Below are 144,179 nucleotides of genomic sequence, written 5' to 3' on the forward strand. Positions count from 1 at the left end.
AGGCCGGTGCATTCTCATTTGTTGAGGTGTAGATAATTAATTTTCACCGGTGACAATTTCAATTTTCGGAGCTCACGTATCAATTATCTGGCCAGAAGAACGCCAGTTCCCTTTGATAAGAAGGGAAAGGGAAAAAAGGGGCCACAAAGTGTTATTTTTTTCACTCGCAGTCTTCCTTCAACGAGGCAACTCAAATCCCCATTGCCCACCCCCCACTAGTGCAACTAGCAAGGCAAATTTGTAGCCGCCTGCTCGCACAGTATGATCCCTCGTACATCATCTTAGATCAGCGATCACAATCAGACAAAAGTTTTTTTTTACAACGAACTTGTCGAAACGTTCTGGTCCGATGTTTCAACAACCACCATCCAGTCCAGCTGGTTGGAGACGAGAGGACTTGGGGGAACAGAGGTACCATGCTGGGCTAACACATCAGACCTGATCATGGGTTTTATCCCAACAACCTCTTGACAATTTTCTCTTTGTGCCCAGCAACCGCTAATGGACAATGACAGACTTGACGTTGATGTACTAAAAGTCACTATGGGGCAGGGAGATGCATACAGGGAAACCTTCTGCTGTATGCATCTAGTCTAGCAGTGAGCAGTACACATTACGATGCATAGCTAACCAAACTGTAAACCTCATAAAACCACCCTGATTTTAATATCTGATTGGCTACATCATCTTTCCAGTGTGAATTCAGCTCCAAAAAGTCTAACGATTGAGTTCAATGGACTATCACTATTCCATTTGAGGAACATGTCTGTGCAAAGTCAATAGTACAAACACCTCTTGCATCGTTAACCATTTCTTCAACACTTCATTGAGCTATTCCATTACAAATCACTCAGATTTCATTTGATACAAAAAGCAAGACCAACAGGTATGTCTTGTCCTCCCTGTGTATGAACTGACCGGACCACCAAACACACACACATCTTTCCTTTGGACCACAGTGACCATCTACCACAGACAACACATCTCTCACTCCATCATTACGACCACAGTCTTTTTAAAGCCCGACATCTTAACCCCTTCCCCGGGAGGTGGCCCATGTTCGGACACCTCTCCCCACAATCACAGAGGGATCCCCGAAGAGCCACGCTTTGCCCCGTGATGGGCCGTCGGGTCTGAGCTGACAGGAGGCCATTGGAGAGCACTCTGACCTCTAAATTGGGCCTTCGTCTTCACCCTGGGAGGAGGTAATCCCCTCCTGAGAGAGGGCTAAGAGGAAAGAGGCGACGCTGGCTCCTGGGACTCTGGATTTGTCCCAGAGTGTGTGGGGCACTGACAGCACCTTCTGGCCTCGCACAAAGGGCGTAATGGAGCGAGACCGGGGCGGCAGTGAGAAAATCCAGTCCTCTGCCCCAAAAATACATCGGCAGTTGCCAGGGCAACCCTGCACCAAGCAAATTTCTACCCCCCAAAACAACTAATTTCCCAGCTATGGTGAAGCAGCCAGCCAAGCCAGGGTAGTGAGGGGACTCACTGGAGGTTTGGATGTTCCCAGTTCCACTCGTTGGACAGGGAGCCTTAATCAAATTCAGGCTTTGAGGGATTTAGAACCAGTTCAACCATTTTTTGTGGGGTTGTCCCCTGTATAAGCCCTCAACAAAAAATGTATACTTTTGAAACCTATAACAAATTGGCAACGGAGGCCTGCTGAAAACTTGCCAGCCGAGTGGATCAAAGATCCATCATCAATACCGGCAGTGCTAAACCATTGGCTCTTGTCTCCTGTCAAACAGCTTGGAAGGGATGCTCTAGCCATGGGTCAGGATGTTGGAGCACTGATAGAGGATCTTCAGGGTTAGGTTGGGTAAGAGTGGAAAGGCTTGATGACACTGGCCATATTACACCAGGAACGGAGGATGAAGGATAGGGTGCGGGGGGGGGCAAGGCAGGAGTTCTGCTTCAATGCATCTCAAAACAGGCTCTAGTGAGGAGCACACTCCCCTTCCCCTCCTTTTTCCCCTCCCCTGCTTCAAAACCAAGCACCACTCCCACATCCTGGGCTTTGCACACCTCTTTGCCCCCACATCTCTATCTCCCTCTCTTTTTCTCTCTCTCCAGCCCCCCCCCCCCCCCATCTCTTTGTATGTCCAGCTGGCTGCTGCACAAAGGCTCTGGATCGAGGTTCCAAAAGAGCTTCAAACCCCCAGACGCTTTGTTCTGCCCATTTTCCCACTCCCTAGAGACGGAGTTTGGTAACAGAAATGATAATAAAAAAAGGAATAAAGCAAAAGAAAGAGTGAGAAAGAGTTGGATTGGCTGGAGCAAAGAACTTTGGGCGTGCGTCTTGCGCAGGCCCTAAACTGTCAGATTTGGAGCCTGAGGCAGCTGAAAGATGTGGTAATCGGTGGCATCTGCTGCATGGCGACCTTGAAATATCAACTGTTGTTGCAGGAAAAACATTTCAAAAGGTACATTTCAACGACAACCCCCACACATTTGCAAATAAACTAGTCTCTGCTAACATTTCAACGCATAGGCCACATTACTTTTCTACACCTCCCAGGTAAATCCTATCCAACAAGTGTCACTATGCTTCAAAACATTATACCACTCTATGGCGAAGATCATGTTTCATGGTAATCACATGCTCGATTACAGGCAAGGAGCCCCCCCACACACCCCCACCTATACCCCTTGTGTTGAATGATCTCAGATCCATCCCATGCCAGGCTGCACCACCCATTTCCAAGACTGTGTGAGAGGGACCTGTGGTGGTGGATGGGCCTGACCGTGTAGAAAAGGCCACTGTGTGGAGATGTGGGCCGGAACTAATAGGATTGGTTTTGATTCATTAGATTCTCTTTCATCATCCTGGTTGGAATTTCACTGCACGTCCCGTCGGGCTTTGCACTGCAAGGGAGCTGCAAGGAGCCAAGAGAGGGGCTGAGCAGTGGAAATTGAGCCCCTAGATTGCAAAAAGCATCATACTCTGTGGAATCATTGGTGATACTATCCTAACCACGCCACTGTGCAACAGAATGGTATGATTAGAGATAAATGATTGATGACATAAATAAGAGCAGACATCCATCTTACATCTTATAGGTTACTTACTATCCTCTATGGGGCAAAAGGAAACATGTTAGTGTCATGGTGCTATGTTACCAATAATATACCCCTGCTGTACCCCTACTGCTTGTGAAGGGTACCTTTTAGAATATATATATTTTTTTGTGATGTCTTTGACGATACTTCTACAGGCCTGGCCCCCCAGTATCACATTCGTTGCAGTCTGAATAATATAGGGAAACTTGATATACCGTATGTTGTCCTGGAGATTACATCTCATTTTAGGATTAGTGAAGATGCGTGTGAACGCTAGCTACACAATGCACACTTCTGATGAGCATTTATGCAATTTTATCTGAGAGTTGAAATGACAAAATAGCTTAAAAACAATAGCGCCCATTGTTAAAGGAAATAAATGCTGCATTAAGTTTTTTTGTGGGACAACAGCAAAACCAGAATTTGTGCTTTCCCACTTTGTTTTATTGTTTGGGGGTATGAGACCAAGAAAGACGGCATCAGTCAGTTGAAAAATTTACATTTCAATGTAGTCGAGTGCAGATCCAATCTATCTGGTTTAAATGCCGGCAAATGTGACAGAACACAGGATGCATCTGGAGTTAATGAACACGCTCACTCCATTTAACTATGTGAGAGGGCTACTACTTCACATCATAGTATGTCACAGCATTGCTACTGACAGGTCTCTCTTCATTCAATTTACTTGACTGACTTGAGAGGCTTCATGAATCAGACAGCTATGAGAAGTGTAATCAAAGAAGATATCTTAATTAACCAAAGTCACTCAAAGAGACACCTGGCTGCATCTGAACGTAGACAAACAGCGCTATGCATATCCTTAACAGGGCCTGCTTCAGCAGGACTAGGCCTGAGTTCTTTAGTGGCATTTTGATGCTGGATGATTTTGCTCGAAGGAATTCGTTTTCAGTAGGCGGGATAACCAACAATGAAATGTTTAATAAAGTTGTCTTGTAAAATATTTGTATTGTTAAAAAATATATACAAGTTCAGTAAAAAAAAAGCGAACGTCAAAAATATACATACAGTTAAATGACAGCTATAAGTCTTATCCTCTGAACTTTAGAGGTCCAAGAGATACATCCATTCCGTTAATGCAACTGCTACCCCACCACTACAATTCAAACTAATAACTATCTATATACAAAACATCAAAACATATAATCTATGTCAGGGTGAGATACCAGGCAACATTTTAGCCTATCTTTAATGATGGTTGGCCCAAAACTCCCCCCAACAACAAACACAACAGTTGACCACAGAGAAAACATTGGCTCTGCCTGTGTTTTGGTTCAGGTGCCAACTTGTCCGGTGCTCCATTTAACTAGGGCCCCTCTTAGTTGGCCTTTTCTCATCTCCAGTGCTGCACATACGGCCCTGGCCACCAGTCTAGCGAGTCAACTTGGCCTGGCCCCTCCGCTCTAATGTGTTCTCAAGGGCTTGGCATAGACGGCTTCCAGGAAATGCAGTGGCAGCAGGCCAAACAGAGCAACCAGGAAGCCCACACTGGCCACTGACAACAGGACATATCGGCCGATGAAGAAAGTGTCTACGATCTGTGGGAGTAGAGAGATAGGGTTGTTATGTTCATTCATTGGTTAACCAAATATACCGAACAAAATTATAAAACACAACATGCAACAATTTCAAAGATTTTGCTGAGTTACAGCTCGTATAAGGAAATCAGTCAATTGAAATAAATAAATGAGACGCTAAACTATGGATTTCACGACTGGACAGGGGCACAGCCATGGGTGGACCTGGGAGGGCATAGGCCCACCCACTGGGGAGCCAGACCCAACCAATCAGAATTAGTTATTCACTACAAAAGGGCTTTATTACAGACTAAGCCAAACTAACAGTACTCTTCTCATATTATGAGCCCCCCCCCCTCAACACTTTACATGTTCCCTTTATATTTTGGTTCAGTGTAGATCAAAGTCCAAATGGATGATGAATGAGTTAGCTAGGATCGATGATGGTTTGTGTATATCTGATAAATGGGTAACTTGTGTTTTAATTATCCTAATTCCTCTTTCTTCCAACAGATGTCACAAGTGAGCCACTGTAATCAGTGCTGGAGGGAAATGAGAAGGCAAGGCAGGCTTCTCTCCTCACATTTACTTCACTAGTGGCCAAATGTTTAAGCCAAATGTTAACATGGACTTTGGTAAATGCATTACAGTGTCTGACTTGACTTAGTAGATCATGACCCATGTTGCTCTATAAATGTACACGTTTCAGGCAGTAACTATATTGAACTCAAGCAAACATGGCCTCGTTCAATAAATGGACATGATAGGGCACGTTCAATAAATGGACATGATAGGGCAAGAGACTTGGCAATAATGATGTGAGTAATAACAGGCCTTATTTTAAAAGATAATGATCACTCTCAATGTATACAATATGATCACTTGTTACATCATCCACTTGAAATGGCTCAAAAAACTAAACACTTAGGTAAGTTGAAACAATGGCAAAAATACAAATGATTCAAATCACAAAAAAATGATTGAATGCAATATGACCAACCTTCCTCAAAGAGACACTAACTACACTTAATATGATTCATTTAATATAATACATAATTCACTAAGTCACAGAAGAGTCAATAGTACTGTGTTCCATCATCTTGGTCAATACAATTTCCAGCCAGTGTGTGTGTGTGTGTGTTAACTGGGGGCCCTTATGACTTAGATACAAGGTTACACTTGGACAGTTGTTGGTTTTACTGCGAGGCCTGTTGGAACAAAACACAAGGACCTGGGGGGAGGAGTGGAAGAGATGACTAACCAAGAGACCCAACTCCCTGAAGACCTGCTCCACCGTACAGATGCCAAATATTATGAGGCGGTAACAACCTACTGCTGACTAAAGATAGGATACTGGGGCCTTGGTGGGAGCTTCGGGGCAGGGGTGGGGGGCATTGTCTCTGGCGGATGCAGTGTTCTCTCATTTAACGCATCTCATTTTCTAATTTGCCAATTAGCCAGCAAGCGGAGCCCAGAGCTGGGGCCCATGTTTTATTAATGTGGCATCGAGCCGTTCGGTACGGAGGTCCTGTCTGGGGCCGGTCTAATTGGCACTGTGATATTTTGTTTTTGTTTAACAGCAAGAGGTTAGCCGTTTCTTACACACACACACACAGACACATGCATACACATTCACACATTATTGTGGTTGGTCACACACACACAATCTCTTAGTAACACACACACAGTAGCTAGTTATTCAGAGGTAAGTCACATATAATTTAATAGGATCTCTGTGGTAAGGAATAACTGGTTGAGCCTCTTCTATAAGACCACCTTCTACAAGCAAATTGCATGTGTAATAGGTCTGCCCTTGTGTGTTTCAATAGGCTTGGGCTACATCATTCCGAACTGTATGGTTTTTGATGTAATAATCGTCTAGTACACCAGTTGTAGACTATTGACAACTAATTACAATGTGCAATCAGCCGAATTAAAACTATTTTAGCTAAGCTTGTTTATTTTAATATGGCCTAGAAATTATGCACTCCACCAATCACCTTTTAAAATCAATAAAAATATGTTTTTTTGTTGTTTTTTTATTTTTATACACATGCCTAAGATTTGAAACTAATTTAAAAGTCAATGAATATTTCACTACATAAACCTAAATACATTAACACTTTTCTGTGGAAAAATAGATTTTTAAAGTATGACAGAGCAGCAAATAGTGAATTTATTCACATAAAAAACAGAATCCATAATGAATACATCGTCGAAAATATATTGCCTGATTCATCGGGTCTGTGTGTCAGCTGACCTTGCATATTGGCCTAAACTAACAGGAAAACAGGCACAGAACCATGTCTATGGCCCAAATGGCACCCTATTACCTATATAGTGCAGTACTTTTGACCAAAGCCTTATCAAAAGTAGTCCACTAAATAGGGAATAGGGTGTCATTTGAGACTAGGTTGCAAATTTCAATAAATTCCCTGGTATTTCCGAAATCCCAGTTGGAGGTGTTCTGGAATCGAGAGGGAATAAGCAGGAAATCCAGAGTCGTCCAACCAGAGTTTCTGGAAAACCAGGGAATTTATGGAAAGTTCCCGTAATTTTGCAACCCTATGAGACACCAGCCAATGCCTCTTTGTACTTCTGGTTTTCCCATGCACAGACAGCGCAGCAGGAAAGGCAAGCGCTGTGGTCTGTCTGTGCTGCGCTGCCTTTGGGGAGAGATAAACCAGACCAGGTCTTTATGACAAACACACCGCCACATGTTCTGACTGCAGCTCTGCAGCCAGTGCCAACAGGCCACTCTGCTTGGCCTACATAATGTACATGAGCCACAAAACAAATGCCACCATCACAAAAACAAAATGGGTTGCAGTTTACTTGTTTGGGACAAATCCCTCTGTGTTGTTCAGGGGAATCATTTGATGAGCGCAATACGCTATTCATATTCCATAGACCTTCATAGATGGGTTAGCTAATAATGACACAAAAATTATGCGCATGATTCAATGGGGCAGATGTCTGTAGCTGTGCTTGAATACTCATACTAACCATACTATTTGTGACATGAATTGAGTATATAGTATGCTTATTGGTCATAGTATGGATATAGTCAGTATACCAAAAGTTACCAGATGAGGTACTAAATTTGCAAAAATATGAAGTATACTCACAAAGGACACTATTTCCGTACCTTGGGACCCATAATGCAATTCTTCAGGAAATTTGCATGGCTTCACATCGTTTTCAGATTTGAAGAAAATGGTGGAAAATATGCAGCCGAAGTACAACGAGAGTGGATACAAATTAATTGCATTAACTAATTATAACAAATATTAAGAAAATGTTGAGCAATGTAATAAAGTAATGACTTTTCAAATAAGTTACCTTACACGTTATGTTGGCTGACAATTTGTTAGCTACACTGTCCTTACGAACCACATAGCATATCATTACAGCAGTAAGTACTGGTATGTTAGTTGGCTACTTATACATCAAACTTGCCAGTATATTAACTATAGGCTATCTAACTACCCAACGTTTATTGACTTGATTATTCCTGTCATTCTTTGCTTAGCTAAATGGTATAGTCGTTGTGCATTCTCAATGGACATTTGGGTGCTTTCGTAAATTCGCTCTGGCTATTTACTCCGATTTCAGAGCACTCTCGTCTGAGTGTACTAGAGCCCAGAATAATGAATTTACGAGTGCTCAACACTCGTTGAATATGGCCGGTGCCAGTAAACGTTGGCAAAAAAGCATATTTAAATTGTTGCCAGCAGCACAGTTACAGTCACCAAGCTTTGGAAAACATAAAAACAGCCTACCCAGCTCTGCTAGGGCGAGTAAAATTATCAGTGTGGTCTCATTTGTGCCTGGAAGTAGCTAGCAAGCTAGCCAACGTTAGCTTGGGTCCTTGACTGCTGTTATAAATTCAGAATGCTCAAATCAACTCTACCTCTTGGCCCAAGCGTCCCGTGTGCGCCCCGAGAGTGAAACACTCTGAATTTACAAAAGAGACAATCTGACAACGCTCTGAATTTACGAGCGCACACTGGCACTTCACATTGAATTTAGGAACACACACAAAGTTGTAAAATGTCTAACTAGTAATTTGTTATGCTAAACTAGCTAGCAAGAGGTTGCATAGCAACAGCATCAACTTGTTGTCTTGAAGAGTAAGCTAATTTGCGTTGACTCTAGTGTTCTATTTGCACATGTGCATTTACGGGGCACACCCCAAAAAATAAATAGCCCAGCATCACACAGTTCTTCTCCCTAAATTCCCTTTCCCTCCGCGTCTCATTCACTCAATTGCATGCGCACACAAGCTACAGAAATAGATGCATATAAAACTGTATCCAGCTGATGGGATACACAAGCAACATTCCTTGCAAAATGACAACAGTTTTATCACAAATTCAAAATGGACTGATATGTGTTGCAGTTTTGGAACGATTGTGTCCCGTCTATTTTCCACTTTGGCTCCTTTGTGAACCGCTAGTGCCGTTTAGAATTGTTTAGCCTAAGCTATAACACCACTAAACATAGACAGGTTCCAAAAATGAAACTACGCAAAAACATTAGTTCGATAAACACAAAGAGTATATTTATCAGAATCATTCAGCCTAGACCTACTCAAACAGATGTCGTGATTGTAATTCATCACCCTGCAGTATTCAATGTGAAATTGTTAATCCGTTTAGAAAATTCCAAAGAACAGGCAGAATAAACTAAATTGAACATCGGAATATCAAAAAATACAGATTTTGTTTTGTAACCCTGAAGAAAATAGGCTTTCAACTCGCCAAATAGAGCCCCGTTTCAAATGATCACTGAGAATAACTGTTCCAGACGTGAGATGCTCATCACTTCGCAGAGGCAACTTTTTTCATTTGGAAAAATATTATATTTTATTCTATTATATTACTTTTTTTTTTAAACTATAAAATAGGTGTCTAGACTGTGATAAGGGCTCGGGAAATAAGAGTGTCTTGTCTGCAAAAATGAATTAGGATTTGTTATCTATAATGGTTATAACAAATTAGCCATTGTTGCGCATAGGCCTATAGATAAATGCACACATATTTCTTTCCAGTGTGGGCCTTGTGTTCTAAAAATATATGGGGGGGTTTTCAGTCGAGTACTCAAGTAAAAATCTGAAATGCCCATCCCTAGTTGAGTATCAATATTAGAAAACACATTACACCAGTGGCTCCCACTGAAACTTTGACACCCAAGAGCCTTCTGCAGCTGGCTGCCTCTATGCTGGAGTACATATGCACATGCTTGTGTGTGTGTGTGCATTACAGTTTTTTGCTTACCTCGATGTCTTTGAATGGTGACGGAGTCTCTGAGCTGCGGGGGAAGAACACCAGGATAAGAGTGGCAATGAAGGCCAACAGGAAGACAGGGATGACGCCTAACCTGTTAAAAAACAACACAGATATCATTAATATCATATGGGGTCAAATTGTATTCTTCAAATATTTTGCCTGGTAATCAATCACTTGATCGTGTGTTCTTTAGGACTAACGCAAAATAGACCAAGGTCATTGCAATCAACATCAATCAGCCCAATCAAATATGTATAACCAGTAAACTAACTCCCTTTTACACGTTTTAGTGAATCAATTCATACATCTGTATAAAACATGTAGGGCCTAACTATTTGATATAATCTCTGAAATACATTATAATCCCTCTGAAATACATAATAATGTACAGTATAAACCACAAAAGTGTAAGCCAGGGATTTGATGTGGAACAGCCAGTGAAGCATACACCTATGAACCTGTGATTTCACCTCTTGGCATGGCGGTTGTAGAAGCAGGCTATTCGGGGCAATGCAAATGTACAGTGTGGAATCATGTCTGCACAAGATAATGTGTAAAAACTGTGTTGAGACAGCCTATTTAGCTAAGCCTGCATGCGTGTATGTATTCACAACTACCGGTAACTTACTTAGTTGGTCCAGTAGCTCTCAAAAGGATCATCCCGAGCACGAGAGCCACAATCCAGATAAGAGCAATGAGGAAAACCCCAGTGCCCACGCCCATTACCGTGCCAGCCATTCTTCACCAAAGGGTTAACCTAGCTAGCTGCTCACAGTCATCTTGAGGAGATTCAAGCGAGCTAGTTAGCTGTTCACAGTCACGTCTTGAGGAGATTCAAGTGTGCTAGCTAGCTAACGTAGCTATATGCGTTAGCTAGCGCTGTTGTTCAGCTCAAGCAAAGCTAGTTGCGTTAAATTGAGTTTCTGCAAAACAAGTTGCACCCTAGAATGCGAATTGCGTCGTTTAGAACTCTAGACGTCGCATTTTGCACCCGCTGATGACAGTAAAGTTAGCTACCTAGCTAGCTAAACAGCTAACTCGTACACTCAACACAACATCCAGGCCTGTGAGCGCGTGCTGATTCAATAACTTTCTTACCAAATAACTCAAAGTTTGAGACCGCTCAACACCAAAAAAATGATTTCTGAACGCAAACAGAACTTGCACGAAATCACTTCTGTACTATCGCCTGCGTGCAAACTGTATAACAACTACCAGCTGGATCCAATGGTTGCAAATAAACTTCAATTTCATAGGATAGAAGCAGCCTGGCAAAGTGGTTGTTACTAAAACCGAATAGAGTGCTGGGAAGTGTAGTGTATTTCAAGAAGAAGGAGCATCTGAAATTGTGTACGCTCTCTTGGTTGCCATAAACAACAAACAATGATGCTTTAACCACAATAAATCCAACTAACGTGATGTTGATTTTATCAGTGGTCAACTGGAATGCTTTTCAGACACTTAGCCAGTCACTGATCTTACAGCTAATAAGATTTTTATTAATTATTATTAATTGTTCAACAGCAGAACGACAATTTTTTTCCTTGTCTGCTCGCGGATTCGATCTAGCAACCTTTCAGTTATTGGCCCAACGCTCTAGCCACTAGGCTACCTGCCGCCTATTGCCACTATAATATTGGGATTATAGATCTTTGTGAATAATTTGATAAATAAAGCACTTTTTTAACTGCTGTGTTATCATTGCAGTGGTGAAAAAAGTATCCAATTGTCACACTAAGATACCTTAATAGAAAATGAAGTAAAAAGTAAACGTGAAAGGCACCCAGTAAAAGACTACTCGAATAAAAGTTTTAAACATACATAACTATCAAAAGTAAAAGTATGGATCATTTAAAAATCCTTATATTAAGTAAACCAGACAGTACTTTTTAAAAATGATTTTAGCCAGCGGCACACTCCAACAACTAGACATTATTTATACTAAAGAATAATTTGTGTTTAGTGAGTCCGCCAGTTCATAGGCAGTAGAGATGATGACCAGGGATGTTCTCTTGATAGGTATCCTGCTAAGCATTACAAATGTAACTGGTACTTTTGGGTGTCAGGGAAAATGTATGGAGTAAAAAGTACATTATTTTCTTTAGGAATATAGTGTAGTAAAAGTAAACGTTTACTTTATATAAATCATAAAGTAAAGTACAGATACCCCCCAAAAAACGACTTAATTAAGTATTTTTACTTAAGTACTTTATATCACTGCATCATTGGAAAGTGACAGAATGTATCCATCCTCATAACTGGATAACTGGAATGTTTGCTAATGTTTCCAATGAATGTAGCATATCAGTTGCTTGTCTGACGGTAATTTTTAATATGAGCCGACAGGGGGGCGGCAGACTCCACAATTTGAATAGATGCGCAGTGCTGGGGTTTGTGTGGTAATACTGGAGGGAGAGTAGTGGAGGTGATGGGAGGGGGGATACGAGGAGCCAGAGGGGAGGGGAGGGGTGGGGTGGTGTGTGGGGGGTGGGAGGGGTCTTACATGGCAGACGTCACAGTTTGTGCAAGGGAGTATAGGCTGTGTTGTCAGCCTAGTGTCAGTCTGATGAAGATTGGCATTCAGGTAAGCTGTCATTCATTTTCAATGTCAGAGCATGGAGCAGGCTAACACTCCAGCGTCTTTTTTCCCCCTCGCCCTCATTACAAAAGGCAGCACATTATTCATACAGACAGGGCCATGCTAGGGAGAGAGAGCGGGAGAGAGATAGAGCAAGATAGACAGGGAGAGAGGGGAGGAGGGAGAACGTGTGTGAAAGGGAGGGAGGAGAGGAAAAGAAAGAAACAGAGAAGAGAGATACATTTTTGTACTGGATGGGAAGACTGGATGTTTTTTTTTTGATGCAGCGTATGGATTAATAAAATATGTTGGTTATGTTTCTGTTAATGGCATTTAGGGCACGTTTTGCGAGGTGTTTGTATGGGATATGGAGAATAGAACAATGTTTTGGTTTGAGAGAATAATCGAAGGACTGCACAAGACAATTTTAGACACTGCGCACGTGAACGCGCTTTCCACGCGTGACAATGTATCATGCTTATTGAATAATGATTTATTAATAAGTTATTATGCATTTTTCTATTTGTTGGTTTAATTAATTGTATTGGCAAATATGTTTTGACTGACATAGCCTATATGACAGGCCTTTTTCATGTATATGGATTTGTATATTCTTAATTGATTTTGCAGTATATTCTTCATTGATTTTGCACCTGGATGATTGTCTTGAAATTGCATTGTATCTGGTCATATCCTTCTCATAAGCGTTTTGTTATTGATGGGCTATAGGTGGAACTAATGTGTCCTCTTGTTTAAGGCAAACAAACGATTTGCTGTCAGACTATGTTAGGTAAAGTAAGCAATAGTCTACGACTAACTTGCACCACTTACAGGCTATCCAAAATCCACTGTAAATAACTGCTAATGTATGTGAAAGAAATATAAGTGTATGAAAGGATGTCAACAAAATGGTTTATGTGTGTCAAATGGGCTACATTAAAAGTATATTTCAGTGAAGACCAATGGGGTGCATTATTTTGCATTTATGGCACATATGGTGGTGAAGCTTTATCCCACTGGGTACAGACATCACTTCAATGTCTATTCCACATTGTTTCAACGTAATTTCAATGAAATTAAGTGGAGGCAACGTTGATTAAACCAGCGTGTGCCCAGTGGGATGCTAGTCAGTCTTTGTAGCCTAATCATTTGTAATTGGTCTAAAATACAAATGCCATAGTTAAGCAGGTAGACTGGTAATGATTTGTCAGTCAAATCTTGTAATAGCCTGAGCATGGCAAAACGTTTTTAAAGGTCCAGTGCAATAAAAAATGTGTTTTTTTCCATATTTTCTATACCCGTGTTTTCTATATATGTTTCCACACTGAGGTTGGAATAGTACTGTGCCCTTTTAATATAAGAGCTGTTTGAAAAGATGGCCTGAAATTTCAGCCTGTTTTGGTGGGACGGAATTTTTGCCTGTCTGGTGACATCGGCATGCTGTAAAGTTAATAGACCAATAAGAAAGAGCGGTGCAAACCTCTCTGCCAATAACAGCTAGTTTTCAGTTTTCCCCTCCCCACTCAGACAACTCCCAGACAGTCTTAGCAAAATTCTTGCTTGAGAAATTGCTCTTTGATAAGAAGCTATTTTTGTTTATTTTTTACTATTTTAATTGAAAACAATCACAAGGTACTTCATTGTTACCGCTCATTTTTTGATATTGAGATAAAAACGACTGCATTGGACCTTTTAGATTTTATCTTATTGGATTTGATTATACTTTTTTAAAATGAATTTTCCCATAAGTGATTTGGTTTGCATTATTCTGAAATTGCGTAATATAATGTACTGTAATATACATGTCATTGCCCTTGTCAGCATGTAATCCATGTCTATCAAAAAATAGATTCAGTTTGGCACTTTATTATTTCTATATTTTAAATAGGGATACAGAGGGTGATTTGTCTAAGGTGAATCGCTTGTGGCTGTCAGCATCACAGTGACTCCAATGTTTGCTTTTCAATCCTGAGGCATACCATGCAAGACCTCTCCAGACTGAACATTGGCTCTCTTTGTGTGGCACGATTCATTGCCCAGTCGCTACTTTCTATTTTAGATGACTTGTTTATTCCAGAATTGGGCTTTTAGTGGGCTAGGCATTTGACAAGAACACACTCAAAGTGTTTCCACATAATTTGGAATTCACTTCAGTCATGTATCCTCAATTTATTGCCATGTAGATTATAAAGAGTTAAGCTTTTTTTGTCTTTCCCTCACGGAATTTCAATGTATAAAAAGGCATAGGGAGTTCTGATTCACTATCATGTCATGCCATTCTAATGAGTTCAATATGTATCCATTTGCAATGTTTGGACATCTGTTATTATTTCATTTAGTCAAAGTAGTTGAGGCATTCTTTTCGTAAAACCCTGCATCTGACATAAACAATTTGTTTTGTTTTGTCTTTTTTTTTCAGAGGGCGGTTTACAGGTACAAAAAAAACAATACAAAAAATGTATACAAAGATAACCCCAACCCCCCCCTCCCCCAGTCGCCATCCACCCGCCGTATCCTCCCTCCCACCCCTTTCCATCCAACCCAGAAGACCCCCTCCCCACACTTGAAGAAAACAAACCTCCCATCCCTTCCCATTCCATCCTGCAACTGAGGTTGCCATCAGTCCCCCTCCCAACTATCTGAATCTGCATCTTATTTTTTAATGGTGTTAGAAATTAATTAATGTACATGCCAAGTAACTAGACATGACATATAATATATGCGCTGTAAAGATAACTGCCAAAATAATGGAAACACTTGAGTAAATAAGGGATACAAAGTATATTGAAAGCAGGTGCTTCCACACAGGTGTGATTCCTGAGTTAATGAAGCAATTAACATCCCATCATGCATAGGGTTATGTATAAAAATGCTGGACAAGCCATTATTTTGGCTACCATGGGTATGCCTCCATAGGAGGACAATGCCCCCATCCACAGGGCACGAGTGGTAACTGAATGGTTTGATGAGCATGATGTAAACCATATGCCATGGAGATCAGTGACCAGATCTCAACCCAATTTAACACTTATGGGAGATTCTGGAGCGGAGCCTAAGACAGCGTTTACCACCACCATCAACAAAACACCAAATTATGGAATTTTACGTGGAAGAAAGGTGCTGCATCCCTCCAATAGATTTCCAGACACATTGAAGCTGTTCACACACACACACACGCGTGCACGCGTGCACGCACACACACACTCACACACACACACACACACACACACACACACACACACACACACACACACACACACACACACACACACACACACACACACACACACACACACACACACACACACACACACACACACACACACACACACACAATTTAGATGCTCCAAAGCCCTGCTGGGATCCTAATTGATGATTTGTGTCATGGGACAAGCAGCCCAGGGGCAAAACTGCAGATACCGAACACCCATACATTATTTGCATATTCCCATTCCCCAGTTTATGGGTAAATTACATTATTAGGTGCGATGCTGTGCTCTCCTGCAGCTTTTAGAGGATAATCACTAATAAAGTGATTCAGTTGCACTAAATGAATGAAATAAACAGAGCAAGAACAGCATCTGTTATTAACCAATTTGTGCATTTATGTATGGCCATAAAGCGTTTTAGAAAATTGAAGCGATATGCAAATGGCTGCTCTTTCCTTGCCGTAGCACCTAATACCACCTCCTTCATATTGCCAAAGTAACAAATACATAATTTTCTCTGTGAATATCATCAATGTATTTCAGGTCTCGTTCTAATAGTCCCAGGGCCGGCTCTACTCTTTTGGGGGCCCTAAGCGAGATTTGTTTGGGGCACCCCCATCCCGCGGCAAAATACCTTAGTGTTTTAAAGCACGTTTTCTGCAGTTCTACAAATTTTGCCATAGGGTGGAGAGGAAACATTGCAATTTTATAACATATTTCAAGCAATTCTACTCATTTTCCCATTGGTCAGAGAGAATAAATTTGCAGTTTTACAGAAAGTAACCTGCAATTCTACCCTATTTGCCATGGGGTAGAGAGAATGTTTTTCAGATTTAAATAACATTTCCTGCAATTCTACACATTTTGTAATGACTTATGCCATGTTAATATGATATCCGAGTGAGAATGACTAACAAAATCAATGGGGGCCCCCTGGAGATCTGGGCCCCCATTTGGCCATGATAACTACAAGTTTAGATAGCTGGCAAGACTAACTACCAATCAAAAAAATTGTTAGCTAACATCGATAATTGAGTGACTGTCTGTGACTGACATAACAAGAGAAAAACCGCTGATGCACAACCAAATTCCGAAAAATTTCACCTGGTGTATTCTACTATTTTTACTCTCAATAGTAAGTTGAAACGCCGACTGAGTAGTGCCCCCCCCCCCCTATTTTGATCACACCGCGTATGTCGCTTATGCCTGAAACCGGCCCTGAAAATGCCCATTTCATCTTCTTGATAGCAGTCAGATGAAGCGATAGAGAGAGAGATCCTAAAGTATGCATGTTGTTTGGTATAATTCATGAGGCCTTAATCTGCTGGGTAGGTACAGCATATCCCTTTGGAGCTCACAACAAGTTGGGCCTTTTTCTCTGCAGCACAGGCCTCAAAAGTGAAGCACAACAGCACACCTCGAGCATTTGGGATGCATGTTGTAGCCCCTACATCAGAGGTCCTCACCGGCCAGGCACTAAGCCTACATGATCCCTATTGCTTTCCTGAGGAATGACGAGGCCTGCTTTAGCTTTCCGATGGCTCAGTGTAAGGAGGACCCTGCATGCTTTTATACTTTACCCCTCGCCCCATTCTCCCTCTAATGCAGCATGGGCATCGCTCTTACTTTAAGTCCGTCACCGGGGACTGACACAGAGAGGAAACGGATTTGCTTGATTTATGCTCCGAGAGGAGCGATGGGCGTATTTAACGATCCTCAATATTGTTTGTGTCATGTGCTATTGGCTGATCTTTTGCTGCAACTTGCTCAGTCTGCAGAAGGACAGAAAATAGACGTGGTCATGAAAATGCATTAGAACTCTCCAAGATGTTTTCGAGGATGTTTCCAAAGCCACTACTGCTGAATAGTAACCAGCAGATTTTGTTCCTATGACTTTAACTACATGCTTTCCAAAATCAACAGATCACCAAATACTAGGCCAGATCTATATGGTTCTATAGAGGTTGTCCAGACAACCCTCATGGTTGGAGATCTGTATAACTATAAAACAGCACAGCATAATATAACATTGAACAAAGGTTTTAGTCATTTGCTAATGATTTTAGCATCAGCACTTTGATTTTATTGCCCTTTTTTAGAATGATGAAGTAGCAACAGGAAGACATTCTGGAAACTAAACTAAACTCACAAAACAGAATGCTGATGTTTTAATTGTGTTTAGCTGAAGTGGAGGTAATTATAGTTTGGTAGATTACAGTCAACGTTATATTATACAATTCAAAACAAAGTTAATTTCAAGTAAATGTAAACATCTTTACAATATTATTGTTATTATTGTTGCTATTATTGTTATTATTCAAACCAAAATCAACATTGTATTTAGACTGCATTGACTATTGTTATTCAAGGATCAAAAGTTAAATAAATTAACAGCAGCTTATTATTTATCCTGTGTTTAAAGACAGGACTGCAAACCTGAAACTTATTTGATTCTTATCTCTGGTGGAATGCAGATAATTCTAATAAATTAACACAGACTTACAGAGAGAAATATGAAGTCTGCCACTAAATCCAGAATGTATTTTATTCTAGTAGCAGCTGAGCAGGGTGAGGTAAAACTACTATGGCTGCTGCATATTTGTGTTCTCCGTTCTCAAAAAATACATAAATGTTTGGGCAAAAATGGTAAACCTAAAGTTGCTTAAAAATCTTATACCCTTTAGGTTCAAGCTGCAGCTAGAGTAACCATTCATATTCCCTCAATTAGTTTTGAGGTGTGAAGAGTCATTGTCGAGTTGGCTGGAAATTTCGACCAGTTGTGTTACAAAACGTTGGCTGAGACACAGACAACATGGAGAGAGTTTCTCCATAGTGGTTGTAGCCACGTGCCAAAATAGGGAGTTTCTTCTGAAATTGTCTTGATGGAATCCGGTTTGTCCATTGCCTCATGTTGATGATTGGCACCATACAGTAGTAGACTGTACTTGGAAAAACAGTATAAAGCTCCATTGAATGGATGCAATCGCTTTAGTGCTATTTTGTCCTAAAAAGTGCCATCTTTCACAGTTTATTGGAATGACATCACTCATTCCTTTCTGACATTTATATTTCCTGTGTATTTCTCAAAGCATTGTTCTACAGGATATCATTGGTTTGGAGGACAACATTTTCCCTCTGTACCCCCACCTCCTAGCTTTTTAACATTAGTCGATATTTAAGTTTCCCTTCCTGCAAATCTATTTGTGCACGTTGTTTTTGTTCTCCCTTACGGGGTCCATAGAGGTTTATTATCAAAAGTCAGATGCAACGTCTGACATAGGAAATCAAGGAAGTTTTTCTCATGGGCTTTGTTATTAGCAGAAGCACTGCATCAATGGACTGAAAGCATTGCTTAAACGGTGACATCAGAATCATTTATTGTAATGAGTTTTAGTGGTAATACCACAAATGATTTCCTCAATGTGTCCAACCCCTTACTGTAAAAGTGCATTGATTTTATATGAACGTCGACTACTGGAAGTGCATTTCTCCCTGGTAATGTTATGTCTTATGTTTTACTAGACTTTGACTCTCCAAAATACTTTAAGGAGTACCAGTTTATCACTGTAATATAATGCATTAAGGCATTTTGGCCGCAGGGAGACTGTAAAGCTTCCAGCTTCTCTCAGCTTTGACATAGGTGATTTAGGGGTTATAGGCAAAAACATTAGGCCCCTCTATAGCTACCTCTTTTAGAATTTGAGCCAATGATTCTATGGTTCTGTGCATTGTGCAAGCTGAACTCGTTGACTCAGTCTATTTTAGGGATGGAAGTAAGCTATTCTCGAAATCCATCTTGTAAATATATACAGTGCCTAGTGAAAGTACACCCCTTGCACAGCTATCACATTTTGCAGCCTTAAAATTTAATCTAAAAAGGATTCATTTGGATTTTTTCCCAACAGATCAACACAGCCTGCTTCACATTTTCAAAGGGAAAGAAAAAGTATAGAACATTTTCAAAATTAATAACGATAAAATACAAAGCTGTCTTGTGTATGTCTTCACACCCCAAAGTTAATACTTGGTGGAAGCCCCATTGGCAGCAATTACAGGTGTACATTTTTTTTGTAAGATTCTACCATCTCTGCACAACGCTTAGGTAGACATACTGTATTACCAGCTCATAAAATGTTGTTATGGACAGCGATGTTCAACTCAAGCAGATTTAAAGTTAGTATTGAGACTGGACCCATGGGAACACTCAACACCTCTTGGAAAGCCATTCTGGTGTGTCTTTGGCATTACAATGTGTTATTGTTGTACTGAAAAATATAACTATATCCCAGGGTTAGGTATTCAGAAGACTGAGGCAGGTTTTCATCTAACATCTAACTCAGTCCTGGTTTGAATATTGCTGTCCATCAATGATTCCCAACCAAATGTAATGATCTTCAGCACTTTTGACAAAAACAATGGATATTCAGTGCCTTCTGAAAGTCTTCACCCCCCTTGACTTTTTCCACATTTTGTTGTGTTGCAGCCTGAATTTAAAATGGAATAAATTGAGATTTGGGTCGCTGGCCTAAACCCAATAGTCCATAATGTCAAAGTGGAATTATGTTTCTTTCAAAAAAAAAATACAAATTCATTTCAAATGAAAAGTTGAAATGTCTTGAGTCAATAAGTAGTCAATCCCTTTGTCATGGAAAGCCTAAATATTTCAAATATTGCTTAACAAGACACAATCAGTTGCATGGACTCACTCTGTGTTCAATAATAGTGTTTAAGATGATTTTTGAATGACTAGCTCATCCCTGTACCCCACACATACAATTATCTGTAATGCCCCTGAACCGAGCAGTGAATTTCAAACGCAGATTCAACCACAAAGACTAGGCACTGTAGGCTATCCAATGCCTCGCAAAGAAGGGCACCTATTGGTAGATGGGTAAAAAAAGCAGATATTGAATATCCCTTTGAGTGAAGTTGGTGAAGTTATTAATTACACTTTGGAGGGTGTATCAATTCACCCAGTCACTACAAAGATACAGGCGTCCTTCCTAACCGGAGAGGAAGGAAACATTTCAGAGATTTCACCATGAGGCCAATGTTGACTTTAAAACAGTTACATAGTGTAATGGCTGTGATAGGAGAAAACTGAGGATGGATCAACAAAATGGAACAACAACATTGTAGTTACTCCACAATACTATTCTAATTAACAGAGTACCGCGTACAAATATTCCAAAACATTTGCAAATCCCAGTACAACTGTGACAATAGTGCTAGTACAAACTTGGACCCAGGTGCAGAGAAACACAGCAGGCAGAGGTAAGGGTAAATCCAGAATATTTACTTAAGGTCTTCATAGCAAAACAACACAGCAAGGGCACACGAGAACACTTAACAAAACATGAGACTTGAGCAACTGTCCCAGTCCACAGAGGAACCTAAATAACCATCCAGCAGGTGATCCCAATTAGCCCAATCAGGGTCACCTGGATACGGTTCTTGATTGTAATGTTATTTAAACCCCAGTAATCGATACAGGGGCGATATCCCCCATCCTTCTTCCCAACAGAGAAAAGATCTGCAACTGCAGGTGAAGTGGATGGCCAAATAAAATCTGCCGCCAGCACCACTTCAATACAACTGTTCATGGCTGCAGTCTCTGGACCTGAGAGAGAATTACAGCCCTCCTCTTTGTGAAGTGGTGCCGGACAGGTCAATGGCACAATCGTAGGGCCTGTGAGGAGGTAGTTTTCTGGCCATTTGTTTGCTGAAGACCTGACCCAAATCCCAATAATCCCAAGGTACGCGGGAAAGATCGGGCTTGTCATTCCCAGCCAGCAGAACAGGAGGATCGGATGTCTCCAGACAAGCAGGACCGGAAAAGTGTGGAGAGAGTTGCTGGCAGGTGAACTGGCATGAAGGATTCCATCCCAGAACTCTTCCCAAAGGCCAGTCAATTTGAGGATTATGGGTGGAAAGCCACAGATGTCCAAGACCCAGGGGAAGCTCAGGAGAGTCCACCAGATGTAACTGGATAAGCTCCACATGGTCATCCAGAACTCGTAGCTTGATAGGCATGGTGAGTTGCTAGACCATCCAGTGCAGTGACCGACAACGGAGGGTCCAGCTTAGTGAGTGGCAGCCTCTGTTGGCAAGCTAATGTGCGATTCAGAAAACAGCCAGTAGCCCTAGAGTCTTTGAAAGCTGGAATATCCAACTTTTCCTATTCCTTGTCCCACCACAGGTTGTCCAGAAGCAAGGTGCGTACCGTATTGGCCGCAGTAGACTGTATCTGACTCTCCAGAGCGGAAAGTCTGGTGCCTCCCAATTGCATCGGCTCCTCTGAAGGATATGAAGGAGGACCATAGCCGAATTGAGAACCCTGAAGGGGTACAGGACAAGCAGGCCCAGCATACGGCAGTGAAGAGTCGACTCCCTCAGCATGGCCCGAAACACTGGAACCAACTCAGGATCCCTCTGTCCTCTCATAACGATGTTCCCGAAGCCGGTTGTCAATCCGGATGGCCAGAACGATAAGTTCTTCCAGAGTGTCAGGGTTGTCCCGGGAAGACAGTTCATTCTTGAGAACCTCGCTGAGTCCGTTCAGAAAGACTGAGTGAAGTGCCTGTATATCCCAACCGCTCTCAGTGGCGAGCATCCGAAAGTCAATGGCGTAATCAGCTACGCTCCAGCTGCCCTGTCTTTGAGTAGCATTTCTGCCACTGATGGGGTGATCAAAAAACCTCCTCATCTCCTGGGTGAAGCTTTGCCAATTGAAACAAATGTCTGATTGCTGCTCCCAGATGGCCATGGCCCAGGCCAGAGCCCGTCCTGAGAGCAAGCAGATGACGTATGACACTCTGGAACGCTTGGTGGGAAATGTTGATGCCTGTAGCTCGAAGACCAGCGAACATTGGAGCAGGAACCCACGACACCTCCCTGGATGCCCCTCATAGCGCTCCGGTGATGAGAGATGAGGCTCCCGAGGGGAGGAGGATGATGGGTTGGTAGGAAGTGGAGGGTTAGAAACCGCCACAGGTGCAGCAGCAGTTGCTCCCGTCTGTCGCGTCTACAGAGTGAACACAAGAATTCCTAAATCCTCCGACAAAGTCTTCAGTTGCGCCTCCTGGCGACCAATCATTGTTCCATGGTTAGTGAGAGCCGACCGTAAGTGGTGGAGCTTGGAGTGTCCCTCAGACGATTGAAGAATCTCTGCTGGGTCCATTTTGCAGCTCAGGTCTACTGTGACAATAGTGCTAGTGCAAACTTGGACCCAAGCACAGAGAACCACAGCAGGCAGAGTTAAGGGTAAATCCAGAATATTTACTTAAGGTCTTCATAGCAAAACAACAAAGCAAGGGCACACGAGAACACTGAACAAAACATGAGACCTGAGCAACTGGCCCAGTCCACAGAGGAACCTAATTAGTCATCCAGCAGGTGATCCCAATTAGCCCAATCAGGGTCACCTGGATACTAGAGGAAACCCACGGGTGCTTTCCAGTGGCAACCACAGGTAGTACACTCCAGGAAGAAACCCTGACCTGTGAGAACAACACATTACTGAGTACCACCCTCCATATTTTCAAGCATAGTTGTGGCTGCATCATGTTTTGGATCTGCTTGTAATCGTTAAGGACTTCAGGATAAAAGAAACAGAATGGAGATAAGCACAGGAAAAATATGGTAGAATCTTTTTCAAAATGATTTACAGCAGTAATTTCAGCCCAAAGTATTAACTCTGAGGTATGAAGACATTTTTTCTTTCACTTTGAAAAGGTGGAGGAAAAAAATATATTTGAAACTATTTTTAAGGCAGAGAAAATGTGACGAGTACAAGGAGTGTGTAGACTTTCACTACACTTGATAGTTGATACTATCCTTATTTGACATATTGTTCAACCTTTAAGTATCTGAAATATACTGTTGTATAACGTGAAGTTTGTGTACCTTTTCCCATGATGTTACGTAATCTTAAAACAAAGAAGTTAATACCCTTTGAAGGTGTGTCTCTTTCTGCAATAACTAACATTGGTTTACTGTATAGATTGGAGAAATGCATCATCAGATAACTGCTGGCTATTCATACACAGTTTTCCTTTATTTTATTAACCTTTATTTAACTAAGTAAGTCAGTTAAGAACAAATTCTTATTTTACAATGATGGCCTACCCCGGCCGAACCATCCCCTAACCTGGATGACGCTGGGCCAATTGTGCGCCCTATGTGACTCGCCATCACGGCCAGTTGTGATACAGCCCGGGATCGAACCAGGGTCTGTAGTGACACCTCTAGCACCAAGATGCAGTGCCTTAGACCTCTGCACCACTCGGGGGAGCCCGAGGATTTTTAAAACCAAAATTGATAAGCTGTCAACTTGGAAAGTGCACAGTTCATCCAGACGGCCATATCTGCTCTATTCCCAGTCATTGCTTTTCTCTCTCCTGTTCTCACCCCAAAACATTGATGTTATACTGTAACTTTAAAGCTACAGGATTGCATTGAGAGTCAACCCCTTAGCACTTAACTTTTAGTCAGTTCGGCTCGATTCTGTTCTTCATTACAGTTTTTTTTTTTTTTGTCTGGAATTTTCCTCAGCTGCTTCCCTCGTTAAGACAGAGTATTCTTCCAAGATTCCTCTTTAAATAACATTTCTTGTAGAGAATCGAAGTAGGTTTGTTGTGACATGACTAATGTGAAAATGTAATGTTTTGGCCAGTTGCTCTGCAGTATAGGTTGGGAATGTCTGAATCTTGCTGCTCTTTCAATGCTTCTGCAAGAAGATCATGTTTAGCCCGAGCCATGTGTCAGACCCTGCTCCTTTATCACCGGAAGGCTGAAGCCCAAGGGGGCCGGGTTGATTTGTAATTAAGGAGAAGGTTTCTTTGAAATAGTATGAAGTACTGTAGGTCCTAAATGCTGATTTAAGGTCAGTTTTGCATCCATAACCTCTAATGAATAAGGCTAGTCTTTTGGGACGGTAAGCTGATCTGAGATCTGTGTGTTAGGGCAACTTCTGCACAGTGCAGGTTTTCACTCCTCAACAGGAAATGCTTAGTGACATGTTTATGGATATCCCATTGAACTTTGTGTCCAGGAATTTCATTCGGGCTTGAAATGTAGTAAAGTCAGGGATTTAATATGAAATCCAAACCTTAAATGCAGTCAAAGGTAAATTAAATGACTGTGTACGGATGTGGGGATTTTTATGCCTTGAATTCGCAGTGGCACACACACACACACACATCTTTTGTGAATGAAAGATGTGTGTTTGTAAGATGTTTTAGGCGAACCACATTTCAGTTCTGAAATGGTTGCGTTTTTATGACTCAACTCACATCTAACTTCCCACTGGCTTTTCCAAACAACACATGCCACTTCTTATTTTATGTCCTTTCACATTTGTTACGTTTGAGGGGCCCAGGGCATCAAGTTGTTGCCTTTCAAGTCACATTGTAATAAACAAGAACATGGCAGATTTATCAAGTGGATGCAGAGGCTCTGGGAAGTAGTGTGTGTTCTTGTGATTATCATATCAGACTCTAAAGGAATCTGCACACAGAGCAATTAGCGACAAAAGGATGCTAGTAGTTTCATTGTACATGTTACCCATTGTACCAAGAGATAAAGAGAACACTTTTGATTCCACTCAAGTCTTTATGTGTCTTAAAACAATGGCCTCAGTTTCTATTTTCCAGTTATTCTGTAATTATCAACATACAATAAAATGAACTATTTCATGTTAAAATGAATAGACATTTACTATTGTCTTTAAATACCAAAAACAAAACGTCTTATCAGGGTTGCTTTATAGTAATAAATTAACCCTTTAAAGCCCAATATTACATATACACTGACTGTACAAAGCATTAAGAACACCTGCTCCATAAAATAGAAATCTATGATCCCTTATTGACGTATTTTGTTAAATCCACTTCAATCAGTAATATAATAATAATAAATGCCATTTTAGTAGACGCTTTTATCCAAAGCAACTTACAGTAATTTTACATATGGGTGGCCCCAGGAAACAAACCCACAACCCTAGCGGTGCAAGCGCCATGCTCAAGCACCATGCTCTACTAACTGAGCCTTACAGGACCACAATAATTATAAATGAAGGGGAGGAGACAGGTTAAAGAAGGATTTTTTAAGAACTTTGAAACAATTGAGACATGGATTGTGTATGTGTGCCATTCAGTGGGTGATTTAAGAGCCTTTGAACGGGGTATGGTTGTAGGCAGGAGCACCGGTTTGAGTGTGTCATGAACTGCAATGCTGCTGGCTTTTTTCATGCTCAATAGTTTCTCGTGTGTATCAAGAATAGTCCACCACCCAAAGGACATCCAGACAAATTGACACAACTGTGGGAAGAATTGGAGACAACATGGGCCAGCATCCCTGTGGAACGAGTATCGTGGTACAGACATTTTCTAGACGTTAATTCAGGCTTGGTAGTCCATTATCTATAGTAGTATGTAGAGACAGCCCAGAAAAACAAAATTTTGTGAAAGTTCCCAGAACATTTATTAGGTTGCGGCAAATGTTGTCATAACACAAAAACTTTCCAGTTGTGCTGATGATTACAGAATGTTTGTATAAAGAAATTGCCTGATGTTGCAAGAATGTTCCTAGAACGTATTTATTAATTTTTTTAAGATTCCCAGAATGTTTCCAGTTTGTGGAAACAGTCTGGTGGGAGCATTGTGGGGACATCACAAAATATATGTTCCCAGTATTCCAAAACTAGTTGTGCGGAGGATTTTACTATGTTTCTTTTAGGGTGCAAAAAACATTCCCCTGAACTTTTCTAGAAAACATTTAATCCTATCTTTAAAGGTTCCCAGAATTGTTCATTAGGTTGTCGGAAAAGTCTGGTGAGAACATTGTGGGGAAATCATTCAAATATACTGTGTGTTCCCAAAACATTAAAACTGTTCAGTTGTGCAGATGATTCTACAAAGTTTATTTTAGGGGGCAAAAAACATTCACCCAATGTTACAAGAATGTTCCCAGAACACATTTCATCTGCTCGTTAAAGGTTCCCAGAATGTTTCTTTGTGTTGTGGGAACATTTTGGGAATTCGACAAACATTTAATTCGGTTGTGGGAATAGGGTGGGTACCTTACAAGAGATAGGTTCCCAAAACACGTAATATGCTTAGTTGTGATGACATTCATACAATGTTTAAGTTTGGTTGCACAGGACATTCCTATAATGTTCACAGATCCAAGTTTGTTATGATGGGAAAACATTGCTGGTACATTGTGTTATTACATTACCTAGAAACCTAATGAGAACATTCTGTGGTGATTGTTACAGATTTTGTATAGAACATTTTAGTGAATGTTAGAACATTCCAAGGATATTTCATTTTAAACATTTTTGTGATGTGGTCATCCTAATGTTAGCAAAACCCCTAACTACAACTTATTGAGAACCGTAGCTAATGTTCTGTATTTGGTGGGAGTACTCATTTTCAACCTAGTCTTTCATTGAGCATTTCTTCACTACAACTACTAATCCCATTTGGTATCATTTGTCTATAATTTGTTACCACTCTTTTGTCTTATTATGTGTGCACATAATTATTGCAGTCATCACATTAGATTATTTCATGCATAATAAACAGACTCAAACTGTGTGCCGGGTAATTAATATGTTAGGATATGTGCTGCGATATGAGCTTTGCTTTTCTAATGATCCTATTGTTCCCGCTGTCCCTGAAAAGTGAGAGTTACTGATCCAAATTTAACACAGTTAAATAGCAATGTCTTTCATCATACCTTTTTCTTTCTCTACACTTTCTTCTTTTTGGAAGATCCAGCAAATACAAAAAGATGCTAAAGAAATACTGCAGGGAGCATAAGTAGCGATAGACATGATTTAATTCTTGTTTCTGGTAGATAGATCTTAGTCGATTTAAATCACAGATGTGCTACACTCCATTCACAAGGAAAGAGTCTTTTGATCTTTTATGTATTGATAGCTCCGCTCTGGCTTGTGGAAGTTGCGATGCAAAGAACTGTATGGTTTTGATACAGGTTCGGAACTTCTTTCCAAGTTAAGGCCCAGTGGCTTAATGCTAAACTGACTTTTTAAAGCAGACATGTTCGTGTTTTTAGGAAGAAAGTGTACAGTTCTCTGTGGAGGTCTATCAGACCAAGACATTTTGGGATTTTGGAGCTGCTGATAGCAGCTTTCGTCAACAGAATTGAAGCTACTGTTTGATCTCTCTGCACTGTCCTCATCTTGTCATGAATGACTGGATTAATCCTGTACAGGAATAAACAGAGTCCATAAATGTTTTTCACCCTCTATTGTGGTAAATTGTAAATTTTCCCCAGGGTTTGGGGCAATTAGAATTACAGGCAGTCAATTCAGAAAGTAAACTGAAATTACAATTCAATAAATTGAAAAAAATGCATTGATTTCGAATTACTTCACAACAAACTGAAAAGTAGAAGGTATTTATTTCAATATTTTTCCAATTCAGAATGTTGTATTCAAATCACTTCATGAGCCTTTAAATATAATTGACCCCAACCCTGCTTTTCCCCAATGAATAGTACAAAAAACACTGATAACCAGATGACTGTGGAGGTTTTTGCTGGCTGCTTTGTTGAGCAACTGTATGCCTTTTCAATGGCCATAAGAGACCATGTATACATACAGTGTGTTTATAACCCCACTGCAACCTGTTTATAACCTATCTGCAACCTGCTCCACCACCAACTCACTGTAACAAAATACTTTCATCACCTTTGATTGGACAGTTTGGACCAACATGGCCCTGTACGGGTCTGTCATGTCATCATCTAAACACCCAGAACCAAATCTATTCTGTCGAAAATATTTAATTTCTGTCACGCCTGCTCCCGCTCCCCATCCCTGGCGCTAGAAGGCGCCAGGCGCCCCTGCATTACGCGCTCCTGCCACCATCATTACGCACACCTGCCTTCCCCCCGTCACGCACATCACCTGGACTCAATCACCTCTGTCATTTCCTCGCCTATATCTGTCTGGTTCCCCACAACTTTTCCCTGCTTCAGCATTCATTGTTGCTTGTCGTTTTGTACCCATTGTGCTGACGCTGTTCTTGTCTTGGTCTTTGTCTGTTGCCTGATTACATGTTGACTTCCCGTACCTGATTCTCATCTCCGGCGTTGGTCCTTACAATTTGTCTGTCACGTGAGACTAGTCACGTCAGAACGTTAACATAATGCCATTGGCTGATCCATTGAGTTTACCAGAGTCATAACCACATAACCGCCAGTCTCTGCCACCATATCATTCTAAAGACAGTGACCAAACAATTAACCTGCTTCCCCAACCATCGTAAGGTCAGAGTTGAAACATGACACCTATAAGTAGCCACGGCGGGTTCAAAAAAGGCGCCATTGTGTGGCACTAGAGAACACCAGTTATGTCACATAGTGGTGAACCCCCGACTTCCATCTTCCACTTGACCTCAGTCCCTCCCGTTTCTATAACTTTATAATGGTGTCCCTGAAAAGGTTGATGACAGCTCTGTTCTAAAAGAGAGATATAAACAGCTGCTGTGTAGTGTAGAGCGACTGGTGTGGGGCTGAACACAGCAGCTAGAGTGTCTGTGGCCCGCTTCCATGTCTGTGCTAGAATGACAAGGCCTAGCAGCAGGGCCAGATTACTGGACGGGCACGCAGGGCACGTGCCCCCGACCCCCGACCTCCAGGGGGCCGCCAGATAGCATATGATAGTACAATAGGTAGAATTGCAGGAAGTTACCTTTAAAACTGCAACATTTTCTCTCAGCCTCATAGCAAAATGTGTAGAATAGCAGAACATTTGCTTTCAAACTGCACAAATGGGGAAATCTGAACAAAATATGAGCTATAAAACAGCAAAAAAAAAATAAACTGCCCCATGCCCTCAATGGTGAAAGGCCGGCGGCAGAAGGCGAGATCAGATGGGAACATTCTAGCCAATGAGAGGCCCCAAATGCTTTAGTCTGGCCCTGTCTAGCAGGGTGAGGAGAGAATCCTTTCCACACAGACAGCAGTTATATCTGGTACTCGGGGTCTGTCTGGTCAAGGTCCATTCTCTGTGGTGAGTACCTGGCCCTCTCCATGGGTTCGGCCGTCCAGGGTCAGTATGGTGTAAATGGACATTGTAGCCTCTGAGTGCTGATCTGGGGTCAGGTGTATTTGTTTAATAGTAATGAGTATGTTTAGGTAACCTTGCAAAATAACTGATCCGAGACCAGTGCTTAGATGGAGCTGTGGAACTGTCTGTCAGTGCAGCTTTACTGGAGGTGAAATGTCCCCAGTAAAGTGCAGAATGGTGGAGGATCACTTGTCCCTTCCTCTTGAGTCCCCTGGTGTGTGTGTGTGCGTGTGTGTGTGCGTGTAACAGCCATTTAACAGGCTGGCTGCTGTCCCTGGTTCCACTGACGCCCTGCTGTGGTAGTATTTATAAACTGTTGTAGACATTTAATACAGATTGCAGCGCACCTCTCAGCTTTCCCTGCTCTCTTAAATACATCATGTCCTCAGAAACAAACAGACAAGCACATTCATGATACATCTACCCAGAGTTTGAATTATTGAGTCGGCACCTCAATGTTTCTACTGCTTGAGTACCAGCATCTCTTATAAAATATTCATCCTAAAATATTGACCCCTGTACAGAAAAATGAAAGAGTATCAACACCTTATCAACCCACTTCAAGAACTGCATCTAAACAGAATATTCAGATGGAGAAAACTGGTGAAGTTGGCTAGATCATGCATGCACGTCTTGCATAGAAAATGGATTAACTAGATTATGCACACACATCTATTCTGTACATATTCTGCCTGGCGACGCCCCCGATTGCAATGTGCGTCAGAAAGGGTTAACCTTTTCTTTTCCACGTGAAGAGAGAGAGAGAGAGAGAGAGAGAGAGAGAGAGAGAGGGGAAAAAACAGGCTAAAGGTCAGCCAGCAAGCCTGATTTCAGACACTGACGGGGAATTCCGCACTGTCTTGACTTTTCAGGATCTTGCCCTTCTTCTGCCAAGTTCAATATGTTCCCTCTTCCCTCCGCTCGCGCTCCCTTCTGCTAGACAGAGTGACAACAAATTAACTTCTGGGAGAAATTGTGGGCACATCAGAGGCCCAATGAAGGAATATGAAACAGGCATGTCTGTCTCAGACCCTCCGAAAAGAGGGAAGATTCCACCAGGGGAAGATAGTTTTAGTGTCCCCCTACGTGCATTAGATCAGCCAGCCTACTGTGCTCTACAGGAGGGTCCGTCCACCATCCACCCAATCCATCCCCAAGCCTGAGGAATCTGCTGAAAGCTCAGTGCCTCAGTCTTTTCCCCTCTGTTATCCCTATCCATCCTTTCTTCTCCCTCAGCCCCCCCCCAGCACTCGCCAGTTCTCATTCCCATAGTCCTTAGACAGGAAGCTTGTCTTTAGATGTCTGAGCAGGGGGAAGTGTTGATTGGCCTGGGCTGGGCTGACAGGTTGGAGCTGGGACTAGGACTAGGGATTGGGCTGGGGCTATTGGGCTGGGACTATGGGGCTGAGGATAGGGCTCATTGGACTGGGGCTATTGGGATTGGGATGGATCTGGGGGCTATTGGGATGGGGATGGGTCTGGGAGCTACGTTCTAGTGCTGGGGCTGGTGCTACATCTATAGAGCTGAGGCTGAGGGACTGGGGCTAGGGCTGGGGCCTGGGCTGGCTGGCTGGCCAGGAGCCAGGTTGTTCTGGTGCTCAGCTCCAGTGTGAGCGAAAGAGCATATGATGCATAAGAGGCCGACCCAACAAGGCCCATGGGGGCCGAGGAGCATGGTTCAGATCATACGAGTTATGTGCGGTAGCAAGTGAGCTCCTTCAGTTTTATTACATTGGGGAGGGAGTGATGGAATAGAATAAACTGCATAGATGCCTTAGGACATGTTATATCATGTGGCATTTTAATAGCATTTTCATATCATGAAATAGGATTGACACAGATTGTAAAATGGACTTGTATCATCTGGGACTAAAGGGTCAAGTTGTTTTGTCTTATTAGCCAAAAGGCCTTAGTTATGGCTAGTGTAAACAGAATTTCTAAACACTAGATTGAGGAATGATTTAGTTCTCCTCATATGTAATATAAGAGTAAATTATTTAGAGGCAAATCATTTAGAAAATATAGAATGGAAGTCATTTACAGTTGCGCTGCATTAGAGCATACTGACTGACCAGTGACCACACCCCAAAGCTCATATCTCTTCAACTTGACTTTCAAATGGTTCATCCCGACACCTTTTGCTTTACCCTCTACATCTGCACATGCACCATTGAAAATAAGGATATCAATTTGCTAACACTTTAGTATAGTCGAATTGCTGCAAAGAAACCACTGCTAAAGTACACCAATACGAATAAGAGACTTGCTTGGGTCAAGAAACAGACCGATGGAAATCTGTCCTTTTGTCTGATGAGCACAAATGAGAGATTTTTGGTCTTTGTGAGACGCAGAGTAGGTGAACGGATGATCTCCGTGTGTGTGGTTCCCACCGTGAAGCATGTAGTAGGAGGTGTGATGGTGTGGGGGTGCTTTGCTGGTGACACTGTCTGTGATTTATTTAGAATTCAAGGCACACTTAACCAGCATGGCTACCACTGCATTCTACAGCGATATGCCATCCCATCTGGTTTGTGCTTTGGGGTAATTTGTTTTTCAACAGGACAATGACTCAAAACACACCTCCAGGCTGTGTAAGGGCTATTTGATCAAGGAGAGTGATGGAGTGCTGTATCAGATGACCTGGCTGCCACAATCACCTGACCTTAACTCAATTGAGAGGGTTTGGGCTGAGTTGGACCACAGAGTGAAGGAAAACCAGCCAACAAATGCTCGGCATATGTAGGAACTCTGGCAAGACTGTTGGAAAAGCATTCCTTATGAAGCTGGTTGAGAGAATGCCAAGAGTGTTCAAAGCTGTCATCAAGGGAAAGGGTGGTAACTTTGAAGACATTGTTTAAAACTTGTTGGGTTGCTACATGATTCCATATGTCTTATTTAATAGTTTTGATGTCTTCACTATTATTCTACAATGTAGAAAATAGTAAAAATAAAGAAAAACCCTTGAATGAATAGGTGTGTCCAAACTTTTGACTGGTGCTGTATGTGTTGTTTGGTGTTCACTCGCATTTGTTTGTAGATATAAAGTACAGATAGTGGATAGTGCTGAGTGAAAGTCTACACACCACTTGCACAGCTTGCTTTCAACGTAAAAAAAAAATATGATAGAAAATGTTCCACATTAATACATGTTTTTAAACAAAGATGTATTGATTGTGTATGTCTTCACACCCCAGAGTTAATACTTGGTGGATGCACCTTTGGCAGCCGTTACAGCTGTGAATAATTTTGAATACGATTCAACAAACTTTGCAAAACTCTTAGGGCAACATATATCCATTGTTTTTGTCAAAATTGCTCAAGCTCAGTACATTTTGTTGGGAATCATTGATGGACAGCAATATTCAAACATTGTCTAGTTATGTGGAGTGACTGCAATGTTATGGATCCTCTGTATTTTCAAGTTTTGTTGTGGATCAAAATAAATATGAAAGGAACAAAGCCCAGGTAAAAAGTTAGAGGAAAAGCTGCCTCAGTCTTCTGAAAACCTAACCCTGAGGTAAAGTTTGACCTTTTCAGTGGGACAATTACACACATTTTAATGCCAAAGGCACACCAGAATGACTTTCCAAGAGTGGTCATGTGTGGTCCAGTCTCAGTCCTGACTTAAATTTGCTTGAAAATCAGAGACACGGTTTGAATATTGCTGTCCATCAATTGTAGGGGCCCTTAAAAGTTGTGAAAAGTTGGTAGAATCTTTTTCAAAATGATTCATAGCTGTAATGGCTGCCAAAGGAGCTTCCACCAAGTTTGAACTCTGGGGTGAGAAGACATACAAATGTATATTTTTTAGTAATTTGAAACATTTTATATTAGTTTTCTTTCACTTTGAAAATGTGAAATAGGTTGTGAAGATCGGTAGGGGAAAAAAACTCTAATGTGATCCCTTTTTAGATGTAATCTTAAGGCAGTAAAATGTGAAGACTGCAAGGGTTGTGTAGACTTTCCCTAGCAACTGTATATGGATCAGTGTCTGTGTGTGTTTGTATACACATGTGCTTATTGTTTTGTGTGTGCATTTAAGGGTGGATATGGTGTCGTGTGGTGTGTGTATATTATGTGTGTGTCCTGTGCTTTGTTTGCCATATCTGCCTATTATTAGCTGCTTGCTGTTAAACGTTGGGGTAAACCCCTCGTGATGCCAAGGAGTGTACTGTTACCCCTATGGGAATACCTACCATTGTCATCCAAAGCTCCCTGGAATTCTATAGTTCTTATCCTTAAACAACAAAGCCTTAGCCGTACTGACCTAGTAATAGTCCCCAATATTGAGCATAGAAGGACTCCTAAACACATGCAAATGTATTCTGTGCTGTTCCCAATGTTAAGTGCAGACTCAGTAGCCTCGGTTTTTCTAATGACTGTCTTGCCTGGTTCACCAACTACTTTGCAGACAAGAGTTCAGTGTGTCAAATTGGAGGGCATGTTGTCTGGTCCTCTGGCAGTCTCTATGGGGGTGCCACAGGGTTCAATTCTCGGGTCGACTCTTTCCTCTGTATATATCAATGATGTTGCTCTTGCTGTGGGCGATCCACCTCTACGCAGACGACACCATTCTGTATACTTCTGGCCCTTCCTTGGACACTGTGCTATCTAACCTCCAAACGAGCTTCATTGCCATACAACACTTCTTCCGTGGCCTCCAACTGCTCTTAGACGCTAGTAAAACCAAATGCATGCTTTTCAACCGTTCACTGCCTGCACCCGCACGCCCGACTAGCATTACCACCCTGGATGGTTCCGACCTAGAATATGTGGACATCTATAAGTACCTAGGGGTCTGGCTAGACTGGAAACTCTCCTTCCAGACTCATATCAAACATCTCCAATCTAAAATCAAATCTAGAGTCGGCTTTCTATTCCGCAACAAAGCCCCCTTCACTCACGCCGCCAAACTTACCCTAGTAAAACTGACTATCCTACCGATCCCCGATCCTCCTTCGGCGATGTCATCTACAAAATAGCTTCCAATATTCTACTCAGCAAACTGGATGCAGTTTATCACAGTGCCATCCGTTTTGTTACTAAAGCACCTTAAACCACCCACCACTGCGACCTGTATGCTCTGGTCGGCTGGTCCTCACAACATATTCGTCGACAGACCCACTGGCTCCAGGTCATCTACAAGTCCATGCTAGGTAAAGCTCCACCTTATCTCAGTTCACTGGTCACGATGGCAACACCCACCTGTAGCACGCGCTCCAGCAGGTGTCTCTCACTGATCATCCCTAAAACCAACACCTCATTTGGCCGCCTTTCCTTCCAGTTCTCTGCTGCCTGTGACTGGAACAAATTGCAAAAATCGCTGAAGTTGGAGACTTTTATCTCCCTCACCAACTTCATACATCTGCTATCTGAGCAGCTAACCGATCGCTGCAGCTGTATATAGTCCATCGGTAAATAGCCCACCCATTTTACCTACCTCATCACCATACTGTTTTTATTTATTTACTTTTCTGCTCTTTTGCACACCAGTATCTCTACCTGCATATGACCATCTGATAATTTATCACTCCAGTGTTTAATCTGCTAAATTGTAATTATTCGCCTACCTCCTCATGCCTTTTGCACACAACGTATTGAGACTCTTTTTTCTTTTTTACTGTGTTATTGACTTGTTTATTGTTTACTCCATGTGTAATTCTGTGTTGTTGTCTGTTCACACTGCTATGCTTTATCTTGGCTAGGTCGCAGTTGTAAATGAGAACTTGTTCTCAACTAGCCTACCTGGTTAAATAAAGGTAAAATAAAAAAATAAAAAACATAGTGAGTGTTTCAAAATAACCTGTGTCTGTGATGGTGAAAGAGTATATATTTTGGACTGTAAGGGTTGGTCTTATGTCAAAATTCTAGATTATTGCTATTGATTGTGGCCAAAATAAGTTCCATCCCTGAAATAATGACCAAATAAATAGTTGTGCTATATTACCTTCTGAAAAGTGGTAGAGACATATTGGTATAATAGCTTTTTATAAAAGACAGTTGAAAGAGTTGAATTGTTTATGTCATCTATAGGCTTTATACTGTAAATGTGGAAGTACTATTCTGCATTTCTTATAGCATCAGCACCCTATAGAAATCCCCAAGATGGCCAAATGAGCTCACTTCCTGTTTGGCCAGTGGAAAGAAAATTGTATCATTGTTGTACATCCTGTTTGACAGTGATCTGTGTGATATTCTGTACAGCTGTAGGGCATGACAAAATATTTAGGTCCCATTGTGTGTGTGTGGAAACCATTGTAAGGATTTTATATTTTGTTAGTTCTATAGATACAGTTACATTCTGTTTGGTGTTTATTGCAAGTGTGGGGTGTGAAGTTTGTGGGGAACGGGTTTCTGAGTTTGGGTGCATGTGCTACAGAACTCCAAAATGAATCCCCTTCTTCATGCCCTGCATCTTTGTGTAGAAAAACCTTGCTCGCCTTTCTTGTGTTTTATGGAAATTAAATTATGGCATAATGTCACTTTCGTTATTAGAACAGAGAGACTGTGCATATGAATCAGTCCACTGTTGTCATAGTAACATGAAGCACTAAACCTCTGCGTAGCTGTTATTGCAGGCTTTGAACAGCTGGGGGCTATTGCTGGCAAGGGATTGTGGGAAATGAGTCCTTTGGTCCACCCTGCTCACCTTGACCTTCCTCTTCCAAAGAGGAAAGTTTGTGGATCTTAAAGAGGTCCATCTGGAATATACCAATGTATACTGAGTCTGTGTACGATTATAGGATATTTAGTGAATATTCATTACCTACATTAATGCTATATCTTCTCTGAACATATTTGCCTGAAACTAAAATAAACTGCCTGTACTCCACGTGAATTGTAAAGAAAACCCAAATTGAGCAAATGAGCTGAATTGTTTCATAACGCGTGGCCGAAAACAAGTTCGAAGCAGCCGAGCGCATCCCATTATTCGAGAACAAATATTGTACAGGGCTGCGATAAAAACTCACAGGAAGCACAATAACTTGTCATGGGGTAGCACTGCTGCCATGTCCAATTCCTTCAGCTTTAATCAAGTCAAAATGCAACCCGAGAGCAGCGCCCCATCCTCCCACTGTTCAATTTAATGAAGAATTCCTAGACTGGGGGACTGTGTGTGCATGTGTGTGAGTGTGTGTGTGCTAGGCCTGGACTGTTTGCACAAGGCGACATGCCAGACTACTTGAGACTCTGAGACCAAGACAGTGACTGAATGTGGGAAAATCTAAAGCTCTCCCCTTCCCCCTCTCCCAAGTCAGAGAGGCCCACTCTCTCCTCTCTGTGTCTGTTTGGGGGCCCAGCCAGCCGACCAGGCTGACAGGCCTTAGTGGGGCTGGTGTGGTGGTCTGCTGCTCCAGGAATGCTAATGCTTCCTCTGTGGTTTGTGAGGAACACAGTGATTAGCCCTCCAGCCCCCCGGGGGGAGCCGCTGCTGCTTCGGCCCGCTTTAATTCACTTTGACGTCAACAGGAAGACCAGCCCGGGTTGAGCGGCTGGAGAGGAAGGCCACTGCTGGTCCCGGAGCTTAGGGGGAAGCTTCCAGAGGGATTACAGACCAGGCTAAAATGTTTTCTTTGTAGCTGGAGGAAACCTTAGAAATGCCTCCCCTTCCACCTCCCCTGATCTTCCTTCGGTGACTGTTGTGTTGGTGAAGTGAATAACCCAGGCTAGAGGATAGCCCCCCCCCCTGCCCCCCCACACAAAAAAAAGCCTACTCTCCTTGTTTACTTTCACGAGCACTGGTCTGAAATGAGTTTATACATTGATGCAAAAGGGTGTATGGTGGAATCCTATCCAGTCATTTAATTAACTTGTTAGTGGTCTTGCAGTGAAGGAAACGAAAAAGCCATGTAACTGCTGCAGTATGTACATCCCCCCTCCCCCTGTCTGTTAAATATCCAGTCTCCAAGCTCCCTAGCCTATACCTCACACACAGTCCCAATTGAGCAGTGCAGGTCTTGGTAAACATTCGCTGTTCAGAGCTCCAGTGTTAGCAGGTAGCAGCTGGAGTTGCAAGCCTGCTGGGAAGCCCAGCACACTCCCACTGACAGGATACATGACTAGCCGGTCAAGCGAAAGATCAGGTGTCCAATCCTAAATGGAAGATTGAACTTAAATCGGTTACATGTGCGTACTGACTTCCTGCACGGCACCTGAACTCCTTGAAATGAGTCCAAGAGCCTATGGAGGTACTAGGCACAAAGGAATATGTCTAAAAGAGACTAAGGCTACTTGCAGCCAGGATATTCTATATTCGACATATAGAGTTGTGAGACCCTAACGTGGACCCTTTGTGGCCAGAAGTAATTTAGCCGTTCATTGTAGCCATTGGTGCTCTGTAGAGTTGATATTTTCTCAGGTTTTCTCTTGTCAATTTACTCGTGACATTCCTGGATTACTCATTGTACTAATAAAGTCAGATACATTTTTTTATTGAACCTTTATTTAACTAGGCCAGTCAGTTAAGAACAACATCTTATTCACAATGATGGCCTAAATCAACAAATAGGATAGTTAGTTTAAGAAAGATTAAGGGTACAAGACTGTGTACATATCTGTCTGTGTTGGCAAAATCACTGTATCTTCCACCGAGCCAAGCGAGGAGAGGCTGCTTGTTGTCATAGTTCCAAGATCAGTCAGAAATGTCTAGCTAACCCTATGCCACTGAAACCGGTGGATCTCAAAACTGAACTTGGATACTCGTTAAGTAGCAATGGTATCTTTTGCCACAATTGTCTTTCGACACGATAGATAGGTCGAACCAGTTATGACTATTCAACAAAACAATAAGTCAAGTTTCTTTCCAGCAATTTTCTTAGTTACATGATCGTATAACTAGCAAAGGAGTTTTGAAGTTGAGGGTGCAGTATTTATGAAGTTTGACAATGATGGCAAAAACTAGCTCAAGTACTCATACTAACTGTACTAACCATAATATTTGTGACACTAACCATACTATTTGTGACACTAACCATACTATTGGTGACACTAACCATACTATTTGAAATTAATTGAGTATATAGTATGCTTATTGGTCATAGTATGGATATAGTTAGTATGCCAAAAGTTCCTGGATGTTGTTCTAGAATTCACCAAATGAAGTATACATGTGAAGTATGAAGTATACATGCAGCGGACACTTTTTCCGTACTTTTAAGCCCCGTAATGCAATTCTTCAGAAATGGGCATGGCTTCACAACGTTTTTTTAAATTTGAAGAAAATGTTGGAAAATATGCAGCCGAAGTCCAACGAAAGCTGTTACAAATTCATTGCTTTAAGTGATTATGACAAATGTTAACAAAATGTTGAGCAATGTAATAAATAAATTACTTTTCAAATAAGTTACGTTACACGTTATGTTGGTTGATAATTTGTTAGGTACGCTATCCTTACGAACCGCATAGCAGTACAGCAGTATGTACCGGTATGTTAGCTAGTTACCTAACGTTAGTTGACTACTACTACAGTACATCGAACTTGCCAGGCAGTATACTAACTTTATGCTATCTAACTAACTACCCAACGCTTATTGACTTGATTATTCACATCTTTCTTAGCTAAGTGATCATTGAACATTTCAATGGACATTGTTAATTCTGGCTATCTACTCTGTTTTCAGAGCATTCTCGCGCAGAATAACTGATGAATTTACAAAAGGCCGGTGTCAGTACACGTCAGCAAAAAAAGCGTAATTAAATTGTTTCCAGCAGCACAGTTAGTCACCAATGCTCTGGATAACATGAAAACAGCCTAACTAGTTCGGCTAGGGCGAGTAAAATTGTCAGTGAGGTGTTCTCTCATTTGTGTCTAGAAGTATCTCGCCAACATTAGCCAGTGGTGTAAAGTACTTAAGTAAAACTAAGTTAAAACTTAGTTATGTATTAAGTACTACTTAAGTAGATTTTGGGGTATCTGTACATTAATGTACTATTTATATTTCTGACAACTTTTACTTTAATACATAACTAAGAAAATAATGTACTTTTTACTCCATACATTTTCCTTGACACCCAAAATTACATTTTGAATGCCTAGCAGGACAAAAAAATGATCCAATTTACGCACTTATCAAGAGAACATCCCTGGTCATCCATACTGCCGCTGGTCTGGCGGACTCACTAAACACACATATTTAATGTGTTAATTTAGTCTGAGTGTTGGAGTGTGCTCCTGACTATCTATAAATTTAAAAAGCAAGAAAATTATTCCATCTGGTTTGCTTAAGAAATTTGGAATTTGAAATGATTTTGTTTTTGAACACAGCTATAGTTCAACTAGCCAGCTATTTTAGCAATGGAAAACAAGCTCGGGACAGGATATAGGGTCTGTGCTATCCGGGCTCCTTGGGACGTCCCTACCCCATTGAAGTTGACATTTTAAATGGTTACGTTTAGGGTTAGGTAAGGGTTATGGTTAGGGTAAGGGTAGGGGTTAAGGTTAGGATTAGGATAGAGACGTCCCACGTATCCCAGATAGCACTTACTCATGATATAGCTGGGCGCCCATGCCCACTTCGCTAATTCAGGACATAGATTATAATTTGTATGCCCTGATATCTGGAGCTGGCAGCGAAATGTTTAAATAAACAATTCAGAGACTGAAACGAAGAAATCCGATGACAAATATTTAAAGAGAGAGAATCGATATACAATTCTGAAATCAGCTGTAACTGTCAGTAGTAAAACAAAGCTTAAAACGATGTTTGAGTGAACCTGAATGCAGAAAATGAATGGTGATGTCGCTTCTAGACACGGTAGATTGCTTCTCCTCACCACTCTATTCACACTCATTATATGGCGGTATTTTAATGCCAATAATACTGTAAACATAAGAAAACAACCCAGACCACTATCATTATGAAATTACAACTACTTTTCTGATTTTGCCTTCTTTTGTGTACAGTAAGTGGGATATGTTAAAAATGGACTTTAAACATGCATGTTTACTCACACAGCAACATTTCCCTGTTTTCTGCAGACTTTGTGTGGAGGACTGGACACTAAGGCGTGGAAGAGCAGACGACAACAACATTGACTGCTGCTGTGTTGCCGAGGGCAAACTAACTGTAAGTTCTCCCATCACCTTTTCACAGATCTGAAATAGGGAAGCAAGACTTTAAGACTTCTTCACTCGAGTTACTGTTTACATACTGTCTGTTTGTTTACAGCACCATTAAACAAGACGTGTATTTAGCGAGAGCCTAAGTGTAGTCTTTAGGCATGTGTTTTATACACATATGCATGACTAACTAATGGGGTGTTAACAACACATCTTAGCAGCACATCTGGTACATCTAATACTGTCAAGCTGCTTCTTCAGATCCAACTCCCAAGTGTTTTTATCGTTCCATGATGAAGGCTAAGACTAAGAGCACATAATTAAGTGTAACTCCTACCTTAAAAAACTACCATGCAAGAGTAGTTACTGTAAGTCTCTTTGATTGACTCAACTCCGTTGCGGTTCGGTTGACCTAGATCGACAGCAATCATTTAAGGCCTCTTCCTAATTCCGCAGACTAAGTTGTATTTCCCAATTTGACTTTTTAAGTTGACTTTACTTCTCGCAGGGAGTTTATTTCCCAAAGTTTGGATGCTGCTTTTCCCCCTTCATGTTTTTAATAGCAGTTAGATTCACTCTAAAAACACTATTTGTGTCTTTAATGGTTGAGCTGGCCAGGATGGAATTGACTGGAGTTGATGAGTTCTAAGTGAAGCTGTGGCGAGAGTTCGAGACGAGGGCTTTACTGTGACACTATAATGACAGGCAACAGGGATGAACTCATTTTGTAGTGGGAATAGGATGAGAAGGGGGGGTTGGAGGGCAGAAAGAGAGGGAAGTCTCTTTAATTGAGTGCAAAAGCAGCTGGATATTCCAAGCCATTTCCCGCCACAACAACGGTGCACTGGCACGGCCTGTCTCCATATCCTCCTGGCCCTAATCGCTTCCAGCCGCTGCATCCTCCCTCCCTCCTCTCCTCCCCTGTATGGATTCTTCGGAGCCCTGCCGAGGATTGTTTTACACTTAATTTTGTTAGACCTAACGAGATTTCGCTAATTAAATCTCCTCCTGGCTGGAGCTGCCATCTCACCCTGCCGCGCGGAGTGTTTGTTTGTATAGATCTTTTTAGACTAATAAACATGTTCATTCCAAAGTCGTGGGGAGAGGAGAGAAGGGTTGTGTTGCTCCGGCACTTCTGCTAATCCTTTTAGGTTTTAACCTAGCCTTCTGTGTTAGGGAAGTGGCAGCCATCCGCAGCAGGTACCACTGTCTCTCCTCAATGGAATGGCATCCATGAGATGATAGTCTCTTATGAACACTGTCCATAGCTACCTAGCTCTTTCCTGGACATCACCTTGTTATTGTACCAATGAATGTGCAGCGATCATGCAGCTACAGTATATGATCCTGATAAACACAGCTGTCCCCCACAGGAGGCTGCTGAGGGGAGGATGGCTCATAATAATGGCTGGAATGGAGTGAATGGAATGGTATCAAACGCATGGAAATCGTGTGTTTAAGTTTGATAACCATTCCATTTATTGTGGTCCAGCCATCACTATGAACCAGTCCTCCCGAATTACGGTGACACCAACCTCCTGTGCTGTCCACCCAATCCACACCGGTCTGGATGGATTAATATAAAACCTTTAGACATTGCTATATGCTTTCCCGGTATCATGACCAATGATAGAACAATTCTATTGTAACGACCGTTGGTGGAAGAAGGTGTGGACCAAAGTGCGGTGTGGTACGTGTTCATGATTTTATTAATAACTGAACACTGAAATACAGAATGTACAAAATACAACGTGAATAAACAAAAAAAACGAAACAGTCCTGTAAGGTGCAGAAAACACTAAACAGAGATTTAAACACCCACAACCAAATTGGGGAAAACAGGCTACCTAAGTATGATTCTCAATCAGAGACAACAAACGACACCTGCCTCTGATTGAGAACCATACCAGGCCAAACACATAAATACTAAATTGAAAAAAGAACATAGACTACCCACCCCAACTCACGCCCTGACCAAACTAACACAAAGACATAATAAAGGAACTAAGGTCAGAATGTGACAGTACCCTCCCCCCAAAGGTGCGGACTCTGGCCGCAAAACCTGAAACTACAGGGGAGGGTCTGGTGTGCGTCTGTCCGAGGGGGCGGCTCTGGTGCGGGACGTGGACCCCACTCCACCATAGTCTTTGTCCGCTTCAGTGGCACCTTCAGAACGGCGACCCTCGCTGCCGACCTCGGACTGGGGACCCTTGCAGCAGGTCCCGAATAGATGGGAGACTCTGGCAGCTCCTGACTGACGGGCGGCTCTGGCAGCTCCTGACTGACTGGCGGCTCTGGCAGCTCCTGACTGACGGGCGGCTCTGGCAGCTCAGGACAGACGGGCTGCTCTGGCAGCTCAGGACACATGGGCGAGTCTGGCAGCTCGGGACTGACGGGCGGACCTGGAGGGAGGAGACGGAGAGACAGCCTGGTGCGTGGGGCTGCCACAGGACCCATCAGGCTGGGGAGACCTACAGGAGGCCTGGTGCTTGGAGGAGGCACCGGATGGACCGGGCTGTGGGGGAGCACTGGAGCCCTGGTGCGCAGCCTTGGCACCACTCCTCCCAGCTGGATCACCATTTTAGCCCGGACCATCCAGAGTGGAGGCACAGGTTGAACCGGGCTGTGGGTGAGCACTGGAGATCTGGTGCATACCACTCGCACCTCTCCCTTAGGCTCAATACCCACATTCGCCCGGCATGGGCGGGGCGCAGGCATAGGACGCACTGCACCCTCCCAGTGCCTCAGAGACACAGCACGCAGAGCCGGCGCAGGATACCCTGGGCCGAAACGGCGTACCGGAGACCAAACATGTTGGGCTGGCACAACAAGCCCTGGCTGGATGCCCACTCTCGCTTGGCACTTGCAGGGGGCTGGCCTATAGCCCACCGGGCTATGAGCGCGTACTGGCGACACCGTGCGCTTGACCGCATAACACGGTGCCTGACCAGTACTGCGCTTCTTCCGGTAAGCACGAGGAGTGGGCTCAGGTCTCCAACCTGACTCTGCCACAATCCCCGTGTGCCCCACCCCCCAAATTTGTTTTTGTGGCTGCCTCTCTTGCCTGTCGCACTGCCGTGCTACCTCCTCATATCGCAGCCGCTCAGCTCTCGCTGCCTCCAGTTCTTCCTTGGGGCACGATATTCTCCAGCCTGTGCCCAGGGTCCCTTACCGTCTAAAATCTCCTTCCATGTCCATGAGTCCAGAGAACACTGCTGCTCGATACCACGCTGCATGGTCCTTGGTTGGTGGGTGTTTCTGTAATGACCGTTGGTGGAAGAAGGTGTGGACCAAAGCGCAGCGTGGTACGTGTTCATGATTTTATTAACTAAACACTGAAATATAAAACAACAACGTGAATAAATGAAAAAAAAAAACAAGAAAAAAAACGAAACAGTCCTGTAAGGTGCAGAAAACACTAAACAGAAAATTCAACACCCACAACCAAAATGGGGAAAACAGGCTACTTAAGTATGATTCTCAATCAGAGACAACGAACGACACTTGCCTCTGTTTGAGAACCATACCAGGCCACACACATATATACTACATAGAAAAAAGAACATAGACTACTCACCCCAACGCCCTGACCAAACTAACACAAAGACGTAATAAAGGAACTAAGGTCAGAACGTGACATGATGGATAGACACATAAAAATACAAACATTGTCTTCCTCTCTAGGTCCCTTTGTCATCATTTCTAACAATGATAGAGCCCGTAAAACTACATGCAATACAAATGGGTTTCAATAACCAAAATGTCCCTGTAAGTCCCAGTGTTTAATCTCAAGAGGACTACTTGCATTGTATCTCTGTGTGTTCTGGGGTTTTAGGGGAAGTGTCACCAGGTGGGTCAGGTATAAACATAGGCAATGCCTGGGAGGGGCCCTGCCTGGGAGGGGCCCTGCTATGGTGGATGCCCCCTCAGGAGACACTCCCCGACTATTGTAGGAGCACACCGCCCACAATAGACTTGTAGTCTCTCCGCATTGTTGCTTGCCAAAGGCTCCATTGTAACCACCTCCTTCCTCCATTCTCCCACTCCCTGGCTGCATCCCTCTAACTCCCTCTTGGGTTTGGTTCTATCTAGTCCTCTGCCTCCTCTACCCCCATTGTGGAGGGTGTGGGTAGGCTGCTCGGTTCTGGCGGAGGTGCCCCTGGTGAAGGCCTTTGCTTGGTGATCATGTTTCTGCCACCTGTTGCTCAGCTTAGGGAGGGAGGGGGAGGGAGGGAGCCAGGGGAGATGCCCAGGCATCTGGCACCAAGAGGGGCTCGCCATGTGCCAAGAGTACTGGATTCCAATGTTCTCGATTTTTCATTTCATTCAATTCATTTAATTTTTCCAGTGTGAAGTCCACTGTCTCATTTCTCCCCTTTTTTATCGAGGAGGACAACATAAATGGTGGTAGGGAATTGTATTGTTAGATTTAGCATTAGCATGTGACCAATGACAAGTATCTCAAAGGTAGATGTTAGTTACAGATAATTTAGCATTGTTGGAATCAAAGCTTTGTGTTTTATGTTTAGATGTGTCCTTACAACTGTTTAAGAAATGCCATTAGGACTCCCATGAGTTCCTTGTGTACAGTATCCTGTTGACCAAATGGTATCTAACATATGAAGTATCTAACACATGCATAGCAAGGTTAGCATAGAAATTCAGAGATGCAAGCCAACCTCATTAAACAGAATACATCTGAAATGCTCGCTCTCAGATGAGGCAACTAAGGTTATTTTAGATTGAAGCACTTGACACCTCCCACTGTCTTTACAGACAATTAAATAGTGAAGGCTGGCATTTCCAATCCCACAAGGAAATCCAATATACAGTGCATTTGGAAAGTATTCAGACCCCTCAACTTTTTCCACATTTTGTTACGTTACAGCCTTATTCTAAAATGTATTAAATAGTTTTTTTCCTCATCAATCTACACACAATACCCCACAATGACAAAGCAAAAACAGGTTTGTAGAAATTTTAGCAAATGTATAAAAAAACTAAACTGAAATATCACATTTACTTAAGTATTCAGACCCTTTACTCAGTACTTTGTTGAAGCGCCTTTGGCAGCGATTAAAGCCTCGAGGCTTCTTGGGTATGACGCTACAAGCTTGGCACACCTGTATTTGGGGAGTTTCTCCAATTTTTTTCTACATATCCTCTCAAGCTGTCAGGCTGGTTGGGGAGCGTCGCTGCACAGCTATTTTCAAGTCTCTCCAGAGATGTTTGATCGAGTTCAACTCCGGGCTCTGGTTGGGCCACTCAAGAACATTCCGAGACTTGTTCCGAAGGTACACCTGCATTGTCTTGGCTGTGTGCTTAGGGTCACTGTCCTGTTCGCCCCAGTCTGAGGTCCTGAGTGCTCTGGAACAGGTTTTCATCAATAATCTCTGTACTTTGCTCTGTTCATCTTTCCCTCGACCCTGACTAGTCTCCCAGTCCCTGCTGCTAAAAACAGCATGATGCTGCCACCAGCATGCTTTACCGTAGGGATGGTGCCAGGTTTCCTCCAGACGTGACGCTTGGCATTTAGGTCAAAGAGTTCAATCTTGGTTTCATCAAACCAGATAATCTTGTTTCTCATGGTATGAGAGTCCTTTAGGTGCCTTTTCAAACTCCAAGCAGGCTGTCATGTGCCTTTTACTGATGAGTGGCTTCCGCCTGGCCACTCTACTATAAAGGCCTTATTGGTGGAGTGCTGCAGAGATGGTTGTGCTTCTGGAAGGTTCTACCATCTCCACAGAGGAACTCTGGAGCTCTGTCAGAGTGACCATCGGGTTCTTGGTCACATCCCTGACCAAGGCCCTTCTCCCCCGATGGCTCAGTTTGGCCAGGCGGCCAACTCTAGGAAGTCTTGGTGGTTCCAAACTTCTTCCATTTAAGAATGATGGAGGCCACTGTGCTCTTCAGGACCTTCAATGCTGTAGACATGTTTTTTTCGCCCTTCCCCAGATCTGTGCCTCGACACAATCCTATCTCGGATATCTACGGACAATTCTTTCGACCTCATGGCTTGGTTTTTGCTCTGACATGCTGTGAATTGGGGAACCTTATATAGACTGGTGTGTGCCTTTCCAAATAATGTCCAATCAATTGAATTTACCACATGTGGACTCCAATGAAGTTGTAGAAACACCCATTGATGAGGGAAAACTTTTTATTTCATCAATTTTAGACTAATGCTGTAACATAACAAAATGTGGAAAAAGTCAAGGGGTCTGAATACTCTCCGAATACACAGTATACCCTAGAGAAACCAATTGAACCGGCACCTCTGTAAATATCATGCAGAATTAGTGGAGAATCTGTGAATCTGTGAGCCTAGGGTGCCGCCTGGGATAAGGGCATTTTCCTAAGAAATTAAACGATTTAGCTGTCATTTCGATAATGGAACGAAAAAGTATAATATTTAGGCAAAACGGAAAAAGAAAACAAATTGACGTACGCCTATAATATATACTCCTGTAACCTTTTTGAGTTCACCCGTATGCCCTTCATCATTAGCGTTAGCAGCACGCTAGCTACCCCTCCATCTCCCATCCCATCGTTCTTGCCATCTCAACCATCATCCCCCAGTGAAACCCCTTCATCTCCTCACCCTGCTAGCTACCCAACCTAGTTTCCCCACCAACCCAGCAACCCTAATTATGTTGATTTAACTTAGCCACAACCCCTTCCTTCCGCCATACCACCATCTGAATGGAAGCTTATTAGTTTGAATATTTTTTTTTATTTATTCCCCATTTCTTGGGGCCCCTGTCGGCATATCCAATTACTCTCGCCGCGCGGCTGTAATTGCCTCCATGCCAATGGACACCAGACAATCGTGCTAAATGAGGTGAGGCCGAGAGGCTGCAAGCCCGACTTCATTAAGAGCTAATGGGATTTTATTGGGGGGACTGAAGACCCAGCTCATCAAAAAGGGACGATGGAAAGAAAACAAAACAGATGGAGAGGAAGAGCCGAAAGACTCTGCAACGTAGCTCTCTGCGTAGGCTGCATGCACTTTTTTTTTTTACCCCGGTAAGAAAAAAATAATCAGTAAAACTCTCTATAATTCGAATCTTGCCATCAACCCCTACCCCATCCCTGTAAAACATATATACAGGAGAAAGAGACAAATGTTGGAGCGTTGTTGAAAGATAAGGCAGGCCTGAAGGGTGGAAGCTTTTATAGAGAGTCTGTGGGCTTCTCGACTTTTTTTAGTGTTTGACTGATAGTAAAATGTTTGTTTTCTTCAGAATGTTTGCGTGTCTTTGTTGTTCAAATGTATTCTAGGCTTGAATTATGTAGCACTTAACAATAAAATATATATTTTTTCACTTGCAATCATCTATCTCTGGGATGTTAAGCAGATCAATACCAAGTCTACAGTTTATGTTTTCATCACCTATGTGTAGAATAGATACTAACTAATATATTAACTCATTTCAAAAAGAGTACTGGTGAAACTAACAGACAGATGTTATACCCAGTTAAAGCATTCAAAGTGCTGCACTGAGACTGGGGTAGTATTCATGCTTCTGTGCAGTGTGGGATATGGCAGTGCTTGATGCACTCAGAAACAAGGAAAGTACTCAACTCAAGAAGAGGGCATGCAAAGTGCTACAAGAATAGCTTTTTCAGCAGCAATGAATGGAGTGGAGATGAGTGAGAGCCAATCACTGCCGATATACAGCAATGTGATGCATCATGTGTTGAGATGTTTTCCAACTCAGACATGTACAGTATACAGTATGTATGTGTTTGGTAGTGATGCCCATGCAATAGACATGAACATGCCCTCGTCTGTCATCAGTCTGCCCTTGGTATGCATGTGAAGCTGGTCCACCATTTTAGAGAACCCCTATAGGAATAGCTATATTGCAGCTTGCAGTTGAGGATCAGTTGCCCATACTTTAATCCTCTGCACCATCTTAATGCCGCTACGGTTGTCCTGCTGTGGGATTCATCCCAATGTGCCTTTTGACTCCTCTGTAAGAGGGTCCTGCCAAAATCTATTACACAGTGAATAGTGTTCACCTACAGGAGCATTTAGACCCAGTGTGTAATGTATACTGTGAACTGAACATTAGCTTCTAATCTGACTTTGCTCCATTCTGTCCCCACTGAGTATTAAGGCTACTAAGTCCATTCACAGGAAGTGAGAAATTGTGATTTGCACAAAAGACAACCCAATTACAAGATGCATCTGTTTGTGGTGAAAAACGACACGTTTCATCCTCAAAAGACAATTGAACATTTCAATGTTTCAAATCAAATCAAATTGTATTTGTCACATGCACCGAATAGAACAGGTGTAGACCTTACTGTGAAATGCTTACTTACAAGCCCTTAACCAACAATGGCAGTTTTAAGAAAATAGGATTAAGAAAAGATTTACTACATCAACACAAGACAGTGTACTCAGTGTGTGTACCCAGTGTTTGTTGTGGGTGGTTGTAGGCCTGGAGCTGATTGACGCCTGGCCCTGGTAGTAACAGCTGTCCTCCAGCTGCCAGAATCTCCTGCTTGGAGGAAAACAGACCCAAACCTCCAGGGTCAGTGCTGTGGTATGGAGGTCTCCACGGCAACCGGAGGAGGATCTAGAGCCCTGAGAACAATCCTGCCACTGAGAGGAGAGTTGCGCTCCGGCTCGCCTCTGAACTCAACACAGGGGAATGCGACTCTCCCCAAGTGGGGAGACGGAGAGAGGGAGAAAGAGGGAGAGCTGAATAGGAAGGAGGGAGTGAGAGATAGGGAGAGGAAGGAGGAAAAGAGGATGATGATAGGAGGGAGGTGTGAGAGAGAAGCTTGGTTTTTATCCTGGCCAAAACAGTGGTTGTCATGTTAACCCAACCCCCTCCTCCTCCTTCCCACCCACCCTTCCTTCTCTCTTTCTCTCTCTCTTCACCCCCTCACCGAGCTCAGGCATTCCCCACAAGCAGTGAGGCAGTGTTTGAATGACTGAAACACTATATGCAGAACGTAAAAAATGGTACTTATTGGGTGCCGGCTTGTATACAACACTCTGACCATCGGTGATTAGAACAAAAACCTGATCCCTTTGCCAAAACATATTTTTGTTATATTAAACACTGCACTGAGCAAGCTCTATTCCAAGAAAAGTCATGCTCTTTCATAATAGGTTGTAGTTCAATAAACATAGCTTTTTATGCAAGTACGTTTATTTTGTTTGAATTCAGCTGGTGCAGATAAGTTTGTTGCTCTAACAGTTACACTGTAGTCTCAAACTGCAGACCACATCAAAGCTAGTTACACTGTGGTAGGCAATGGCCATCACCCTGTGAATTTGAGTCTATGTTTGTGGTCATACAAAAACTTTTGAATAAAACCTCCACACACCATCCTTCTGTACAACATCTCTAAGTAGGGTTTTGTTAAATAGAGTTAAGATTCAAATCAGCAGAGGAGACAATAGAAACAGTAACAGAAAGAGTAACAGGTGTTAACCAAGATCCTGTGCCACTTGAGCCACTGTATCTGCTGATCAGGGCTTCACTTTACCTGGAAGGAGAAACACTTGGCATGGACATTCTGATAATCATAAATCAGTTTAAGACAAAAGGAAATTGCGAATCCAATCGTCTATTGTTATGGTACATGAACAATTGTCAGGAGATTATTGTTCTGTTCTAAATGAAGAGGCCCTCACGCGTCACCTGCAGCTCGATATGAAAAGTAAGACACACAAACAACACTTGATTTAGACGAGGGGAACGGAATGCTTGTTATTTACCTTAAGGTCACCACTTTTGCCTAAATGGTGACAGAAATTCACAAAGAATGGAGGGGTTTCTATGGTAACAGGCTCCCTGCAAAAAGGTCACCGTCAGAGGCAGAAAGACAACAGGATTATGGGGGATTTGGAGGGGGAATAAAATCAGTTTTATTCTCTATTTTTTTGTGTATAAATACATTTCTTCTATAGAATATCTGAACGATGATAAAAACATTGGATTTGAATAGTGCAATTACATGGCTCCAAACGGCAAGGACTCTCTTTTTTATTATGATTTCTTTATTTTCTTTTGATGTCAGAATTGAAAAGGGAGTGTGGTCGGCAGTCGCCCGACGCCCAAGCTTTGTGCTCGCCGCTGATACATACCCGCCTTGCTCCCTCAATCACTGGCGGCTCCTTTCGCTCCCCTCCCTCTCAAGTCATTTTAATTAAGTCAGTCTCGCTGGCGTGGCTGGCAAAGATAATTGGAGAGGGTTTTGGATGCCATTTACTCTAAATGTCGCCTGTTTCTTCCCTTTCTTTTCGGGCTGTCTCGGTCTGACTCTCCCCCCATCTTCTGGCATGGAGGCTGATCTTTCGTTTCCATCTTATATTCAAACGTGAAATATGGATCAACCTCGTCTGTGTGGTGTGTGGCACGCCACTGAGAGGTTCCTGTGAATTGGGCCGATGCTGCAATTGATTTGAAATGGCAAATCAAGTGATGGCAATTTCTATGAAATGAGGGGATTCTTTTGAACTTTTTGAAAAAATTATTATTTTCTCACTGTCAAGAATACTGAAAACGTATAGGAAAGACATATACACAGTATATTAAAAATAGCTTAAGAATAACTAACATAAATGATGCTTTAAGCAATGCTTTGATGATCTGGAAGTGAAGCAGATGTATGTTGTTTCTCAACATAAATTCACATTGCTTCCATATGGAGAGAATGATGATCCCCCCCCCCAAGTTCTAGTCAAGAGTATAGGCCCATTTCTTGGCCTCGTTGTTAAAAGACATCAGAAAGGAGCTTGTTTACATTGGATTGAATACAACTTCAGATGCAGCTCCTCCCTTACAGAAAAAAACCCACATTATTTCACATGCGGAAAATTCATTTAATGTGAATTTCACCTGTTTTCACGTTAAATCAATCAATCTGAAATCAGGTGAATACATCTGTTTTTGGAACACTTCTCATGTGATCACATTTTCACATAAGATCATGTGATCACATTTTCACATAAGATCATGTGATCACATGGAAACATGTTTTTTTGGAACACTTCCCATGTGTTCACGTGAAATGCATGTTTTTTTCTGCAAGGGCTGCAAGTTAACAAATACGTAGTCAGATGGTTAGCGCCTACAACATGGCAGCTGTCATCGGAGGATTGGTTAGCTGGACAAGATAGCAAGGCAAGGTAAAATATCACCAATAGAGCTAGAATAATATGCTTATTGAGCATAGCTATACCCATCAGTCTTGTGTGTTTTCATGGTCCTCATTCACTCATTGTTAAGTTTGTCAAGTTCCCAACATCAGTGTATAGCTATACTGCTACAGGGCTTTTGATGTGAGGATACGCGTTCATCACTTAAACGGGATGTTTGCTTGTAAACAGAAAATGTCTCTATGTGCGGTAAAATTTAGATTAAGACTACAAAATGAAGTGTAGCAACTTTGTGAAGAATCTGTCAAATCATTTTTATAATAATACTGTCAAATTCTTTCAAGTTATTTGTGTTGTAGTGCATGCATGAGTTTTGAGAGTTCGGGAATCGAGCAATGAGTGATATGTGCAACACTCTAAAAGTGTTAACTGTGTTCAAAGTGCCCATGAGTATTAACTTCACACTTTCTGACATTTGCAGTGTTCACTTATGTGAGTGATAAATATAATACTACATTTACCCTACATGTATGAACCCTACGACATATAATGTGGCGTATGAGGTATGTTGTACTTGAGTGTTTAGTGTGTGCAGTGTGTGGCATGTGCAGTGTGTGTGAGTGGTAAGTGTGCGGGGACTCCTCCAGGCAGGCCCCCTATCAATCACAAAGGGTCGGGCCTGTTGCTAAAATGGGTCTGCAGTGGGCCACCCATCCAGCCTTGCCGCTCGGGGGAGATCCAATGTCCTCAGAGCTCTAATGCACTCCAGATGTCCTTTTGGCTGGGGTTGATTTTTCCATGTGGTCTATATTAAAGGGAACTTTATTTAATATATCAGGCTTTTAAAATGCTACATTTGTGGACAATTTCTACTTAAAATACCAAAGGAACTTGTTGATGCACCTGCAGCAACTTGCCTATTCAGTTCTAATGTGCATTTTCTATTTTTTCCCATTTTAAAACAGCATTGGTAATACTGAGTCCCCAATATCTCTGTTCTCTCTGGTGTTGGCTGTTCTCTCCTCTCTCTATATATATCTCCATCTGGCTCCTTTCATCTCTTACCTTCTCTCTCGTTCTTAATCTACTTGTGTCTCTTCCTTTCTCACACTCCCTTTCTCTCTTTTTCTCTAGTTCTGGCTTTCTCACTCCCCCTCTCTCCCTCATCACCCCACACATGCTCCCCTCCGCTCCCTGTGGCATTTGAGAGAGGAAATGTAATATTGGATTGTTTGGTGTTTCCAAGGATTCCATTCGGCTGGGCTCCTTCCCCGACACAAAGACAAACATCAGCTGTCGGTGCCAAGAGCAGCAAACACCAGCGTCTCCCTCATTATTCGCCCCTCTCATTTCAGAGAAATGGCCTAGTTTTTATTGTCTCTTTCTTCCCCATTGCCTGGTTTGTGTTCTAGACGGCTCTCCATGCTCTCCAAGTGCCCCTGACACTGTTTTTCTTCAACTTTATGGCATACCCACTGTGATCATTTGAATTGTGTGTTTTTTTGTTTGTATCAGCAAGCGATATCATAATTACCAGGCCCTTGGGAATACTTGGGGACAGTTATCAGATTTCCATTTTACAGGAGAAATACATCTGGATTAAGAGAGAAAATGAGGGGAGTGGTTCATTGTTGCAAGGAATGAAACTGTATATAGGGATAATAGTTATTCACTTTTCAATCCTTTTGAAGGGAGCATGCATGAACTGGATCTCAATTAGCTAGCATATTCAGTAGCCTAGCTATCTTTCAGACAGTTTTAAGACTTTGTGGACCACTCTCTCATTAAGCTCAACCAAGCATTGGTTACCCTTCGGTTTCCTCATGGGTCCAACCACACATTGCCTACGAACACCCTTATGGGGTGAAGGTCTTTCTCCCTACCGCCTCTACACATGTCATCCACCTTGCCCTGGTTCCTCCACCTGCTATAATAGTCTGACCCCCCTCGGTGGCTCATCCAGACCCTGACGAGGGGGCCTCAAACCCTCTCCACCTGGAATCTGCTGACAATCAAAGCTGCGCATCCCAACCATTCTACCTCCTCTACATCCCCACACCTGATAATCCCCCCACTCATTAGCCCCCGCCGCTCTTCTCAAATATTCCCCTTCGCTTGTCCTTTATAGGGGGAGGGATGGAAGGAGGATAGAGAGATGGAATCCTCTGCATGTAGATGACTAGGTGCTCTTAATCTTCCCCTCTACTGCCACATGCCTGCAAATACCTCTACACAATGTGCCCTAACCCTCCGGTGGCACCAAGCAGGGCATGGCATGGCACTTGCCGTTCATTTAACTCATGTCAACCTTGCAAACTCTTGATTTACCCTCGGTGTCAATGTTAGGTGTTGTATACCTAATATTCACTCTAAAAGCTGTTGTCTAAAGGTGTTTGAAGTTGAACTAAGGGCACGGAACACAGAGTCATGCTCCCTGTCAGAGAGCCTTTTAATGTCTCTATTTGGTTTGGTCAGGGTGTGATTTGGGGTGGGCAATCTATGTTTCGTTTTCTATGATTTTGTGTTTCTATGTTTTGGCCGGGTATGGTTCTCAATCAGGGACAAATGTCTATCGTTGTCTCTGATTGGGAACCATACTTAGGTAGCCCTTTCCCTCCTTTCTGGGTGGGAAGTTGACTTTGTTTATGGCACATAGCCTTTAGCGTCACGGTTTGGATGGTAGTGTTTATTGTTTTGTTCGGCGTCTTTTTGTAATAAAAGGAGAATGTACACTCACCACGCTGTGCCTTGGTCCTCTTCTTTCAACGGCCGTGACACTCCCCTTAAAGTAATGTTCCAGAGATTTTGTATGATTTCCGCCAGGAGTTTTGAAAGTACTGCTCAAGGCAAAACAGGTCCCAGAAAATTGTGCACAATTGTGTACTACATCATCCATTTTGTACAATATGTTATTGCAAAAAAATATATTTCATAATATGTTACAAATTCCAATTCATACTGTACAATATGTTATGAATTGTGCTTAAGATCCAGACTGATATTTTTTTAAGCCAGTGGATAAGCTTAGGTGTTGGGAAAATAGCCATTTTTATCGTGAATAAAAAAGTGAAACATTAAAAAACCTAGGAGACCCCTTCCATAAACTTACACAGTAGTTATGACAACTTCCAGAGGACTTCCTCCAAACTATCAGAGCTCTTGCAGCTTGAACTGACAAGTTGTCCACCCAATCAAAAGGTCAGAGAATTAATCTTGTACTGAAAGCATAAGCTACAGCTAGCACTGCAGTGCATAACATGTGGTGAGTAGTTGACAAAAAATCGAAGACAGAGAGAGAGCTAACTATATTTCGTAGCATTTGTATCTTTTACTTTCACTTTCACTTACTTAGCTAACTAGTTTAGCCTACTCAAATACCCAGTTAAAACAGAGAGGGATGCTATGTCAAGGTAAGCTTTTGGCTTTATTCAGTTATTGCCACCGACGCCCGCCAGTGTAACTGCTAAACTGCTTGCTGTATACTGTACTGCATGATTGTATCGGGTTTACTAGCGTGTTAGTTCTAGTAGCTACTATATGTTGACGATGACCTTAATATGGTGACAATGATGTAGGCTGTGGTTAGCGGTTATGGTATGAAAGTTTGGCTTGGAAAGTTTTTTTTGCCTGGTCACAGACAGCTGTTGTATTGTGCACTGAAGTCCACAAGTGAAGGGAAAAGGTGAGAGGAGGTGAGAGTATATATGCAAGAAGGAATTATATATACAATGAGAAAAGTGATCATGTGGTTTATGTGGCTGCTAGTTCTGTGTTTGCGTGTGATCAGGAGTGTTTTGATTCTGTTGAAAAACTTTTCTTTAAAGAAGCAAACGAAACGAAACGGGGATACACATACCTGAATTTGTCCAATGGAAACTTGTTTGCAACTGTTGGACTAATGATTACACCCGAGATCATCTAGATTCAGGCAAGAGTGTACAAGGCGGTATTGAATGTGTCACTGTCTGTCACCTTCATTACTTTAATTTCTCTTGACCTGTGCACCTACGTTGTAAACTTTTATTTGTAGGCTAGATTGTAGCAACCTCATGATGGGTAAAGGGAAAATTTGAGTATCATCTAGTAGGCTGAACCTATGGATGTTATATTGAGCTGGGGAATGGAATATGAATGACAGTCATCCAATATGATGTAATAGAAATAGGGCCCATATTATTTAAAAAAATGTAAAAATGACACCGAAGCTTGAACAGCAGGACAGGCTTGTGAGGTAGGGCCCACAACGTCCATGTCACTCAGTTACAGTATTTGTCATGTACCACAACCACCACCACATGAAGTTGTGGCCTCGCTCACTCACACGTCCACCGATAAGGAGGTATCCATTTTAAAATGGCCTTGCAGATGCAATAGCAGATAAGCCACACAATGTTACAACCGGCGTATCGCCTGTGAACATGAGAGTAGAAGAAGAAGAGAGAGAGGGCCGCGGAAATGATTTGAAGACAGCAAACTTTTGAAGATTACGCTCCTCTCGCTGAGCTCAGGAGTTCCAATTTCAGGCAGAATTTTTTTCAGCCTTAAATATTCCGATATTTATCAGCTTAGGGAGGAAATGCGACTGCTGTGTGTCAACCGCGGGACACGCTGCCTGCTCGGCCCTGCATCGGGCTAATAACATCAAGATGCTGGTACATTCAGAGCCGGCTTAGCACAACTCACAGTATGAAAGCTATGTGGTGTGTAGGAGGATGCACTGAAGATCTCCAAATGGAAGTCCCTCAAAGTGCTGTTTGACTGGATTTGAAAGTCTATAAGGGAGGAAGGGAGAGAGGAAAAAACATGCCTAAATGTTTCAAAACAGAAAGGATTCACCTGGAAAATAATGTCAATACACAAAGAACACCATTTAGATGGTCTTTATTAGGCTGGCTAATGCACGAATGTCTTTCGGTGCACAGGAAGTTTGATTGAAAATGGCAATCTACTCTGAAATAATCTGCCTATTTTGATTGGTGTCATCAACAGAGCTCTGGAATTAAATTATTCTTATACCATAGTTCACCTGCTAGATATTCCAATATTATATTATATTTTCCCTATAAGCTTTTTCACTGAAGAAACAAATAGACCTGGGAGACCAGATGCTGCTGGAAGTGGTGTTTAATTAAAACATGCTTCACATGCTCCGAATACAACACGTGTAGACCTTAGCGTGAAATGCTTACTTACAAGCCGTTCTTGGCGCACCCATCCCGTTTAGCGGGATCATTTTCGTCAACATCCGCTGAATTGCAGAGCGCCAAATTCAAATTAAACTACTAAAAATATTTAATTTTCATTAAATCACAAGTGCAATATAGCAAAACACAGCTTAGCTTGTTGTTAATCCACTTGGCGTGTCAGATGTCAAAAAAGCTCTCTCAGCAGACAAAACATTACAAACAGCTAGCAGCAAAGTAGGTTGGTAACGAAAGTCAGAAAAGCAATAAAATGAATCGCTTACCTTTGATGATCTTCGGATGTTTGCACTCACGAGACTCCCAGTTACACAATAAATGTTCCTTTTGTTCCATAAAGATTTGTTTTATATCCAAAATACCTCCATTTGGTTGGCACGTTTTGTTCAGAAATCCACATACTCAAGCGGTCACGACGGGGCAGACGAAAATTCCAAATAGTATCCGTAAAGTTTGTAGAAACATATCAAACGTTTTTTATAATCAATCCTCAGGTTGTTTTTACAATAAATAATCGATCATTTTTCAACCGGACCGTAGCTTTTTCAATAGGAGAGAGAGAGAAAATGTCTGCTCCAAGCTGTTGCGTATGCAAAACTCTGCTGGCACCCAGTCATCCACTGATGTGATCCTTCTCACTCATTTTTCAGAATAAAAGCCTGAAACTATGTCTAAAGACTGTTCACACCATGTGGAAGCCATAGAGAAAGGAAACTGGTTGATATCCCTTTAAATGGAGGGAAGGCATGCAATGGAACAGAAAGGTTTCAGGAAAAACAGCCCTTCCTGGTTGGATTTTCCTCAGGTTTTCGCCTGCAATATCAGTTCTGTTATACTCACAGACAATATTTTGACAGTTTTGGAAACTTTAGAGTGTTTTCTATCCTAATCTGACAATTATATACATATTCTAGATTCTGGGCCTGAGAAAGGCAGTTTCATTTGGGTACGTTTTTCATCCAAACATCAAAATACTTCCCCCTACACTCAAGAGGTTAACCAACAGTGCAGTTCAAGAAAGAGTTCAGAAAATATTTACCAAAATAAACTAAAGTAAAAAATAATAAAATAATAAAATTACAATAACAAGGCTATATACAGGGGGTACCGGTGCCGAGTCAATGTGCGGTGGTACAGGTTAGTCGATGAAATCTGTACATGTAGGTAGGGGTGAAGTGGCAATGCATAGATAATAAACAGCGAGTAGCAGCAGTGTACAAAACAAATAAATGGGGGGGTCAATGTAAATAGTGGCCATTTGATTAATTGTTCAGCAGTCTTATGGCTTGGGGGTAGAAGCTGTTAAGGAGCCTTTTGGTCCTAGACTTGGAGCTCCTGTAACGCTGGCCATGCGGTAGCAGAGAAAACCGTCTTTTTTGGGCTTTCCTCTGACACTGCCTAGTATATCGATCCTGGATGACAGGAAGCTTGGCCCCAGTGATGTACTGGGCCGTCCCACTACCCTCTGTAGCGTTTTTCGGTCAGATGCTGAGCAGTTGCCATACCAGGCAGTGATGCAACCGGTCAGGATGATCTCGATGATGCAGCTGTTGAACTTCTTTGAGGATCTGGGGACCTATGGCAAATCTATTCAGTCTTCTGAGGGGGAATAGGTTTTGTCGTGCCCTCTTCTCGACTGTCTTGGTGTGTTTAGACCATGATAGTTCGTTGGTGATGTGGACACCAAGGAACTTGAAACTCTTGACCCGCTCCACTACAGTCCCGTCAATGTTAATGGGGGCTTGTTCGACCAGCCTTTTCCCATAGTCCACGATCACCTCCTTTGTCTTGCTCACATTGAGGGATTTGTTGTTGTCTTGGCACCACACTGTCTCAACGTTGTCGGTTATCAGGCCTACCACTGTTGTGTTGTCAGCAAACTTAATGATGGTGTTGGAGTTGTGTTTGGCCACGTAGTCGTGGGTGAACAGGGAGTCCAGGAGGTGACTAAGTACACAGACCTGATGGGCCCCAGTGTTGAGGGTTATCATGGCAGACGTGTTCTTGCCAGTAGGGGGAACTCATTCCTCTGGTCTAAGGAGATCCCAATGCCCCAGGGCAGTGAAAGGGAAATTGCCCTGCGTAGGGTACCTTCTTACGGATGGGATGTTATATGGGTGTCCTGACTCTCTGTGGTCATACAAAATCCCATGGCACTTATCGTAAGAGTATGGGTGTTAAACCCGGTGTCATTGCTAAATTTCACACCTGGCCCCATTCCATCATGGCCACCTAATCACCCTCTCATTCTTAATAAGCATATATAACTCCTGACCTCTCCACCATGATAGCTGGTGTGTGGTGAGCTTTTTGGCACAAAAAAATGGCTGTCGTGCATCACCCAAGTGAGTGTTACATATTGGTGTTGGAAGAGGTGTGTTTCACCTCAGACTATGTAAAGCACTTTGAGCACCTACTGTAGGTGGAAAGGCGCTATATAAATCCAATAAATTATTATTATTAATGTTAGCTAACGTTCGTGAATTATTTACCCTGTTGAACGCGTCTGCACTTTATCCAGATTTTATCCAGTTTATACAGTTTTTAGGTTTTGCAATTTTGTGTGAAACATGTATATTCCTGTCCTTTTCATCCCAGGGTCACGTATACCCTATTTAGAAAAAAACCAACCTAATTATAATAAGAGCTTTTAGATATGCTAATAAGGTTATTTGCATGCGAACCATTCGCCTTTAGGGAATTACACAAATTTCACCACACTGTAGTAGTCTCATCAACATCCATAGTCGAATCTTTAATCTAATTTTAAAAAGCAGGACAGAATGCAATCACATCTGAATCTGTAATATCCAAACAATCATTTGCATAAATACAAAGAAAACAAGAATTGGAGTCAGATTGGGCGACTGATGCTGTTGTATATGGACGGAAAATACTCTTGGGAAATGGTAGGGTGTTTTTTATGTTTATGTGGCACATTTAAATGTATGAAGGACACTATCACAAAATCTACTAAAGAACTATGTCACTAGGAAGTAGCATTTAACATTCAAGGTCATTTTGACTTATAACTGCATTATATGCACTCATACATTCATATAGGGTCTTATAAGGACCTATTCGTCTTTATAATGCACAATGCTTTTTGTTTGATGCATGAATGATGCATCTATAGCCTTAATGCATTCATAAAAACTGTTAAAATGAGCTGTGAGCTATTATGAACGCTTATAAGAAGCCTTATATATATTTTTTTTATTTATTTCACCTTTATTTAACCAGGTAGGCAAGTTGAGAACAAGTTCTCATTTGCAATTGCGACCTGGCCAAGATAAAGCAAAGCAGTTCGACACATACAACGACACAGAGTTACACATGGAGTAAAACAAACATACAGTCAATAATACAGTATAAACAAGTCTATATACGATGTGAGCAAATGAGGTGAGATAAGGGAGGTAAAGGCAAAAAAAGGCCATGGTGGCAAAGTAAATACAATATAAGCAAGTAAAACACTGGAATGGTAGATTTGCAATGGAAGAATGTGCAAAGTAGAAATAAAAATAATGGGGTGCAAAGGAACAAAATAACTAAATAAATAAAATACAGTAGGGAAAGAGGTAGTTGTTTGGGCTAAAATATAGGTGGGCTATGTACAGGTGCAGTAATCTGTGAGCTGCTCTGACAGTTGGTGCTTAAAGCTAGTGAGGGAGATAAGTGTTTCCAGTTTCAGTGCTTTTTGTAGTATATTTTGCACTATGTGGCATTATAAACAGGTGGTTCATAGATAGTGTTACCCAAAATTCAATGGACATTATTGCACTATGCAAACTTGTCAAGCATGAGTTAATTAACTTCTACAGTTCTTTGCTGGATTCATCAATACAATTTCACCATCGGGGGTGAAGACAAAACAAATCAATCTGCAACAATCTGCAACAATCTGCAAAAATCTGTCTCTCCCTCAGCAGTATCTGTGCAGTGACCTCTGCTGAACTTATGTCTATAACAATGTCTATGATCGTTCTTCACCGAGCGACAGCATCAAAACCATCCACATTGGGCTTCTTAGGTATTACCCCCACATTTTGTGTGTGTGTGTATGAGTGTGTGCGTGTGTGAATGTCGATGTGTGTGTGTGTGTGTCTTTCGAATGGTAATAGGATGAATGCTAAGGAGGAGAGGTTGAAGAAGGCTAGGCCCCGTGATGTGAGCCTCTTCCTAGCCCGGGGGCTATGAGGCCGGAGGACCACTGTTAGGCCCACCCACCTCGGGCTGTACCGTGTGGGGTATGTGTGTGTGGTGCCCACTTATATGTCATGACGTTGGTTATACCGAAGGGATGTGTGTTTCTGTGCGTGTGTATGTGTACGATTTTGTAAGTGTGTGAGCATGCGTGTGTGTGCAAAAGTGTGTGTGATGACCCCTTCCCCAACCTTATTACCTCCTGCCAAGCCCTTCTCTCTCACATGTTGAATACCCACCAAGGCCTCCTCTCCTCTTACCTTTTGCATTGCAAATCTACCTCTAAGAATGAGCAGTTATTGGATACCCATATTCATCTATGTTATTGCTATGACTTAGGGCATTAAGATGCATGATATTTGGACTACGTGTCACCTCCGAAGCAAATGTTATTCATTGCATTTCCAGGTCATGTGAGTAACCAGGAAACTCGGTAACGGGATGGAGAAAATGGAAAGGGGAGGGCAGCCCTTTGGCTTAGGCAAATGTTGGGGTTGTAGTCTCTCAGTGGTTTTCTCCTTCAAAACTACAAAATCAATATTAAACTGCCACATTCAGACATGTTCTTAATTAACATCGGACACTGAGAAAACCAATGGGGATCAGTCTCTAAGTCAGGCATTGTGCAGCATGTGTGGCATCGATCTTGAAGTCAACCTATGTTATGCTGTTGATAGTTTGTCAGTATGTGTGTGCTTAGAAAGGATTGTGCAACATCCTCAAACACATGGTTTCCTTACCCGACTTTTGTGTAAAGCCACTCGTGAGAGTATTCGGATGAAGTGTGTGTGCTGTAAACACTCATCTGACCACATTCCCTTGACTGCAGGCATCACCTGTTTTCTGTTTGCTGGGAAACCTAGCAGAGCTGTGTTCACGAGTGCCCAATCGCTGTGTGTCAGACATGTCACTGGAGAGGTCTTTGCACTTCAAAGATTCTGGCAATTTTTTAACCAACACTTCTTATTTAGCTGTTTGTTTTTGGTGGGGGAGTTAATTGTTTAAATACCGCGGCTGATATTTGGTAGAAATCTGACTCAGTCTTATCAAAAGAGGAACAGGAATGTGTGTGTGGTGGTGTGTGTACGTGTTTGAGTGCAAGTGTTAGAGAAAACGCGATAGAGAAAGAGAGAGAGTGACAATGTTTTCTGTTTGCAGAAACCGAGAAATTCAGAGCCAGCCAGCTACATGAGCAGCTTTGACACTGTAGTGCTTTCCCCCTCCCCAGCCAGCCTCATCAATAGCCTGGACCCAGGAGCTAACGATTGTTGTCCGAGGTCATGTCAAGAATTATCGATGACATCTTTTACCTTTCCTTAGCCAGGGCTCTCAAGGAGCAGGAGGCCTCCTGTTAAGGCTCATCGATCGAACTTAACGTTCCTGCCTCATAGTTAGACATGGGCCTTTTCGAATACCTCAGAAATGCATCCTTCTTTCGTTCCTTCCTACCTTCCTTTAAGTAATCACAGACCTGAAAGGGTTGGATTAGAGATGGTGTACAGTAAGATGTGATGTGATTAAGTCAAGTGTGGATGGTTTTGGACTTAATCACATCAAATGTGACCGGATATGGATTTTCTATCAATACCAAGGGTAATGGTGTCAAACTGTGGTTAGGCCACTGACAGTCTTTGTGTCAATATGATGTAGGCCAATTGCATGCTTTAGAATGGAAATATTTGTGGTGTGCTCTTTGTTAATTAAACACATAACCTTTCCTACATTGGGTCCTCAAACAACTGGCACGTACTTAGTGGTTTATGGTGTAGCCATATTCCTCATAGTTGGTCCAGTGAGGGTCTTAAAGTGGAATTACTTACTGGTACTGACCAGTGGTGTTTTGGGAAAGGGGAAAATGTGTCCCTACCATTCTACAAGGAATGTTTTGTTGTCCATTTGGGTGTTATATTTGACCTGATAAAAATACAGGTCTTGTTAATTGACCACTTGGTTGTCCCCCAGAGTGTGTGTGTGTGTGTGTGTATTTACGGGTGCATGTAATGTGGTTGTGTTAGGTAGCCTACTGCATTCCTTGAGGAATGGGAGACTTGATAGATCACTTAAAATACTGTGCAATTGCTTTATCTTTTATTTATTTTAAACATTTTTATTTCAACCTTTATTTAACTAGGCAAGTCAGTTAAGAACAAATTCTTATTTTACAATGACGGCGTACCGGGAAACAGTGGGATAACTGGCTTGTTCAGGGGCAGAACGACAGATTTTTTACCTTGTCAGCTTAGGGATTCGATCCAGCAATCTTTCGGTTACTGGCCCAACGCTCTAACCACTAGGCTACCCTCATTATAATCCACATAATAATTCACATTTCCTGCTGCTGCAAGATTATGTTCCTACTGTGTAATTTTCCATTTAATTACCAACCATGCATTTGCAATTAAAATGAGGACCAATAAAAGGGGACATACCTTTTAGGTGATACCACTTGGAACGAGAACACAAGCCAGGAAGAGAAATCAGTACACAAATCACACTCACACACACCCATCATCCTCAATTTGTATGATTTGGACCAGAGCTCATCAGATTAACTAAAATGTGCAATTTCAGAGCCAGGATCGATTCTGGGGTTGGTTGTACAAAAATACCTTAGAAGATGTGAGGTGAGCTGCGAACCATTTGGTGGACATAGGTGTCGATAGAGGGTTAATAATATCATTAGCAAGATGTTGTGTTGAGTTATTTGGGGGGCTGGCTGAGTTGACTGGTGGTTGTGTTTTAGAGCCTCCCGGGGCACTTTTCCACACACGTTGGTGCCAGGCCGGGTCCTAGGATAGGATGGGATGAGCTCACTGGTGGAGCGTGCCCGTCATCTGTGTCTCCTTGTCTGTGTCTGGGGGAGAGATGAGAAGCCATCCGCACCACTTCCTCTCTTGTCTGACTTCCTGGGTCCTTGTGCTGTCTTGTGCCCTTGTGTCCCCTCAAACTCAAAGACACTGTTTCTATTCAGGGTAGAGCAGGGGAATTCTTTATGGAAATGGTGACTGGGTATAAATACAGATGTAGGATCTTAATTTGACCACCCTGTTGCAGAAGATCTTTCCTGTAATGCAGGACATTTTAAACTTGTAGTGTATCTTTGGTTTAAAAATGCTTCTGAAGTTTGTAATTTATTTGATTTTCCCTTAGGACACACCCCTACAAAAACGTCCATTAGGCGTAATTATAATCCACATAATAATTCACATTTCCTGCTGCTGCAAGATTATCTTCCTACTGTGGCAAACTGGCTCAAATTGAGATTCTACATCCTACATCATAGTACATTTTACAATGTCTCAGTTATTTGCATGGAAGCATGGGTGTTTGTGCCCTGTTCGTGCCCTTTCTGCCTGTAAAATAGAGTTGAAATGGTTCAGTCCAATGCGACTCCCTGTGTCGAGCCGTGTTTTGGTATGACTCACAATCTCAATCTGATTTAACTCCTAGACCTCTCTGGCTGTTAACAATTATACCTGCCAAGTTCAGACTTCTTAGTAAGCATGACAAATACTGTATCATCTATTCCACAGTACCGCTCCCAATCTTCCTATAACCACACCAGCAATTAATGTGATTCATACCCTACCATCCAAAGGGCCCTTCATGCTCATGACTATACATGCTGGTTCACTGATGTTGTGCCTTACATGGGAATCGTGTGTGTGTGTGTGTGTGTGTGTGTGTGTGTGTGTGTGTGTGTGTGTGTGTGTGTGTGTGTGTGTGTGTGTGTGTGTGTTTGTGTGTGTGTGTGTGTGTGTGTGTGTGTGTGTGTGTGTGTGTGTGCAGACGTGTATGTGTTTTCTCGCATGTGTGTGTGTTAACTCCAGAGACCCTATAACTCCATCAGGTACAGTACACAAGCCTGCGGGACTTCTCCAGTTCTGGACAATAGCAATTAGTCCACTGACTGGAGCTTTAATTGGACACTGGTTGGCTTAGTTTCATAACTACAACCTACCATCCACTACATGAGGAAAACAAGGGCACTGATCCCTTATTGTGTGTTATCTTGTTAAGTGTTATTATAATGTCACCTGTTCTGTACTATTGCAGGTCCATTTTTGCATTGCTTTTTCACTTTGTGAGGTGCTATGTAGTTTAGCATTTTACGAGAGTGCTATGTAGTTTAGCATTTTACGAGAGTGCTATGTAGTTTAGCATTTTACGAGAGAGAGAGAGAGAGAGAGAGAGAGAGAGAGAGAATAGCAGCACCTGGCGGTTGTCTGGTGCAGTCATAAACCAGACAACTGCTGCGCACTCATTCTCAACACAAGATGCATATTACATACTGTACAGCAAGTTAATGATTTTCTGGATCAACTGTATGCGAAAGAGATGTGTCACGCTGCACAAGGCAAATGGTTGTCACACCAGATACTGGTTTTCTGATCCACGCACACTCCCTCAACCTGATCAAGACAAAGGAGATGATATGGACTACAGGAAAAGGATGATCAAGCACACCCCCATTCTCATCTAAGGGGCTGTAGTGGAGCAGTTTGAGAGTTTCAAGTTCCTTGGTGTCCACATCACAAACAAACTAACATGGTCCAACCACACCAAGACAGTCGTGAAGAGGGCACGACAAAACCTATTCCCCCTCAGATGACTGAATAGATTTGCCATAGGTCCTCAGATCCTCAAAAGGTTCTACAGCTGCACCATTGAGAGCATCCTGACTGGTTGCATCACTGCCTGGTATGGCAACTGCTCGGCCTCTGACCACAAAGCACTACCGAGGGTAGCGTGAACGGCCCAGTACATCACTGGGGCCAAGCTTCCTGCCATCCAGGACCTCTATACCAGGTGGTGTCAGAGGAAGGCCCTAAAAATTGTCAAGGACTCCAGCCACCCAAGTCATAGACTGTTCTCTCTGCTACCGCACGGCAAGTAGTACCGGAGTGCCAGTCTAGGTCCAAGAGGCTTCTAAACAGCTTCTACCCCCAAGCCATAAGACTCCAGAACATCTAATCAAATGGCTACCCAGACTATTTGCATTGCCCCCCCCCCCCACTCCCTCTTTTACGCTGCTGCTTCTCTCTGTTATTATCTATGCATAGTCACATTAATAACTCTGCCAACATGTACATATTACCTCAATTACCTTGACTAACCGGTGCTCCCGCACATTGACTTTACTGCTGCTCTTTAATTACTTGTTCCTTTTATTTCTTATTCTTTTTCATATTTTTTTTTAACTACATTGTTGGTTAGAGGCTTGTAATTAAGTATTTCACTGTAAGGTATTGTTGTATTTGGCACAATACCATTTGATTGATTGATTTTTAAAGTATCTGTGACCAACAGATGCATATCTGTATTCCCAGTCATGTGAAATCCATAGATTAGGGCCTAATATATTTATTTCAATTGACTGATTTCCTTACATGAACTGTACCTCAGTAAAATCTTAGAAATTGTTGCATGTTGTATTTATACTTTTCAACAGTGTACATAGAAACGCACCAAGCATGGTAAACGTTAAAGTGGCACGGATAACCACCCACTAAAGCTGATTAGGTAAATACCTGGGTGTTCATAACACTTCCCAGAGTAGGAGTGTTGATCTAGTATCATGTCCCCCCCTGTCAATGTCGTCTTATTCATCATGGTCTGCAAAGCATAACTGTAGCTCTCCTACTCTGAGATGCTTTATGAATACAGGGCCTGACCCTGGACCAGCAAGTAGACACTTCTTATATATAAATATATATTTTTTATACTAGGCAAGTCAGTTAAGAGCAAATTCTTATTTACAATGTCAGCCTACCCCAGCCAAACCCGAATGACACTGGGCCAATTGTGCGCCATTTGGGACTCCCAATCACAGCCGGATGTGATACAGCCTGGATTCAAACCAGGGACTGTGGTGACACCTCCTGCACCTTAAACCGCTGCGCCACTCAGGAGACCAAAACCTGATGTTTAAATTACAATGTACTCATTTATTTAATTTACATTTTTTTTACCCCTATTTCACCCCAATTTCATGGTATCCAATTGGTAGTTACAGTCTTGTCTCATCGATGAGGTCAAGAGCCGTCTTGTCCTCCGAAACACAACCCAACCAAGCCGCACTGCTACTTAACACAGTGCCCACTGAACCCAGATGCCAGCCGCACCAATGTGTCGGAGGAAACACCGTACAACAGGTGACCGTGTCAGCGTGCACTGCGCCTGGCCCGCCACAGGAGTCACTAGTGTGCGATGGGACAAGGACATCCCTGCCGGCCAAACCCTCCCCTAACCCAGACGACGCTGGGCCAATTGTATGCCGCCACATGGGTTTCCCGGTCGCGGCCGACTGCGACAGAGTCTGGACTCGAACCCTGAATCTTTAGTGGCACAGCCTTAGACCACTGCGCCACTCGTGGGGCGACAATGTACTCTTAACACTATGTGTGTTTGTGTCCCCCTGCAGGTCTCCATGTGAATCTGTCCCATGATGCAACATGTGTCCCCAGCACTAACAATGATGGCCACTCAGAGCGTTCCTCCACCATCGTACCAGGAGAGCCAACAGGTCAGTACATCACTAGTAGTCAGCTCAGGGTTGGGGTCAAACCTGTTTTTATTTCAGTCAATTAAGGAAATGGTTTAGAATGTAAATAATCAATTGAAAATTCCTTGCAGAAAACATTCTAGAGTTTTTTATTTGTCTTAAGTCAAATGCACTTCCTAACAAACATTGTTGTAAAAGTATAGGCTAGACCTAACTGCAGATCTAGGAGCAGTTTACCCTACCTCAATGTCAACCTATGCCAACAGGTCAAATCCACCATTGTCATTATCTCCAACACAATAACAGTGTGAAAACGCTGCTTTTTAAAGTTTTGTAGAAGAAATATGTAAAGTAAATAATTATACCCGATGACATCACTCTAAGTTAAAACATTTCCAAAACATTGATTTTCAAATGCTGTAAGATTTTTGTATTTATTCGGTATCCCTTTTAGCTGCTGCCAAGGCATTTTTTTTTACTCCTCATATCTTTTTAATCACAGTTCATAGAAACGCCCCATTTTCACATACACTACCATTCAAAAGTTTGGGATCACGTAGAAATGTCCTTGTTTTTGAAAGAAAAGAACATTTTTTTGTCCATTAAAATAACATCACATTGATCAGAAATACAGTGTAGACATTGTTAATGTTGTAAATGACTATTGTAGCTGGAAACGGCAGAATTGTTATGGAATATCTACCTAACCTTAACCTGTTACATGTGTTGCCCAGAAAAGGGAATGTAGACCCAAGTAGATGGTTTGTAGATGTTCAATAGCTGTCAACTACATTTCAACTAACTACTGACCTTAACCCTTAACCTTAACCCTTATTATCCTAACCCCTATATATATACACACATATATATATATATATATATATATATATATATATATATATATATATATATATATATATATATCGGCAGTGTATCAAATACTTGTTCTCCCCACTATATATATATATATATATATATATATATATATATATATATATATATATATATATATATATATATATATATATATATATATATATATATATATATACAGTGGGGAGAACAAGTATTTGATACACTGCCGATTTTGCAGGTTTTCCTACTTACAAAGCATGTAGAGGTCTGTAATTCTTATCATAGGTACACTTCAACTGTGAGAGACAGACTCTAAAACAAAAATCCAGAAAATCACATTGTATGATTTTTAAGTAATTTATTGCATTGACATAAGTATTTGATCATTTACCAACCAGTAAGAATTCCGTCTCTCACAGACCTGTTAGTTTTTCTTTAAGGAGCCCTCCTGTTCTCCACTCATTACCTGTATTAACTGCACTTGTTTGAACTCGTTGCCTGTATAAAAGACACCTGTCCACACACTCAATCAAACAGACTCCAAACTCTCCACAATGGCCAAGACCAGAGAGCTGTGTAAGGACATCAGGGATAAATTGTAGACCTGCACAAGGCTTGGATGGGCCACAGGACAATAGGCAAGCAGCTTGGTGAGAAGGCAACAACTGTTGGCGCAATTATTCAGAAATGGAAGAAGTTCAAGATGACGGTCAATCACCTCGGTCTGGGGCTCCATGCAAGATCTCACCTAGTGGGGCATCAATGATCATGAGGAAGGTGAGAGATCAGCCCAGAACTACACGGCAGGACCTGGTCAATGGGACCACAGTCTCAAAGAAAACCATTAGTAACACACTACGCCGCCATGGATTAAAATCCTGCAACGCACGCAAGGTCCCCCTGCTCAAGCCAGCGCATGTCCAGGCCCGTCTGAAGTTTGCCAATGACCATCTGGATGATCCAGAGCAGGAATGGGAGAAGGTCATGTGGTCTGATGAGACAAAAAATAGAGCTTTTTGTCGCCGTGTTTGGAGGAAGAAGAAGGATGAGTACAACCCCAAGAACACCATCCCAACCGTGAAGCATGGAGGTGGAAACATCATTCTTTTGGGATGCTTTTCTGCAAAGGGGACAGGACGACTGCACCGTATTGAGGGGAGAATGGATGGGGCCATGTATCGCGAGATCTTGGCCAACAACCTCAGTGAGAGCATTGAAGATAGGTTGTGGCTGGGCCTTCCAGCATGACAACGACCCGAAATACACAGCCAGGGCAACACACAGCCACAGCCAGAGTGGCCTAGCCAGTCTCCAGACCTGAACCCAATAGAAAATCTTTGGAGGGAGCTGAAAGTCCGTATTGCCCAGCGAGAGTCCCGAGGTCTGTATGGAGGAGTGGGCCAAAATCCGTGCTGCAGTGTGTACAAACCTGATCAAGAACTACAGGAAACGTATGATCTCTGTAATTGCAGACAAAGGTTTCTGTACCAAATATTAAGTTCTGCTTTTCTGATGTATCAAATACTTATGTCATGCAATAAAATGCAAATTAATTACTTAAAAATCATACAATGTGATTTTCTAGATTTTTGTTTTAGATTCCGTCTCTCACAGTTGAAGTGTACCTATGATAAAAAATGACAGACCTGTACATCCTTTGTAAGTAGGAAAACCTGCAAAATCGGCAGTGTATAAAATACTTGTTCTCTCCACTGTATATACAGTGCCTTGCGAAAGTATTCGGCCCCCTTGAACTTTGCGACCTTTTGCAACATTTCAGGCTTCAAACATAAAGATATAAAACTGTATTTTTTTGTGAAGAATCAACAACAAGTGGGACACAATCATGAAGTGGAACGACATTTATTGGATATTTCAAACGTTTTTAACAAATCAAAAACTGAAAAATTGGGCGTGCAAAATTATTCAGCCCCTTTACTTTCAGTGCAGAAAACTCTCTCCAGAAGTTCAGTGAGGATCTCTGAATGATCCAATGTTGACCTAAATGTCTAATTATGATAAATACAATCCACCTGTGTGTAATCAAGTCTCCGTATAAATGCACCTGCACTGTGATAGTCTCAGAGGTCCGTTAAAAGCGCAGAGAGCATCATGAAGAACAAGGAACACACCAGGCAGGTACGAGATATACTGTTGTGAAGAAGTTTAAAGCCGGATTTGGATACAAAAAGATTTCCCAAGCTTTAAACATTCCAAGGAGCACTGTGCAAGCGATAATATTGAAATGGAAGGAGTATCAGACCACTGAAAATCTACCAAGACCTGGCCGTCCCTCTAAACTTTCAGCTCATACAAGGAGAAGACTGATCAGAGATGCAGCCAAGAGGCCCATGATCACTATGGATGAACTGCAGAGATCTACAGCTGAGGTGGGAGACTCTGTCCATAGGACAACAATCAGTCGTATATTGCACAAATCTGGCCTTTATGGAAGAGTGGCAAGAAGAAAGCCATTTCTTAAAGATATCCATAAAAAGTGTCGTTTAAAGTTTGCCACAAGCCACCTGGGAGACACACCAAACATGTGGAAGAAGGTGCTCTGGTCAGATGAAACCAAAATTGAACTTTTTGGCAACAATGCAAAACGTTATATTTGGCGTAAAAGCAACACAGCTCATCACCCTGAACACACCATACCCATTGTCAAACATGGTGGTGGCAGCATCATGGTTTGGGCCTGCTTTTCTTCAGCAGGGACAGGGAAGATGGTTAAAATTGATGGGAAGAGGGATGGAGCCAAATACAGCACCATTCTGGAAGAAAACCTGATGGAGTCTGCAAAAGACCTGAGACTGGGACGGAGATTTGTCTTCCAACAAGACAATGATCCAAAACATAAAGCAAAATCTACAATGGAATGGTTCAAAAATAAACATATCCAGGTGTTAGAATGGCCAAGTCAAAGTCCAGACCTGAATCCAATCGAGAATCTGTGGAAAGAACTGAAAACTGCTGTTCACAAATGCTCTCCATCCAACCTCACTGAGCTCGAGCTGTTTTGCAAGGAGGAATGGGAAACAATTTCAATCTCTCGATGTGCAAAACTGATAGAGACATACCCCAAGCGACTTACAGCTGTAATCACAGCAAAAGGTGGAGCTACAAAGTATTAACTTAAGGGGGCTGAATAGTTTTGCACGCCCAATTTTTCAGTTTTTGATTTGTTAAAAAAGTTTGAAATATCCAATAAATGTCGTTCCACTTCATGGTTGTGTCCCACTTGTTATTGATTCTTCACAAAAAAATACAGTTTTATATCTTTATGTTTGAAGCCTGAAATGTGGCAAAAGGTCGCAAAGTTCAAGGGGGCCGAATACTTTCGCAAGGCACTGTATATATATATATATATATATATATATATATACACACATTGCCGTTTAAAAGTTTGGGGTCACTTCGAAATGTCCATGTTTTTAAAAGAAAATAGATAATTAATATTGTAAATGACTATTGTAGCTGCAAACGGCATAGGCGTACAGAGGCTTACAGAGGCCCATTATCAGCAACCATTACTCCTGTGTTCCAATGGCACGTTGTGTTAGCTAATCCAAGTTTATAATTTTAAAAGGCTAATTGATCATCAGAAAACCCTTTTGCAATTAAGTTTGCACAGCTGACAACTGTTGTTCTGATTAAAGAAGCAATCAAACTGGCCTTTAGATTAGTTGAGTATCTGGAGCATCAGCATTTGTGGGTTCGATTACAGGCTCAAAAAGTCCAGAAACAAATAACTTTCTTCTGAAACTCGTCAGTCTATTTCAAAACTCGATCCTCCAGAAAGTAGAGAGCAACCCTTATGCAGTTCTACTACGTGATATTTTTTCAAAATAGATGCATTAGACAGGATTACCTAAACATACTGACCAGCTCAAATAGACAGAAGCGTGCTATATTGCTGACCAATCCGAACTGATCTCTCGGCATGTCCAGCCCACTCATTATCTCTGGCAATCATAGCTCGCGGGAAGGTTGCTCACTTTTTCTGTTGCTTAACAAATGGCAGACAAGTTTGTTATTAAGGCACATGAAAGTTCACATGTTCCAGAGGGCATTTCTGCCAAAAAACGCAGTTTGATAATAATAAAAAGAATTCTTTCAAATGGCTTTCCTGTGATGTAGTGAGCCACGACATATGCCTAGTTACCTGACACGAGTCACAAAAGTGCCAGAATTGCCCTTTAACCTTATCCTAGCTAAGCAGTATCCTAGAGAAGGAAGTAGACAGGTTGAATCAGAGCCTCACCATCCCCCTCCCTGTCTCCACTCTACCACTGTCTCCTTCCGCCCAGAGGATTAGTGACAGGGGAGAGCTCCCAAGCCACAGTCAGTGCAGGCAACAAAATGCAAATGAGAGCTAGTTAAGTGTGAAGAAGCTAATTTATTTCCCATTTGGAGCCGAGATTAAGATGCTTCCTCCCCAAACCAACACAGGGGGGATGGAGGACCCATTTCCTTCTCTCCAAAGGCTGAGGGGGAAAAGGAGATGAGAGGAGGGGATGGGGTGGGAGAAGGAGAAAGAGGTGGGGGTAGGGGATCGACACGATTGAAGAGATGCATTGTACACATCCAGACCATCACATCAAAATAACACGTCCATCTTTCATAGGCCATGCGGAAAGATCAAGCTGGTGGTCTATCCACTCTCATGTAGTTCACAGTATCTGATAATGTGTGTGTGTGCCTGCTAGAGATGAGATAGTGGAACACAAAACCAGTTTTCTAAGTAGAAAGCCCTGCCAGAAGAGGGCTAATGCACATACAGATCTGGGACCAGGCTACCAGTGTATGTAGTTGACTGTCGTTCTGATTGCATGAACAGATCTGGGACCAGGCTACCAGTCTATCCAGTTAACTGTGGTTCTGAGTTAGCTAATGCACAGACAGATCTGGGACCAGGCCTACCGTTCTATGTATTGAAGTTCACTGTGGTTCTGTTTGCTCTGCCCTCAGATGACGGGCACCACCCAACAGAACTCCAAGGCCCAACAGGTCCACATCTCAGCATCCTCAGAAACTGGGAATACCCCCATCAATGTGACCCTTGACCCCCAGGCCCAGCTGGAGTCAGATAAGCGGGCCGTTTACAGGTAAGACGTGGTCTCAAAGCATACATTTGTGCAATATACTGTACATTTTCTGTGCTATACAGTGTAAATTCTCTCTGTTAGTTAATTCAAACTAAGCTCTCCAAAAAGTGGTAAGGCAAAACTGCCTTGAGGAGATTTTGAGAACCATCAGGCTTTTAAAAGGACACTTTTAAACAGACGCACACACCCACTCCTGCATGGACACACACACTCACTCACTCACTCACTCACTCACTCACTCACTCACTCACTCACTCACTCACTCACTCACTCACTCACTCACTCACTCACTCACTCACTCACTCACTCACTCACACACACACACACACACACACACACACACACACACACACACACACACACACACACACACACACACACACACACACACACACACACACACACACACACACACACACACACACACACACACACACAATGCTAAGGTAAGATTGAGCACGATGATGGTTAGTTTTCTGTATTTTCTCCAGGGCACTGGGTTTTGTGTAACCTATTGTGTGGTACATAATGTGTAAGGAATGATCTTTTCAAGTGCAGTATCACAATTAGGAAATCCTTGTAAGAGTAATTAAGTGAATAGACAGTTGCTGCCAACTGAAAACTAAACATACATTTTGAAAAACATCCTCCTCTCCCAACTCATCACTTGAATATTAATGCACTTTCATAATGGGCTTTTATTATCTGTTAAACTTAAGAAAATTATTCACAGAACACAGAAATGTGTAATATGTTCAGCAATCTCCCAATGAGAAATCATGCTCCAGCAACAAACCGCTATTTTTGTGCTACCAAGAAAAATACATCTTCTCCCCAATACCGTCTTCAGCAAACTCTATGATGACACTGCATGCTCTTTGTTCGGCTCACTGCCCTGGCTCCTTGGCTCTCCCCTAGTGTGGTTATCCACTGCTCTTGTCTGAGTGTGCTCTTGGCCCCATGGTTGGCCGGCTCAGGCCCCTTCGGCGAGTGCTGTGAAGGCCTCGCCAAGCCTGGGGCAGAATTTCTAAGCTCCTCTGAGATACAAGGCTTCTCTTTGATGTGAGCAGCCAGCCTGAGAGGGGCTGTGGGCACTGGAAAAGACACTCAGCCCCAGGCCCACGCTGCTTGTTCACTCATTATAGTCCCTCCTGAAAACACACTCACAGGCGGGCTCGCAGCCGTGCTCACACACACGTGAACTCACACACACATGAACACACATGAACACACATGAACACACCACACACACACACACACACACACACACACACACACACACACACACACACACACACACACACACACACACACACACACACACACACACACACACACACACACACACACACACACACACACACACACACACACAAACACAAACGTATGTACAGTATATTCATGCACACATACACACACGCACACAGACCGCTAACCCTACCACTTGAAGGATATGAAACTGAAAGCAAAAAGGGGCTTCAAAACGTTGCCTTTTCTTCCTCTTTGACACTTCCAAATGTTCTTACAACATTCTAAACATCCACAGGCGGAGGAGACAGCTTCCTGTCTCCCACTTTATTGATCATCTCCTGTAGTGTGCTCACACCATGCGGCAGCACAACACACAACACATGCTGCTGCAATGACAAAAGCTAACTCGACAGATATATTGTGGGTTAAATCCAATCAGAAATTAACATATTCTATTTGTGCCAATTGATGAACACATGTTGGAAACCTTCTTGGATTAAAGACAGAATGCTTGTTTTTATATTTGGATGGCCTTGATGACAAAATGCTGTGCTATAACTAATAAAAGATACGCAACTTGATAAGTAACTTTAAAGCATGTGTTCAATGAGTCAAATGTAGCCTCCAAAAAGCCATTGTCTCGACTCCCTCCCACTACTGTCAATGATGCATTCTCTGTACATTCTCAATCCAAAAAAAGCTGCTCCTCCCCTGTTCCACACTGTTCCAATTCTCCGCCGCCATTTGGGGGTTGGAAAGTTTTCAAAGTGATACCAGAGTTTGAATTAGCATCCCTGTAATTTATCCAGGAAGTTTGCAGCATCTCTCCCTTATTAATGTTTGTGCACACGTCTGTTCTTTTCGCTAATGGCCTGGATAGCGAGTTTGTTGTGCACGGAGAACCTGTCTAGCTCCTCTATTCTCTTTGACGAGTCCTCACTTAATTATTACAGGCGGAATCAACTTGTGATAGCTGTAATTAGCCTAACGAGTTACGAAGCTCCCGATGAAGAAGCGCTAGATTGGGCTTGTCTTAATAGCGAGCTAGCAGGCGGTCTGTTTTCCAGAGGTTGCTCCACTATATGCCCAACTGATGGAGGCTGAACGAGAGGCATATTTTATTTGTTGTGTACGTCTTTGTAAGTGAAATGTTGGTTGGGGAGATTTTAGCTACTTTGTTTTGATATGTAAAACAGTCGTAAAACTTAGATGAACTGTTTGTTTGCTTGTTTCACAAGGAAAACAGGAACACACACAGTATCTCACAGAATCAATGTGGCAACTATTTCCGCCTTCATGGTTGGGTATATTGAGAAAATGTTCTGTACATTAAGAATTTAAAATACATGCAGTGAACTTGAGATCTACAGTGCTTTTCCACATTTTGTTGTGTTAGAGCCTGAATTTAAAATGTGTTTATGTCGCTGGCCTACACACAAGACCCCATAATGTCAAAGTGGAATTATGTTTTTTATAGAAAATCTTACAAATTAATAAAAAATGAAAAGCTGAAATTTCTTGAGTCAATAAGTATTATGGTGCTATGGCAAGTCTGAAAGTTCAGGAGTAAAAGTGTGCTTCACTGGTCATATAATACGTTGCATGGACTCACTCTTTGTGCAATAATAGTGTTTAACAAGATTTTTGACTGACTACCTCATCTCTGTACCCCACACATACAATTATCTTTAAGGTCCCTCAGTCGAGGAGTGAATTTCAAATACAGATTCAAGCACAAAGACCAGGGAGGTTTTCCAATGCCTCTCAAAGAAGTCCACCTAATGATAGATGGGGAAAAATAAAAAAAAACAGACAATGAATATCCCTTTGAGCATGGTGAAGTTGTTAATTACCCTTAAGGATGGTGTATCAATACACCCAGTCACTACAATGATACGTGCGTCCTTCCTAACTCAGTTGTCGGAGAGGAAGGAAACTGCTCAGGGATTTCACCATGAGGCTGTCATGGAAATTCTTACACAGGGACACTCAAAGTCAATCTTAAATTAATCATCCTTTATTTGTCAGTGCGCTGGAGAGGTTCCAACCAACTCAATGCACCATAGTACACATGTCAATCAGGAGCTCCCACTGGGAAGTACCAGCAGTTGTCTTATATATGGCTGTACACAGACAAGTTATATTTGCATGATTTAGCATAATTAATTAATCATTACCATTTTGTTTCATTCATGTGACTGACCAATACTGGTTCATAACATGTCACTGACCAATACCTCACGAGGCTTCTTCTCTCTATGCTGAGACCTTAAAACGGAGAAATCTTTCATTCGTTCTCAAAACAAGGTCTGGGCGTACTTCCAAATTGTAGATACTGATAAGTGAGGATTCGTTAAGTCAGTCACTTGCATGAACACAGAACTTGTTTATTAGAACAGCACATGAATAAAACACAGAAATTAGTTTTAAGAAAAGCACAAAAATTACAATTCCCATTACAAGGCCAATGGTGACTTTAAAACAGTTACAGTTTAATGGCTGTGATAGGAAAAACTGAGGATGGATCAACAACATTGTAGCTACTCCACAACACTAACCTAAATGACAGAGTGAAAAGAAGGAAGCCTGTACAGAATAAAAACATAGTGAAAAGAAACAAGCCTGTACAAAATACCTGTTTGCAATAAGGCAATAAAGTAAAACTGCAAACAAACTGGCAAAGAAATGTACTTTATGTCCTGAATACAAAGTGTTATGTTTGGGGCAAATCCAACACAACACATCAATGAGCATCACTCTCAATATTTTTCAAACATGGTGGTGGCTGGGAGTTTTATTTAGGATAAAAAGAAACAGAATAGAGCTAACCACTAATCTGCTAATCAGCTAATCTGCTTTCCAGCAGACATTGGGAGACAAATTAATATTTCAGCAGGAAGGTAATATAAAACACAAGGCCAAATATACACCAGAATTGCTTACCTAGACGACAGACATAAGTCGGCTTGAACATCGATGGCAAAACTTGAAAATGGTTGTATAGCAATGATCAACAATCAACTTTACAGAGCTTGAAGAATTTTAAGGTGTGTGGAAAGCTCTTAGAGACTTACCCCAAAGGCGATTCTAAGATGTATTGACTCAGGGGTGTGAATACTTATGTGAATGAGATATTTCTGGATTTCATTTTCAATACATTTGCAAAAATTTGTAAACAAATATTTTCACTTTGTCATTATGGGGTATTTGTTTGTAGATGGGTGACAATTATTATTATTTTTTAATCCATTTTGAATTCAGGCTGTAACACAACAAAATGTGGAATAAGTCAAGAGAGATGAATACTTTCTGAAGGCACAGTACAGAATGGTTGACAAAATTCTGAAACCTGCTAATGCTGATCCGCCCGAGACATAGCCTCGTTGTTGTTATTTATTGTGTTACTATTCTTCTATTTTTGTTGGTTAATTTTCTTAATTGTTAACTCTACATTGTAGGAACAGGGCTAGTAAGTAAGCATTTCATGGCAAAGACTACACCATGTGACAAATGCAATTTGAAGTGTGTGTTTGCTGCCACTTATTGAACTCCAGCGGGTTTACGGATTCACAGGGAAGCGAGGAATGAGAGGGTATGTGTGTGTGTTTGTGTGTTAGCGAGCACACACGTGTGTGCATCCACAGAGCAAAGTGGCGCAGCGGCGAGGCAGAGACATTCCGTATCATACACTATGGGAACGCTTTTAATTTGACAGTGCCCTGGGATGGGGCATGCAGGATGTCTGCGCACAGAAATCCGTAATGCACCATAAAGTCTGTTTACCTTCACCGCTGTGAAGCTCTCAGCGCTATTTTGTCTCCCGTCTGACCGCTCCCACCATCCTTAACGCCCAGCGTTGTTTGATGGTGCAAAGCTAGCCACCCGTGTTCCTTAAAAAAAGGCTTCCCTTCGAGAGTTCAGCGGGCTGGTTGAAAGGTGTTTGTGTCAGAGCCCAGTGGTTTATTGGCATGGTCAGTCTGATCTCTGGTTGGTTCCTTGTCGTTTGACTTGACTGAGAAGGTTGAGAGAGGAAGGGCTGCAGGATATTAGTGAGGGAGTTTCTCAAGCGATTTTAACTTTGATATTGTTACGGATACAGAGAACTGGGTACTTGTGGAAGTAAGCATCTTTCGATAATGTTAATCACAGGAACATTAACGACCACAGCTGATATGACTGAATAGATTTAAACGGCCTGGACAGTTTGAATGGTGAATACAAACTATAACTTGAAATGAGTAACATGAAAAGATTACACTGGCTTAACTGGATCAATGAAAGTGTCACGCTCTGATGATAGGAAGGTGACACACCAGCCCATCTGCCTCCGTCTCCCATGAGCCCACTTGCTCTCTACAACTGGACTGTGACAGAGACAGAGAATACAAGCACGCAGGCAGATATGCGCACACACACGCACGCACGCACACACACTTCAGATCTCACATACCGCATACACTACACCCTGTGCTGGCTTTGCCCATCTATCCCGCATTGCAGGTGATGGAGGGAGGATGGACCAACAATGACTGTATATATGAATGGATAAATCAAATCAAATCAAATTGTATTGGTCACATACAGATGGTTAGCAGATGTTGTTGTGAAATGCTTATGCTTCTAGATCCGACAGTGCAGCAGTATCTAACAGGTAATATCTAACAAATTCCACAACAAAACCTAATATCTAACAAATTCCACAGCAAAACCTAACAGCTAACAAATTCCACAGAAAATCCTAATACACACAATCTAGTAAAGGAATGGGATGAGAATATATAAGTATAAAATATATGGGTGAGCAGTGACAGAGCGGCTAAGATGCAATAATTATTAAAGAATAGATAGTGAAGTATACAGTATACATTACAGTATATACACATGAGATGAGTAATGCGTGATATGTAAACATTCTGAAAGTGGCATTATTAAAGTGACTAGTGTTCCATTTATTAAAGTGGCCAAAGATATCAAGTCTGTAGGTAGGCAGCCACCTCTCTGTGCTAGTGGTGGCTATTTAACAATCTGATGGCCTTGAGTACTGATGCACCTGTACTGACCTCGCCTTCTGGAAGCGGGGTGAACAGGCAGTGGCTCGGGTGGTTATTGTCCTTGATGATATTTTTTGCCTTCCTGTGACATCGGGTGTTGTAGGTGTCCTGGAGGGAAGAGCCTTGCGGTTGTAGGCGGTGCAGTTGCCGTACCAGGCGGTGATACAGCCTGACAGGATGCTCTCAATTGTGCACCTGTAAAAGTTAGTGAGAGTTTTCGGTGACAAATGACATTTTTTCAGCCTTCTGAGGTTTTTCAGCCTTCACCACACTGTCTGTGTGCGTGAACCATTTCAGTTTGTCGGTGATATGTACACCAAGGAACTTAAAACGTTCCATCTTCTCCACTGCTGTCCCGTCGATGTGGATAGGGGGTGCTCCCTTTGCAGTTTCCTGAAGTCCACGATCATCTCTTTTGTTTTGCTGATATTAAGTGAGAGGTTATTTTCCTGATACCACACTCCCAGGGCCCTCACCTCCTCCCTGTAGGCTGTCTCATCATTGTTTGTAATCAAGCCTACCACTGTTGTGTCGTCTGCAAACTTGATGGTTGAGTTGGAGGCGTGCATGGCCACGCAGTCGTGGGTGAACAGGGAGTACAGGAGGGGGCTGAGAATGCACCCTTGTGGGGCACAAGTGTTGAGGATCAGCGGATTGGAGATAGTGTTTCCTACCTTCACCACCTGGGGGCGGCGCGTCAGGAAGTCCAGGACCCAGTTGCACAGGGCGGGGTCGAGACCCAGGGTCTCAAGCTTAATGATGAATTTGGAGGGTACTATGGTGTTGAATGCAGAGCTGTAGTCAATGAACAACGTTCTTACATAGGTATTCCTCTTGTCCACATGGGATAGGGCAGTGTGATAGTGATTGTATCGTCTGTGGACCTATTCTAAGCAAATTGAAGTGGGTCTAGGGTGACAGGTAGGGTGTAGGTGATATGATCCTTGACTAGTCTCTCAAAGCACTTCATGATGACAGATATGAGTGCTACGGGGCGATAGTAATTTGTTCAGTTACCTTACCTTACTTGGGAACAGGAACAATAGTGGCCATCTTGAAGCATGTGGGGACAGCAGACTGGAATAGGGATTGATTGAATATGTTCGTAAACACACCAGCCAGCTGGTCTGCGCATGCTCTGAGGACGCAGCTATGGATGCCGTCTGGGCCGGCAGGCTTGCGAGGGTTAACATGTGTAAAAAGTTTTACTCACATCGGCCATGGAGAAGGAGAGTCCACAGTCTTTGGTACCGGGCCACGTTAGTGGCACTGTATTGTCATCAAAGCGTGCAAAGAAGTTGTTTAATTTGTCTGGAAGCAAGATGTCGATGTCCTTCGACAGGGCTGGGTTTCTTTTTGTAATTCGTGATTGTCTGTAGACCCTGCCACATACGTCTCGTGTTTGATCCTTTGAATTGCGACTCCACTTTGTCTCTATACTGACACTTTGTTTGTTTGATTGCCTTACAGAGGGAATAACTACATTGTTTGTATTCAGCCATATATCTTTTATTCAGTCACCATGCCATGAAAATACGGTGGTACGTGCTTTCAGTTTTGCTTGAATGCTGCCATGAATCCATGGTTTCTGGTTAGGGAAGTTTTTATTGGTCACAGTGGGTACAACATGCTCACTGAGTCAGCATATACGTCAATGTTATTATCTGAGGCTACCATGAACATATCCGATTGGTCAGACCAGCGTTGGATAGACCTACGCCCGGGCGCTTCCTTTTTTAGTTTCTGCCTATAGGAGGGGAGCAACAAGATGGAGTCATGGTCAGATTTTCTAAAAGGAGGGCAGGGGAGGGCCTTGTAGGAGGGTCTCGCTTGTGTACAGCAATCGATATTCTGATAGAATTAAGGTAGCCTTGTTCTCAAATTATCTTTGTTAAAATACCCAGCTACAATAACTGCAGCCTCAAGATATATGGTTTCCAGTTTGCATAAAGTCCAGTGAAGTTCCTTGATGGTGTCCGCTTGCAGGGGGATATACACGGCTGGTTGGCATTTGATTGTGAGGAATTCTAGGTCAGGTGAACAAAAGGACTTGAGTTCCTGTATGTTGTTACAATTACACCATGAGTCGTTAACCTCTTGAAACTCCCCATCCCGGATCCGGGATTGTGACTAAGCCTCAGGCTCATTAGCATAACGCAACGTTAACGATTTCTGAAAATCGCAAATAAAATTAAAATAATGCGTTTGCTCTCAAGCTTAGCCTTTTCTTAACAACACTGTCATCTCAGATTTTCAAAATATGCTTTTGAACCATAGAAATGGACTAATTTGTGTAAGAGTATGCAAAGCTAGCATAGCATTTTGTGTAGCATGTAGCACACAACATTTTCACAAAAGCCAGATAACCAAATAAATAAAATCATTTACCTTTGAAGAGCTTCTGATGTTTTCAATGAGGAGACTCCCAGCCACATACCAAATGCGCAGTGTTTCCTGAAAGCGTCTGTGTGTAGGAGAAATCGTTCCGTTTTCTACATTGCGCCTGGCTACCGAAACGAACCGAAAATGCAGTCACCTACAACGTGAAACTTTTTCCGGATTAACTACATAATATCGACCGAAACATGGCAAACGTTGTTTGGAATCAATCCTCAAGGTGTTTTTTCACATATCTCTTCATGGACATGCAGTTCATGGAAGCTTGCTTCTCTCTCTGTGCCCCATGGAAAAATACTGGCAGGTGACTTTTGCGCACCAATTTCGGCGCAGGACACCGGGCGGACACGTGGTAAATGTGGTCTCTTATGGTCAATCTTCCAACGATCTGCCTACAAATACGTCACAATGCTGCAGACACCTTGGGGAAACGACAGAAAGGGCAGACTCATTCCTCTTGCGTTCACAGCCATATAAGGAGATCATGAAAGACAGAGCCTCAAAAATCCTTGTCATTTCCTGGATGCCAAGTCATCTTGGTTTTGCCTGAAGCTCACGTTAAAGGGCACGCACAGAGAAGATATTTGTATTTCTGGACACGTCAGAGTGTTTTCTTTCGAACAGTAGCAATTATATGCATAGTCGAGCATCTTTTTGTGACAAAATATCTTGTTTAAAACGGGAACGTTTTTCTTCCAAAAATGAAATAGCGCCACCATAAGTGTAAGAGGTTAATCATGAAACATGCACCGCCACCCTTCTTCTTACCGGAGAGATGTTTATTCCTGTCGGTGCGATGCACTGAAAATCCCTTTGGTTGTATGGACTCCGACAGCATGTCCCCAGCTAGCCATTTTTCCGTGAAACAGAGCATGTTACAATCCTGGATATCTCTTTGGAATGCAACTCTTGCCCTGATTTCATTGACTTTGTTAACTAGGGACTGGACATTAGCGAGTAATATACTCAGAAGCGGTGGGTGGTGTGCGCGCATCCGAAGCCTCACTAGAAGACCGCTCTGGCACCTTCTCCTCCAGCTGTGTTTTGGGTCGGCCTCTGGAATCAGTTCAAATGCCATGGGAGGTGCAGACAAATGATCCGCTTTGGGACAAAGCGTAGTGGTTGTGCTGGTAAGTTGACGTCTCTCTGTAATCGAATAGGTCTTCTCGGTTGTATGTAATAACACTTAAGGTTTTCTGGGCTAACAATGTAAGAAATAATACATAAAAAACTAAATACTGCACAGTTTCCTAAGGACTAGAAGCGAAGCTGCTATCTCTATCAGCACCAATCAGTAAGCCATCGATCATGTGACACCATTCATTCCTATGTGAAGACTCAATAGGACATTGAAGCCAAATGAAGTTGGTTAAGATGGCGTCTCATGGAGACATAACATGTGTAGTTGGTGCTACTCCAGGAAGTGACGTTACAGGCCAGCTCAGTGCTGCCCCTCTCATTGAGTATCTAAAGTTGAAGGCCAACCGGGATATGCAGGCTGCCATTAGCAACTCAATTATCCTTATAACTTCCTCTGTGTGATCTTAAAATAATCAGTTATAGAACATGCATTGGTGTATTAGAAGCAATTATTGTTAACATGATTGTCTTTGAAACATTTTTTTTATTTACACAAAGGTTAACCGCGAAGATCGACATTTTTCGATTCACTATGGAAAATTAGGAGATCCTGTTTTCTGGTAACAATGCCTTGCAGTACCACGGTCAGCCTTGAACTTTCAGTCGTTCTCCCCTGGGATGGACAAGGGAAGAATGAGAGCAAAAGAGAGAATAGGAGAGACCGAGAAATAAATAGGAGGAAGAAATACAGAAGGGAGGTGGGAGGACAAGACAGAAGGAAGGAAGTAAAAGAGCAAAAGGAGGAGGCAGAGAGATGGGCTGCCGTTAAACTCACTGGGTGTGAGTATGCATGCTTGCGTGTGTGTGTGTGTGCGTGTGTTTCTTGCATGCGTGTGCATGCTTGTTTGCGTACCTGTGCATGTGTGTGTGTGTGTGTGTGCACGTGTATGTGTGCACCCCTGCACAGGGTGTGCTTCAGACATGTAGCCTGGGGGAGAGGGCCTTGTCGAGAGCAGACACAGCGTGGTTCCTGCCACAAACTGGGTCCTAATAAAGCGCCCGGGCATATGGCAGGACTGATTAGAATGGCAAACACGGTGAACACACAGATAAAGCCACCCCCTCCTCTAACCTTCTTCACCCCCTGGGTGGGTTGCCAAAAGCTCCCCAACAAAAACAGTGGCAGAGAACAAAATTGGAATAGCAAAACATGGTTGTTCTTGAGGGGCGGCACCTTTTGTCCAATTACGGAAATACTTTAATTTTACATGGTTTTTCTGAACTGTTTTTTTTCTACCACAGGTACTACAGGTATTTATGCTTATAGATTTACTTCCATTGTATATGGAGAGAGGACTGAAAAATGACCTTATGCATTGTCACGTTCTGACCTTTATTTCCTTTGTTTTGTCATTATTTAGTATGGTCAGGGCGTGAGTTGGGGTGGGCAGTCTATGTTTGTTTTTCTATGATTTGGGTACTTCTATGTTTCGGCCTAGTATGGTTCTCAATCAGAGGCAGGTGTCATTAGTTGTCTCTGATTGAGAATCATACTTAGGTAGCCTGGGTTTCACTGTGTGTTGGTGGGGGATTGTTCCTGTCTCTGTGTTTGCACCAGATAGGGCTGTTTTAGGTTTTCACGTTTATTGTTTAGTTAGTTGGTTCATGTGTAGAGTTTTTATAAATTAAACATGAATAGAAACCATGCTGCATTTTGGTCCGCCTCTCCTTCAACTAAAGAAAACCGTTACATGCATAAATAAGTCCCCACAATTATGAGTACAGATCGATAAGCCAAGGTATAGAAACTCAGAAGGCACACACCCTTGCTAATGACAGCAAGGCCACAAACACGTACGCAATTAGTATCACACCATGGTTGCGTTCGATACAGCACCCTATTTCCTATGTGCACCACTTTGGACCACTATATAGTGAATAGGGTGCCAATATAGTAAATTGAGTGCCATTTCAGATGCACCCCCATGCCTTTGATTCAGATATGATACTGCAGATAAAGGGTAGGTTTTTCATAACCATTCCCCAACCTTAATGTTTAAGTGAACACGTATCGTGCGAGTGTGATTCACGGAGGACCGTTTCGGTGGGGTGTTTTTGTCGTGGCTCAGTTGGTGCAGGAGGAGAGACTTTGTGCTGACTGACTCCACGCTCACTCCCTCCGTCCTTTAAATGGCTCTTTTATGGCCCGGGTAACGATCCCCCCGTCGGTCGTCTCCATTCCGTCGCACTGCAGATAGAGACTGGCTGTTTTGTTTGGTGTCCTCGATGTGGGGCTAAATGGTGTCCATATTAGGACATCCTTAGTATCAGAAAGACTTATACAGCATTCACCTCAGTCCGATCCACTCACTGATCTACCACTGTCTGTTCCCTAAGCATGAAACTGTGTAGCCTCCATTCAAGCTATGAGTATAAGAAATGAAATGCTCCCAATTTGCACAGCTTGGGTTAAGGCATACAGAAGTACCAAAATAGTGACCATTAAGTCAAGGGAAACAAAATGTGACTTGGTAGGCCTACATTTATTTGCACCGACCTGAGCAGCTGAACCAGTAGAACCATGTAAAAAGTCCAAAACCAGGGAAAATATCCTAAACCAGGCAAAAGGTCCATGCCTGTTATGTGCTTGGAGCCTTACCATTTAATAACTCCATCTAAAATAAGGATTAAATTGTGTAATTACTGCTATTGTTTATTTGCCTGACAACTCACCCTGAATTTAATTCTGCTGCTCTATCAATTGCTACATACATTCAGTTTGAAACTGCCATCCTAGAAGTTGTTTGTGTGACTTCAAAATGAGGGGTGTCGTACAAAACAAATTAATCAGCGATTGGATCATCTCTAACAAATCTAACCAATCAGAGTATCAAAGTTGATCATGTAGGCCAGCTCTGGCCCAACCCATCAGATTCTGGGACCGATCAGAATGGTCACAATATGTTCGCATTCTATGGATTGTCGGCAAGGGATGCAAATCCAGACCCATTGTGGAGAAGAACCGTTTTTCTCTTACTGTGGTGTTGTAGGTGTGGGCCAGGCGGCCAATAAAACCTATTGTGTACCCATAATGCCCCGAGGTTATGAGAAGAAGCCCCACGGCATCATATCTCCATTACATCAGTTGTGTGTGTGTGTGTGTGTGTGCGTGTGCGTGTGTGTGTGCGCGTGTGCGCCTGTCTGTGTGTTTACAGAAAGCACTACTGAGGAAGGGGGAACACACATTTCTATTGGAATCAATAACATGATAAATTCCTATATTTATCTGGGTTTTCATTTTAGATTAGTTCAATACTTGGACCTGTTTTTACTCTCACAAGACAATAACTGTCTATAACACTTAGATATCTTAGCCCTAGTTCACCGCTCCATCGCCTCACCAAACTAAAAAATACACCACGTTCTCTTTGGAATAGCGTGGACAGAGTGCTTTCTGAAACCATACAGTGGTAGTTCACCCCGTCAGACCTTTGACAATAGTTTGCTCTTTGGGCGTGGAATGGGTTAAGCACACCTCTGTTTCATACAGCGCGCCAGAGCAGTTCTTCCAGTGTCGGGAGAAATGGTCATGCATATTGATATATGTTAATTGCATGCAAATAAAGGTTGCTTCTCTACAACACCCACAACGGAAGCACAATCATGGCCTCGGATTGGGACTAACTCTTTTCACTCCGTGGGCGGTGGTATACATTACAGTGGCCGTGGTTTTCAAAGCTCAAGGACTGTCCGATGCACATGCACTTTCAACTGGAAACCCTCCGCCTGGGACCTCATTCATAACTTAAACTATGGTGGGTTAATACTTATAGTTTACAAATGCACTTTCATATTAGTGCATACTTTTGCTTAATTTTCCTCTTCATCTATTGGTTAATATTCTCCACTCCCCTTTAATTTCTGGTCATTCATTTCACCTGTTACTGCTGTGCTCCCTGAAGAAGGCCTGTGAGCCGCAACGTGTTGGTGTATTTAATTAAATTTTTTACTATTCAATAGCCACTAAAATAAAGGCTTTTTAACTTTTCCACAAGAGTGCCTTGGTTTTATGAAGTACAACTTACTTTGGTCGCTATAAATTATACCCCATTCTCCGAATACATGTTTTTATTTAACTTGGCAAGTCAGCACAAATTATTATTTACAATGACAGCCTACCCCGGCCAAACCTGGACTATGCTGGGCCAATTGTGCGCCACCCTATAGGACTCCCAATCCCAATCGGATGTGATACAGCCTGGATTCAAACCAAGGACTGAAATGACACCTCTTGCATTGAGATGCAGTGACTTAGACTGCTGCACCACTCGGAATCACCTCTCTATCTATCTTAATTTGATGCCAAAACAGCAGTCCCTATTTGCTAGCCAACAAACAATGTCAATCTACTAAATTTACCTGAATGAAATATAGAAAACTGATTGCACGTGTGTGTGTGGCCATAAAAGACAGAAGGTAACAATGTAGGTGAGATTTATTTAATCAAATTTCACTGCGATTGGTTAGTCAACATGCAATAATACATGTCAATCGCTGAGATTAATTATTTGCATTGCTGGCTTCTTTAAAAACTGCTAATCGGATGGATTTTTAAAGATCTTATTTATTTCTTGGGGTTCTATACATGAGACCAACTTTACCATATTATCCTGGAGGCATACTTACACAACCAGTCTCGTTACTTTGCGTGAGTGATGTCTCTCAACTTCAAACAATGCGAAATCTTTTTGTTTAGCTTCTTTCTATTCTCTGACTGCATGAAATAGCAAACATAAATGTGAATTCAGCGATTTACATTTGTTTACTTCAACTTTGGGGCTCCCTGATCAAACTGTAACATCCATTGCTGTAGTTAAGTTTAGCCAAACTGTACTTTATGGCTTAGCAGTGTGTTAAAAAGATTCCACGATCCGAACATGAGCGAATTATTGGCTTGTTCTCGATACTGTGTGGATTCCACTGAAATCTACGCCCACCGTTATGTATAGCACTGCCCACCAACCAGAATGGCGTGAAAAGAGTATTCCCCCTTCGATTCACATGTAAACACGTTAGAACAGACCCAGGGTCTGTTTCTGTGGTGGCAGAAATGCTAAAAGGCTTATATTCATGGTTATTATAGTTTTTGGTGCTCTTTGAACCAGCAATTGACGGTAAAAACATGACTTCTCAACACAGAGGTTGAAGCATTCATAACGGATGGGCACAACATCAACTTATGAATTACTTTGCAATCTCGGGAGAAAATAGAACGTTTACGCTGCACAGTAATATCGCCATCGCTAACATACCGCATGGTTTATTTTAGGGATGAGAAGACGCTTTGTGATTCCTTAGTTAAAGGGAGTTTTGAAATCTGAAGATACCGTTAACCGCAACACCGTAAACCGATCATATTTAGTTTCAAACATTAACATCTGCGCTGCACAGGTATTGCGATTGGTCTTTACCTTTTTAGTGCAATAAACTTTGTTGTTTCTTTAGCACAGAAGAGGTCGCCGTTATGCCTGAATTCGACCCAAAACCAACTGTAGTGTTGAGATCGGTTGTATGAAACCAATCAGTATGGCATGAAAAGCTCTCAACCGTGCCAGCCCGCTCTTCATTTCTATTCAGTTCCACTCACCATAAGTTCGTCGTCTGAACTGTGCGTTAGATCACCAGCAAGTTAAATAATTGAACACCTGCCATAGCATAGGACCTGAAAAACAAGCCACGATGAACATATTACCCCTTTGCAGCAGCCAGCCCTTCTCCCTTGCCCCCCCCCCCCCTCCACTCATATCCTCTATCTTCTCTTTCCTTCATCCCCTTCCTCTGTGTGCGGTTTCAGAGGGAGGAAGTAGTTGGCACTTATAGCGAACCCCCCCCCTCTCTCTCGCACGCCCCGTGAATGAGGCCGGGGGGACTGCAGCTCAGCGCTCTGCGCATGGCCGCCTGTTTAGCATTCGTCTCACGTCTGGCCGAGGGAGCCGCATTAAATTGGGATCAGGCAGATTAGAGTCTAATATAGTGGGCTATTAAAGGCTGCGAGCCATGGGTTAGAGCCAGAGCAGGGGCCCACTCTCCCAGCATCCTAGAGTAGCTCCGTGTGCTGCATGCCCACCTCCCCCCTACCTACCTACTCTCTCACGCCACATAAAAACACACACACACGCGTGCACGTTCGCAGATGGATGGATGTATGCATGCTTACACCTAGGCACAGACCAACGCACACACACAAACACACGCACACCACTTTAGTACAGAGAGGGATGCAGGGAGGTCATGTTTTTTGGGGAGATTTTAATTAATTGTCATGTTGTTTCATGTTATGAGGTGCCTCTGCTATTTTGGGTTTTACAACATGAAATACGCAAAGCTATAAAGGTTATTGGTACTATAGTGTGCTTGATGAAGTGCTTCTTAGTGTTTGAATAGTTTTGCACATTTAAAGGCTTTTTCCTGGCATTTGTATGATTATTAAGGAGGGATTAAGATGTTTTTATCTTCTATTCTATTTGATTTGCTATTGTTCTCTGTTTTGGTCTTGTCCAGTTAATTCTACGCAAGTATCCATAAACTTTGTCCAACTCTGAATTATGACAAAACATTGATACTCATTGATACACTGTATATTCTCTCCTTAACATTGAACAGGCATTATTGCCTGAGTTGCAGAAGTTGGAGCTACTATATTAAACAGAGGGGGATTTGCAGATGGATCATTGAACCATATTACTGAGTGGTCTGACCTTTGTGACATTGGCCATAAAAGACAGATGGTAACAATGTAGGTGACATTCACTGTTATCGCAATGGACCATATCATCACTACTTAACGTCATCTTCATATTGATTCATACCAGAACTAAATGTCCTAGGGAATATGAGAAAACTATCCCAAGAACTCTCCCAAAAGCCCCAGGTTTTCAGAATTCATGGATTGAAGATTTACAGAATCAGAAGGGAATAAGCAAGATTTTTTGGGACTTTTGCAACACTAATCCAAACTATTGATAACACAGTGATACGAGGTTGCGTCAAACAGTTTGTTCATTATTTTGTTTTGCTTGTCAGGAGGTGGAAAAGGAGTTTGCGTGCACTTCAATCAGACGCAATTTCAGCGTTTTAATTGCATCTGATTGAAGTGTGTGGAGGCTCAGTTTTCACTCAATCATATGCATTTCCCACTTGGCACAGACATCAATTCAACATTTATTCCACGTTGGTTCCACGTCATTTCATTGACAACGTTTATTCAACCAGTGTGTGCCCAGCGGATTACTCCTGCACCTTTGCTGAGCTTGGCGACTGGGTGTGCAGTAGATCATCTCAGTGTCGTACTGTTTGCTTTGTCTGTTGCATTTGTCAGTGGAGTTAACAATCAAGTTAACTTGCTTATGCGCTTCCTGGGTGCAAAACATAGAAAATTGTTGCAGTACAACAATACTGTATCACGAACACAATGCACAACAAACCTTCAAACTTCAGTCTTCCCATTTAATGGTAATTCTGGAGTTGAGCCTTTACTGTGAATGTGGTTTCAGAGAACTCAGGAACATTGCATTTCAAAGTATTGTCGACCTGTAAACATGATACACATACCACAAATGCCGATACAGTGAGAGCAGTATCCATAACAAACAATATTTCCTCTTCTCAAACAGAGTTAAAAAAAATCTTTGCACCTGGAACTACTTCTTATATGGCAATCAAGATACAGCTAAAGCAGTTATAAAGTCAAACTACTTCCTGTATTCTCCTATCCTTCCAGACATCCCCTATTCCCACTGCTGGCCCTGCTGTTTGAGAAGTGTGAGCAGGCCACCCAGGGCTCTGAATGCATCACCTCTGCCAGCTTCGATGTGGACATCGAGAACTTTGTGCATCAGCAGGAGCAGGACCACAAGCCATTCTTCAGCGAGGACCCCGACCTGGACAACCTGGTTAGTACCCTGCCTGGGGGGCATCTCAATAGTCTAATGTGGCTTTGAAGTATCTCAATAGTCTAGCATGACTTCTTCATTGAGGAGGCACCTCAATAGTCTTAACGGCTTCCTCAGGTTGAAGAAGTATCTCAATAGTCTAACATAGCTCACTAATGTTGAGGATGACTTGCTTCCTCTACTGGTGGAGGCAGTCATTACATATCCCTTTCACATACGCCCCGTTTTGTTTCCCACTCATATCAAGTTGTCTTATTTCCTACATGTACATGGCTCTCTCTTCTAGACTATCAATTAGCTCTCTCTCTCTCTCTCTCTCTCTCTCTCTCTCTCTCTCACATGCAGACACATCTACCCCTTTCCCTTCCTTCTCCTTTGTCTCTCTAAATATTTATTTATATTCACCCATTCTCTCTCTTTTCCCCTTTCCCACTCTCCCCCCTCATGATCTTTCCATTCCACCCTTCCATGACAGCTAGCAGTAATTAGAAATGAGGAGAAATAGGGAAGGTGGCTGGGGAGAGAGAGAGATGGAAGGTCGGCTCTCATCATTATGGGGGTACTCGGCCGACAAGTGGTGCGGCAGTCAATTAACCCCGCATCTGTGTGCTTTACGAGGTGCCGGCCGCGGACTGGCCCTGGCACACACTAACTCTTCCACAGGACAGTAATGCTGAAGCTGACTGGCCGAGATGGCACTTGGCTCCCGATTAAACAAGCGGCAGTTAATTGGCAGATTTATCTCCTCCTTGGCCAAGCACTTTTCCGCCCTATTCTGGTGCCCTTGAGTGCTGACTTTGAGGGAGTGAACACTGGGAGGAGAAGCCTGGTTGGAAAAAGGACAAAGTTTGGATCATAGTGAAGGATTTTGAGAGGGCTCATAGATTAGCAGGTGTTATGTCAAGGGCTATCTTAGAACGTTCAGAGACTGACTAGGGCTAGCACATCATTTGTAAGGCACATGAGGGGGCTGTCCAGAAACAATATTGTTATTTACCTTTGGTTCAAACTGGAGAAGGCAACCATGGAGCTAGCCAATGTTGAGCGAGCATAGCATTCAGGCTAGCATGTAGCCTACTTCCCTAGTCATTGAGCCTGCTGGCTTTGCCTCTCTCTTCTCAGATGGTGAAGGCCGTCATGGTGACCAGGTTCAGTCCTGGGTTCAAATACTATTTCAAATATCTCAAATACTTTCACATACATTTGAAAGAAGTGTTCAGATATATTTTTATTTGAAAAGACAAGAAGTTGAAAATGTTAATGTATTTGGAAATACATTTGGAAAGTATTTGAACAATTCAAATACACTGCCTCAAATACACTCCCATGCATTTATCCAGATATTTGAAAATAGTATTTGAAGTATGTATTTGAAAATTCTCTTAAATACAATTGATCAAATAAGCATTCAAATACTAAAATAAAAGTACGTGTTTTTGGCTGTGTATTTGTAAATACTCAAATACACACCAAAAATATATATTTTTTATCAGATATTCAAATGCAAATGCATTTGAACATAGGTCTGCTAAGGTTACACCTTTCTAAAATTGGAGAAATCAACAATAGAGCTAGCTCATGTTGAGCCAATCTAGACTAGCATTCAGGCTAGCATGTAGCTTCCTTCCTTCCCCAATCATTGAGCTTGCATATATTCTTCTCTCTCTCTCTCCCTCCCGAGATGGTGAAGGCCATCCAGGTGCTGAGGATCCACCTTCTGGAGCTGGAGAAGGTCAACGAGCTCTGCAAGGACTTCTGCAACCGCTACATCACCTGCCTCAAGACCAAGATGCACAGCGACAACCTGCTTCGCAATGACCTGGGCGGGCCCTACTCGCCCTCGCACACCTCGCTCAGCCTGCAGCAGGTAAGGCGGACACTTACACATATGCACACTGGTGCACGCATGCACATACGTACAATCTCTAAACATAGTGTATCTGGTATGCACTTTGAAGGAGCCAACTGCGCTTTTTTATGTTTTAGTGTTTTTCTGAAAGACCATTATACTCGTGTCCAAACATCTGAGCTGTATTAATTAGTCTAATACATTGTGTAACGTTTGGATAGAAATACATTTTGAAGAACAGATAAGTCTCCTATATGTAGCACTAAGGAATCATCAGCTCTGTTCATGGCATTTTGATCCGCAACGTTCAGTACTTTCATGTTTCAAGTTTCAAATTGTATTAGTCGTAAGTACATCCTGAACGGCCCTTCTCAACCCCCTTACTGGTTCCTTCTCTTCCTATGACCTCTGACCTCACCAGGACCTCCTCCAGACATCCTCTCCATCCATGACATCAGTCTCCAGCTCCGTCAACTCCTCGGGCATCATGATGCCCACCGGGACCCTGCAACAGGGTAACATTGCCATGACTACCATCAACTCCCAGGTGGTGTCAGGTGAGAAGCCTTTCCAACTTCCTCAAACCAGTTCTATGGGTACCTCACCTTCCCTGATATTACGTCATACAACAAGTGTCCTTTTTACCTCTACATTGTAGTGACATAGGCAGAAACAATTGCAGTGTATGTACAAATTGTACAAAGTGTTCCACCCTGCATGCACAACATTTCAAATTTAAACAACATTAGGGTGAGAGAAGGTTTAGCCACAATGTTTTGCATTAAGTATTTATCTATTGTTATTTCAGCAACTGCTTGCTGGTAGGTCACATCATATCCTACGTCAAATGGAGGCTGTTGACATATAATTATGGAAATACATTTTGTGTTAATGAAGGTGTTCTACACTATATATACAAAAGTATGTGGATACCCCTTCAAATTTGCCACACCCGTTGCTGACAAGTTTTTCAAATTGAGCACATAGCCATGCAATCTCCATAGACAAACATTGACAGTAGAATGGCACGTTGTCATGATCATAGTTGGAATGAGGTGAGGACCAAGGTGCAGCATGGTAAGCGTACATTTGAACTTTATTTAAAAATGACGCCAACAAAACGAAGAACAAAAAGCCAACCGTGAAGCTTTGGGCTATGTGCCCTGAACAACTACAAATTTAACTTCCTACAAAACAGGTGGGGGAAAAGGGTACCTAAGTATGGTTCTCAATCAGAGACAACGATAGACAGCTGTCCCTGATTGAGAACCATACCAGGCCAAGACATAAAAATAAAAAACATAGAGAAAATGACATAGAATGCCCACCCTAGTCACACCCTAGCCTAACCATAATAGAGAATAAAAAGTCTCTCTATGGCCAGGGCGTGACACACGTACTGAAGAGCTCAGTGACTTTCAACGTGGCACCGTCATTAGATGACAACTTTCCAACAAGTCAGTTTGTAAAATTTCTCCTCTGCTAGAGCTGCCCTAGTAAGTGCTGTTATTGTGAAGTGGAAACTTCTAGGAGAAACAATGGCTCAGCCGTGAAGTGGTAGGCAACACAAGCTTACAGAACAGGACTGTCAAGTGCTGAAGCACGTAAAAATTGTCTGTCCTAGGTTGCAACACTCGCTACTGTGTTCCAAACTGCCTGTGGAATCAAAGTCAGCACAAGAGCTGTTCGCCGGAAGCTTCATGAAAGGGATTTCCAAGGCCTAGCAGCTGCACACAAGCCACTATGCACAATGCCAAGCATCGGCTTGTGTGGTGTAAAGATCGCCCCCATTGGACTCGCATTGGACTCGGAAATGCGTTGGAGCAGTGAAAACGTGTTCTCTGGAGAGATGAATCACGCTTTACCATCTGGCAGTCCAACGGACTAATCTGGGTTTGGCAGATGCCAGGAGAACACTACATTCCCCAATGTAAAGTGCCAACTGTAAAGGTTGGTGGAGGACGAATAATGGTCTGGGGCTATTTTTCATGGTTCGGACTAGGCCTCTTAGATCCAGTGAAGGGAAATCTTAACGCTACAGCATATATTGACATTCTAGACAACTCTGTGCTTCCAACTTTGTGGAAACAGTTTGGGATGGATCTTTCCTGTTTTAGCATGACACTGCCCCTGAGCACAAAGCGAGGTACATACAGAAATGGTTTGTCAAGATCGGTGTGGAAGACCTTGACTGGCCTGCACAAAGCCCTGACCTCAACCCCATCAAACACCTTTGGGATGATTTGGAATGCCGACTGCGGGCCAGGCCTAATCACCCTACATCAGTGTCCGACCTCACTGATGCTCTTGTGGATGAATGGAAGCAAATCCACGCAGAAATGTTCCAACATCTAGTGGAAATCCTTCCCAGAAGAGCGGAGGCTGTCATAGCAGCAAAGGGGGACCAACTCCATATTAATGCCCATGATTTTGGAACGAGATGTTCAACGAGCAGGTGTCCACATGCATTTGGTAATGTAGTGTATATCACTCAAAAGTGTGGCTGGGTTTCTTGTTATTATGTACAGCAAAATGTTACCCCTGCCCTCCAGAAATCCCTTTCAACTCAGAATAATAATCTCATTCCATCTTTCTCTTTGATCGTAAGATATTCAAAGCTCAAATTAATACCCGTGATTAGAGAATCGAAATTAGTGCTAATTAGTAGCAAAAGAACAACTCATGAAAGAATACAGCTTTTCTTTTCGTGCTTCATTCGCACCGATGTGCTTTTGCCTTACTTGTTTACATGTTGTTGTTGTTGTTATTGTTTTGGTAGGGTTAGATAATAGAGCTCTCGAGCCGAAATGGTGCAAGGCCGACTGCTTTTCACAGAAGAAGAAGCCACTCGACTCTTATGACCGCAAATTATCCCCTCAGGTGGCACCTTGTATCAGCCGGTTGCCATGGTGACGTCGCAAGGGCAGGTGTTAACCCAGGGACTCTCCCAGGGGACCATCCAGATCCAGAATTCACAGGTGAGGCCGTCAGCTGCTCTTCTAGCATTTACCTGCCTCTTCTGCCATAAGATGTAGAGATGGATAATGTCTAACAACTCCAAATACTCTCACTGTCATGCATATCACTGTTTCTGCTTGCTATGAGCTGTCATCAAGTGGTGGGCCTCTCTGTTATGAACATGTTACGACAGTGTGAAATCTATATTAGAGTAATAGTGTAATAGCTAACGTATCATTGGTAAACTTGATAATTCAGCACACTGTTTTTACAAGGTATCACTTGTTTATTATGCTAACGTTTCAGCCTTTAGCCTATGTGCTAACATTTCCTCCTTGACAAAATGTTCGTACAATAAACAAGTGACTTGATTATTTGAATTTGAAGTCCAACACACCTGCAAAGAAAGCTCTTAATGTCAGAGTTTGCGAGTGCATGTCCCTTTAAACTCCTGCAATCCCCATGCCCTGAAGAACCTCACATAGGTGGTCAATATTTGAGTCAGACTGTCAGACCACCCGTATGCTCGCCTACGGAGTAGACTGTGGGGTGCTCTGCTCTGCAGGCGTATTAGAAAGCCACAGTGTCAGCCAGGCAGGTAATTCTGTGTTTGACAGACAGCGGCGGCCTCAGTGAATACCCAGGACCCAGCCGAGGCGGCACTCTACACGTGGTCTGGGAATAGAGTGCAGCCCCGTAGCTACTTCACCGACAAGCTCCCGGTAATGATACCCCGGCTTGGTGCCGCCAATTAATTCAACCCCGCTTTTCCGGAACACAAATTCCCAGGGCCGAGGGGGATAGGGGGAGGGATTTCCACGTGACACCCCAGCTGCACCTGTAATAAGGCTTATTTTATGCTGTGTGTGTGTGTGTTTCACATATTTACAGTGCCTTCAGAAAGTAGTCACACCACTTGACTTTTTCAACATTTTGTTGTGTTACAGCCAGAATTTTAATTGTCACATGACACACAGTACCCCATAATGTCAAAATGGAATTATGTTTGTATACATTTTTACAAATTAATTAAAAATGAATAGCTGAAATGTCATGAGTCAATAAGTATTCAACCCCTTTATTATGGCAAGCCTAAATAAATTCAGGAGTAAAAATGTGCTTAACAAGTCACATGAAATGCATGGACTATTTGTGTGCAATAATAGTGGTTAACATGACTACATCATCTCTGTACCCCACATATACAGTTATCTGTAATGTCCCTCAGTTGAGCAGTTAATTTCAAACACAGATTCAATCATCAAGACCAGTGACGTTCTCCAATGCCTCACAAAGAATGGTACCTATTGGTAGATGGGTAAAAAAAGAAGAAGAATGACACATTGAATATCCCTATGAGCATGGTGAATGTATTCATTACACTTTGAATGGTGTAACAATACACCCAGTCACTGCAGGCATCCTTCCTAACTCAGTTGCCAGAGAGGAAGGAAACCGCTCAGAGATTTCACCATAAGGCCAATGGTGACTTTAAAACAGTTACTGAGTTTAATGTCTGTGATATGAGAAAACTTTGGATGGATCAACAATATTGTAGTTAGTTAGTTAGTTCACAATAATAACCTAAATGACAGTGTGAAAAGAAGGAAGCCTGTACAGAATACAAATATAAAAAACTCACATAATTAGTTAAATAAAGTCCACCTGTGTGCAATCTAAGTGTCACATGATCTGTCACTTGATATCAGTACATATACACCTGTTCTGAAAGGCCCCAGAGTCTGCAACACCACTAATCAAGGGGCACCACCAAGCAAGCAGCACCATGAAGACCAAGGAGCTCTCCAAACAGGTCAGGGACAAAGTTGTGGAGAAGTACAAATCAGGGTTGTGTTATAAAAAAATATCAGCAACTTTGAACATTCTATGGAGCAACATTAAAAATCCATAAAAAAAATAGAAAGAATACGGCACCACAACAAACCTGCCAAAAGAGGGCCACCCACCAAAACTCACAGACTAGGCAAGGAGGGCATTAATCAGAGAGGCAACAAAGAGACCAAAGATAACCCCGAAGGAGCTTCAAAGCTCCACAGCGGAGATTGAAGTATCTGTCCATAGGACTATTTTAAGCTATACCCTCCACAGAGCTGGGCTTTACGGAAGAGTGGCCAGAAAAGAAAACATTGCTTATAGAAAAAAAATAAGCAAACACATTTGGTGTTCACCAAAATGGCATGTGGGAGACACCCCAAACATATGGAAGAAGGTACTCTGGTCAAATGAGACTCAAATTGAGCTTTTTGGCCATCAAGGAAAATGCTCTGTCTGGTGCAAACCAAACACCTCTCATCACACCGAGAATACCATCCCCACAGTGAAGCATGGTGGTGACAGCATCATGCTGTGGGGATGTTTTTCATCGGCAGGGACTGGGAAACTGGTCAGAATTGAAGGAATGATGGATGGCGCTAAATACTGGGAAATTGTTGAGGAGAACCTGTTTCAGTTTTGCAGTGACTTGAGACTGGGACCGAGGTTCACCTTCCAGCAGGAAAATGACCCTAAGCATACTGCTAAAGCAACACTCAAGTGGTTTAAGGGGAAACATTTAAATGTCTTGGAATGGCCTAGTCAAAACCCAGACCTCAATCCAATTGAGAATCTGTGGTATGACTTAAAGATTGCTGTACAGCAACGGAACCCATCCAACTTGTAGGAGCTGGAGCAGTTTTGCCTTGAAGAATGGGCAAAAATCCCAGTGGCTAGATGTGCCAGGCTTATAGAAACATATCGTAAGCGACTTGCAGCTTTAGTTGCTGCAAAAGGTGGCTCTACAAAGTATTGACACTCAAGTTCTCTGTTCTTTTGTCTTATTTATTGTTTGTGTCACGTTCTGACCTTAGTTCTTTTGTTATGTCTTTGTTTTAGTATGGTCAGGGCGTGAGTTGGGTGGGTTGTCTATGTTCGTTTTTCTATGATTTTCTATTTCTGTGTTTGGCCTGGTATGGTTCTCAAGAGTTCTCAGAGGCAGCTGTCAATCGTTGTCCCTGATTGAGAACCATATTTAGATAGCCTGTTTTCTATTATGTTTCGTGGTTGATTATTTTCTGTCTTTGTGTATGTCACCAGACAGGACTGTTTCGTTTCGTGTCATTCTCGTTTACCATTTTGTTGTTTTGTTCGAGTATTCGTTTTCATTAATAAAAGGCATAATGAATACTTACCACGATGCACCTTGGTCCTCCTCTCTTTCTCCCAACGATGAACGTTACAGTTTGTTTCACAAGAAAAAATATTTTGCATCTTCAAAGTGGTAGGCATGTTGTGTAAATCAAATGATACAAACCCCCCCAAAATTATTTTTAATTCCACTAAGTTAAAAAGAAATGGTTGCATCATGTTATGGGTTTCTTTGTCCTTGGCAAGGGAGTTTTCTATGATAGAAAATAATCTGTTTAGAGCTAAACACAATCCTACAGGAAAACCTGGTTCAGTCTGCTTTCCAAAAGACACTGGGAGAAAATTCACCTTTCAACAGGACAATAAACTACAACGCAAACAAAATATACACTGGAATTGCTTACGAAGACGACATTTAATATTCCTGATTGGGATAGTTACAGTTTGACTAAAACCAGCTCTAAATTTTATCACAATACTTAATGTCTGTCTAACAATGATCAACAATTAACTTGACAGATCTTGAAGAATTTTTGAAAGAATAATGTGCTAATATTGTACAATCCAGGTGTGCAAAGCTCTTAAAGACTTACCCAGAAACAGTCGCATGTGATTCTAACATGCTTTGACTCAGGGGGTTGAGTACTTATCTAATCAAGATACTGGATATTTGTGTTTTATTTTTCATTTTTTCTTTTACAAAAAAACCCGTTTTCTTCCACTATCACAATAGAATATTTTGTGTATATCATTGACAAAAAATTACAATGAAATCTTTTGATCCTTTTTATACTTTCTGAAGGCACTGTATATCAGAATCAGTTGGAAGCCATTCCTTTTTCATGACTTTCCAATGCCTGCATGAAATTATTAAGAATATTTTTTAGCTGAGTATATTTATTTATCTATTCAGGCATTTTGTCCTGCCAATTTATTCGTGGTCCAGATTAAATCTTCATATTTTTGCCTCGAAAGTGTTTTAGGCATTGCAAATGGGTTGTTAAATATGAATGAAGGATCCTCACTTTGATACTGTTTGCGCCAATGGAAATAGGAAATATGTATTTTGTGTGTGGACCAGAGGTGAACAATATTAGATTAAAGACATTTTGGAATTCATACATAGTGATCTCATGCCACTGTATATGCCTTTTTTATTTGGTATGCCATTTAGCAGACGCATTGCAAGTGCCATCCTCTACTAACTGAGCTATAGAGAACCATTAGTCTTTGTGTGTGTGTGTGCATGCGCGCCCATGCATGTTGTGTTTTCTTGACGCCAGTGTGTGCATGCACATAGTTTAAACTAGTTAATTGCCACTGAGTACTCCCCACACATACTGTAAAACAAAAATCGGAGATTTCTTGAATAAGTGCTTTTTCATAATTTTGTCAACCACCCACGGAGTTGGAACAAAACTCTTATCAAAGCCAAAGTTTTTGTTACAAGCTATCTACTTGTACTTTCTTGTTTTTGCACAATTTGCCAGGTTTTTTTAGGCACATTTCCCATCGTAGTTCTTTCAGCTAGATCAAACCGGCCTCCTAGATTTCTCTGAGTCAAGGGTGTTGTGAATCGACGTTCCTTTCTCGCCTTTTATTTTAAGTATCATTACTCAAATTCGGTTGCTATGGCGATGGTGAAGAGGGCGGTTCTGCCCTTGCCAAAGAGACGGATAATTGGCACTGTCTCTTTGTTACCGTGGCAACAATAACACCCCATCCCTCTCTCCATCCCTCTCTTCCATCCAAGGTAAACCTGGACTTGGCTTCACTCTTGGACAGTGATGACAAGAAGCACAAGAACAAGAGAGGGGTCCTGCCCAAGCACGCCACCAACATCATGCGCTCCTGGCTCTTCCAGCATCTCATGGTGAGCTAGCAAATTAGTTACAGTAGCAACAGAGCTAATATTCATCCCTATTCCTTTGGTTAAGCTATAGAGGAAGTTATTGTTAAAATCAGGGTGAAGGGTTTAGAGCTAATAATGTCAGGGTTGTAGCTGTGTATGACTGAAGGCCTCATCCAGAAACAACCCACATAGCTTCTACCTCGTAGGCACTTGTAGTGATCTGAATTAATGAATTTAATATCTCCATGAATTAATTGAATAGGTATAAGCAATATGGTAGTTCCACTCCCTCAGATAGGCTATGAAGAATTAGATTTAAGGGCTAAGGATTGTTTCTGGCCAAGGCCTGAGAATACAAGGTGTTGGGGCATGGGTCAAAGGTTTAGGGAAGTTGAGAGTTTAGGGGTGAGGGGAGGGTTTGAACTCTTCATTCACAAAACTACTAATTGAAATTGCTTAAACTTTACTGATGGCATCCTAAATATCTTAAATCATTCCCTTGTGTAGCATCCCTACCCAACAGAAGACGAGAAAAGACAGATTGCAGGACAAACAAATCTGACCTTATTACAGGTCAACAACTGGTAAGATTGTAATACTACTACTGCAAATGCACTAGGAGATGAAAATCAGCTGGCTAAAATTATGGATGAAATCAATAGAAATGTTGAATGTTCAGAGTGAATGTTGATGAGTTTAAACTTCAGTGGTATGCTTTATCACCTGATGGTGATTCACAACATAGTGGCGCCATCTACTGGTCTACAAATGTTCTCAGTATCATAGAGTACAACATTCTTACAGAGAAAAAAAGGTCTGTCTCTATGTTTCTCTCACACGGTCTCTTTCCCTTTACCTCTCCAATTCCCACTCTCCCCCTGCATCTCTCTCTCCCCCCCTCTCTTTCTCTCTCTCTAGGTTTATCAACGCTCGCAGGCGCATCCTCCAGCCCATGCTGGATGCCAGTAACCCAGACCCAGCTCCCAAGGCTAAGAAGATGAAGTCCCAACACCGTCCAACCCAGCGCTTCTGGCCAGACTCCATTGTTGCTGGCGTCTTGCAGACACATGGACCTCACTCTAACAACGCTGACAGTACGTCACTAAACCATGTCAATGTCTATTTGTCTGTTTCAAAACTCTGGCTGAAGAATAGTTGAGTCATCATGATCCTCTTTGATATTTCAACATAGTTTCCTTGTTATTTCAACCTACTTTATCAAGGTAATCATTTTGCATCAATCTGCATAGATAGTGTGCACTTGCGCACTCATCCTAGTGGATTTAAAAGCAATACAATACATTAAATATTGGCATGGGCTATAGTGATTCCACCACATTAGACCAGTTCATTCCTTTTAATCGCATTAGGGGGGAGGGGGGGGGGGTGAATGAGTGCACACTTTGATGAGAAGGATATAGAATCGGAGGCAGTTATCAGAGGCTGTTATGTCAAGTTTGTGTTTCTTAGTGTGTAAACCCTGCGTTGCCTGCTTCTCCTTCTCATACAGACCCCTTAGGCTTGGACAGCCTCCAGCCCCTGTCCTCTGACTCAGCCACCCTGGCCATGCAGCAAGCAATGCTGGGTGGAACCGACGACTCCATGGATGGCACAGAGGAAGAAGAGGAGGAGGAGGAGGAGGAGGAGGAGGAAGAGGAAGTTATGGAGGAGGAAGAGGAAGATGAGGAGGAGGAAGAGAGCGAGGGAGGGAGACGTATATCTGGCGGCGGAGGAAGGAGAGATCTGGGCATGGAGCATAGAGAGGGGCTAGAGTAATGAGAGGTGTTAAAGGACAACGTGACCTTTTGACACCTGGGTTGTGTTCAGTAGTCACCAAAACAGAAGAAAACAGACTGAGACAGAAAGGGACTACCTGGATTTCTCCACTAAGAAATGTTTTGTTACGGGTGCCCTAATGAACACGATTCAGACCATACTTTCCCTCCACAAACCACACCTCCATTCAATCTTGACCCCTGACCAGCCCCTAGATTCAGGCAACAGTCACACCTTGAATGGGCCTTTTGTTTTTTCTACCATGGATGTCTGTCTAGAAACTACAGATCCGTACCTTCAGAACTCTTAAGAAGGAAGATCCTGTATGAGGATTAGGGGTCTGAAGGTGTCCTAAAATGGTCACCATGCTCTGTGGACTAGTGGGTCACCCCAAACCTCTTATGTTGTATTACTGACAAAACAATGACGACTACGAGTTGCTGTATGTGAGTTGATTGTGAACTTGTACTGTAGGTCTATACCTGGCCCTCACGTTGGGTTCCATGCTTTGGAATCATCCAAGCCTTAGTCCGTTTCAGATTGACTCCATAAACACGATGTTGTCATTATGTTTTCCACACACATTTTCATAATGTTGATGATGAGCGATTTTTTTAACGCTGCAACAAAATGAATGTTTTCGGGGCATGATTAAAAAAAAAACGTTTAATTCTTTGAGGCCAAGAGCAAAAACTGCACAAAGTATGTATATTAGATGTTTTGACGTTTGCGTTACATTGCTGAAGGCTTGCATATTTATAAACAATTTTCTTACAGCTTTCAGAAGGCGGCTCAAATGGCACCTTTGTAGAAGGCACAAAGTAACTGTTGTGATGTTCTGGAGGTCTTGCAATTGAGAAAACGCTTGAGTGAATCCGAGTTATCGAAGTTACTGATGGCCAATCAAGGTGACAGTATCTCAAGACTGGAAAGAAACACTGTATATCACATTGAGGATTCACATTACAAAGTAACAGTGTCTCAATGAGTTAAAGAAAAACATACCGACATGAAGAGAAATGGAATTGAATCCTCAGTTCAAAGAACTAACATCTTTAAGTGAAAACCTTTGCAAGAAAAACTACAATTTAAAGGGAAAGCCTGCATATTTAAAGGGAAGAGTTAAATTCCTGAAACGATTCTCTATGTTTTACGTTAAGGATTTGAAGAAACTGTGAAAACTAATTTCAACCCTCTTTTTGTGCTAAATGAAATCCACAAAATTAAGCCACCCTTTATCCGATGTGATGTCTAGAAAAGAAAAGAAAAACATGTTCTTGAATGTTCATTGAGATCGGTCTTTGTGAAGTATGTTCTTCATTATAAACTGGGTGGTTCGAGCCCTGAATTCTGATTTGCTGACAACCGTGGAATACCATGGGTATGACAAAGCATTTATTTTGACTGCTCTAATTACATTGGTAACCAGTTTATAATAGCAATAAGGCACGAGGGTGTGTGGTATATGGCCAATATACCACGGCTAAGGGCTGTATCCAGGCACCTAAGAACAGCACTTAGCCGTGGTATATTTGCCATATACCACACACCCTCGTGCCTTATTGCTTAATTATACATTTTCTTGATTGCTTATTTTTTAAATGGTTCTTCCAGAACAAGTGACAATAGGGATTTCATTATTTTGGTTTGTGCACATTGTTGTCATAATCTATTGTTTCAATAGACATTTTTTTAATAATTAAAATAGATAAAGCTTCTAGTTTGAGTATCCTTTCTGAGGCAGGAAGGTGTGTGCATATGACAGTGGTCACACACAGTGTGTATATTAGGGCAGCCTCAATCAGCTTTCTATAGACACTTCTGTGAGTATCGTGACAGGCCTACCTCTCCTCCCTGTGGCCAGATTGGGTATTACAATCAAAATAGTACAAATTACATCAAAAACAACTGCACACTGTTAAAGGGCTAAAGATACCCCACATAAATTGTTCTGAATCTGTGTCTGTTGCGCATTGTTTAACCTTACACCATTGCTCCTGTCAGGAAAGTTCACCCAAGCCACAGTACCTGTTGCATGCTGACAGTAACCCAACACTGGGCCTCTGTATTATACAATAACCACAGTTATCCACAAATTACAGATGAAGCTCAGACTAAACGGCCTCAATGTAGAGCAACCTACCACATGTCCTTGTCATGTCTCTATTTTCCCACCCTCTGATTGTTAATCAAACCTGTGATTTGGTCTTGCTGGAGTACCACCCACATGTCTTCCAACCTTTACATTTGGGTGACCCATGTACTGTAAGTAGAGAGCATCAAAAAACATTTCCTGAATATGATACAAGTCTAGGATCTTCTGTAGATGGCCGCTATACATTAATTTCAGACATTCACACACACACACATATATATATATATATATATATGAAGTAGGTCAAGGATATATATATATATATATATATATATATATATATATATATATATATATATATATATATATATATATATATATATATATATATCCTTGACCTACTTCATCGTAGATGGCCACCACACACACACACACACACAATAAAATACCCCAAATTCCTAAAATCGTATCTGTATTTGTACTACATATGCATATGCATAAGCATTCCATGATTGCCATTAGTGTAGTTGTGGTATGACAAGATGTTGTACATTGCACTAGTTACCAGTCATTCAGTTCATCTGAAGTTCTCCATCCTAGCAGCAGCACTGAAATAGCTGTAGCAGACAGGGCCTAACTATATAACTACCATTCTCAATACTTTATGCTAGCAGCAGTTCTGGAGCCAACCTTAGGTATAAATAAGAGGAGAAATTACAGAGACAGGAAGAGCCACTGGTGCTTGGGTCTTGTTTGAAGTGGGCTGCTGCCATGGCAGTTGAGCATGGTTGGGACCTCAGTGAAGAGGCTGGGCAGTGTGTCATATGCACACACACAAGCGTGAACACACACGTAAGTACAGACACACACACACACACAGTCGCCACTCCCTCCTCCCACCCCAGACACACCTCACCACACAGCAGCCAGCCCTGTAGGTCTGTAGAGTTGCGGAGACACCACTGCCATCTGGGCACTAGCATACAGCAGCAGTCAGTAATTAGATCCATAGACCCAGGACGCAGGCCAGCCCAGTCCCAGCCTGTCATATTGCAGGGCCCTCCCGGACAACTTAAGGGCCTCGCCAACACAGCTCTGGTCTTCAGAGAGGCGTTTGGTTCAGTTGTCTCACTGCATTTCCTTACTGGATTTCCATCCTGCAGTCACTGGTCACTGGAAAGAGCAAACGGATTGAAGGTAACATGGAAGCTGTTTATCATTGTATTGTAGAAGATGTGTAATGGAAATGATTGAAAGGCTGTTGACATTTAGGGAGATGGAGATGTGTAGAATAAGTGGTACTTATACCAATGGTTTAAGGTACTTTGATGCATGTTTGGTATTTACAGTATTGTCAATTGAAGAAAAATATCTGAGAAACTATTTTCTCTTCTCATCCTTTGCCATAGTTCCGCATACAGTTTCGATGATTACTTCACACATTGAATACCAGTTTTACTTGGGGCTCCCAAGTGCCGCTGCGGTCTAAGGCACTGCATCACAGTGCCAGAGGCGTCACTGCAGACACCCTGGTTTGAATCCAGACTGTCTCACAACCGGCTGTGATTAGGAGTCCCATAGGGTGGAGCACAATTGGCCCAGCGTCGTCCGGATTTGGCCGGTGTAGGCCGTCATTGAAAATAAGAATTTGTTCTTAACTGGCTTTCCTAGTTAAATTTAAACAGTTTATTTCTTAGATTGGATATCAAGACTATAATAGTACTGGAACTCCTGGTGGCCAGTTGGGACGGGACCCCGCCCCATGCTAAAATCCTTCATGCTCTAGGGCTCAGTGCTATAAAGTCTCAGTGGACTCTGCTTGCCAGTCTGGATTTAATCCGGCCCCTGCAACAACAAAAAACCTTCTCTACTAGTGTAAAACTCAGTTCTCCCAGGTCACAGTGGACTCAGTTGGGAGTAAATCCAACATTTCCCTGTACATCTCTAGGCGTCAAGATGTCCATCGCTAATGCAGCCGCGCAGGCCATGCTGACGGATGCCTTGCTCCGGGACGGCGCCGGGGGCAGCCATATCGGTCACCTGGAGCTGGAGCTGCCGCTCGACAGAGTCATCAAGTTTGTGTCCGTGGGGCTGCCCTTGCTGCTGGTGTCCATGGCCTTCGCTCGCGAAATCTCCATCGGTCAGTCTGTCTCTGTCTGTCTCTCTCGCTCTCTTCTAGTTCTTGTTAAGCTGCAAATCACGTTTGTTACATTCTCTGATATTATTTCCTTTCCTCTCTTTTTGCCTCTTTTGTCCACTGTATCATTGGGTCAATATTCCTCCATTTTCTTTTTCTGACTCACATGTCTCTCTCTAGTCTCTTCTCATTTGCCTTTTTCCCCTTTACTGTGCGGGAGTGAGAATCTGTGTTAAGACAAGGGAGTTAGTGATTCAGATTCAGTCACAAACCATTGTTTGCACAGCACTTTTGTGAATGGAGAGCACATGGGGCACTGGATATTCAAACGGACCTGGATGTAGTTTAAGGGTTAAGGAGACAATTCTATCAACTATTCAAAAGGTTAATTGTAACGATTTGAATGAATTATAAGGTCTCTTTCAATGTATTCATATCATTTCCATTTGTTTTCTGACTTGAGTTGACATGTACTGGACCCCAACCATGGTCAACTGCAACAATAATACTAACACAACAATGTGCGTGATAGTGGCACACAGAACAGGGTACATACAGGCAAGTTTATTTCCTTTCATTGACATTGAGCTAACGGCCGTCTTCCCGTCGAGCTGGTCAATAATCTGCCGTTACAGATGTTCATTGGCAGGAGGATGACTGAGAGCAGCGTTCGCAGTTGCCGTGTTGCCTGATAATTACTGGCAACCTACTCCTTTTGCAGTTCTCTATCGAAGTCAAATTAAATGATATGCTAATTCACTGGGAGATGTTGCAAAACGAGGGACAGTCTAGGAAACGGTTGATGGCTCTTGGTTCTCCTTATCTCGCTTGGTTTGTTGTCTGCTTCCGCTTTTGTCTGGTTGGCGGTGTCTCCTTTGTCTCTGTTGTGTGCACCTGCTGCAGCAGCCAAGAATTCTGCCCACAGCTACAAATAGCTGGGTGAGAAGGATCCCTTGTTGTACAATGGGTAACAAGCAAAATATGGATGGCAATAGGGGTTCTTTGTCAAACTGTCGCCCAGTGGTAGAAGGAACATGCTTTGTTGCTGTCTGTGTTCCCTTGTAACCTGACGGTCTTGTAGCACATAGTCCATTTTGGACACAGCATGTCCCCAGCTATCGCAGTGTCACGTACACACGCACGCACATCGTGTAACATGTAACCCATCCATGTACAGTTATCTGTAATACCATAACACTGCATGCCCAGTCAGCAGCTGGATGGTTGGATTGACTTATTTTAGGAGACTCTCACAGATGTGGAGATTTGGAGTCTGTGTATAAAAATAGGGTGTCCTGTGTTTATTTCAGAGTTTTCTCTGAAGTGGCCCTTTGCCTGTCGCCCTGCTCTGCTCTCCCAGCACTGCTGTAGAGGAGATGGGCTGAAAGGAAGGGTGTGGACCCGCTCTGTGGTTAAGCCATCTGCATGGTGGAACGGGCAGGGCTTGTTCTGAAAAAGACCCACACATTAGGAGGGTAATACCACCCTGTTTAAAAAAACACACGTTTCCATTTAGAAGCATATGATTTCGATTTGTAAGGGCTAACCTATCTGTTTCTGGAAAAGGGAACCTTCTGAAAAGCTTTAAGGCACGTTATGGAAACTCTCTCTCTCTTTCTGCGGTGTGTGTTTATGTCTATGCATGCAAGTATGTTATGTGTGTGCACATGCACGCATCTTTATGTCACTGTAATACCTTTACAAACCGGACCAGTGCAATTTTTTGAGCTTAAAATAGTTCAAGTCTATATTTGTTTTTCTTGTAGGCCCACAGATCAGCTGTTTCCCACCTAACAACTTCACAGCCAGGCAGGCAGCCTATGTGGACACGTACTGCTGGGACTCCCTGATGCACCATGAGTTTGACACAGATGGAAAGTTCGAGGAGCGATCCCTCTGGGTGCACAAGGTAAGGCCTGCTGTGTTCTGTCATGCTGGAACGAGAGACAATTGCACACACCTTAATGTGGCACAGGAATTGGAGAGAAAAAAAAATCTGTAAAACTACTGTAAAAAACTACTGTAAAACTACTGTAAATAGTTGCTCTTTGTCAGGTGATAAATGACATCCGTGTAAAATAAGTGGGTGAAGTCAATGGTATACCGGAGGCATTTTGTGGATTATACCTGTATTTGGCAATGTTGTTGGAGGATTCGCAATTCAAAAATATGCACTGACAATACATTCTTAAGAGAGAAACCGAATGTCTTTTTGAAAGGGACATCTAAAGATTTCTCCAGACATAACACTGTTAAACTTTGACAAGACATTAACAATCTATGAGGTTTCTGTTACTGAGGCCATTAACAACTCGTTTTGAAAGCTCAGACATGCACTTTTAGATGGGTTTTTTAAAATATGTATTAAGCGGTTCTATCAGTACTGGGCTGTCCAAGTAAGACATGGACCTCGCGCTCATGGGTATAATGATGGAGTTAGACATGTGCTGTGTCCATTGGTATATTTTGATGTGTATTCTGGTGGGCAGTCTGTTCAGAAGCGGCTGATGAGGAGCTGTGTCACAAGCTTGTGAGGGTGTAAGGGGGTGCGTCCTGGCGGCAGAGAAGTCAGACGCAGGAGAGAAAACTGTGTTTCCAGCGGCGCAGTTTATTGGACAAAAACTCACCGGGAAACATAACAAATATAACAAATGGGCACAATACCCTACACACGCCCGGACAAACGTGCACAAACACAAATAACAATCACCGACAAACACATGAGGGGGAACAGAGGGTTAAATACACAACATGTAATTGGTGGGATTGAAACCAAGTGTGATACAAGACAAAACCAAAGGAAAATGAAAAGAGGATCAACGATGGCTAGAAGGTCGGTGACTTCGACTACCCAACGCCGCCCGAACAAGGAGAGGGACCAACTTCAGCGGAAGTCGTGACAGAGGGGGTGTGTGTGTTTCTGATGTAGCACAGTACACCGTTTTAGGTGTTCATTGTGGGAAATTGTAGTGTCATGGATATTCCCATCAACTGGATGGGGTTACCATTTGTCACCATTTGAAATGATCCAACCAATATGTAGAAACTATGCTGGATATAATAAGAAACTACATTAATCAATCTGACTCCAATATTATGTGAATAAAAGGCAACAGGCCGTGTACGTTTCTGGAGGAATCTAGTCAAGGTAGCAAGCTTTTACATCATCTCTCAGTATGACTACAATGAACATGTGTCTAACTTTCACCGTCATATCATTTTTAAGAGATTAGATACAAATAGCTAATCCTGACAACCAATGTTCTAGCATTAATTTATTGAGGCAAGCAGATCAGAGATGTCAAGGTGGTACCCAATCATGTGTAGTGTATAGTGTAAATAACAACTACCAATAGATGTATTAAATTATAAGTGAATAGTCAATCAAATAATTACTCCTTCAAATGAGGAATGCATTTACTCAATTCAACTAATGTGATTTTTTAGTTACTAAAGAATTGACACTCAAACAATTACAGTGTACATGAAGTAAATTATGCATTTACTAAGTGATACACACAGGAGATTGGTAGCAAGTTCTCAAAATATGAGAAAATTCACTGCCCTTTTAAGCAAATTCAAGCAGAAACTCATGCCCAACCTGAATTAGCATTTCTTTGCACTCCTGCTAGTAAAAACAAGGGACAGGGGCAAACCCAGATTCGAAATTTAACCAACACAATTTAAATGATAGGAGCACTCCTCTTAAAACCATCTGCCATCAGATAAACAAAATAACACAGCTTGCTTCCCCGTAACAATAAATCCATAGCACAGTACAATGAAACATATCAAAATGTGTAGTTCTTTATGAACTCTTGAAACAATCCAAACATGACAATGGAGCCTGGAAGTCACCAGTCGCGAGTATCACCTTCTCTCATTCTTCCACTATAAAATTAAGCGAGGTTGTGAGTAAATATGGAGAGCGATAGGGATAGCATTGGATTTTTACCATTACTTTGTACACTAACCATCATTACTTTTGAATGGAAAGTGCCTCTTGCTTCCTTAATGTCACATTAAAGAGCATTCATTAAAAGTCATTAATCTTTCTCATTAATCATTTAAAATGTAGTCTGTAAATTACTCTTCTTCTCTCCCTCCTACTCTTTCCCTTTCTCCTTCTCTTCTCTTCATCTCACTCTCTCTCACTCTTTATCCTTTCCCTGTCATCATCTCTTACCCTCTACCTCTCCGATCCCCTTCCCCCCCCCCCCCCCCAGATTTTCCCTTACTCTCTGTTGGCTATGACCATGATGATGTACCTGCCTGCCCTCATCTGGCGTTTCCTCGTGATGCCATCGCTGGGCTCTGACCTGCTCTTCATCATTGATGAGCTGGACAAGTCCTACAACCGCTCCATACGATTGGCTCAGAGCATCCTGGAGATGCGACAGAACACCCAGAACCCCCTCACATTCCAAGCCGAGCTTGAGAGGTGAGAGTGGGTGTGGCAGAGATTTGTTGAGGCAGGTAGAGGGAGGATTTTGGACTGCGGAAGAGGGGAAGTGAACAGGGTTAAGGTGTTAGCCTGCTTCAGTTTGGCTGGCACCTAATGTGTATGCTTGCATACTCCGTTAAAATATATTATCTTGAAAAATGAGAAAAAAGCAGTAATAGTACTGTTTGTGCATTTTGAGAAGCCGTTGCCAGTAAACACTTCCTTAAAATAGTCAGACTTAATGTACGATAACTCAAGAAGTCTGTCATAAATGTTGCTGTTTTTGCCAAGGAGATCTTAGTTGCACAATTTTACATCTAACTAAGATGTTTGGTCCAGTATTTATCAATGAAAAAAATTGTGAATCAAAAAAAGAGTTCTCGTTGAATGACAATAAAGACTTCATTGAAGAATCCCTACTGTTGACCAATTACTGATGAAGGGGCATAGACTGTCTCTGGCTTGCCTCCAGAACAGATTTTGTGAGTCCGAACAGCCGAAAAAAAAACAAATGAACAAAAACTTCACAAAATGTGGTCATAATATATTCACAAACTTTACCTGCTGGGAAGCACACCTTTAGATTGATGTTTACAATGATTCTGAAGACATTTGAGTAGCAATCACATTCCCGGGTGTTTGTAATTCCCATGGAAACTGAAAACAAGACACTAGTTTAGCTACAACTACAGTCATGTTATTGACTATTTAAATCTTGAATACTATAAATGCCTTAGATGCTCATACAACCTCCATTTTCAAACAACAGATCCAATAACATGAAAGCGTGCTTGAGCCGTCTGTCCTCTAACCCGATCTCCTTCATGGTCTCTTTCAGGGCCAAGAGGAAGCGCTACTTCGAGTACCCCCTGTTGGAGAGGTACATGCAGAGCAAGCAGAGCTCCTACTTCCTGGTCAGCATGCTCTTTCTCCGCGGCTTCCTGTTGCTCACCTTCATGTCGGCCGCCTGCCTCTACCTCGTCTATTTCCACCTGTCCGCCTTCCTCCGGGACGAGTTCAGCTGCTTCGTCCGCACGGGCTTGCTGCGTGACCAAAACTGGGTTCCCGAGCTGGTCCAGTGCAAGATGACCGGCCAACTGGTCTTCCAGGTGATTAGCGTGGCTAACGGTGCTATCTATGTCCTGCTGGTGCCTATCGTGCTGTTCAGCTTGGTCCGCCTCTTCTGCTGGGATACGGCTCTATTGTCGGTGTATGAGGTTCTCCCCGCATTGGGCCTCAAAAGCGGTCACAAACTGGGCTGCCCGCTCAACGACCTCAATGTTCTTTTACTGTTTCTGCGCGCTAACGTGGTGCACCTGCAATCTTATGGCAGACTGAGGGCTATATGCTCGCTGGCACCCCCACAGATCGGGAAGGGGAATGGCATGAAGGGTGTGAGGATGCTGACGGAGGAGGAGATTGAGGAGAGGGCCGAGATGGCGCAGGAGTTGGAGGAGGACGTGGAGGAGCTGCAGGAGGAAGGGAAGCTCAACCTGGTGGACATCATGACCATCTTAGGAGCGGCCCGGGGAAACGCTGTCAACTGCACAGAGCCCAGGCCACTGGTGGAGGAGAATATGAGTCTGGGTACCATAACTATTATCTACACTCTCAAACGTACTCTGTTAGTAGTCTTCTTCGTCTATATCGTTTGGGATGTTGAGAAAATTATAAAATGAGGAATCACTGCAAGACTGCAGATGAAGCTGAAATTAAATAGTCTGCTCCAGTACTTTGACTGAGTACCGGATGGTGGTGTAAGCAGTTTTCATTGAATAGCCACTATACTCTTATTGAATATTAAATGAGGAGACAAAAGTAATAATGGACTTGACTTGAGATAGCAGGTTTGATATAAACTTTTCCATCCACACTTAGGGAACATTGGAATATACCATATGTTCTCAGTAGCTTTGATACAGAAATGCTTTGCACAAATATTAATTGTACACAAATGGTTTATTTGAATTGTCAAACTACTATGCCAGTAGGCCTAATATAAATAACTATTATGTGTTAGAGAGTTTTTCCCATGACCGGACAGCCTATTCCTCTAAAATAGGCTTTTATTAGGAAATACTGCAAGAGATCAGGTACAATGTGTTTTCTTTCCACTCCTAACTCCCCTCTCTGTCTCCTTACAGAGCCAAACCACCAGGGGTACCATGAGTTGAAGGAGACTGCACCATGTAAAAATGACTAAATCACCAATGGACATCAATGTGACATCAATCAATGTGGATGAAGGAAAAATATACTGAACAAAAATATTAACGCAACATGCAACAATTTCAAAGATTTTACTGAGTTACAGTTCATATAAGGAAATCAATCAATTTAAATATGTTTTTAGGCCCTAATCTATGGATTTCAAATGACTGGGCAGGTGTGCAGCCATGGCTTAGGCAGGCCCAGCTAATCCGGATTAGTTTTCCCCCCAAAAAAGGGCTTTATTACTGACATAAAACCCCTCAGTTTCATCAGCTGTCTGAGTGGCTGGTGTCAGACAATTCCGCAGGTGAAGAAGCCGGATGTGGTGGTCCTGGGCTGGAGTGGTTACATGTGATCTGCAGTTGTAAGGCCGGTTGGAATTACTGCCAAATTCTCTAAAACAATGTTGGAGGCGGCTTATGGTAGAGAAAATAGCATTTAATTCTCTGGCAACAGCTCTGGTGGACATTCCTGCAGTCAGCATGTCAATTACATGCTCCTTCAAAACTTGAGACATCTGTGACGTGTTGTGTGATGAAATTGCATTTTAGAGTGGCTTTTTTTGTGTAATAATCATGGTGTTTAATCAGCTTCATGATATGCCACACCTGTCAGGTGAATGGATTATCTAGGCAAAGTAGAAATGCTCACTAACAGGGATGTGCACATCATTTGATTTGGTTGTCATTTAAGCTTGGTTGTGACTCAAACATTTCTGGGATATTTCATTTTAGCTCATAAAACATAAAACTACACTATATATGTTGCATTTATATTTTTGTTCAGTATAGCTAGGTTTAGAAGATTAGTTAAAAAAGACTTAACCCTGGAGAGAAGTGAGGGACGGTGTTCTGTACTCAGAGAAATTGTTCCAAAAAGCCTCCATTAGAATGAAAAGCTTGGTGGTTGAGTTGAGCGATGTAAGTTTTTGATGTATGACTGAGCTTTTGGGTCGTTGGGACTCAACTTAATTTCAACCACAGATTTCCTATTTGTCCTTTATGGATATGCTATGTACTGTACTTGTAAGATTTTGTGATTTTTCAAAAGGTAAAGTTCTATCTGTGAAACGTCTACAGGTAACATTTGATATGCTCTATGTCAGATACAAATAATGTAATGAATAAAGTTATTTTTATGACTGGTTGTGTTAATTAAACAGCTCGTGTGAGTGAAACATTTCTTGTCCAACTGCTGTAGCACATTCTGATGTTCGGTGGATCACTAATGAGGTGGAAACCTTTCCTTACCACCAGTGAATCATATTGCAAATTAATTGTCTTATAAATAGAAAAACTGTGAGTAGTTACAGAAGTAGGTTCTTAATTTGTGGCAGTTTGCTCAAGCAGGAAAAGAAACAGGAAATGTGAATTATTATGTGGATAAGGAACGATTATAATGAATGGACATTTTTGTAGGGTTTGATAGGGAAACTTTAAACATCAAATACACTAGATTTTGCATTGCAGGAAAGTCCTCCTGCAACAGGGTGATCAAATAAAGATCCTACATCTGTGATTAAATGTGCTCACTCTCCAAAAAATGCTTGACTTAGTCACAAAAGCAAAAGGTGCAAATGTAAGCAATCTGTGCAGAAATATTTGCTGCACCTGAGCACTTTTTGTAATTGACAGTAGAAACATTTGTCGAGCTCGTCTTCCCTGACGTTTTGAATGCTTAAACTTTTTAACTCTATACTAGATTGTTCTCCTCTTACACCCCACACATATATTTATTGTAATACATTTATATTAAATTAATGTTATCTTCCTACACCCAATCATGACTGTGATTCAAAACCAAAATTCGCACATTCCACATTCACTCATTTATAGGCAGTGGGGTTAAGAATTGATAAATACCAGGGTTGGGAAACCAGGATTGATATTTTAGGAGTTGAGTAAAGAATCATATTGTTGCTGCCCAATGTGGTTTGGAGGGAGGAGTGCTGCAATGGCATTTTGCACTGCAATGTCAGATATCCTGCAGAGACTCTGTCATAGGTTGTGTCACAAATGGCACCCCATTCCCTATATAGCGCATTACTTTTGACCAGGCCCCACAGGCTCAGTTGGGACTCAGCCAATATGTCAATATGTTAGTTGTGCAGCCATAGCCGCGGGAGTATGATCCCTAAAGCTCCCTATTGCCTTTTGGTACTGACACTTTGTGACTGTCACACCATTGAACGCACAGTACAAACCCTTGCATAATAAACATTCTTATCATTTATGCACGCTAACAATCCCGTTGCACTATACACAAGGTTCATACACTCGACTAGAATAGCTTGCTGGACGTTAGACTATTCAAAGAGGGACGCAAGCTCTTTTTTTGCTGAATGTTAAATACAGCAGCCATTAGAACTCATGTGTAGTTTGAAAGAAGAGCGAACGTGTGACGGCGGTAGGCTAGCAGTTATATATTTAGACCCATAACCATTCAATCTTGGTGAAGAAAATAAGTGAAAGCCTTCTGCATATAATTATAGTCCTATACTATTCAAGGATGCCATTAGAATGACAGACAACTAAACGTATGTTATTTTATTAAACTAAACATATTTTATTTACTTATTTAAGCTAGGAAGCAACAATAGAGAAAGAGGTAGGCTAATGAGCTCAGGTGCATCCTGTTTCCATTGATAATCCTTGAGATGTTTTTACAACTTGATTGGAGTCCACCTGTGGTAAATTCAATTGATTACATAAGGTCCCACAGTTGACAGTGCTTATCAGAGCAAAAGCCAAGCCATGAGGTCGAAGGAATTGACCGTAGAGCTCCAAGACAGGATTGTGGCAAGGCACAGATCTGGGGAAGGGTTCCAAAACATTTCTGCAGCATTGAATGTCCCCAGGAACACAGTGGCCTCCATCATTCTTAAATGGAAGAAGTTTGGAACCACCAAGACTATTCCCAAAGCTGGCCGCCTGGCCAAACTGAGCAATCGGGGGAGAAGGGTCATGGTCAGGGAGGTAACCAAGAACCCGATGGTCACTCTGACAGAGCTCCAGAGTTCCTCTGTGGCAATGGGACCATGAGAAACACAATTCTCTGTTCTGATGAAACCAAGATTTAACTTTTTGGCCTGAATGCCAAGCGTCATGTCTGGGGGAAACCTGGCACCATCCTATGGTGAAGCATGATGGTGGAAGCATCATGCTGTGGGGATGTTTTTCAGCGGCAGGGACTCGCAGTCTTGTCAGGATCGAGGGATAGATGATCGGAAAAAAAGTACAGAGAGATCCTTGATGAAAACCTGCCTCAGACTGGTGCGAAGGTTTACCATCCAATAAGAAAATGACCCTAAGCATACAGCCAAGACAATCCAGGAGTGGCTTCCGGACAATTCTCTGAATGTCCTTGAGTGGCCAGCCCAGAGCCCAGACTTGAAACTGATAAAACATCTCTGGACAGACTTGAAAATAGCTGTGCAGCGACGCTCCCCATCCAGCCTGACAGAGCTTGAGAGGATCTGCAGAGAATAATGGGAGAAACTCCCCGAATATAGGTTTGCCAAGCTTGTGGCGTCATACCCAAGAAGACTTGCAGCTGTAATCGTTGCAAAAGGATCTTCAACAAAGTGCTGAGTAAAGGGTCTGAATACTTATGTAAATGTGATTTAATATTTTTTGTATTCATTTGCAAAACTGTTTTTTAAAAACTGTTTTTTCTTCGTGATTATGGGCCTTATAATATGGGGTATTGTGTTGAGATTGATGAGGGGGAAAAACTAATCAATTTTAGATTAAGGCTGTAACTTAACAAAATGTGGAAAAAGTCAAGGGGTCTGAATATTTTCTGAATGCACTGTACACTCTGCTATCTTTACCATTAGGCACTTAGGTACATGTAAGAGATAATCAACAAGGGGTTATGCGTTCAATAGGAAACAATGAAAGACGTGGAAGATGTGTTCCACAAAGCGCTAGCGGATTGCAACTGACCTTCCACAGAATTGCATTATTTTCCAGAGAATACATAGAGCCCGGAGTTGATTATCCCTTTTATACCATGGCTATAATTTAATACATTTGCCACTAGAATCATCCACGTAGCTAGCAAGTTTATTCACACCACACCATGCCCACACCGCCGTGACATCATGCACATAAAACTATTTTTATAAAGAATAGAAAACAAAGTGATAACTGGCTCACGGCACAGTGTACTGTGCATTAGTTTGGTCCGCTAGAAAGTGAATTGTTCCATTTTGTCCCTTATTTGGTGGTGAGAAAGTTGGCAACCCTACTAGCAACCCTAGATTTGTGTCGGGACTATATCTTGTGGAAGGATGAAATAGTATGAATAAATTCATCAATCTAACGTTTTTAATGAAAATATGTCAATCATTATTTTGAATATGTTGGTAACCCGTTGTATAAAAGTGATAATGCCCTTGAAGCCGGTGTTTGGAGGATATATTTGCACGGTTTGCAGGCCCTCGACGAACGACAACCGTGCTAATATATCCTCCAAACACAGGCTTCGAGGGCATTATCACTTAAATTTAACACATTGTAAATTTGCACGGTAGAATTCAATGGCAATAGTTAATTCTTACATGTTCTATGTTTGATCTGCTTTTGAAAGATAAAGTTGAATTAAAAAACATTATTGGCCTTGTTGATTTCGATTTTCATAATGGCAAGCTACAGTAGGACTGATGGTTTGGTAAGCAAGTCAGTTTGTGCGGTTACCACGACAACTATTGTAGCTATTGTAATGACCTGATTAGATCATAAATATACAGTGTTCATATTCAATTGGAAAGGCAAAACATTTGTATATTAAATTGTCTATAGCTTTACTAAAACTGTATCATTATGTAAACTTATGTGAATAAACCTCAAAATAAGTGATAAAAGAAATCACAATTTGGACCTTCACAGCAACAACAAAAAAATGCATAAGAGGAAAAGAGGGACATGAGTTACTCACCAAGTCTACTTATTTTTTTGCTGCTCTTGACTGATTTAAGCAGTCCTTTGTCCTTTTGCATAGCCAGAGATAAGTCATTACATGACAAGTCACAGTTCACAGATATTTGAAGTTCATTTTTGATCAGCTCTGTGCTGCATCTGTTTCTTGAGTCTGACCATTTAATGGTCATCAGAGAGAAAATCCTCTCTACAAAGGAATTTGAGCCGAGCACACTGAGGACAAATGAGACAATCCTGAACATGTTGATCAAGTCAGCTTTCCTTAGGTTTTGGGAACACTGAGACCCACTTCTCACTGGTGGATTTTGTGGTATCCTGTCTGGCTTTCTGTATTTCCTCCAGGCTAGCACAAAACTCTTCATTAGAGTTGGTCCATACTGACTGTCTCTGTCATTTTGAGGGCAACACCCACCTGATCCAGGTCAGTGATGGAGAGCTCCTCATAGAGGTCAATCGGTTTCAGTTTTATCATGACATTTTTTTGGTGAGAAATCAAGCCACTTGTCAATGTATTGTAATGACAGTGTCATAGAACTTCGCAAAGTCCTGCTGCTGCTTGGACCTTTGTGCTGACAATTGTTTGTCCATCAGCTGCTTGGTCTGGAATCCAAAAAAGCTGTCCTGTTTCCTCTGAAGCATCGTCATTTTGAACTTCCTCGTAAACATCTGTGATGCAGAGCTCTGTTTCCTCCAACTTTTTTACGAGTTGGTCAAAAACACACCCCACGTTGTGGAAAAAGCACAGATAAATCTCAGCAGCTTCCGTTTTTCTTCATACTCAAAAATACTCTTCAGTGCCACAGGACAGGTCACCCCAAGGGAGCTGAAGTATGAAATAAGAGCTGGCCAGCTTTGCAGGAGACCATCGACGCTGGATGAAGAGAGAACCATCATGTGCAATTATGTTGCAGAATTTCACGCCACTCAATGTCAACAAAGGCAAAAAATGCACGCAGTTCCTCTCTTTGGGAAGCAGATTCTGACAAGTGGCTTTGGATCTTTAAAACAATTGTCTCAATATCCACTGACAGCAGATCAGATTATGGGCTATGTGAGCCGGGAAATTAGCTTTCAAAATGCGATCGTTGGCACTATTCAATAACTGGTAAACGGAGTGGTGTTTTCCAATCTTGTCAGTTTCCACATCATCATAACGTCATAAAGAATGCACCTATATTGCTAGCACCTTTAGCTAGCGTGGCCTTCTTGTGCATTTCTGTAGATGCATGCTGAGTTTGGTCATTCTCCCCTCCACGGCCAATTGAGAATTCCCGATGGCATAAAGTACAGAAAGCTTTCGTCGAGTCACCACTGACGGGTTTATTCATATTTCCTTGATATGCCAAACCGACTGAACAACAACAGAAATGACTTTGCAGGAAATAGCGCGTTTATGCTATACTGTGATTGGGTGAATATACAGTATTGGACAAGGGATGTCCCATATGGGACAAACCAATTTAACGCAATATAAGGGACATCACAGCTAATACGGGACAGTTGGCAACCCTAGGCTAGAGATGCGGCCCAGTTGTTCAGTTTTTGTTCTGTATCTATAGAGGCAACCCAGTCGTTCATTTTAAATGTTCCATTGCCGTACTGGCTGGCAACGTTCTTATCCCTTGCTTGCTAGCTAGCCAACTACGGCTAATTTACAGTCACATCAAAAGGTGCAGCCAGAATAACAACAAAGTAGCTGCATTTGCATTTGTTTAAGCAGTTTTCTGGATAGATGCATTTGGATACATCCATAACAATGAGCTTATGATGCACAACTTTGCCTGGCAGAGAAAATGTGCTCTCTTTTCAGGACACTGTTAAGACAAAGAAAGACAATCCATGACATTCATAGGAGCTGATTTGAGTAAATGAAACCGTACATTCACTCTGTTATCCACCACAGCTGACATAGCTATAGCTACTTATTGTACATCGCATTTATTTATTTATGTACATTCCCCTGGATGGTACATTGGTTGAAATATCTGTCAGAGTCTGTGTTACTACTTCTGCTGCCTTGCTTCAGTCTTTTGGGTGTTGATGGTGCTGTAGTGTTCTCTTTGTTTTTGGCCAGGAAGTTGCTCCAGAGTTCTGTCTGTCAGTGATGGACGCAGGTAGCTATGGAGTGAACCTTCACACCGATGCCCACTCACTGACATAATCTCCCTCACTTCTAAACCAATATTGGCCAGTTCCTGGACTGTCGTGGTCCTGATGCTGTGATTTGTGTATGTAGTTGTTCCCGTTGCCCTGTAGATCTTGGGTAGAAGTGCTGCCAAATAGTTCACGCCCATCAAGTCTGATGTGTACCAGATTGAGTCCCCGATACACTCTCCTCTCCTTGGGTGGAGATAAAAATGACACGGTGTTCTCCGGGCATTTCAAGAGATATTTCTCTAGTGATGCCACCGGGCATAGCTGCTCAAAACATGAATCCCCTCTTGGTCTCCCTGCCCCTCTCCCTTGGGTCTAGATGATTCTTTGTGGCCTCGTTATATGCGAGAGTGGTGTATCTGAGAGGGAGAATGCAATGTGTTATAATATTGTTTTCCAGTAGCCTAATTACGAGTGCAGCTTAAAAATAATACAAACTGGCCATGAACAACATACCTTAGATGGCTCTCGTCTGTTTTTACGAGGAATGAGTTTGGCTTTAGTTGTCTGTTCCCCTCTTTTCTTCTTCAACCCAGATGTAACTGGAGGTCGAAACACATTTTCTGGACCAGACCACTTGTTGTACCGGGATTCAGAGATTTGGAGTTTTGGAGCTGGGCCATGTCCTTATCGGTGATGGGAGGGTGGCTGTTTGTGATATCTTTTCATTGCCGCCTTAGCTGTGGTGGTGGTACATTCAGTGTCCTTCATAAAGGCACCAGCTGTGACCAATGGGTCGGTCATTTATAAACCGGTTGAGCTTACTCAGGTAGCTCAGGTGCCAGGTAGCTACTTCTGCAGTACTGCTCCCCCTTCCCATGTCGTTCATTTCCATAAAACTGTCGGAGGATGTTAAACCCCTCCTTAGTGACAGTTTTGAAGTCAACAACTTTTTTATTCTCTGCTAGCCAGCCCTCGAAGCACCACACAGCCCAGTTTGCATTCTTAATTGTCTTTTTTGTTGTTGTGGGTTTTCTCGAGGTCATTCAATATACCCCAAATCTGCATGCCTGGGTATTATTGCCATCTCTTTCCCCATTCATCCATAGTCATGTTCCACTCATCCATTTTAGTTTTCGCAACAAAGGATCAATTTAACCAGTCAACTGAAAAAAATGTGTATGTTGCTGTGACAACCAGCTCAATTTGCTGTCTGTCTCGTTCAGACACAATCACTTTATATGGGACGGTGGAGTTTGCAATTCAATATTGAAAAGATCGGAGAGGCAGACAGCAAGGTTTATACATATCTCTGCTGTTGAAAACCAAATGCTAGTCTAAAAGAAATGGGAGATAATGTCTGTATGCTTTTTATAGTGAAGATCAAGTTTATACATTTCCTGGCAGGGTTGATGAGACAGTGGATTGCACAGTGAGATGGACCAGAGTAAACGTCATAAATGTAGCTGGTGGTAACTTAGACACCGGCTGGAATGCGGTTTTAATGAATCAGCATTCAGGATGAGACCCACCCCTTGTTTGAAGGAAAATAATGCATGCTATAGAATGCCCTTCAAGCCAATCAGAAACAAGTATTCAACAATGCCATGGTATAAATAATAAGAACATTTCTATAGCGCTTATATATAAAAATATATATATATATATATATATACATACACTACCGTTCAAAAGTTTGGGGTCTACTTAGAAATGTCTTTGTTTTGAAGAGTACCCGCAAAACACCAACAGTGAAGAGGCGACCATCTAGGCAGACTGGCCAATAAAAAGAAAATATTAAGATGGGTACTATTTAATGAAGCTGCCAGTTGAGGACTTGTGAGGCGTCTGTTTCTCAAACTAGACACTCTAATGTACATGTCCTCTTGTTCAGTTGTGCACGGGGGCCTCCCACTCCTCTTTCTATTCTGGTTAGAGCCCGTTTGCGCTGTTCTGTGAAGGGAGTAGTACACAGCATTGTATGAGATCTTCAGTTGCTTGGCAATTCCTCGCATGCAATAACCTTCATTTCTAAGAACAAGAATAGACTGATGAGTTTCAGAAGAAAGTTCTTTGTTTCTGGACATTTTGAGCCTGTAATCAAACCCACGAATGCTGATGCTGTCAGAGTAGTGTGTATAGGTGGCAGGAAAGTCAGGCGCAGGAGAATCAAACTTAATGAAATGGATTTGTTTAATGACTATAAACAAAAACATAACTCCAAAACTATGAATGATATAAAACAAAGTGGGTACGAGGACCCGTCACGCACCAATACGAACAACACGAAATCTGAACCACAAACAATCCCTGACAAAGACATGAGGGAAACAGAGGGTTAAATACATAACAGGTAATGGATGGATTGAAACCAGGTGTGTAGAAAGACAAGACAAAACCAATGGAAAATGAAAAATTGATCAATGATGGCTAGAAGACCGGTGACATCGACCGCCGAGCACCGCCCGAATGAGAGGCATCGACTTCGTTAGAAGTCCTGACAGATGCTGCAGACAATCAACTAGTCGAAAGAAGGCCAGTTGTATTGCTTCTTTAATGAGCACTACAGTTTTCAGCTGTGCTAACATAATTGCAAATGGGTTTTCTAATGACCAATTTGCCTTTTAAAATTATTAACTTGAATTAGCTAACACAATGTGGCATTGGAACATAGGAGGGATGGTTGCTGATAATGGGCCTCTGTACGCCTATGTAGATATTCCATGAAAAATCTGCCGTTTGCAGCTACAATAGTCATTTACAACATTAACTATGTATTTTCTTTAAAAAACAAGGACATTTCTAAGTGACCCCAAACTTTTAAACGGCAGGATTTGAGTCCCTGGCAGCGTAGTGTGTTACTGATGGTAGGCTTTGTTACCTTGGTCCCAGCTCTCTGCAGGTCATTCACTAGGTCCCCCTGTGTGGTTCTGGGATTTTTGCTGCTCACCGTTCTTGTGATCATTTTGACCCCACGGGGTGAGATCTTGCGTGGAGCTCCAGATCGAGGGAGATTATCAGTGGTCTTGTATGTCTTCCAATTCCTAATAATTGCTCCCACAGTTGATTTCTTCAAACCAAGCTGCTTACCTATTGCAGATTCAGTCTTCCCAGCCTGGTGCAGGTCTACAATTTTGTTTCTGGTGTCCTTTGACAGCTCTTTGGTCTTGGCCATAGTGGAGTTTGGAGTGTGACTGTTTGAGGTTGTGGACAGGTGTCTTTTATACTGATAACAAGTTCAAACGGGTGCCATTAATACAGATAAGGAGTGGAGGACAGAGGAGCCTCTTAAAGAAGAAGTTACAGGTCTGTGAGAGCCAGAAATCTTGCTTGTTTGTAGGTGACCAAATACTTATTTTCCACCATAATTTGCAAATAAATTCATAAAAAATCCTACAATGTGATTTTCTGGATTTTTTTCTCATTTTGTCTGTCATAGTTGAAGTGTACCTATGATGAAAATTACAGGCCTCGCTCATCTTTTTAAGTGGGAGAACATGCACAATTGGTGGCTGTATATACATTGTATATATACAATATATATATATACAATATATATATATGGGTTAAGTTTAGGGTTAGGATAAGGGTTAAGGTCAGTAGTTAGGGTTAGGATAAGGGTTAAGGTCAGTAGTTAGGGTTAGGGTTAAGGTCAGTAGTTAGGATAAGGGTTAAGGTCAGTAGTTAGTTGAAAGTTATTGAACATCTACAAACCATCTACTTGGGACTACAGTGAAATCAATCCCTTTTCTGGGCAACACATGTAACAACCTTACAAATGGTGACAGGTTAAGGCAAGGGAGTCAAACTAATTCTGCCCCGGGGACACATTCACCCCACCACACTCCTTCAAAAACATATTAACTGAGTATGTTATCTGATTAATCTACCTGCTGATCATTAAATCTGTGAATATTGATCATTGTTGTATATTTGATGAATTGTACCTTTCCTCCGTAGGCCTATATAGTGTATTTTATTTCATTTTTTTGTGCAATTTTGTTTTGTCCTGTTCACTTTTGCAAAGTTATGCCTCGTGGCCAGGTTGTTATTGAAAATGAGAATAGGTTCTCAATTGACTTGTCTGGTTAAATAAAGGTTAAATAAAATAAAATACCCCCTTCTTCTACTGATATATCTACACAGATCATATGTGCAAATATGTATTTATTGTGTATTCTCCTTCTTTCTAGGACTGAATATAATCTGAGCTATAAGAAGAAAGTAACAGCTATCATTCCTTTTCTCAAACACACACTGTCCTTCCCCTTTATCACGGGCAGGTTAGAGTCAATAAAAAACAACAACAAAAGAAAGGTTATTTCTAAAACATTCTTGACAGTCGCGGGGTTTGCTGGTTTTTGCTCTAGACATTTAAATAACGACTGATATGGTCTGGGCACTCTCTGGACCAACAGTTGCACTGTTCAGGAAGGAACAAAACCATTGCAGAATTACAACCCCTGAAAGACTGACATTGTGCACTGCTGAGGTAGATCGAGCGAGAGAGAGAGAGAGAGAGAGCAAAGATAGAAATTCATGAAATTCGTCTTCCATGCCAACTGGGTCTGCGGACTATGGATCGCAATACACAGCGCCGAAGACGGCAAAGCAAGCTGTGCTCATACAGATGTCAGTCACAGCATTGGATGTCAGGCACACAGCTATGAAGGAACACATATCAGGGCGGCACAGGAAATAACATAATTCGTTTCATGGAAGACAAAAAGTGAAACAGGTTGCCTGGAGGCTTTTTGACAGAATGGGTCTCTTTTGGAGTTAAGTGGGTGAATAACTAATGCAATATCAACCGTGGACAAGTGCACCTGTGAAAGTCCAATTATAAAAGACGGATCATTAGTAGTTCCTAAACACCAGGTGGGGAGTCTCAGTGTGCTACAGGAGAGGAGGAGATAGAAGACTGCTTGATGTTTCCTGGGGTTATAAAATGCATTTTTTTCATTGATCCAAATGGACAAAGATATGGTCATTATGGGTATTTCTGTTTTGTATTACTTACGGCATCAGCTGTTTGACACCATTCCACTGGGAGGATGATGCAAGTTGGTTTCTAAGGCTCCAGGATAGCAACTTGCATCACGTGTGTGTGTGTGTGTGTGTGTGTGTGTGTGTGTGTGTGTGTGTGTGTGTGTGTGTGTGTGTGTGTGTGTGTGTGTGTGTGTGTGTGTGTGTGTGTGTGTGTGTGTGTGTGTGTGTGTGTGTGTGTGTGTGTAAATATAATACATTTACAAGGATTATATTATAGAGCCAGATCCCACTGAGCACAAACATAAATTATCGTTCAGTTGATTATTTTCTGACGATGTAGCGACACATACTCTATTACAGCTTGCAGTATACCAGCACAACCACATTGTACCAAACACTTGCTTGAAACACATTTGATTGAATGAGTGCCATTAGACAATTAATGTTAGGCCAAATCTCTCTGGCCTACCCTTCCTCCCTCAACACAGAGCAAGCGATCCATCGACGCTGAGAGGGGATAATGCTGGCCAATTATTTTCTCTCATCGTCTGTTTGTTGCTTTTGTGTGTGGCAATGATCTATGGTTTATGGGGGCGAGCGTCGCAAGCGGTCACGCTAATATCCAATTAAGATTGATGTTCTAGGTCGGCAGTGAGAACGGGATAATAACGAGCATATGGGAATGATGGATGCTGCCTTCATGTTGAATGAGGATTCCAATGGCGAATGCACTCGGTCACTCTTTTCTGTTGCTACAGCTAGATCGCTGTAATGATTCCTTAATCCGTTATTATAACAGTTGGGGTGAGGAAGGGAAAGAGGATGGGGGAACCGGAGTGACCTCCAGCTCCTGACCAAATCGTTACAGCACACCTTGTTCCCAGGAAACTGCTAAATTAAGACAGATCCCCAAGGTAAAGGCGTGATCGGGGTACTCACAAAACACACTCAAAGACACACAACAATTCATGATAACTCAGCACTACAGTAGTTAGTGAGTACAGAAAACTGTTGTTTGTTAACCCTTCAATGTATCAGAGAGGAGTTTCTTGTACATGTGCCAACAACTCAGTGGCCCTAATGGGCAAAGTAAAAATTCCCCTCTAAATGTCGAATCTTAAGGCCTATGCTACCCCCGATCTCACCTCACCTGCCAGAACACCAGACACTTTGTGACACAAGCCTTAGCATGCGGCAGCTGAAGTACCTTCAAGTGTCAAAGCAAAGCACGTCAGTTATTGGTTAGTGTGTAAGAAAATAATCTGACCTTGCAGTCAGTCAACAGTTGACAACCGTGACTCAAATACCACAAGCTGTTTAGCACGACTCTGAAAGGTGAGAATGTTTCCCTCTCCCCTCTTTCAGCGTTTGCCTGACCCCCATTGATTGATAACAGAACTGGAGCTCTAAAGGGAATTAAGTAGGTGCCATGTAAGGGCAAGGACCCGGTTAAGGTCATGTCAAAAAACCTGGGTTCGGCAAGTTCGACACGTAACAATCAGAGTTGCTTTATTAGGAAACACTGGTGTATTCCTGAGCCCGACTCCCATTTCATATTATGTCTTTATCAGTGTTTAGAGGCAAAAAGGTGTGATAAATTGGAATTGTGACATCAGTCACTTCTTGATGAAAGTATAACACATGTAAAACAATCAGTCATAAATGGAATCTACTTTATATGTGGTTTGGACACTTGTTTTCTGTGAGCTCCAGTAAGATGAGGGGGGGGTCTGTGCATATTGATAAACAAACGCTGGATCACGAAATCTAAGGATGTCTCTGGATTTTGCTCGCCTGAAGTAGAGTATCTTGTGATAAAATGCAGACCACATTATTTTCCTAGAGAGTTTTCAGCTATAATTTTTGTGGCTGTTTATTTACCACCACTAAGACCTCACTCAGTCAGCTGTATAAGGAAATAAACAAACAGGAAACCGCTCACCCAGAGGTGGCGCTCATAGTGGTCGGAGACGTTAATGCAGGGAAACTTAAATAATTTCTACCTAATTTTTAACAACATGTTAACTGTGCAACCATAGGGGAAAAAATCTAGATCACCTGTAATCCACACACAGAGACGCGTACAAAGCTCTCTCACCCTCCATTTGGTAAATCCAACCAACCACAATTCTGTCCTCCTGATTCCTGCTTACAAGCAAAAATTAAAGAAGGAAGCACCAGTGACTTGGTCTATAAAAAAGTGAACAGATGAAGCAGATGATAAACTACTGGACTGTTTTGCTATCACAGACTGGAACATGTTCCAGGATTCTTCCGATGGCATTGAGGAGAACACCACATCAGTCACTTGCTTTATCAATAAGTGCATCGAGGACGTCGTCCCCACAGTGATGGTACGCACATACCCCAACCAGAAGCCATGGATTACAGGCAACATTCGCACTAGCTAAAAGCCACTTTCAAGGTGCGAGACTCTAACCCGGAAGGTTATAAGAAATCCTGCTATGCCCTGTGCCGAACCATCAAACAGGCTAAGCGTCAATACAAGGCTAAGATGGAATCGTACTCAACCGGCTCCGATGCTCATCTTATGTGGCAGGGCTTGCAAACTATTGCGGACTACAAAGGGAAGCACAGCTGCGAGCTGACCAGTGACACAAGCCTACCAGACAAGCTAAATCACTTCTATGCTCGCTTCGAGGCAAGCAACACTGAGGCATAACCTAGACTAAGGAGATGATTGTGGACTACAGGAAAGGAGGACCGAGCACGCCCCCATTCTCATCGGCAGGGCTGTATTGGAGCAGTTTGAGAGCTTCAAGTTCCTTGGTGTCCACATCACCAACAAACTAGAATGGTACAAACACACCAAGACAGTCATGAAGAATGCTTGACAAAGCCTATTCTCCATCAGGAAACTAAAAAGATTTGGCATTGGTCCTCAGATCCTCAAAAGGGTAATGAGGGTAACGTGTATTGCCCAGTACATCACTGGGGCTAAGCTGCATGCCATCCAGGACCTCTAAGCCAGACGTGTCAGAGGAAGGCCCAAAAAATTGTAAAAGGCTCCAGCTACCCCAGTCATAGACTGTTCTCTCTACTACCGCATGGCAAGTGGTACCGGAGTGCCAAGTCTAGGACAAAAAGGCTTCTCAACAGTTTTTACCCCCAAGCCATAAGATCCCTGAACAGGTAATCAAATGACTACCCAGACTATTTGCATTGTGTGTCACCCCAACGCCTCTTTTACGCTGCTGCTACTCTCTGTTTATCATATATGCACAGTCACTTTAACTATACATTCATGTACATACTTCCTCAATTACCCCGACCAACCGGTGCCCCCGCACATTTTCTACCCGGGCTATCTGCATTGTGTCCCACCACCCACCACCTGCCAACCCCACTTTTATGCTACTGCTACTCTCTGTTTATCATATATGCATAGTCACTTTAACCATACCTACATGTACATACTTCCGCAATCAGCCCGACTAACCGGTGCCTGTATGTATGTGTGTGTATGTAGCCTCACTACTGTGTGTAGCTTAGCTACTGTATACAGCCTTGCTACTGTTATTTTTCACTTTTTTACTGTTGTTTTTATTTCTTTACTTACCTATTGTTCACTTAATAACTTTTTATTTTTACTTTTTAACTTAGAAATTGCACTGTTTGGTTAGAGCCTGTAGGTAAGAATTTCACAGTATTTCACCTGTTGTATTCGGCTCAGGTGACAAACTCTGATTTGATTCGATTTGATAACACATGTAAAACAATCAGTCATAATGGAATCTACGTTATATGTGGTTTGGACACTTTTCTGTGAGCTCTAGGGCAACCCTTCAGACCTCTCCTCAGAGACCCCCAAAATGTGAAACATCTGTGGGTCCCTAAGGAGAGGTTTGAAAAGACTGCTCTAGGGTATTCCAATGCAGTAGGCCTATAGAGTAGAAATACACTGAGTGTACAAAGCATTAGGAACCTTCCTAATATTGAGTTGCACCCCCTTTTGGCCTCAGAACAGCCTCAAATTGTCAGGACATGGACTCTACAAGGTGGTTGAAAGCATTCCACAGTGATTCTGGCCCATGTTGACTCCAATGCTTCCCACTGTTGTGTCATGTTGGCTGGATGTCCTTTGGGTGGTGGACCATTCTGGATACACATGGGATACTGTTGAGCGTGAAAAACCCAGCAGCGTTACAGTTTTTGACACACTCAATTGGCACCTACTACCATACCCCATTCAAAGGCACTTCAATCTTTTGTCTTGTCACTATCCAGTGATGTAAAGTATTTAAGTAAAACTACTTTAAAGTACTACCTAAGTAGTTTTTGGGGATATGTGTACTCTATTCATATTTTTGACTACACTACATTCCTTCATTGACACCACAAATTAATTTTTGAATGGTTAGCAGGACATGAAAATAGTCAAATTCACACACTTATCAACCAAACATCCCTGGTCATCCCTACTGCCTCTGATCTGGCGGACTCACTAAACACAAATTCTTTGTTTGTAAATTATGTCTTGGAGTATGCCCCTGCCTTCCGTGAATAAATAAAAACAAGAACATTGTTTCATCTGGTTTGCTTATTATAAGGACTTTGAAATTATTTATACTTTTACTTTTGATACTTAAGTATAAAACAAATATTTTTAGATTTATACCCAAGTAGAATTTTACTGGGTTACTTTTACTTGAGGCATTTTCTATTAAGGCATCTTTACTTTTACTCAAGTATGACAGTTGGATACTTTTTCCACCACTGCCAATACTCAATTTACATAAGTATTCAGTCAATACTTTGTAGAAGCACCTTTGTTGGCGATTACAGCTGTGAGTCTATTTGGGTAAGTCTCTAAGAGCTTTGCACACTTGGATTGTACAATATTTGCCCAATATTATTTTTTTAATTCTTCAAGCTCTCTCACATTGATTGCTTTCATTGCTAGACAGACATTTTCAAGTCTTGCCACAGATTTTCAAGACGGTTTAAGTCAGAACTGTAACTAGGCCGCTCAGGAACATTCACCGTCTTCTTGGTAAGCAACTCCAATGAAGATTTAGCCTTGTGTTTTAGGTTATTGTCCTCCAGAAAGGTGAATTTATATCCCCGTGTCACATTGGTATAAAGGGATCGGGAGTCAGGCACAGGAATGCGTAATAAGGGTTTTTATGGACCCAAATGATAGTGTGCCATGTAAACGAAGACCAAACAAACACTATACAAAACACAGCCTTCAGTTCAGAGTCAAAACAGGTACCGAAGGGCAGGCAGATTCAAGGTCAGGGCAGGCAGGATGATCAGGCAGGAAGAAAAGTAGTCCAGAGTCGGGCAGTGGTCAAAACCGGGAAGACTGGCAAAAGAAAATAGAAAAGGAGTACGGGAAACCACGCCTGTTGACCTGACTAAACATGCAAGACGAACTGGCACAGAGAGACAGGAAACACAATGATAAATACACTGGGGAAAATAAGTGACACCTGGAGGGGGTGGAGACAATCATAGGGAAAGGTGAAACAGATCAGGGCATGACAGTTGAAACCCAAACAAAAGAGCGAGGAGTACACCTTGAATAAATAACACAAGCGCACAATTATTAACATACGGGACGAGACCCGTAATCATCTGTGCAATCCACAATGGCACGAAAGCCAAAACACACAGCACAGATACACACACACACACCAATGGACATTGTCACAATAGGACACTGGTAAACCAAGGGCACACTTATACAATTACTAATCATCGGGAATAGGGCCCAGGTGTGCATAATGAAAGTTCTTGAGGGGTCCGTGACACCCAGTGTCTGGTGGAAAGCAGACTAAACCAGGTTTTCCTCTAGGATTTTGCCTGTGCTTAGCTCCATTACATACATTTTTTATCCCAAAAAACTGCCCAGTCCTTGTCGATGACAAGCTTACCCATAACATGATGAAGCCACCACTATGCTTGAAAACATGGAGAGTGGCACTCAGTAATGTGTTGTATTGGATTGGCCCCAAACATAACACATTATATTCAGGACATAAAGTTAATTGCTTTGCTATATTTATTTTGCAGTATTACAGTACTTTAGTGACATTTTGTAAAAAGGATGCATGTTTTGGAATAGTTTTATTCTGTATAGGCTTTCTTCTTTTCACTCGGTCAATTAGGTTAGTATTGTGAAGTAACTACAATGTTATTGATCCATCCTGAGTTGTCTCCTGTCACAACCATTCAACTCTGTAACTGTTTTAAAGTCACCATTGTCCTTATGGTAAAATCCCTGAGCGGTTTCCTTTCTCTCCGGCAACTGATTTAGGAAGAACGCCTGTCGCATTGTAGTGACTGGGTGTATTGATACCATCTAAAGTGTAATTAATTAATAACTTCACTAAGCTCAAAGGGCTTTTTTATATATATACATGTATGAATAAGTGCCCTTTGTGAGGCATTGGAAAACCTCCCTGGTCTTTGTAGTTCACTGCTCAACTGAGGGACCTAAAGATAATTGTATGTGTGGGGTACAGAGATGAGGTAGTCATTCAAAAATCATGTTAAACGCTATTATTGCACACAGAGTCCATGTAACTTATGTGACTTGTCATGCTAATTTTTACTCCTGAACTTTAAGCTTGCCATAACAAAGGGGTTGGAAACTTATTCCCTCAAGACGTTTCAGCTTTTTATTTTGAATTAATCTGTTTAAAATATATATATTTTAAAGATATATATTATTCCACATTAACATTCTGGGGTATTGTGTGTTGGCCAATGAAAAAAATGAATCTAAACATAATCCATTTTAAATTCAGGCTCTAGCACAACAAAATGTGGAAAAATTAAGGGGTGTGAATACTTCTTTTTGGATATTCAAGCAGTTTCTTGACTGTCCAGTTCGCTAACAATCACTAGACGGTCAGGGAGCATCGAATATTCTGTAAAGAATGGATAGAGGACTATTTTTTGCCAATTTTGATGGCAAGGAAATATAACCAATTATTAGTGCTGACTGCGGACTATGTTGAAGACCAATTGTGGCCCCCAGGTCATGATGGTCCCCCGGTCAGAAATATGCTAAATGTTCCCATTGACTGCAATGTATTCGCATAAGCATTAACCCTGTGACACTCATATTTTACCATTGAATCCAATATATTAACATAAGCATCAATTGGTTGTGCCAGGCTATGATCAGGGACGCCAGGGACTGTCCTCTTCAAGCTAAATTACATTAGATCAACAAAAAGCATATTTGTCCTAAAATGATTTCGCCTCTGTTCAACGGTAATGCTTTCTTAAAAAATGTTCTACATTGATAGGGGCTTGGGAAAGTATGCCTGTAATGGTTGTGATATTGTCCTCTGAGAGGCATGCTCACATTCGGTCATTCTAGCCTGACAGGATTAATTTTAAAGGTTGACATTATTGGTATTTTCAACCATTTCAAATACTCCCCATTGCTATCTATCAGACATTCATACATTTTACTATGAGATTTGGGACAGGACTTAAGTTAATCCCCGTGTAAAGCAAGCTCTCAGTAAAGCACACATTAAAGAGGGTCAAACAGGTGACATTTTCAAGCTGATAAAGGGAGACAGACACGTTGGCAAACACTTTGCCCCTGTTACTGTTGCTGCAAGTCTTTTTGATGCATGTGAACGTCAATGTTGAGTGTTTCCAATGTACAATAATGCTTTATTGAAGTCATTGCGTAAAGCCATAATAATTTAGTATCCAATTTAATCATGAACTCTTCCTCTTTTATTTAGAGCAATAGGCATTTCATGAGCTCATTATGGGACTGAATTCTAACTTGAAATATGCATGCAGAATTTTGATATTTGCATAAATCCTGCATTGGTGTCAATGGAAGATTTGGGCACCAATCTCAAGTTAGGATACAGACATGTCTTACAAACAGTTTGACTTTTTTGTTATAATATTGACTCACACACACTCTCCACAGCAACTATGGGACATATCACCCAGCGCTTGATGATAAATGCATTTCTCCTCCTCACCACCAGAGAGGGGTGTTCCACATGGAAAAAGAGGTCACTTCTGCACACACTGCCATACTACCACGCCACCATTGACTAAGGACATGCCACCCTAATGGGACCTTGGCCATACACTGACTTTGTTGTGCTGAGACTAAGGCTTTACAGTGCCTTGCAAAAGTTTTCATCCCCATTGGTGTTTTTCCTATTGTGTTGCATTACAACCTGTAATTTAAATGGATTTTTATTTGGATTTCAAAAAATAAAAAAATTACTTGTTTCAAAAAAATCAGGGACAAAGTTGTGGAGAAGTACAGATCAGGGTTGAGTTATAAAAAATATCAGAAACTTTGAACATCCCACAGAGCACCATTAAATTCATTATTAGAAAATGGAAAGAATATGACACCACAACAAACCTGCCAAGAGAAGGCCTCCAAACAAACCTCATAGACCAGGCAAAGAGGGCATTTATCAGAGAGGCAGCAAAAAGACCAAAGATAACCCTGAAGGAGCTGCAAAGCTCCACAGCGGAGATTGGAGTATCTGTCCATAGGACCACTTTAAGCCGTACACTCCACAGAGTTGGGATTTACAGAAAAGTGTCCAGACAAAAAACATTGCTTAAAGAAAAAAACAAGGCATGTGGGAGCCTCCCCAAACACATGGAAGAAGGTACTCTGGTCAGATGAGACTAAAATTGAGGTTTTTGAACATTAAGGAAAACGCTATGTCTGAAGCAAACCCAACACCTCTCATCACACCGAGAATTCTACCCCCACAGTGAAGCATGGTGGTGGAAGCATCATGCTGTGGGGATGTTTTTCCATGGGCAGGGACTGAGAAACCGGTCAGAATTTAAGGAATGATGATGGTGCTAAATACAGGGAAATTCCTGAGGGAAACCTGTTTCCGTCTTCCAGAGATTTGAGACTGGGACCGAGGTTCATCTTCCAGCAGGGCAATGACCCTAAGCATACTGCTAATGCAACACTCAAGTGGTTTAAATGTCTTTAAACCTAGTCAAAGCCCAGATCTCAATCCAATTGAGAATCTGTGGTATGACTTAAAGATTGCTGTACACCAGCGGAACCTATCCAACTTGAAGGAGCTGGAGCAGTTTTGCCTTGAAGACTGGGCAAAAATCCCAGTTGCTAGATGTGTCAAGCTTATAGAGACAAACCAACAGACTTGCAGCTGTAATTGCTGCAAAATGTGGCTCTACAAAGTATTGACTTTGGGGGGGGGTGAATAGTTATGTGCGCTGAAGTTATCCGTTTTTTTTTTGTCTAATTTCTTGTTTGTTTCACAAGAAAAAATATTTTGCATCTTCAAAGTAGTAGGGATGTTATGTAAATCAAATGATACAACCCCCCCCCCCTCCAAAAAAATCTATTTTAATTCCAGGTTGTAAGGCAACAAAATAGGAAAAATGCCAAAGGAGGTGAATACTTTCGCAAGTCAATGTACCTCACACATTGCAGGTGGTGGGTTTTCTGCACTGTGCTTCCAGAAGTGTGTTTGATTTACACATCTGCATGTCCTTGAGGAAGGGAACTTATATCCCACTGTTAACACAAAACCATTTTGTTTAAACATCATTTGTCAACCTAAAACACATTTGGATTTACATTGAAAAGTAAAATATAATTTTAAAAACAAACTTATATGGCTTTTTCCATCACCAGGTGGATTCAGATGAAAGCTATGATCCCTTATTGATGTCACCTGTTAAATCCTCTTCAGTTAAGGTCAAGGAAGGATTTAAAAGCTTTAAAACTATTTACACATGGATTGTGTATTTGTGCCATTCAGAATGTAAACGGGCAAGACAAAATATTTAAGTGCCTGTGAATGGGGTATGGTAGTAGGTGCCAGACGCACCGGTTTGAGTGTGTCGAGAATTATAATGCTGGGTGTATCAAGAATGGTCCACCATCCAAAGGACATCCAGACAACTTGACACAACAGTGGGAAGCATTGTAGTCAACATGAGCCAGTATTCCTGTGGAAAGCTTTCGACACCTTGTAGAGTCCATGGCCTGATGAATTGAGGCTGTTCTGAGGGCAAAAGGAGTGCAACTCAATGTTACCTTTACAAAAATGTACCATGGTTTTAGCTTTGAAGTTTGATGATACTACCATGGTACTGCCATTGTACCTAAATATTACCATGGTATTGTATCATTCACACCATGGTATAAATCTGAATCTTGGAAATGTACCATGGTTTTAGTTTTGAAGTATGAGGGTACAGCTATGCACATAAATAATACTATGGTATTGCATAATTTATACCATGGTAGATGTGGATCATGGAAATACCATGGTTTTAACCTGCATTATACATTGTACCATGGTAACGCACAATTATGTTAAATGGTACCAATAATTATCATATGATACCATATTTATTAATTGTGCATTACCATAGTACGATGGCAATATAATTCATGAAATAAAATAAAAAACCCATGGTCAAAAGAGGTTGTTTGACACCGACCGACAACAACACATCAACAACCAAAGACACTGTGAGCAATGGGTCAGCACATGCAGCACCCCTGGTTACAGAACAGGTATCTGGGTTGATGAGGGTTACTGATGTAGCAACACCATTTCCCCGTAGAGAATTTAGCATATAGGTTAATGGGGCCCAAACAGAGTGTACAGTTCACATCACAGCAGAGTGGTGATGAGTTTGACTATGACAAGAAGCTGGTACAGGGTGTTCCTTCACACACCTTACCCGGGGCTCAGTAAAAAATATACTAAAATCAGAGACGACCTCAAGAAATATACCTCTGATTGTAGTGTGACCGGCGAACTTAATCCTCGAGCAGATAACACAATCAGCCAGTGAGGAAGCAGATAGACAGAAACGTCTAGGTCGCAGTGCTAGACACAGATCAGTAAATGTCAACTCAGCAACAAGGGGACAGTGAACATTGTGACCAGTCTTCCCCCACTCAGGTTGATGGTGAAGTGAAGGCCAATCACACAGCCATCCAGGAGCTGACCGCAACAGTGAATGCAGTGGCTTAAAACCTGGAGAAAAATATTAAACCTGCTGCAGGTGAGGCCCAGGGGTACACACAACCCCCACCCTCCGGAGGTCACACAAGAGGTGAAGCCCAGGGATATGCCCATAACCTATCCTCCAGAGCACCGACAAGAGAGGCACCGAGATATGCCTCTTTACCACCATCCAGAGCAACGAAGACAGACAGGGCCCACACTAAGGGTAAATGTCAAGACTGTGTCCAGCAGGGAATTGAAAGCTGCCCTCACTGCTTACGTCGTGGACAAGAAGGACATAGAGCCGTCAGCTGCCTAACAAGACAGACGTTGGGAAACGGGTCCAGGTCGATGGCGAGGGACAGACAGTGACTGCTGCAAACAAAACATCCCTACTCCAAATCAGAGAAACGTCCCGTCCACACACAGGAACATCAACACACACTCAACAGGTTAACACTGTAGTGAGGGCCTGGGTAGAGAACGCGTTGCCAAGTGTTGACATCCAACCCCTTGAGACTTTGTTAGCTGAAGGCCGACTCCATGTGACTGCAGCAAACTGCACTACTGTCCCCTTTGAAAGATGGATCGAAGTGTCCCTGGAGCTTCTGAGTAGTAAAGATGGGATCGTTGTAAGGGTTTTCCTCCTCTTCATCTGAAGAGGAGAGGTGAGAAGGATCGGAGGACCAATATGCGGCGTGGTAAGTGTCCATGGTTCTTTTAATAAGAAAATCTCAACATGAACACAACTGATACAAAAACAATAAACGTGAAATGAACGAAAACCGAAACAGTACCGTGTGGTGAAAAACACAGACACGGAAACAAACACCCACAAACAAAACCCAGGCTACCGAAGTATGATTCTCAATCAGAGACAACTAATGACACCTGCCTCTGATTGAGAACCATACTAGGCCGAAACATAGAAATCCCTAAATCATAGAAAAACAAACAGACTGCCCACCCCAACTCACGCCCTGACCATACTAAATAATGACAAAACAAAGGAAATAAAGGTCAGAACGTGACAAACATGGCCATACAAGTGCCTATGCTAGTTAGTCAGAGCTGTGTAGACTGTCCACTACTTGGCTTGAATGTCTTAGAGGAACTCATCAGAGAAAACAGTGAACAGACAGATGGTGTCAATCTCAGTGCGCTGCTGAGTGATGAAATTAATGTAAAGAAAAAGCTGTCAAAACCATGGTCTCTGCCATTAAAGTGATGAACATGAAGAAATGTCACTGAGCTGTACAAGGCACGAGGCAACAGGATACTCACAATTCTTCCTCCTGTATGGCAGAGCCCCACGCCTTCCTATTGACCTACTGTTCAACCTCGAACCAGAAACAGTGACAAGAACCCAACAAACATTCGCAGAGAAGTGGGCAACAAAGTTGCAAGATGTTGTTCTAGTACAGCAGCAAGAGGTCAATGGAAAGGAAGACTTACCTGCAAGAAGGTCCACGTGCACTGGAAGGCCCAGAGAAATGTTTAGCAATGAGAGTCTGGGACAACCGTCATACCAGTCATGGAGACAAGGAGCAAATGCAGTTGTGCTTAATTCTTACATGATGCCTGGAAACACGATGACTGATCTAGTGTTACAAGGAGGTTACTGGCACGAAGGAACACCAATTGTCTGGACATGCTAGACACTGACTATAAATTGACTTGACTATAGACAGACAAACAAATAGATGCCAGGAGACATCAAAAAGAGGAGAGTGTAACGGGTTGAAAGCAAAGTCACTAAAAACAGACACCCCTTTATTATTGTTTTTTTTTTTTAAACCAATTTGTTTATGTTTTTGTCTTGATGAATCTAGATAGCATAATCTGCTTGATTTAGCATTAGTAGTCCATCAGACCAATAGATTGCGGTGTTGCACTGTGGTATTAGGAGGAACAGCAAGTTCTGGCCACCATTTTTTAGAATAAGACGTAAACTTGTGTCCGTTCTTTTTACTATTACTGTAACAGAACTTCCAATAACATTCCATTTAACAATTTTGTCAAGGTTTTATCACATTAGGAAAGGTTTTGTGTTGTTTTTGTGTCGAACTGAGTGAGAGAAGAATGTGATTTACAATGAGTGAGAGTATATGCTCGCATAGTCACAGGGACTATGTTTACTGAGTAGCTTACTTGTACTGGATGTTGTCTTGGAGATTTTATAAAGAATCCGGTTGTTAGGGATTTCTGAGTTTGTTTTTCAAGTCACAGAGACTATGTTTACTGAGTAGCTTACTTTTGTGTAAAATTGTGCTCATGAGCTGGTAAACTGGCTGAGCATGCTCAGTCTGGAGCGTGGACTTTTAGTGCAGACAGTGCGGGTGCATGAGAGAGAGACAATTTATGGAGGTGCTTCTATTTTGAAGCTGAATATATTGTTGTCAGTTTTCTATATTGGTATCCGTATATAGAAAAACATTCAGTTATTTTTGTCTTCATATATGTGTTTCTATTGTATGAATGTGAAATACATTGTGGTTTTCATGTGAAATCATCCAGTAAGACACAGTTATTTGTGAAACATTTTTGAATTACGCTTTAGGTAAAGTGGATTTATGTTGTGTTATTTCAAGTGTGCACTTGTTTGATGTGAATGTCTTAAAAGTGTGAACAAGAAAATAGACAATTGAACAAGAGAGAAAAAATTACATTCTTCAGAATAAAGAAAGCAGCAGAACTTTGCAGACGTAAACTTGTATCTGTTTGATTTACTATTACAGGCCAGACTGTAATTGCCATTGCGATTGTATGTTTCAGGATCTGTGGAGAGGTATTCACCATGTGGTGAATGAACACACATGGACACTGGGACATTGTGACTGCCTGGGGGACAACTACACCAAGGAATGAATCAAAAATGGCTCTCCAGCACATCAGGCCCTCACACACATTGTCCTCAACACAAGGTGGCTGAAGGATCTTCATAAAAACCTGAACTTCAGGTGGGTTACATACTTTCTCAAGAATCCTACCCCCTATTTAGGAATTGGTTACAGATAATGGTCCATTATCCATTACTGCAGTACTGTCCTCAGGGACCACCAGAACATGTATAAAAATATTGGTCTATTGGTCACAGAGGAGATGGTTGGGGAACCCTGCATTACGGTGATGTTTGACATGCTCACAGCCAAAGGAAGATTACAATTTAGTTGATTTCATGATGCATTCATTATGACTTTTTCTTCGTCTTTTTTTACAGATCAACAGCTGATCTTGAGCCCTACCAGAGCCATATTCTGCTGTACGCCAGCAAGCATTTTTCCTTTTCACCACCAGTCTGAGGCCAGAACACTGCTGGCAGCACTAGACTACAACTTTCACAAGGACAGACCAGCCAGGCAGAACGCAGATGGAACCAAGATGTAAGTCCCCACTCTATTTGAAGCCGATAGGTTAGAGAAGGAAGTTTAGAACAACATAACTTTTCAAGTGTGCCCCACACAGCCGTTCGCACGCACACATTGGCCAAACACAGAGTCTTTCTAAATGAATATTTCCTGAATTGCTTACAACCTCTTCTCCTGGCCTCGTTTGAAAAACCTATTGGAGAAGAGGGTCCAATGGCAGTGACCCTGGACCTTCTTCTACCATACGGTTGACAAGTAGGCAAGGACATGGGATGCAACAAATATTTAGCCACTGAATATAAAACAGAAACCTCTAAGTGCATTTGCAGTGTATTGTAAACCATCCAATCTCCTTTCTCTAAACCATTGAGGGAGGTGATGCACAACCGTATTAGTTCTGTTGTACACAGATTGCAAGATCTGTGACCTTACTAAATGTCCTTGAAAATTATTTTTATTTTTTATAACACAATGCATATTCTCAAATTATGTTGATTTTATAGCTATAAAAAATAGCATTTGAGTGTCTACTCACTAACGACTAAGAAGACATATGGATACATTCCGGACCATGAATGCAAGATTTTGAGGAAGAGGCTGGAATCTGTTGGCGAGATGCCAAGGAGAAGAACCCCGAGGGCCAAAGACCCTAAAAGACTTGGACACCTACCCCTTATTCTTCAGCCAACCACTGAGGGACTTGCGCAATCACAAGTGAGAAGAGGCCTAGGTAAGTAAAAAACTGAAGGCAGGAATATCAGGTAGATATCAGACCTCAGAATGAGTTAAAACAAAGCCTGTAGGAGATGATACCTATGCAGTCAATGAATAGTTGTCTTTTTATCATTTCACAGTATCGATATAATAAACATTCACATTCCTCATTCTTTCCCAACCCCCTAGCGTTGGGTGAACTTTGAGACTCCACAGGAGCTCCAGAAACCTCCTCCAGCTTAGCAACCCTGTGAGAAAGCCAGGGAACGACCCACAGACATACCGTTATACACCAAGTACATTACAATTACAGAATTTGAAAGTGGTTTCATTTACTTTTTGCACAACAGAATTATTTGCCCCTCAAAGTAAGAATTACATTTTTTCTGATTTATCTGTTGGAATACATCTCGAGATTAACAGTAAAACCCATAATGGACCAAGACCCCTGCTGCTGGACCTCTAAAGACCCCACTATCAACCAACTAGAGGGAGTCCTCCCTGGCTGCTCTGTAAACATGGCCTTACTTTGAGAGCACATTACTTAATTAAAGCCCCAACATCATCACATGATTGCCCCGTGCAAATTGCCAAGCAGCTCCTCCTAAAAGGCTCTTCACAAAAAGTGACATCACACATCCCAACTTGGCAACAAATCATTAGGTTCGAAGACAAAATACGAGAGTGACAACCTGATTCTAGCCTATTGAAACACAGAGCATACCATCCCCCTCCTCAAACCGCTTGCTTCAAACCTGAACCTTATTTTGATTTAGATTGTGATCAGTGGTGTACATGTTAGGTTATTTGAATGGGTTGATCATGTGATGACAGAGGACCTTTAAACAGTTCAGATTAAATCTATAGAGGTCTTTACACAGCTAGATCCATTGATCCACCTATGCTGCTACATCTTACCCGGACCACCTGTCAGCCATAGCTCTATTACAATATATTGTTGGCCTCTTTACCCTCGTCTAATCCTCCCATCCCTGTGTTCATGGGGCTCTACCTGCCTCTAGGGGTGTATATTATGTCTGGGCTGACACACACATCTTTTATTTCTTGTTAGGTGATAACTGACAAGGTTCTCGACCATAGATGTTTTTGATCTGGTTATATTCTGAGTTTCTGTTTTAGCCATTTCTCAGTTGATCATTTTTCTTGGTTGCTAAGGTTTAACTTGCATTTGATCATGTTCACATTGCATCTTAGCTCCTCAGGCTGGAATCAGCAAGTTGTCTGCGACCCCCAACACTTACCTCTTTTTCTCACTTCTCTTTTCGGGTTGAGTTGATCCAGATCCAATACTAATGATGATGATGCTTGTTCAGTAGAACATATGTAAAACAACGTTGTCCCTACTACCGCAACTGTTTATCTACAAATAGCTAGCAGCTGACTACTCTGCTGTTTACAGTCTAGCTCTCTCATGTGCGCTCCCTCATGCCCAAGCGCTCTCTCTTGTCCCTGATACTCCAAACACAGGACCTGTGGATGACAACTCTGTTTCCTGCACCAAGGGCAACATGCGGGGGTGACAATCCTGTTTCCTGCACCATGGGCACCATGTGGGAGGGATAGCTCTGTTTCCTGCACCAAGGGCAACATGCAGGGGTGACCATCCTGTTTCCTGCACCAAGGGCACCATGTGGGGGGGATAGCTCTGTTTCCTGCACCAAGGGCAACATGCAGGGGTGACCATCCTGTTTCCTGCACCAAGGGCACCATGTGGGGGGGATAGCTCTGTTTCCTGCACCAAGGGCACCATGTGGGGTGGATAGCTCTGTTTCCTGCACCAAGGGCAACATGCAGGGGTGACCATCCTGTTTCCTGCACCAAGGGCACCATGTGGGGGGATAGCTCTGTTTCCTGCACCAAGGGCACCGTGCTGCTACATCACAATCTCACGCCACTGCCAACCCGTCAACTCTATACCGCAAATGTAAATATCCATTGTCTAGGCAGTAATGGGTGAAATGTGGCAGCTGGCTTACACAGAGGTCTGGTCCCTGACCGTAACACTTCCTCTCTCTGTCTGAAGGTATCTCCCTGCAGTTGCCAAAGGTGCACTAAGTTCCATGTGCGAGTGGTGGTTTACCATTCCGTCACCGGTAAATATCTAGGACATCAAAAAACAACCTTGGCTCTGGCTGAAACATCAGCCTCACCACCTCCCTGTTGTCTGCATCATCCAGCTCTCTGATGAGGAATTTGTGAATGAACAGATGCACACATAGCCTATTATCAGTAAGGCAGAATGTGATATTTCAGTCCCTCGACTTCTTGGCACTGACGGAAACATGGATCACCACAGACAACACTGCTACTCCTACTGCTCTCTCTTCGTCCGCCCACGTGTTCTCGCACACCCCGAGAGCTTCTGGTCAGCGGGGTGGTGGCACCGGGATCCTCATCTCTCCCAAGTGGTCATTCTCTCTTTCTCCCCTTACCCATCTGTCTATCGCCTCCTTTGAATTCCATGCTGTCACAGTTACCAGCCCTTTCAAGCTTAACATCCTTATCATTTATCGCCCTCCAGGTTCCCTCGGAGAGTTCATCAATGAGCTTGATGCCTTGATAAGCTCCTTTCCTGAGGACGGCTCACCTCTCACAGTCCTGGGCGACTTTAACCTCCCCACGTCTACCTTTGACTCATTCCTCTCTGCCTCCTTCTTTCCACTCCTCTCCTCTTTTGACCTCACCCTCTCACCTTCCCCCCTACTCACAAGGCAGGCAATACGCTCGACCTCATCTTTACTAGATGCTGTTCTTCCACTAACCTCATTGCAACTCCCCTCCAAGTCTCCGACCACTACCTTGTATCCTTTTCCCTCTCGCTCTCATCCAACACTTCCCACACTGCCCCTACTCGGATGGTATCGCGCCGTCCCAACCTTCGCTCTCTCTCCCCCGCTACTCTCTCCTCTTCCATCCTATCATCTCTTCCCTCTGCTCATACCTTCTCCAACCTATCTCCTGATTCTGCCTCCTCAACCCTCCTCTCTTCCCTTTCTGCATCCTTTGACTCTCTATGTCCCCTATCCTCCAGG

General features: G+C 42.2%; 2 protein-coding genes across 2 annotated transcripts; one reads left to right on the forward strand and one right to left on the reverse strand.

Annotated features, from left to right (window-relative positions):
• Positions 1-3,982: 3,982 nt before the first annotated feature.
• LOC135548730 (transmembrane protein 218-like) lies at positions 3,983-11,183 on the reverse strand. The gene is made up of 3 exons (XM_064978598.1): positions 10,518-11,183; positions 9,878-9,980; positions 3,983-4,619 (listed from the first exon to the last, which is right to left on the reverse strand). Exons 1-3 carry the CDS (start codon positions 10,625-10,627, stop codon positions 4,485-4,487), a joined length of 348 nt encoding a protein of 115 aa, XP_064834670.1. The 5' UTR covers positions 10,628-11,183; the 3' UTR covers positions 3,983-4,484.
• Positions 11,184-12,407: 1,224 nt separating this feature from the next.
• On the forward strand, positions 12,408-115,166 carry LOC135547875 (uncharacterized). The gene is made up of 18 exons (XM_064977091.1): positions 12,408-12,473; positions 40,756-40,843; positions 67,793-67,894; positions 73,700-73,836; positions 91,396-91,567; positions 93,249-93,434; positions 93,838-93,973; positions 96,297-96,394; positions 101,272-101,391; positions 101,878-101,954; positions 102,289-102,464; positions 102,881-103,142; positions 106,317-106,438; positions 107,190-107,381; positions 109,145-109,287; positions 111,605-111,819; positions 112,661-113,409; positions 113,967-115,166. The coding sequence occupies exons 3-18, from the start codon at positions 67,814-67,816 to the stop codon at positions 114,023-114,025; spliced, it is 2,925 nt and encodes a 974-aa protein (XP_064833163.1). The 5' UTR covers positions 12,408-12,473; positions 40,756-40,843; positions 67,793-67,813; the 3' UTR covers positions 114,026-115,166.
• Positions 115,167-144,179: the final 29,013 nt, after the last annotated feature.

The sequence above is a fragment of the Oncorhynchus masou genome, chromosome 11 (assembly GCF_036934945.1).
Source record: "Oncorhynchus masou masou isolate Uvic2021 chromosome 11, UVic_Omas_1.1, whole genome shotgun sequence".
Lineage (NCBI taxonomy): Eukaryota > Metazoa > Chordata > Actinopteri > Salmoniformes > Salmonidae > Oncorhynchus > Oncorhynchus masou.

Bases quoted from the DNA above. Each gene is read 5' to 3' on its own strand.
- LOC135547875 (XM_064977091.1), top strand. From the start codon at position 67,814: ATGATGCAACATGTGTCCCCAGCACTAACAATGATGGCCACTCAGAGC. The intron at 91,568-93,248 runs GTTAGTACCCTG...CTCCCTCCCGAG, and splicing joins ACCCCGACCTGGACAACCTG to ATGGTGAAGGCCATCCAGGT. The intron at 102,465-102,880 runs GTACGTCACTAA...CTTCTCATACAG, and splicing joins TCACTCTAACAACGCTGACA to ACCCCTTAGGCTTGGACAGC.
- LOC135548730 (XM_064978598.1), bottom strand. From the start codon at position 10,627: ATGGCTGGCACGGTAATGGGCGTGGGCACTGGGGTTTTCCTCATTGCT. The intron at 9,981-10,517 runs GTAAGTTACCGG...GTTTTTTAACAG, and splicing joins AGAGCTACTGGACCAACTAA to GTTAGGCGTCATCCCTGTCT. The intron at 4,620-9,877 runs GTAAGCAAAAAA...CTACTCCCACAG, and splicing joins CACCATTCAAAGACATCGAG to ATCGTAGACACTTTCTTCAT.